Source organism: Ostrinia furnacalis, unplaced genomic scaffold (genome assembly GCF_004193835.3).
Source record: "Ostrinia furnacalis isolate ACB-3 unplaced genomic scaffold, ASM419383v2 OfSCF2709, whole genome shotgun sequence".
Classification (NCBI taxonomy): Eukaryota; Metazoa; Arthropoda; class Insecta; order Lepidoptera; family Crambidae; genus Ostrinia; species Ostrinia furnacalis.
The window spans coordinates 345,549-489,727 of record NW_021132948.1 but is presented as its reverse complement, the minus strand read 5'-3'; the positions used below and the strand labels follow the sequence as shown (position 1 = coordinate 489,727).

Sequence of the window (144,179 nt, the reverse complement as noted above, 5' to 3'; positions counted from 1 at the left end):
AATTTAGCAAATGTTTTACATTAATAACATTATTAAGTTAGCCTTGTTAAATGATAACATTATGATACCATTAATTAACTGGCTTATGATGCAGTTTGAACCTGTTAGTTTTATGAAACTAGACAATTATGTCTATAGTTATTTATCTCTGAGTGATGGAACAAAAATAAACTTACGCCCGTATTTACAAACGATGATTGCTTAAGTGAAGCAGCAAATTGAACTCTGTTATTGGTTCATGTGTCACCCTGTGCGTCCACGCGCACTGTGAGACCTCATAGTAATGTTTGTGAATACGGGCGTTAATTAGTCGAATACAGAGTAGAATAGGACGACCAACAGTCTTCCCGTAGATGACATAAAGGTCGACTAAGGCCCAGTTTTTTGATTCGTAGTTAAAATAACTAATTGTTACTAATGGTTAAATATCAACAAAATGTAAACTAATAGTTAAAAAATGTACTAAAAGTCAAGTTAACCATTGTTCGAAAAAACATTTTTTTCTGTTATTTAACCACTTGTCATTTGACATCTGTCAAATTTGACTATTGTTTATTTTAATTACGAATCAAAAAACGGGACCTAAGGGACAAAACATATTATTATGCGAACATCAGCTTTCCCCAACCAGTCTGGCCAGTTTGGGAAGTGTAGTCCAAATCCAATCAAACAAGTGATCCTCAAGTGGAAAACTACTAAATAATGATGAACACTTACGCCCGTATTCACAAACATTACTATGAGGTCTCACAGTGCGCGTGGACGCACAGGGTGACACACGAACCAATCACAGAGCTCTATTCAACGCTGTGCGTTCCATTTGCTGCTTCACTTAAGCAAGCATCGTTTGTGAATACGGGCGTTATTCTTAATGTCAATTTACTTCATTCAGAGTTGAAAAATATATCCAGTGGCGATTCAATACATCTACCTGCTAACACAACAAAAATGTTTCAGAAAAAGCCACGTCTGAACGTGCTAAATCAGCTTTAACCTGCCATAGCGGGTTTGCTGACCCGCCCCCACCCCGGGCGTGCTTAAGTGAGTCTGCGGATGGAAATTGTGTTTTTAATCTTCGCTGAAACCCCCATAACCCGCCATGGTGTAGAAGCTTACCTTTGAAAAAACCTTTTTGTATAAGTTTTTGAATATAAAATTGTTTGAATTTCAGAAGAACAACATTCATAAGTAATACTTTTGAAAGGCGTGGAAAAATATACTAATTCAACTCATCTATTGTATTATTGAATGGAAACTGGAATTTTACAAAAATGTATATAACTTTTATCCTACAGCCGATAATAAATGAAAAATCGACGGAAAAATAATTTGGAAAAACATTGATTGTAGCACAAAAGTTTAACATTAGTAGCGAATTAAAAAGGAAAAAGAGTAAATAACATACTTAAGTGCCACTTCTATCCAACACCTAAACGCTTCTAATAGAATACGAAATGAGAGATTCAACGTTTATAAAAAGGGGTTAAGCAAACAACTCAAGCGCTTAAAGTATGACCTAACTGAACAATTATTCAGCCGGTAAATAGTTTGCTTTGAACACCTCCGTCCATAATATTGAAGGATTATTCCGAGCTGGATAGCTGGAAGTTATGCTCACAAAGTTCGACGTCTATTTCCATAATACGTACGTACGCAAAATAACTAAAATTGTATACTCTGGCGGTGCTTGAGCTGAAACAATACAACTTCATTTAGTTTAATTTCAAGTGCAAAAATATGTATAAATTTTGAAGGAAGTTAATGGAGTAATTCTTTCATACTAATAAAAGTGCATTAAATCATTCGTTCACCCAAAATCAATCATTTCAGGAAAGTAATCTGCTGTAGGAGTAACCATCTAAAAGCAGAATTTTCATCTGATTTTTATCTTCAACAACTGCTTTTTCCTTATCTGTTTGAGCTTTCGTCTACCAAGTTTGAGTACAACCTACAAAACAATACCTTTATGTCTGAGGAGTCGTTTCTTCACTCTTCTTTACCAAAGATATGATCAGTAGGCCTAGGATACGCGCTATGATAAACTTTTATTAAATCCTTGAATCGATTTTACGCGATAAGCTCATACATTTGTCTAAAATCATCGATAAAATTTTATCACACATTGTCGTGGCTTTTCCTATCAAAAATGGTTTTAAATCGTACCTCTAGTAATATGCTACAATTACAAAAAAAATACTCTCCATTTTATCAACACGATGACACGTGTGTCCCGTACATATTATTCCAGAAATTTCCTTCACAATTTCCCCTTCGAGTGCCGTGAAATAATACACCAGGTTATTTTCTTTGGCAACAAATGTGCGTGGTATCATGAAACTGCGGTATCAAAGTGAAACGTCAAGTCATTACGGTCTTGCAATGTTTTTATAAGGTGGATTGTCGTTAAAAGTGGAGGGTACAATGAGGCCTAAGCTAACACTGCCCGGAGTTAGCCGGACCGTCCGGTTGAAGTAGATTACACACTATTCTGCCGATGTTACATGAAGGACACGTCTAATATTTCGTTAAATTCGGGGAAAACAGAAAATACACTCGTAGCAACAGAGGTATCTCGAGTACAAACAAAAAACATAACCCTCCTTCTGGCGCAGTCGGGTAAAAATAGGCGAAACTTTATTTCTTCAGTGTTATGAACTTCAGTGTATTTATTCATAACACTGAAGAAATAAAGTTTCGCCTATTTTTACGCTTTTTGTTACCTAATTTACTAATTAACTTATCTTTTGTAGCTTTTGTTACTTATTTTACCTACTGGATAAGACTAAATAAAAAACATCGGATAAAATGATAAATTAATGTCATTTTTAACCGACTTTTAGTTATTTCGTAATGTCTTGTTTTTTTTGGACACTTTGAATGGAAGAAAACTTAAAAAACGTGAAATTATCGTTCTGCAAATACATATATTGAATTTCATTCTATGTAACATTTTATTTTAGCATTATGTACCTACTGCTAGCTTTTGCCGGCGGCTTCACTCGCGTGAAATTTAGTTTGTCACAGATCGTCATAAATTATAGCCTAAACGTTATTGCGTTTCGTAGTTTTTGCGTGAAAGAGTAACAAATATGTTAACATCCAGACATTCACACAAACTTTCGTATTTATAATATTGGTAGTAGTAGGATTTCATCAGCTAAGGATTCATGAGGCGAAATAATCTAAACTACACAATTTGCTCCAAGTTCGTGTGACCCAGAACTTTCCCCGTACCCAAGGAATCGGACTTGTGGACTTTATACACTGTTTAACTCCATTTAAACCGTAATGGGTATTCGCCTACGACCTTGTTTAGGCCTAGAGTAAGACAATAGAGTGATACATAGTAGGCATTAAACTTTAGTTTATTTACGTCCATTCTGCAAAGTACTTAAGCTTTGAAAAACAACTTGGCATACAATGACGTAAATCTCCAATGAACTTGGAATGTATCGTTGTATAAAAAATATATAAATATTTATTTATTGGGAAGTTGATTCGGTGGCGATCTGGTAGCTGATGAATAAATTATGTTATTCTAATTTAAGAGATCATTGTGGTGTTTCAAGTAAATACAATAAATCTTAATTTTTTGAGCTTAGTAGGTTAAATTTTCAATGTTTTATGATATTCAAACATTAAAATAGAATGTGAGAGGCATGATTTGTGGGAATGAAATTATAGCCTTCTGTTCGTTTGTTCTTTTCAGCCGAATGAGGTCCACTGCTGGACAAAGGCCTCCCTAAGGAATTCCACAAAGACTTGTACGCCGTCCGCACCTAGCCACCTTCTGCGACCTTCACCAGATCGTCCGTCCACCTAATGGGAGGCTTGCCCACACTACGTCTTCCGGCTCGTGGTCGAAGAAAAGTTCTCGAGCCTTCTGTATTCCGTTTAATCTCTGGCTAGGGTTCTGAATGGTCTTGAGATATCGTCTTTGGCTTGTCCCTTTAATCTCATGTTAGTGTTATGGCGCACATTAATAATACGTCGTTGTTCAAATTGTTTTGAAACTTCGACTATACCCGTAGTGGTAGTTTGTATTATTTAACCTCTCGAAACATGGTTTTCGGTTTTGATGGAAAATTGTTTCAATTTCAAATTCACATGCTGGATTTTGAATTAAAATTGTCATATTGAAATTTTCTTATGAAAGTTCTTTTCAGGACATTTTGGATGTAACTTATATACACTCGACATCAAATAAATCGCACCTCCCGCGACAAGCATTTATAAACGTATGCTTCCCCACTTCCCACCAATATTGGCACCATTTGAAAGCCTAGTTCTAACCTTCATTTCATTAAAGGATAGGTTTTTACCCCAAAAATGTGTCTTTAGAAGGATCCAGACTCACTTCTTCAGAAAATAGGTAGTTACGCTAGAGCCAACTTTTATGGCTATAAAACTGTTAAGTTGGGATTAATCGCTATCCATCTGTTAAAGAGGACACGTGAGGTCATTATTTGGTTTTATAACCATAAAAATTGGTCTAATTGATCCCATAGGTGGGCCCAAAGTGAGGTATTTTTTGAAGTCACATTTATGGTATATGTTAATCATTTATTAAGAAATTAAATGTGTTTTTCTTCAAGGATATTTATTGGGCTTTCAAATAACACCAATATTGTTGGGGCACCATGATTGTGTCAGAAGAAAATCGTTAAAGTTCGCGTCGCGAAAGGTGCGGTTTATTTGATGTTGAGTATTTTTAAAACTTGACTTGATTATGATTGTACACAATGACGTCACAAAACTATTTCATCGCCAAAATATAAAATATAGTTACCTACCTACACTTTTGGTTCACGAAATAAGAAACTTTTCTACTAAAAGTCTCTCCCATTGTTTTATTATTTCTTTTCTGAAGCTTTCACAACTACGAAACTTCTACAAAATTCATACATTGACGCCAAGTTGAAAGACCCGCGAACAATGGCGTCTTTGTCGCCAGTACTAATGGCAACCACAATAGAATCAGCTGACAATATAAAACAGTCGACAGTCGACTCGGTTGAATATCACGGTGAAGGATCAATGCCTTTTATCTATCGTTAATCGTTAAAAGTTTACGCAAACTTGAGTTTTAACACAAAAACAAAACACAATTCATACTCAAGCTGAATGACAATATTTTAACTCTATTTTTGGGTTTTATTTAAATCCCAAAAATTGACATCATTAGCCTAGGCGCAGACCATCGACGTTTAGTCGGCCGATAGTTGAATCTGATTTTAATTTGTATAAAAGTCAAATCACACATGCCCATATTGCCCATACTGATTAACTGCCTGACTAAACCATCGGCCGACAAAAAGTTGGTGGTCTGCACCTAGGCTTACAATACTTAAAAAAGAAAAGTTTTATTAATATTTAGGTGGTTTCGCCCGCAAGAATTTTGCTCCTTATTTCCTGGATAGTTAGGTACTTATTATATTTATTGATATTTCATTTTGGTTGGATCATTATGAACCGGCTACGGCATCAATATCCGCCCACCCGGGTCAGGACACCCGGTGCAATGATGCTACTATCTTGTATTGTCTTCGTTTGATTAATAAACAACATTTCTATCCGGATATCCGGCTTAATTGTCTGCTACACGAAAAAGCACTAAACGAACTCTGACCCGGTAGCCGGATTCGGTGAAAATACATTTACAATTCAATAGAAAAATGGATTGTGTGGTTTAATATTAATCTAACGCTTTGGAACAATGCTCATAGCTCGACCTAAATTGGAAAAACGATTCATAAATGTGATGGGTTTATAAATCCCTTTCAATACTCAGTTCAATCAACCAATCTTAGGCTTGATTTTATTTTGTGAGTACAGTTTTCATAGTAATAATAATATAATTAAATGACACAATAATTATTATTTACTGATTATGCAAGATAGGATGACAGGTGAGTTTTTATTTCGGTTTTGTTACAATATTTACTGTTACCCCTCCAGTAAACCCATGGAACCCTAAGGTTGCATGAGACCACGGTACCTTGGATTCACTGGTACCTACTAAAAGGGTATACTTCTAGCTCAATATGCTTGTGTTTGAAGTGGTTTGAAGCTCACCACTGCATAATATATCGGAGAACTACTCACTATGAATTTCGCAATCCGACACAGATTAAAACAAAATCATAACATCATTCATTATTTAAATGATCATAGAAGATAATTTACCGTCCTAGACTGCATCTCACTTAACACCAGGTGCGATTGCGGTCAAATACCTGCCTTGTCTTGCATAAAGTTTTCAATCTTTTAACCCCTAATTCCTTGCTCATACAGACAGGTTTCAATTCTCACACTTAATACAAGACAACCGCAAACAATTTAGATTTACACCACGAATATTCTAGCACATATTTCGGCCTAGGCATTGAACTGGACGCCTTTCGAGGACCTGTAAATCATGTAACTTAAGACGTTGATGGTACACTACACGTGAGATCCGGGTATTGTTTGGCTATTGTATTTAATTTGAGCATAGTGAAAGGGTTAAGTGTTAATCAGCTTAAGGGCAATCAATTCAAGTTAGTGTCTATAACTAATATTATGGAGCTGAAGATTTGTTTGTTTCTTTGTTTGGTTGAACGCAATAATATCAGGAACTCGGACCAGTGTTTGATTTGATAAAATATTTTTTGTTGAATAGCCCATTTAACGAGGAATTTAAACGTCAGTGTAACATTTGTTTTTTTGTGTGTTGGATAGCCCATGCATCGAGGAAGGCTATTATAAGGCTATATTATTTCACGCTACGACCAATAGGAGCCGAGAAATGTTGCGAAAGCGGGAAAAAATATTCAAACGATTTTCACGCGTACGAAGCCGCGGGCACAGATAGGCAGGGTTGCACCATCTTACTTTAACTTTGACAAACGTCAAAAATCTGTCAAATTCCTTACAAAAAACGTCGGTTATCGTCATAGTTACGATCAAGATGGTGATACCCAGCCTAAGTCTTACATAAAAGCTTTTCTAGCCCATGTTTTTTATTGAAGTTTGTATTAATTTTGTAATGAATTAAGTTTTAAGTAGCTCGCAAAAGTCATCGCCGTTGAGGCAGAAAAGTTCTCGAGTCGCGACTACTGACCGGAAAAAATTGTGTAGGCTGGCCTCCCACTCGATGTACCAACGATCTTGTGAAGGTCGCTGGAAGCAGTTGGATACGGGCATCGTAGGACATGTTGTTGTGGAAGTCCTTGGGGGCGGCCATTGTCCAGCAGTGAACGTCATTTGGTTGAAACGAACGAACGAAAGTAGTTTTTTGATAAAGACATATTTTTGGTAGATAATATAGTTATCACACCAAAAGCTAAACCAAATGAAGCTTTAAAAATATTATGAAACTTCTCGATTTACAATGACAACAGAAAACTGTATGAAAAACAAAATTATGCCAAGTAGTTCACGATAACTCCCTAGAGTGAATATCTAGAGCGGAATAATTTGCACTAGTGGAAAAGTTCTAAAAACGAACAGAAGTTCTGAGATACTACAAACTTTAATTCAAAGAGATGTTGTAATAGCTATCCTGTTCCTCAAAGTTAAAGTGTATTTTACAAGTACTTCGTGTTGATCTCTGATTCCATTATGTTTTTCATGCGCTTCAGACAATAAGTTTTAATCTTTAAAAAACATGCTGTATATTTTTCGATATTATCGTAAGGTACAAAATAGAGTGGCAGCTATATTTCCCGTGCTCTATAAGATATAATGAATGAACGTGGGCAGAAACAATAGAAAATCAACCGATTTTTTGAGGCAAATAATCACATTTATTTAATGCATTCACAATAATTATTACTCTGTGATGAAAGCCAATGGTGGGAAAATTGTTGAATGGTATTGAAAATTGCTATGAAAATATTTTAATATCATGTGGAAACCATGTTAAAAGGTGTTATAATTTTGTTGAACAAATATTGACTTGTCAGGCTTTCAACGCTGTTTGCTAGGGCACTCGAAAATGGGGAACTTAAAAATTAGCAAGTAATTACCTGCTAAATAATATACGATTTACTTTTTTGTCCTGCTATTTACCTACAATATACATTACTTAAACAAAAGTTACTTTGTGGTTCATTCATCGTTGACTAAACAGACTAACTGTTGTTATTCACTTTTGAGAAACAAAAGCTTCTTATGGTTCGATAAAATCTCATCAATGTTTATTGTTTATCTTACATTTTATAATAACCTACCTTATCACACTGTTTCTATTCTAAAAAACACTTTCATATATTAAAAATTGCCAGAATCTCTCTATGAATAAGAGGGGTGGATTTTTCTACAAGTTCATTCGTTCATTTCAGCCAAATGACATTCTGCTGGTCAAAGATCCAAGGATTGCCACAAGGACCGATCCTGCGCTGGTCTTTGCAAATTATGAAATCGAATTTATCGACTCATATAAGAATTAACGAAAATCACTTGAGTTAAAATTAAAACTTTTAAGTACGGAATCAGAAATAGACGTTTGATATTCGCCGTAATGGAGTTCCAAACTTACTTAAGTTTTTCTGAAATGAAATGAAGTTGAAGGAACGATTTGATTTGAACTCAACTCTTTATAAGTTTTAATGACGGCGCCGTTTTAATAAATCGAAAATGAACCACTTTGTTCTTTGGCAAAACATTTTAGGAGACATTTAGAAATAAGTTTCATAAATCGTAATCATTTTCGAAATTTAACTGAAATATTCTACTAACGTTTGTTCGTTTCAGCCAAATGAGGTACACTGGAAGACAAAGTCCTCCCCAAGGATTTCCACTACTACCGGTTTCATTTAGGGGCTTTCTACGACCTTTACCAGATCGTCAGTCCACCTACTGGCCCACCCACACTACTTATGTCTTCTGGTCCTTGGTCACCACCCAAAAACTTTTCTGCCCCAACGGGCTGCTATGTGCTATGTCGGTTACTTTGGTGTCTCTACTATTTATCACAGAATTAAATCTATGCTTAAGAGTGAATCGAGTGTCTTGTCCTAAGAATCAATAAAGTACGGGCCTGAAAACCAATAAAAATACCTATAAAGGGATTCAAATAAAAGTTAAATCCTTTAAAAGTCTCATCGGTAAATTGTCTCTAAACCTTTTATAATGTATTTTAATAATCCAAAGACCCTTTTATCAATCCTGTAAGTTTCAAATAGGATCGCAACAGATCATCCCTTTGGATCTTGAATTTTTAGAGCAAAAAGAAAAGACATTGCAGCTTAAGTACTCCACACTAAAAAAACGTTTTGTGTTAATAATTCTGCAATGTGCGAAAGTAATATTACTCGTACCTACCTAACCGTTATAAGATCGATTCGATCGTTTTATTTGGACACCATGAATTTAATTTCAATTGTTTCAATCTACGTCATGGTGTCTCAGTCTTCTTTTGGCTATTTTTCTTTCTACATTTTCCTTTATAAATTAAGCTTTGTGAAAATTTCACTCGGTGCGCCCACATAATAATATCAACATGGAGCATTGCATCTTACTTTTCTATTTTGACTATGACAAAAGGGTTTGGAATCTCAAACAATACGGGTAGGGCAACAAATCGAAGTGTTTTCGTGCCCTGGGGACGCCTAAGGCAAGGGACGGTTCTAAGTTATTCCCAAATAAAAAAACTATTAGCGTATCTTCTAGATAAGTTCACATCAGTTTGATGGGTTTCAGATTTATAGTGCTTACTCTAGACAAAGCGATTCTTGATATCCCAAATGAATGGTACTGTGAATGATGATTTCGTGAAGAAGTACCTATTGAAAAATAATTACCTAAAGATCGTTTCTGAGAAACGTTTGTGTTTATCTTTTAATTTGTCTTTTTTGTGCGTACAAACTCCGAAATAATGTGGCAAAATTAAAGGTGATTTAAATTAAATCTGGCAAAGATATCTTCAAAAATGTTTTCTTTTTCCCTTGTCCGGAATTGTCAGCCGAGCCCAAAAATTTCTCATTAAAGTATATTAAAAACTGTACACTATATGGATCCACTTGAAAGCGTCCAGATACTTTATTTTTAAGGACAGATTTTATGAAAAGCCTCACAAACACTTGTCTTCATATTTCAAGGATAACTTTTATAAAAAGGTTCATACAAACACGTTTGTACTGTAAAGCTGATGATTTAATTCAAAGCATTTGCTTTCATACAGTTTTGTAAAGCCCGTAATGTGTACATGTGCCTACTTTATGACGTGCTCAATATGAATTGAGCTTTGCAATTTGTTTGAATAATTCTGGCGTAAACAGCGTTGCGTACAATAAAATGTTTAATGTGCGTTTATAAGTGGGCGTTTCTTAGTAACACCTTTTATTTTTTACATAATAATTTTGCCAGGATCGCTAAAATCAAGTGGCAGTGGGCGAGGCACATAGCTCGTAGAGCTGATGGCCACTGGGGCAGAAAAGTAGAAAAGTTCTCGAGTGGCGTCGACGAGCCGGAAGATGTAGTGTGGGCAGGCCTCCCCCCTCCCACTAGGTGAACCGACGATCTGGTTAAGGTCGCTATCGGCGCAGGGTCCTCCTCCAAGGTTTTCCACAATGGAGGACCGGTCTTTGTGGAAAACCTTGGGGGAGGCCTTTGTCCAGCTGTAGACGTCTTTCGGCTGAATCGAACGAACGAATATTTATTAATTTACTTATACTTTAATGCCAAAATTTTAACATTAAGCGAACTTAATGCCATAAGGCATTCTCATATTTTGCCAGGATTATATTTTTTCTTTTATCTTGTGGGTTGTAAAAACGAAGGTCACAACCCTAGTGTCAGATTAAATGTATCTAGAAGGGATGAGCTTTTAATGTCGTAGCCCTTTTTACGTTGGCGTGCCTGGAATAAATACTTTTTCAGTGTCTTTGTTATTTCTACTTCTTACATCATTTTAGTCTGTCCTTAATAAATGTAATCATTTTCTTGCCCAAATACCATTCAGTTACAATTCTCCAAGTCAAACTTGATTGAATCGTTGCAAACATTTTATACCCATGGCGAATTTCATGAATGACAGAACTCCCCTTCTACGAAAAGCATCCTGAAAAACAATGTCGAGCGTAATTCAAACACAACTCTCAAATTTTGGCGTACAATGGCAGGCAAATAAAAGTGATTAATAGAAGGGTGAAACGTGTAGGTGGGTAGGTCGCGGCTTTTTTAATTATAAACAAAATTACAGCGCGCGTAGTCGGTAGGCCGTAAAAGCGGCGGTTAATTTGAAACCTACTGTACCATCCAGGGATAGCTCAATGAAATGGGGAATTCCCTCCATGTTTTAACACAAATAGGGCTATTTGAGTCTATCTGTCACTGTCGATATTGCTTTGGGCTAGAGGGATGGAAACATTCGAAGGTTTGGATATCTTTGTTGGGAGTACCCACCCCCTCAGTGAACTCAGATCTAATAATATAAAAATCTTATTTGTCGTAAACGTTCGTCCTAAAAATCATAATAACTTCATGAAAATTGCAGAACTTCACGAAACGCGCACCTGATTAGTTTTTGATGTCAAAAAATAAATTACAGGATATTTCCCTGCCGGCAGTCGATTTTCTATCTAGATTCAATATTCGCTGCCCATTTTCAGTTGTCCCATTATACAGGGAACTCTAGACTTTCAGATTATGTTACTCTAGTTAGTTCAATACAGAGGAATATAATATTATTTACGAAATACCAATACCAAAAAACACATTGAAACTATTACGGCATACTGTTATCAGGAATCGAACTCGTCTTCAGTTAAATAAATGAATTAATAAATATTTTTCACTGCGCCGCTAGCTCAAATCTTAACAAGGCTTGTACTATGGGTACTAGACAAGGAATATGACTACAATTCAGGTGATCGTGACAAACTTGACCTTCATTGGTTGGGTTTTCATGGCGGTCAAGCTGTAGATCCTGGCTACACAGAAGTTGCAGTGGTGGAAACGAGAGGTGGGAATAGTCCCGTTAGACAAGGGATATAAACATACTTAAATAGTTAAACGTCATCATCATCATCATTTCAGCCACATGACGTCCTGCGCCTTCCTGCTACCTTTATCAGGTCGTCCGTCTACCTTGTGGGTGGACATAAACGAATGCTGACGATTAATTACACCTTATCCGACACAGTTTAGTTGGTTTCATATTTTATGTATCAGATAATAACAGAACATAAAATTATGTCTTAACAAAGTGTTCAATAAACATAAAGAAGTCTCTAAACGCTTTTATAAAATATGTATTTGTCGACGACCTAAAGTACCGTTTTTTCTCGCTTACCATTACCCCATTTCTGGTTAGATCGGACAGAAAGATGAACCAATAAGAATGTCGCGTTCATTTACAGGGTTCATTCCAGTCGCGGTTTTTTTGTAGTCATCCTCATCATCATCTCAGCCATAGGACGTCCACTGCTGAACATAAGCCTCCCCCAATGCTTTCCATGTTTCCCGGTTGGTAGCGGCCTGCGTCCAGCACTTTCCTGCTACTTTTATGATGTCGTCGGTCCACCTTGTGGTTGGACGTCCTACACTGCGCTTTCCGGTGCGCGACTTCCACTCCAGAACCTTACTGCCCTATCGGCCTTCAGTTTTGCGTACTATGTGCCCTGCCCATTGCCACTTCAGCTTGCTAATCCGTCGGGCTATGTCAGCGACTTTAGTTCGTTTACGGATCTCCTCATTTCTGATTCGATCTCGTAAAGAAACACCGAACATAGCCCTCTCCATAGCACGCTGTATGTTTTTTGCAGTCGCGTTGCAATCATACAATTAGGAACTGGTTGCTAAAATTCGTAATATGTGACTCCGCTAATTCGCATTCTATTACCAAACAGTGCAAGCGACGAAAAACAAAAACAAATCCAGAATAATCACTTTCCCGAATAACCTTTTATTGCTTGCGTTTTATTCGCTTTCCCCGGGAATCAAACCGCGATCGCATCGCGACCAACTGATTGGATAAACGCAATTAAGAGCGAGTGGACTGTGCGCCCTTTGTTATCGGGTTTTTTATTGGGTTCCGCAGGATTTAAAGGGGTTTTTGCTGATCTATCTTATTTTATGGTTTTGTTTTCGCCGTTTCGTGAGGAAAACAATTCTTGAGGAACTATAGCGCTGTCTTTACTGTTAGTTTACTACATTATTCTGTTATTTGAAGGGCACGTTAAGCCTTTGGTTCAATTACCTATATCACGCCTAGGACGTTTAATAAAGTCTGACACTGTGGCTTGTTGTTGGTGGCTAATTCATTGCGACTCAGACAATAACATAAATCTCTCGGAAAGCCCTTCTCACAATCAAAAACATCATAAGCAAGAAAAGAGTTTCATATAGCATGAAAAATAATCCTTCCTCATACAAATTAAAATAGGTCACGTTCTTTGTCTTCTCTAGGTACCAACATTCAGTAAACTCGTTCAGGCGCTAACTTACTCGTATATTTTTAAAAGCATATTAAGTACGACAGATGAAAACAAGTTAAAGCGAGCACTGTGGTCTCCTTATTCGTTGTAATAGATATTATAGTGCAGCAAAAATACTCGTATAGCCTGTTGTTCTGTCGACGACTTATTTATTATCTTCCTCATTGTCATTCTCAGAAGTAATGTGAGCCATATTACTATGATAGATATCACCTTAACTACTGCTGATATCAAAACAAGCGACGACTCGTAGCAGAAGTTAGCGACATAAGTTTCGAGATATTCCGTAGTTCGGCGCCACTTTCGCACGTGAGTGTTACGGTTGTCGAGTAGAGATGGGCAACGTTATACCATAATTTCACGATTGATACAGTATTTTCCACGAATATGAAAATTTTCTGAACCTTCAAAAGAATTCAGAATAAAGATTTAATAATATCATCTTAAAACATTTTTTTATCAAAATTTAATGACTACTTAATACTTACTTATTCCTGAAAAAATATTTATGTAATTTATTATGATGTCGGTAATAGTTAAAATCGATGTCAACTCTCCTTCCAGAATTTATTAAGTTATTTCTTAAAGTTACACACTGTCATCTCTTTCCAAGAGAACCCACACCGCATTTTACAACATATTTTACCATTTTTATGATACGAAAATAAAATTCTAATGTATTTCGCCGTTCAGCGATCGTGAATACACCGGCGACCGGAAACAACTGATTACCTATTATGTCTGTTCATACGCATACAGAGAGGTTAAACTGGGTGTAACCCAACTCGGGTAAATAAATTGTTACTCTATTCCGAAAGAATATTAACTTTAAGGATTATTAAAGTTAATATTCTATCGGTTAATAATATAGAGTACCTAACAACCATGAGCTGTCAAACGAAACTGATTTGTCATTTGTATGTCTGTGTCAGGATTATTTCACTGTTTTGTACAATAAATCAATCACCACGTTTCTGAAACACTATATCTCATAAACATTCACTCACGTAAAATCTGAAAATATTTCAGAGTTCAAATTTTGCCACTAAGTGCCTCTGAACTGTCAAATAGTTGCAAAAAATGGTTCTGTTTGACGGCGACGGCATCATGCACCTCTTCACACAGTGTGGCTGCTAGTGACATCTCGCTCGCCCCGTTATGTTGCTCTATTCCGCAAGGTGTATTAAATTTATGGTGTAATCCAACACGGGTATAATCAAAGAATGGGTTTTCACCTGTCCCATCTCTAGTCCCGATTGCTTCGAGGGCACGGACACGCGCGGAATATTAATTCGTAGCACTCGTAGCGTTTATAACGCGAAGTGTGCTACGAAAAATGAGGCACGGAAATACGATTGTTCTCGCAAAAATAAAGTAATCGATGGTCCACGTATGTTCGTGTTCCCACATTATACTCCTATTCGTATGGATGTAGAGATGCGATTGTGTGATTGTGTACTCGTATTATTATTGGACACAAACAAGCTTTTCTGGAAAGAGAGATAGTTACACAAGGTGTTTTTAAGTACCAGCAAGTCAATCCTTGATCGATGAAGAGTTTTTTTTAATTATTACACTTAATGTTACGTATATTCTCCACGTTGATATTAGAAGCACTATAAGATGCTGAAAAAAAGTTCTAAGTCATTTNGGCTGAAACGAACGAACGAACGAATGGGCAACCAATGAAGCCATTAAAGCAAAAAAATCTTTTGTAGGAATTATTTCCGATTTAATCAATTTTTGTGTTTAATTCTACTGGCCTAATAGGCCTAATTTTATTTTGGAAAAAAATAGGGTCCCGCAAAATATTTGGGATTTTCATAAGACGTGGAAAAGCGCCATCTATCGTCATTGGTTAAAATCTTCTTGCGCCTGACAAACATTTTTGAGGTACGTAAATATTCATGAAGGCAAAGCTGTCAAACGCCATCTATCGACATCATTGGTAAATTAGTAACTAAATATTACATGTACTATGAATAGCGCTGTTCGTAAATAATTTTGAAAATTTAATAAATAAAGATATTTTATGTAATTAAACTATTTGAATCATTCACTGTGTTTAAACGAGCAAATCAAAGTGTTAATTAGTGACTTTTACAAACTTCCTTGCAAATTCTTACTATGTGCCGCCATCTACCGAGATGAGTATTAGGGTACAGTTCAGCGGCGGACAAATGGGATGGGCGCGTGGGCGATTGTAGTTAAATAGGATAAGAATTACTTCGTTTTTATTTTCTGTATGTAATTTGTTAATTTTTTGGTAGGGTCTTTATTTTAATTACTTAGGTTGGTAGGTACTTACTTATTTGATTTTAATGATAATAACTATAGGTACGTATAATTTTAGTAGAAAGAAAGGTCATTGAATGACTAAGTGACTCACTGACTCATCACGAAGTCTCAGAAACTACAAGTCTCAAAAGAGTTCTCATAGGGGTTAATGGTCTATTCCACTTTGATCACCTGGCTTTGATCACCAAGATGATCAAAGTGGACTCCAGTTAAATTATTTTTTTAGTGTTCTTTGATCACCTATTAATAAATTATACCTCTGAATTGTCACATACATATTGTCCAATTTGTTTATTGCGGTTTTTAGAAAATATAAAAAATGTTACAAAACAAAATATGTAGTACAACAATTGGACATGTTGTCACGTTTAGTAGCTTTAGAGCCATGACATAATAGAATTTAGATTAGAAGTTAGAGAAATAAAAGATAGATTTAAGTTAACAAGTTATTTATTACAATTTAGAGAAGTGAGAACTCTTAGGGAGTGGGTTGTCGAGCAAACTATCGTATCGCACGAGATTCGTCACCGGTGGTAGTATATTCAAACCACTGTCCTCGCTAGCATTGATGGTGATGTGGGTTGGTTCTTCTTGATGGTAGGCCCGCAGAGTCGTCGACGCGCCAGACGGTTAGGGCCGTACGCACTGTGGTGTAGGGCCACTTAGAATGTGCGCACGGGCCGTCCGACACGGCAGGCAGCTCTGCCGGGTTGAAGACCCAGGTGGTAGTTTCGGCAGTGGTGACCATGCATGGTGTAGTAGGTAGGCGTAGAAGATGAAGGTGAAGATGAAATTGAATATATCTTTCGATTCAAATACCGAATATTTTTCAATCGATAATAATTATCGAGAATTGTTAATAATATTCAATTAAAAGTTGTTCAATCCCTAGTCATGCATAGACTAAGACGGTAACCATGGAGATAGTTAGTTTGGTAAGTCACGTGTTAAATGTCAAGAGTGGAAAGTAAACATAGGATTCATGTTATTTATTTACGTGCAAAATGTAAGTAAGTAAATCATAAAAGTGGAACGCCGAGCTATTTCCAAAACCCGTCCAATATTATAATACAATTTGTCTGCGACAACTACAATACAGAACATCTCCCAAATCGATGTGCATAAAATAATATAACACAATACTAGTAAGTAAGAGGTTATGATAACAATATTGCTATCAATAAGTTTATAGAATTGGTCCGCCAGGAATAATTGTTCTTACATAAAGATTTGTGTCATTTAGAACCTAGAAAGTATTATTTCGGCACTGTTGATCTAACGGCGAACAATGTATGGAGAACGAACATTGTCCTTTCCGTCTAAAGACCCCTGAAACCTACAAAACATTAGTAACTAGATCGATAATTTGGTCGGCTTTTGATTTGTATAGGGTATAGGAGGAATTCCAAATCGGTGTAATGAGTCTGCGGTCTACGGAGTCTTAGAAGATATCCAGATATAAAAACCTATTTATTTTTAAAACAACAGTAGGTAGACAAACAAATAAAAAGCAACATAACGTACAACAAAACATTTTATGTATTGTTTTTGAGGCAGAAAAGATGTAACAATATCGCGTCGTGTCACACACAGATCAAATTCCGCTCGACGACACTCCCTTAATTTTTCTTTGAAACTCCGCGTTAGAAGTCATCGTTAAAACGTCGTCAAATTGTTACAAGCCTGGATTACATTAGGCACGTTGAACCGTAAGCTTGTCAACAATAAACAACTGGGAGGAATCTCGTTGAGCCTCTTTAATTAGAATTTTAATGCAAAAAGCGATAATTTAATCCGTATTATCCATCTTGGTCCTTAGAATTTTGTTGGACGAGCTTTTTGTTTTGAACCTTATTATGATGAAGGCAATGGAGCTTTTAGAACGATGGAGAGCTTCAATAATTATGTTGTTGTTTTTATACACAACTTAGGTAGGGACCTACCTGAAATTAAATGTACAGGGTCAACGGAATCTGAGTCTAGGTATATTCATTTTAAAAACTTAAATAATGATAAGCATAACCCTCCTTCTGACGCAGTCAAGTAAGAAGCAAAATAGTTTTGTTATCTTGTTACAATGCAATTTTGATAATAAATTCAATTAATAACCGTTTTCTAAACATAAAAACTATAACGTTTATGTGTCTAATAAAATCTGATGAATACTGAAAAGTTTGAAAAAAAAATAGTTTACGAAACTAAAATACGTCCATAAACCACCACAGATTTGAAAAATCCCACAGTATACCTACTGTTGAATAAACCTTTCAATGAATAGTTACACTTTGGTGTAACCTTTTAAAATGAAACCATTTCATCGCACTATTTGCTTTAAAGATTACATCACTGCACCGTCCGAATGAATGCACTCGGAACTTTGACGCCGATTCTGTACAAAAACCTGGCAAAAGTGCAGTTAAAATTGCGAACGCTTGATTTTTCAAGCCTTCTGGCACTTCAGGTAGTCTGAAAAAATCCGTTATTGACTTTTCCTTCATTCATACTGTTACATTTAAAGCGTAGACACGAATTGTGTCGCTTGTTAAAAGTGGAAAACACGTTGGCGTAGTTACTATGTTACGCTTACTAAAATACAAATACGTTGGCGTAGTTGCTATATTATGTTAATTCGTCTATCATATAAATACGCCAACGCTTGTTTTCAGCAATACATTCTGTACATTTTCAGCATTACGTTAAACAGAGGTAATTTGAAATGATGATGATTGTTATGAAGTCCGTGGGTGTGTAAGACCGACTTAGATTATGATACTTATAGACTTATGTCACTTAAGGTACGAATACACTAGACTAGAGTAAAAGGTTCTTACAATTTAGCGAAAAACATGCAAAGTGAGCTTCACCTCTTGTATTTTTACCACCCTTAAGATTTCTCTTGTAAAAAAAGTCTCATAGTTATAATTTTATTATTAATGGTGGCATCAAAATACTACGTTTTACCCTACGGTGTATTTGCGACAAAAAACCAATCCGTCCCAAAAGTTACGACGCGTGGTTTCCAGGACAAATCTGGCGACAGCAGCCGTGACATGTGCCCGGAGAAACAAAGCCTGGTATTTTGTCTAAACTTTGACTACATGTCGGCCTAAAGGCTGCGCAAATGTTGTACGAATGAATGAATACACTTTTTGTTACACGACACTATCAAAGAAAACCGAGTTGTCGTGTCTGATAGTGACGACCGAGTACTATGATGACGATGTTGCGCACTGGATTGCTGTGTCCGGCAGCGGTTAAGCTTTGCACAGCGGAATACAATGTAAGGAAAATTGTTAAGGACTCCACATACAAAGTCCAGCGCCTTGGTGTAGGCAGCTTTATTTTAAAAGAATGATGTCGATGACAGTATACTTTTTATAACATCGTGAGTCCCGTCGACATGTTAATCATGACAAGTGGGAGCAACTGAACGTTAAGAGTATTCTACTGCGCGAGGAGTGGCTGATTACATGAAAATAAAATAATCAATATGGTTGCTTGTATACGACACAAGTCACATTAACGCAGACTGGGGTGCACCATCTTGCTTTAACTTTGACAAACGTCAAAAATCTGTCAGACTCCGTACAACAAACACCGGTTATCGTCATAGTTACTGTTAAAGTAGAATGGTGCAATCCAGCCTAAGACTGTAAATTAGTAACTTACAGGCAAATTCAGGAGCTAAATAGAAATCTGATTAGTGCTAGTACCGGCAATTTCACCACTCACTAGTGATTCGTACGTTGTTACAACATTATGTTAACACATTTGATTGTAATCTTAGCTTTATATGTATAAGGATTTCCAAGAATTGATATGAGCAGAGGTTTATTGTGTTAAGGGTAATCAACCGGTATGTGGATAAGTTATTATAGATATATTAGATGGAAAATGTTAGGAAATCTATTATAATAAATCATTTCATAGAAGAAAATTTGACTTTGAACGAAAATTTATTTAACATTATGCGTAGAAAGAAGTACTTACCGTTGCAAAATTATATCTGAAAATAACTCTGTAAGGTCGCAACCTACCGGACGATGTGGAAACAATTGGGGAAGGCCTATGTTCAGCAGTGGACGTCCTGTGGGTAAAATGATGATGATGATGATGATATTCGTTCAGAATTACAGGTATTTAAGGAAGCTCGTATTCATCACATAGATATTGCCTTCGGCGGGATATGATTGCCAACCTTTCTCTTACACAATTTCTGCCATGGTGCCGCAGTTGGTTGGTATTCTCATAAGTGTTGTCGCACTTTTATAAGTGAATAAATACATAAAAGCGACGTCCATCCGCCTTCATATCCTTTATAGGTCTTAACACAGCCAATTTAAGTCATAAAAAACCTCATCCAAAACTTTGTTATTTGAAGCGAGAAGTTATAACGCAATTCGGTCAGTTTATAGCTCAAGTATGAAACTTTGTTGGCGTGCAAAGTCCAGGATATTCCAGCAAGGAACGCAAATTAGGTTGTTATGTGATCATTGATATGAATTATGGAAATAGACTATTCTCCTTTTTTACACTATTCTTTTATGATATGTGGTTCAAAGTTTTATGCAAAAATAGCTATTGATACCTACACTAAGTGACTGCGCACCCTGCGGTGATAACACGCGGCCACTAGACGCGCGCGCGCGTCATGTCATAATTATGGTTCTATATTAGCTCACATAAAATTCTAAAGCCTATTCTTTTGTCTTACTACCGATTTGTGTTCATAATAATCTCTCTTCATAATTTTATTTTTCATACTTTTTTTATTCATACATTTTTATTACTACCATCGGAGCTCATAACAGTTAGTAATCATAATTTTTTATCAATACTGTTACTACCAAGAACCATTTAAAATACATAATTTTTATTTTCAGATCTTTTTTCTTCATAACATTCATTGATCATATTGTTTTAATTAATAATGTTGTTACTAAGAACATTCTTCAACTCATAATGTTGTTGTTCAGAATAATTTACTTTATAACCGACATACTGGTATCTTTAAAAAAATCATATATAATTTAATAGAGTAGATAAGCATGCAGAGCATGCAGCATGAAAGCAAGCATGCAGCATGCATTGGTATCTCCTCGTCTCCGGCGCTGCGGGATGTGCAGCCCTTCCGCCCTTGCGTAACGAGGCTCAGGCACCCACGCTTGCTTCCGCAGCTTCGGCTTTTTGGATCGCCATCGGCGCCTTCGGCGCCTCGGCGACCAGCCTCAGCCGCTCCAGCTCACCCGGGCGCCTGAGCCTCGTTACAGCGGGCGAGGGCTGCCCTCCCTCCGCGCCTCCGGCTTTTAAATTACACTCTAGGGGTAGGGCAGACAAGACTACGTGGAGTCGGTTTTGCAGCGATTCGTTTCTGTCACGTTAGTTTTGTGGCACAAAATATTGCCTGTTTTGGACCATTTCAAATTAATTTAATGTTAAAATACGATTTAATACGAATATAGACATCATGATTTTCAATAATATGGATAAATACACTTATGAGTTATAAATTTATGAAAACAAATATTAGGATAACTCACATTTATGAATATTACAGTTATTTATTCGAATGATTATGAGTTTCGATCATTAGTATAGAAAAATATATGAAAACAAATATTAGTAAAAACTAAGTTTATGATTAGTGATATTATGAATATCAATGATTATGTTTTTAAATATGTAGGTTTTAATTTTTTTATGAAGAATGATCATTATGGTATCAAATTGTATGAGAAATATTTTCGGACCTCCAATGATAGGAATTGAAAAGTTATGTAAGAAAATGCGCTACCCATAATTATATTAGGCCTTGTCCAGGAGGGCGAATTCGCAGCAAATGTCTTCGCGCGAACACGAGCATTATGTATGACGCGATTTACGTGCGAATTTTCAACTCGCGCGTGTCTTGTGGACGCAATGTATTGGCTGCTAGTATCTCGCCAACGCGCGTAGGATTCGCGGCGAATTCGCCCGCCTGGACAAGGTCTTAGCTTTTCGTCGCGACAGAATCGCGGATTCTCGACGACAGCGAATGTGTGAAATTGACAAGTCGCGGCGTCTAGTCGCAGCGTCTGTCGCCGCGATTGTCGCCCAATGTGCGCTGTCGCTAATACACTAGGGATCAAATGCAGCGACATGTTGCGGAAAAAGAGCGCTCAGCAAATATGTGAATATCCGAGTGACAACGGGCACTTTGTTCTCGCTGTGGAATGTTTTGTGCCACATAAGTATGTTCTAACGGAAAATGTAGTCTTGAATTGAGATCACGTCTCAGAAAATGTAGGTACCTAGTGTAGGTCGCCTACCTGCTTGATGGATTAACTCTCTCAAAAACGAAAGCTGGTAGTAGCTGAATGAAAGCTGAAAACGTATAGCAATAGAGTGTCATTTAATTTTTAGCAATTATCTCTACAACATTGAAGCATAACGAGAATGAAATTTTACTTTGACCCTTTATATCTTTATACATGGCTTAATTCATGTAGAATCATTAGGCTCTAAAGTTGAATGTATGAGCTGCCTACATCGCCTTAATAAAGAGCAACTTTTGAGTCGTAGCCAAATGAAAATTGCATAGCCCATGCACTCATCACTTAAATTAAAACCTGGAATACTCTGCAAATAATGTAAAATGTTAGTGCTGACCTACTTTCTATATGCAAATGTACAGATTTTAACGGTAATAAAATTATACAAGTTCTGTCGTTGGAACGATCAGATGATAACATTTTGGCAACGGATCCAATGCAATGGCTGGGTTCGGCCTAACTGCTCGTGATTATAATGCTAAATAGAATATAATTTGTTTTGTCGGTAATTGGACACCGAACTGACATTCCACAATCCACAATAACTGTTTGTTAGATTTCAGGATTGGATAGTTAGCAATATTACGAGTAAATGCGAGGTAATTACTACAGTAGCATGTGTTTTAGTGAATGTTAATTTGGATACAGAGACACAAATGGAACACGTTAGTGACCTGAAACTGTGCTTTTTGTGAATGAAGGAATTTTTAATTTTTGTGAATGCGCATTCAACACTTTGCGTTTTGATTGGAGAGCTTCTGTGTTAAAGCACAGAATAAGTAATAGTACAGGTACAGAAGGATTACTCCGCAAAACGATTTAAATAAATGCAAGTCTTGCTACGACGCGATACAGTGGAATTCAGCTCGCACAGCACTACGTACCTACAATTTTATTCACCTACAAGTTTTGTCTCTTTCTATCGCGTGCCTCTGAACTCTTCTTACGCTGTTAGGGTTGCTGTCTAGTGAAAAAATAATTAATCTAGTTATTTGTAATGAGGTACGTATGTAGGTAAGTACGCATTAATTATGGAAAACTTTGGGAGAGGCCTTTGTCCAGCAGTGGACGTCATTTGGCTGAAACGAACGAACTTATTCTGAGCAGTAGTCATGGTAGGTTAGGTTCCTATACTATCCTAAGAATTATTGATTACCTACATGGCCAACATACCTTTCAGCATCTTTGGGAAGCGAAAAAAAAGATAAATCCGGTAGATTTCTTTTCGAATTTAAACACCCGAACGCCGCACAATAATATTTCTTTCTCTTTATGTCCATTTTTAAATAATACTTCGATCATAGAATTAGGTACTACAACGCACGCCAGCGTCCTGACGGGCGCGCGCGTGACACTCGACTGATATAATACCCGCCGGCGGGGCGCTTCGCTGTAGGTAATTATCGGATGTACCGCGCGGAGTGAGCCAGGCCTGGTTAAAGTTACAATAAAGCTCGCTTCACATTTACAAAATTTTGCTTTAATGTAATTAATTGCTTTAAGAAACTTATGAATTTTATCCTTGGTTATGTTACTCACTATCCATCAATCTTGTGTATAAACATAAAAGTTAAAATTTTAATAAGGGATTTTGATATTTAAAAGTACCTAACAGTCTTAAGAGGTAGGTAATGCCAGCAGTCGTAACATACTTTGATACAAAAATAACAAAGGAACTTATCTGATCAAGCTGGGGGTAGAGTCAATTAGATATTTTAAAAATCTGTTTAGGTCACACAATTTCTCACAGATGGTAGGTACGCCGTATAACAGAAACGTCCAAAAAATTAACTTTGAGTGAAAAGTGAATTGAAAAATGGCAATATGGCAGCTAGTTGACCGGCGGAATTGATGGCCTAGAAAGGACTTTGGCCACTATTCAATATAGAGTCCATTGTGTGCAGTCAGTGTTTGAACCGACTACAATTATTGACAAAAGTTCAATAGATTTTGAACCTAAATCTAACCTGAATTGAGTCTAACCACACTAAATTAGAAAAGTCTAATTTTATGTAGCTCTTTTCTTTATTTTAAGCCATATCTTGGTTTATTGAAATGTAAGTACATCGGATAGTGCAAGAGTGAGATGAATGCTAGAAATATCGGTCTTAGAATGCGCATTGCTTTGAGATTCTGTTAATACACGATTCTTAAAAAATAAGGAGACCTTTTTTTAAGAATCGGTACTGAAGAAATGTAGAACATAATACACATTCTAAGTTTAGCAATAATACTTAAATAGTTGATTACCAAGATTTGAGGCAGCTATTTGTGGATTGAATAACGAGAATGTGAATGTAATTACTGTAGAAATGTAGAAGATAAAAATAAACAGTCTAAGTTTAGCATTAAATTTTATACAAATAATACATACAAGGTGGCCCGACGACCTCGTAAAGTTAGCGGTATGAGGAAGGCGCTGGATGTAGGCCGCTACCAACCGGTCATTATAGAAATCATCGGGGAAGGCCTATGTTCAGCAGTGGGTGTCCTATGGCTGAAATGATGATAATGATGATGATAAAATGAATTTTCAAGACTTGCTGCAGCTATATGTGGATTTAATAACACCAATGTAAAAGTAAATGTCATTGGGCTTATTTCTAGACTCAATTGGGTTATTACAGATTTACAGCACAGGTTCTAGACAGCAGTTCCAATCACATATAGCCAAATTAGGCTATTGCTAATCCGTTGGACGTCGGCCGAGTTCCAGCATCTCCAGGGATTACATCGCCACAGACCATTTGAGAACAGCCACTACATTTCAGTCAATATGATTTTTGAGAAAAGAAAATCGTTTTCTCTCTACGTCATTATTGTATAGTCTTAAACTAAGCAAATAATCTTGTACTCTGGGTACAGGACAAGCGCTTTGTCTATTTGTTCGCTTTACATTTATTTCGTTATCATATCCTGTAGGAGGTGAGAAATATAAATTCAAATATCTAAACTATCTAAACACATTAAAACTAGGTACCTACATTTTTGATTAATCTTGACAAAGACAATCCGGTGTCAATTAATGTTTGCCAAAGCCTTATAGGTTTACACACAAAGCTCGCGGACAGCTGGGCGAATTGGTGTCGGCAGCTTTATTTAAAAAGTAAAATATCGACGACTTGTACTTTCCATGATTTATTTTGACAACATATCAACAAAGTTCGACCACTCATGTCGACGATATCTCAAGTGTATACTTTTTTTATGCAGAACAAGGCAGGTAATTGACCGCAATCGCACCTGATGTTATGTGAGATTTAGTCTTAAATGGATGATACAATTATCTTAAGAAGCAGCATTACCTGGCGTTTCTATTTGAGCTACACAGACCAGGATGTTAGAAGTCTAATGTTAGATAACATCGGCTTAGACACGCCATCAGAGTAATGAATTTTGAGGCTAATAATATTACCTTGCAACTTAAACTGGTTGCCTGAGTCCTGGAGGAATATCAGAGATGACTGACGGCTCCCAGACTTTGGGAAGGGAAGAAACACTTATACGGGGTAGGTATGAGTTACGTTGGTAGAGACTTAAATAGTTTAGGGTTAGTTTCACTGGAGGAATTAAGTTACAGATAGTACGTAGTGGTAGTAGTAGGGTTAGATCTGATATTCTAATAAATTAAAGATGCTGGATGCTTCAATTGAAAATATCTATAATGGTCACCTGTGAAAGAGTAGTTTATCTGAAAACTAAGTTCCTAGTGTTTTTTTTAAACGAATTCTCTTGACGCGCTGTAACAAGTAAAATTTTTGGTTGAAGACCTTATTATCAAAACTGTGAATGTTTGATGGCTCAATCGGTTTAACAGTCATATCGAAGCACGAAAACATATTTTTTTCAGACTTAGATTTATATTAATTTAAAAATACGAGTAGGTAGTACTCACCTACTTGCCAAAATTGGTGTCTTTTGTCTAAGGTTTATCGTCACATTTCGTGTACAAATTATGATTATAACATAACAAATTAACAATATTTCCCACTAGAAAATCAAACCCAGAACCACTAACTTCATATTATAATTTTCCCCGCACTAAACTACAGCGTTGCTCCGTTTACCGTGTAAACACTAATTGCAAATACTAGATTAGGTCATATCCACATAACATATTAGATCTAAATACCCAGAAGCTGTTGTAGCCAGTGTTAGAATAACCGAATAGCAACCTAGATTGAACCCGTGCCAAGTGCATGGTTTAGTGATGTGCTTTAACAGTCAGGATTGCAGACAAACGCTAGGTACTAGCTTTTATCCAATTTGTTATCTATTTTAGTGACGGCATTTCGTTCGTTCATTCGTTCGTTTCAGCCGAAAGACATCCACTGCTGGACAAAGGCCTCCCCCAAGGATTTCCACAAAGACCTACTTTTTTATATTTTTAAACCGGCAGACAGTGGTGACTGAGTTTGTTGCGGCGCTTCTTCTCAGCACTTGCCAAATGTTTGTCTCGAAGCGCTGGTAGGGCAAAAAAAGAATGAGACATGTATAGGCTCCTTAGGAGCATTTGACGATTTGCAAGTACTAATTTAATTAGTCTACACAAATAAAGATAATTTTGATTTTGATTTTGACCGGTCCTACGCCGCCCGCATCCAGGCACCTCCCGCGACCTTCCCCAGATCGTCGGTCCACCTAGAGGGAGGCCTGCCTACTAGTGCCCACGCTACGTCTTCCAGCTCATGGTCGCCACTCAAGAACTTTCCTGCCCCCTTACCATCTGATATCAAGCGCATCCCTAGAAGCTCCATAATAGGTAATTCATGGCCACATTTCAACGTGGTCGGTGTCCCGACAATATTGGATTAATGCTATAATTAACTTATTTGATTCCAATCAAATTAATGGCTCGTGATGTTTGACGCCCGCCAGTATTGATGGCAGGGATATGATCCCTGATAACATCAAAATTGATGTGTTTATGATCGTTAAATTAATTGAAAACGTTTGGTTTTTTATTGATTTAAAGGCGAGAGTAAATGGGCACTTACAGGGCAGATAATTATGTTCCATCCTAGACTGCATCTCACTTAACACCAGGTGCGATTGCGGTCAAATACCTGACTTGACATGGATAAAAAATGTGTCTTACTTTGACGATAAAAATGTTTTATAATTACGTTCTAAAACTCAGGTTGACTCAGGCAGGATATAATCTACTTTTCTGTCTGAATAGATTTTTCTTTCAGGAGTCTTTTCAGGAGTCTAAAAGTTTATATTAATAAAAAAATGTTTAATAATGAAACAATGAACAGTACTATCCAAACACTTTATAGTGTTAAGGTGAATCTTTTATAATCTTTCATCAATCTTTCACAATGAAGCTTTTAGAAGTCAAATATTAATTTCAAACATAACCATACTTGGGCTTCAACATTAACTTAAGTATGTAACGTTATTTTATTTTCGAATCCTGAGAAATGTTATCTTTAATTCAATTATTCATACCATGCAATTTTATTTTGTATATTTTACTATATTTAACGNGTATTTGGTAATAATTTCCCGTGACGCTTAAGCTCGTTCGATGCTTCAGGACAGACGCATTCCAATTTAAGTGATTCTTTTTGTTTCAGAAATTTCATAACAGAATTTTTAACTTGACTGTTGTGATCGGTGGGTTTCAAAGAACTGAGGACAATTTACTCACGTCGATGGTTAAAAGATGTAGTTCGAAAAAGGTTCATATTCATCGTGCATGGTTTACTTACGATCGTGTTATTGGGCGATCTAACGCACAGAGTGAGGTCGCAAACTGCGACCGAACGAATGTGAGTTAGAACGCCCAATAACACACTACTCAGGGTATATAGGATTTCATTTTGGAATAACATTTAAACTACAGACTTTTTTTCGGCCGATAGTTGGGTTGGCTTAATTGTATGAGGAACTAGCGGCCGCGTGGATCCCGTTGTACCCTCTTAGGGATGGAGTTTCTTAAAATCCTTTCTTAGCGGATGCCTGCCTACGTCATAACATCTACCTGCACGCCAAATTTCAGCCCGATCCGACCAGTGGTTTGGGCTGTGCGTTGATAGATCACTATTTCAGTCAGTCAGTCACCTTTGAGTTATTTAAATTTAGATACATAGATAATCGTTTCGATAACTCTTTTATAATGCAAACAGCTAGGGACTGGAACTCGCTGCCTGCTGCTTTCTTCCTGAACACTATAATCCGGGCCTTTTCAAGGCTAGAGTCAATAGGTACTTACAGGGCAGATATTATATACCATCCTAGACTGCATCTCTACCACCACTTTGGGACAACAACATATCGGCTGGTGCTGAAAAGAAGTGGCGGAAGAAACTCAGTCAATATTTTATCATCATCATTATTTCAATCCACATATCATTCAATCCAGATATCCACTGCTAAACATAGGCCTCCCCCAATGATTTCCACATCGCTCGGTTGGTAGCGGCCTGCATCCAGCGCCTTCCTGCTACCTTTATGAGGTCATCTTTAATTTCTTACAGGAAATATAGTTAGGCAGATAACCTCCAATGTTAAACCCAATAAATCTTCCGTAACATGGAGGTAAGTAAATTAATATTCCGCCCAACGGGACGTATCATATTAAGAGTATTGGAAAACTAATTAACTCTGCTAGTTGACCTGTATTCGGTTATAAATTATGTTTGAACTTGCATGAAACTTTTTAACTAAGTTTTCTGCAAATTTCTGCTACCTGAAATGGATTAAAAATTAATAGTTTACAAACGAAAAACACGCTTACTCGAGTCTATGAGTTTCCGCCATTTCGTTTAGGAGTTCCTGTGGACACCTCCCGACTCCATCATCAGGACCCTGGACATCATCTAGTACTTAAAGTGCTCGAAAAGACGAATCCAACGAACCCAAACTCGATGAGATTCAGCCGTTTTGTTTCTAGGAGTTCCTATGGCCACCTTCCAGTCCCATCATCGGACCAGCTCGATGGTAACATAATATTGTACTGTTATCTAATCTACATATAATTGCCAAGTTTCATGATGATACAAGAATTAGAAGTGCGTGTAATTCAGATTCTAAGATTCCATTACATAGTTACATACACGACGACCAAATAAAAGTTTGTTAAAAAAGCCCTTTGTGGAAGCCTTGGTGGAAACCGGGTGTTACAGGATATAAATGAACTAGCGGCCGCCCGCGACTTCGTACGGTTTAGATTTTGTCATACAAATGTTTCTTTCCGCTAACTCCCGTTCCCGTGGGAATTTTGCAATATCCTGTTGTGACTAAGCTTTAAGTTGACTACGGTCGGTACCTGCATGCCATATTTCAAGTGTCTAACTTCAGCGGTTTAGATTTTTCATACAAAAGGATTTTCCCGCTAATTCCCGTTCCCGAGGGAATTTCAGGAATTCCATTCTTAGTGCACCTCTACGGTTCCTAAGCTACGTCCCTTCCAAATTTCAAGAGCCTAAGTTTAGCCGTTTAGGCTGCGTGCGTTGATATGTCAGTCAGTCAGTTTTTCCTTTTATATATTTAGAAGATTATATGTTCATAATTGACTTCAACAGTGTACACGCAACTAAACTTATTGTAGTTGCCACCGATGCCCCAATGTATTAGTATTACCAAGGCCTCCCATAGCGTGTCGTCACGCACAACTCCGGTTCTATCCAGTTTAATCCAGTTCAGTCCGGGTGGATCCGGTTACAGTTGATTAAAAGCTGCTTTTTACGGTTCCGTGCGGTGGTGACGTCAGATGTCAGATACCATTAATATTTATTAAATGGATTAAAGGACGTAGCACAGTTATCAACCCGGAAAGGGATCGTAACCGTATCAACTCGAGGCGGTCAGTATTCTTTGTATGAAACTCCGTACTGCAACGCACACTTATCCGCACCGTAACGTAAACGCCTCGCCTCGAGGTTGAAGCGCGCGAAAGGCGACACCTACAGTGTTGATCCCTTTCCGAGTTGATAAGTCTGTTATGACCTTTAAATAGACATAGATATTATTGTGAAAAGGTACTTTTTCGTTCTTTTTATTCACAGCTCTAGGCTTGCATCACCACACCTGATGAAAATTGATAGGTTAAAGTAAGGCTGAAGGTAGAAGCGAGCTTCACCCAAAAAACACATCATTTACTTTTTAGACGATACGAGTTCATGCGACACTTTTCAATTGATTTTGATAACCAATATTGAAAATAGTTATGGGACTTTGAAAGACATAGTGCCGTTTTGTAGTGAAATAGGTTTAAATTCATATCATCATTTCAGCCACAGGACGTCAACTGCTGAACATGATTTCTAGATTGGCCGGTTAATAGCGGCCTGCATCCAACACCTTCTTGCTACCTTTATAGGTCATCAGTCCATCTTTCATACTTAAGAAGGAAATGAGCACGCTCATGGTAAAAATCTCAATTCATTAATCGCAGGTCAGTTTTTTTTAGGTCATCATATCCTACTAATATTATAAATGCGAAAGTTTGGATGTCTGGATGTTTGTTACTCTTTCACGCAAAAACTACTGATGATTTTGATGAAACTTTACAGTATTATTGTTTATAACCCAGAATAACATATAGGCTATAATTTATGAAGATCTGTGACAAACTAAATTTCACGCGGGTGAAGCCGCGGGCAAAACCTAGTAAAATTATAAATGTATTCCTCACGTTTACTTCTACGATTAATCACCTTGTTAACAGCGAATCAGTTAAACCATAAAGTTAACTGCCCGTTAAAGTACTTTCATTACCGCCCTCCAAAAGTTTAGGCGGTTAACTGTGACATTAATTTTGTGGTTACCGCATAAAATTTGTTAATTAAATCTTTGGATTACGTTTTTATAGCAATTTATGAAGTTTGGTAAGTATGAATATTTTACAAAACTTTTTATACTTATTGAACTTTCAATATACGAGTAAATCCACTTCTTCAAAAATTATCGTCGGAATATGGTACAATATTAATATGTAAAACCTTCACGAATACGCTTAACTGAATATCTTTTATTAGATTCTTGATTTACGCCCGTATTCACAAACATTACTTACTATGAGGTCTCACAGTGCGCGTGGACGCACAGGGTGACACACGAACCAATCACAGAGCTCTATTCAACGCTGTGCGTTCAATTTGCTGCTTCACTTAAGAAAGCATCGTTTGTGAATACGGGCGTAAGTAGGTTAGAGACGGCCCTGTAGACCATTGGTTCCCAAAGTGGGGACGCGCGCCCGCCAGGGGAGGCACAAAGACCTTTAAAGGGGGGCGCGGGCCATCTGTGTACTTAAGTATAAAAAACCGACCGTTGAGAGAATGCATTCCAAACTGCTCGATACGACCAATAAATAATCTTGACTGGAGGAGAGGGGGCGTGGAAATTTTTGTATTGTCGAAAGGGGGCTCGTCTCAAATAAGTTTGGGAAACAATGCTGTAGAGATTGTTCTTCGTCCAGTTTGACAAGATAAGTCCAGTTCAGTGATGAATTCAGCTGTCAGCAAATACCATAGACTATCAACTTTCACCACAGATCTACTATCTCGGGAGCTTTCAAACTATATTTATAACGTTTTGTTGGAAAATGGACTCTACTACAACAATATAAGAGGCAAGAGATTTTAAGCACGGGAGCTTTCAGAACTTTCTAAGCTTAAAGCTCGTCACGACTTTTTTGCCAGATTCGGACAGTGATAGGGGATTGGATTAAGTTACAGTGTTAGTTGTAGTAATGTACAGTCAAGTAAAATAGTAAGACGCGGGTCTTAACGCGACGTTTATTAATGAGTACATTATGTACTCACGGCTGACGTTTCGGCTACTATGCTGCAGCCTTTTAGTTGAAATGGAACGCGAAAGTTTAAAATCTTTCGTACAGTCAGCGTCAAATATTCGACACCCAAAGTAGCCAAAAAGTTCGCAACACGTCAACTTTTTGACCACTTTGTTTGTCAGTCAAACTGTTTGACGCTACGGGATCCAGTAATGCAGGATCCCGCATAACTGGACTGTCATATGAACACAACTAGCTTTCCGACCGCGGCTTCGCACGCGTGACAGAAAAACTATATCGTGCGCGTTCCTGTTTCAAAAACCGGGATAAAAACTATCCTATATCCTTTCCCGGGACTCAAACTATCTCTATGCCATAGTTCATCAAAATCGGTTCAGTGGTTTGGGCGTGTAAGCGACACAGACAGACAGTTATTTTCGCACGTATAATAATACTAGCTTTCTGCCCGCGGCTTCGCCCGCGTGGAATTTTGTCTGTCACAGAAAAACTTTATCGCGCGCGTCCCTGTTTCAAAAACCGGGATAAAAACTATCCTATGTCCATTCCCGGGACTCAAACTATGTCCCTGCCAAATTTCATCGAAATCGGTTGCGAGGTTTAAGCGGGAAAGCGTAACAGACAGACAGACAGACAGAGTTACTTTCGCATTTATAATATTAGTTGGGATGGGATATTTAGTTAGATGACACAAGTGTGTGTTTAAAATTCGAATTCCAAATTCGTATCGGTTATTTGCGGGACACTGCAAACGGGATGTTCGTGTGAATGTTAATATTAAAAACGTATACTAAACGGGATTCTGCAAAAAACAGTTCCTGCAAAAAACGGTTCTTTGGGAAAGAGCCTTAGTTCAAAAACATCTTAACCCTTAAATGGTTTCTGTCCGTTATAAAGGACATGTCAAACAATTGCCTACAGAATCTAAATTAAAGCAATTTATCGACTTTCAAGGGATATTTTATAAAAAGCATGATATTTTATGTGAAACACGGGGCAGTAGTTCCATAAAAAACCGCGAATTTAAAAAATTAAGACAGTTGAATAACTGCAACAGCAAGGTCAAGTTTTCGCTGTTGATAAATATGGCAACACTGTTGGTATTACACTTGTTCTTGTGCTTTGTTGACTGATTTTAGAATATTAACGAATAAAACTGACGATTATTGCCAAAACTGTAAAAAAATATCGATTTTTTTTCATTCATTTCAAGGTTACAAATGTTATGTCACTTAAAACGGACAACGCCATGTATCAGTAATAAATACTCATGTTGATTTTTAGACATTTTTACCCCATTTCCCCCTTTTAGGGGTTGAATTCTGAAATAACCTGAAACACGTGTTTATTAATTTATCCATAGGAGTACTCCTGTGAAGTTTCGAATTAAATAGTGCAACTAATTTTGTTTCGCCCTACAAACTTTGGACCCCCATTTCACCCCCTTAGGGGGTAATTTTGGAAAAATCCTTTCTGATAACACCCTTAGACCCTAATAAGGAACCTACATGCCAAAATTTGTGTCTTTATACCCACCGGTTTGGGATTTATGTTGATATATCAGGCAGTCAGTTTCTCTTTTTATATGTCTGGGTATTTTTTGATAAATTTATGTAAAATCAACAGTAAATAGTCCGGATGGATTGCAAAAGGCGCTGGATTAGCCAGAGGCTGATTATCAGGGATTCCTGTATTGTTATTAATAAAAGTTGTTTTACGTTTGTTTTCCTAAACTGGCAATGTCCGCCCTAAGTGACATGGATGTGATGCTAAATAATTGGCAATGTCCGTTTTGAGTGACATGTCATAACTTCTATACTAATTGAAATTTTTTCAAAAAGAAAATATTTTTTTCTTAATCTATCAAAACAATACCAAAATCCCAAATTCGACCATTTTTGAAGCAAGGGTTCAATGAGTGCCAATTTAAGGGTTAATTTCTTTAGTAAAAGTGTCGTGTCATAATTTAACAATAATAAGTTTATGCAAAGCGTTATTACGCCAAAGTTTCCCGCCAAATCTGACAGGTGACAGCTGTCAGTGTGGCGTGCTATCGACGAGGCGTTTTACAATGAAACGGTGAAGCGGCGAAAAGTAGTTGGAAATTTCGACGGAAAAGATGTACCTATTAAATGTAAGACTAGCGGCCGCCCGCGACTTCGTACGCGAGAATCCCGTTTTACCCCCTTAGGGGTGGAGTTTCGTAAAATCCTTTCTAAGTGGATGCCTACGTCATAACATCTACCTGCATGCCAAATTTCAGCCCGATCCGTCCAGTGGTTTGGGCTGTGCGTTGATAGATCACTATGTCAGTCAGTCAGACTATATTATAAAACTTCCTCTTGAATCACTCTATCTATTAAAAAACCGCGTCAAAATCCGTTGCGTAGTTCTAAAGATCTCAAATCAAATCAAAATCAAAAAATATTTATTCAGTTTAGACCACAAGTGGCACTTATGAACGTCAATAGAAAATAATAAAAAAAGAAAAGGTAGCCCTTATGGGGCACTTTACATGTCTCCTTATCTTTTGGGCCCTACCAGCGCTTCGAGACAAACATATGGCAAGTGCTGAGAAGAAACGCCGGAACAAACTCAGTCACCACTTATTGCCAGGAATTATCTAACGGTAAGAATAGTCAAATTTAAGTACATCAAATATGTGCAGACTGAACTAACCACGCATCCTTGTCATCAATATAGTCTCGAACCTTGTAGTACCCTTTGGACATAAGGGTATTTTTTATATGTATCTTAAATTTGTTTATTGGCAATTCGACAAGGTTGTGTGGTATTTTGTTAAATATGGTAATCTAAGCATACATAGGGACAGACAGCGCAAAACGACTTTAGTTTTATTTATTACTAGCTTTCCGCCCGCGGCTTCGCGCCCGTGAACTACATTATCTACATATTTTACGGAACCCTATTTTTTTTTAAAATAAAATTTAGCCTATGTTACTCGTGGATAATGTAGCTTTCGAATGGTGAAAGAATTTTTAAAAACGGTTCAGTAGTTTTTGAGCCCATTCATTACAACCAAACAAACAAACAAAGTTTTCCTCTTTATAATATTAGTGTAGATGTACCTACATAGTGAGATTGTCCATGTTATATTCACTGTTCTTAAAATACTACAAAGTAATCGTTCAATTTACAAAAGCACGTCTTCATAAGCTAAAATCTTCGAACAATGGCACCCTGTTTTTGATTTTCGTCCAATCAACAAATTCGCAAGTCCCAGATATATATTTAAAGAACCTCATTGTAAACCTTATCATTAGTTAAAAACGTTTAAAATCGCTTCAATCAAGCCTTTCATAAGATTTGGGTTAATGTCAATGAAGTACTTGATGTAGTAATTACCTACTTACAAATTTAATAAATGGGAAAGTACCTATATTACTTTTTCATGTTAAAGACTGAGGGGATTTAGGTACATATGAAACTAGCGGCCGCCCGCGACTTCGTACGCGTGGATCCCGTTTTATTCCCTTAGGGGTGGAGTTTCGTAAAATCCTTAGCGGATACCTACGTCATAACATCTACCTGCATGCCAAATTTCAGCCCGATCCGTCCAGTGGTTTGGGCTGTGCGTTGATAGATCACTGTCAGTCAGTCACCTTTGAGTTTTGTTAAAGATTTTTTAAAGAGATCCCAAGGAAAAACAGGATAGTTTTTATCCCGGGTTTAGAAACAGACCGAAAAAAATACATATCCTTTATTTATCTTTGGTAAATTAATCAGGCCGCACATCTTTGCAACATTATAAAATGCATGAAAAAAAAGCGAACGGTAGGGGGGCCGCCAAATACTAGGGGGGTCGTGTCATGAAAAAGGTTGAAAAACACTGATCTATTGAGTGGGTGACCTTTTTTGGCAACTTTGTTTCATTTTTTTTGTGTGTTCATTTTACTTAAAAGAAATTTTCTGTATGTAGGTAGTACATTTATTATTCTTTGCTACTATATTCATTAATTTCGCCACACACCACAGAATAACGCAGCACATACTGCACATAAAGGCAGCGCGCTACAAAGCCGCGACACACCGAAAGCGTCCTATTACGGCGTAACGAGCTTTCCCAGGGCTGCCACAACGGAATATGCAATAGAAATTATTATTAAGTTACAAGAAAAAAGCAAGAGTGAATAGGCACTTACAGGGCAGATATGTACCATCCTAGACTGCATCCCTCTAACACCACGTGCAATTGTGGTCAAATAGCTGCCTTGTTATGCATAAAAAAAATCATAACGCGTTGTGGTCGCTATACAAGATCCAACCCTGTCCACGAGTTATAATTACAGACAGACATAGATAATTTTACATGTAACGTTAGTTTTAGCCAAATAACGTCCACAGCTGGACAAAAGCGGAGGCATTGACAAAGAATTTCCACAATAACATCATGTCCTGACGGCCGATGGGGCAGCAAGGTTCTGGAGTGGAGGCCGCGTACCGAAAAACACAGCGTGCGACGTCCACCCACAAAGTGGACCAACGACATCATAATGGTAGCAGGAAGGCGCTAGACGCAGGCCGCTACCAATCGGGCAACATGGAAAGCATTGGGGGAGGCTTATGTCAGTGGACGTCCTATGGCTAAGATGATAATGATGATGATGATGATGATGATGATCATGTCCTGAAGTAGTGCTAGGGCTAAAGTAATAGGCCGGGACGTGAAAAAGCGCTTTTTATGCTATTTGCAGAAATAAATGACTTTGTCTTGTGATTATTATGGGACCACCATAGACAGAATTTATGACTGGGACTGAAACAAGATACCTACGTAGGATGTGTAAAGCATCATGGAAAGGCCTAAGTAGGTACTGAATAAATTATTTGATTTTGATTTGTTTTGAGTATTTATTTGAGTATGTATCTACAGTAGTTTCGCTTAGTTTCGGGATAGATGTATGAAAATTCAAGGATATTTATTACTCTAGGCAGCCCTAGAGAAGCGTAATGACGTCACGCCCATTACGTCACGGCTTGCAGAATGCAGTCTGAGTGCAGTTTGTTAATCAACCGCGTTACTCTCTAATCTATGGCTCTATGACTATGCTAATGTCAAGATATTGCAGCTTTGAATATTTAATTTTATTACTTAACTTTTGCCCGCGACTTCACTTGCCTGACACGTAAATACTTTTTCGCACGCGTGAATTCGTTTTTATCTCAGTTTTTGGAAAGGGGTTAAAAAAACTGAGATAAAAAAGTATCCCAAATTTTCCTCTACGGGTATAACCACATAACTATCTCTACACAAACATCTGAAGGAGGAATCGATACTGCTTACTGCTCTTGCCCACGACTTTGCACGAGTATAAGGTCTAACATAGAAAAAACTTTTTGAAAACTGGGATAAAAACTATCCTGCATATCCCGTAAATCTAAAACCATGCAAGAATACCATTTAAAACGATTCTGTGGTTTCAGGGTTAAAGAGTGACTACATAAAATATTATTTAAAATTTATTTTTGCCCCATAAAGGACTCTACAAATTTTCAATGGTTAAAAACAGCGAGGGCATCAAAAAACAGCGTTCGTACTTTTTTACGACTCCATTTCCCTCTAAATTTTACATGTCCATTATTCATGAGCGTTTCCCGCCACGCGTGACAGCTGTCAACCGCGCAAGATGGCCGCCGTGGAGATTACGATAGGCTGTGTGCACACTAATCTTTCCAAAGTATTAGACTGGTTTACAACTAATAATTTGCTATTAAACGCAAAAAAAAACCAAATGTTTAAAATTCACTATGCCTAATGTCAAACAAGTTAATACTAATATTACAGTAAATAATGAACGCATTGAACTGATAAACTCTACTGTCTTTCTAGGTATTACCCTAGACTGTAAATTACAATGGGGCCCCCATATTGCTGCCTTGGCGGGAAGACTTAGTTCAGCTGCCTTTGCGGTGAGAAAGATCAGAAACTTGACTGATGTTGAAACAGCAAGGCTTGTATATTTTAGTTATTTTCATAGTATTATGTCTTATGGTCTTTTACTGTGGGGCTCAGCAGCAGACATAGAATCAATTTTCATTTTACAGAAAAGAGCTGTTCGGGCAATATACGGTCTTAAACCACGTGACTCGCTTAGAGAAGTTTTTAAAGAAATCAATATATTGACTGTGGCTTCGCAATACATATTTGATAACATTATGTATGTCCGTAAACATATACATTTATTTACTAAGAAAAGTGACGTCCACTCATTTAACACGAGACATAAGAATAAACTTGCTGTTCCATCATTTAGGTTGCATAAGATAGGTAATTCATTCTTGGGGAAATGTATTACCATATTTAACAAAATACCACACAACCTTGTCGAATTGCCAATAAACAAATTTAAGATACATATAAAAAATACCCTTATGTCCAAAGGGTACTACAAGGTTCGAGACTATATTGATGACAAGGATGCGTGGTCAGTTCAGTCTGCACATATTTGATGTACTTAAATTTGACTATTCTTACCGTTAGATAATTCCTGGCAATAAGTGGTGACTGAGTTTGTTCCGGCGTTTCTTCTCAGCACTTGCCATATGTTTGTCTCGAAGCGCTGGTAGGGCCCAAAAGATAAGGAGACATGTAAAGTGCCCCATAAGGGCTACCTTTTTCTTTTTTTTATTATTTTCTATTGACGTTCATAAGTGCCACTTGTGGTCTAAACTGAATAAATATTTTTGATTTTTTTTTGATTTTTTTTTGATTTTTAATCGAGTTGTGGTGTTCATTCAGTGAGTTCATTAATGATTAATACTCGTAATTAAAAACAAAAATATGTACCCTTATTAAAAATTATGCGTTCAACAGTATAGTTGAAAGGGACACTTTTTGTGGAATTGTCATTTTATGTAGTGTTCAACTTGTAACTTTTAATTAGTAAGGGGTACTGTTAAACAGACGTCGATAAAACGTCGGCGATTGTCGGTTCAAGGGCATATTCCCCGACAATCCGTTTTGCGGGATCCTGCATTACTGGATCACGCAAAACTGGACTGTCGTGTGAATATACATAATATTATGAGCTTGAAATTCGAATTAAAAATTCGTTGCGAGACACTGCAAAGTGCAAACGGGATGTTCGTGTGAACGTTAATATTAAAACACAACACGTTCCTGCACGATCACGTACACACGATCCTGCAAAAAACGGGATGACTCCGTGGGAACAAGCCCTTACTCGAAACAGCCCTGTAATTGCTATGAAGCGCTTTAATGTTGAACTTAGGGTCAGCGATTGCCGCACTAATTGATGTCCTTTGAGCAACTTTGGCTATTAAATATTGTAGACTAAGACTATGATAGGTCATTGGACTATTAGAGTAGGCGCACACCGTTGATTTTTAGTTGGCCGATAGTTGTGCCCGATTTTAATTTGTATGAAGAATCGGCCAAATCGAATCGGCGTTGTGTGCGCACTCCCATACATGCCCATACTGATCAGCTGCCTGACTAAACCATCGGCCGACGAAAAATCAACGGTGTGCGCCTATTCTTAGTTAGTATAGCTCGGGCCAATAGAAACCGGCAATTTTTACTAACAAATTCAAATTCTTTATTTGCTTAAAAATAGCTACAAACTAGCTATGCCCGCAGTTACCGATAACATCACATATTATATATAAGACTATAATATTTTTTTGTTGAAAGAGTTTGGTTTATTAGTCCGTCATTTAAGTTATTAAAAAATACTGACACGTATTTTTCACTTTTTCAAAGTAATGAAAATTTAAAGAGACAAAGGGCGCCAAAGTTCAAAAGAAGAGGCTCGTGACGTCAAGGAGTGCTTAAGACTGTAGCACTTTGTGACGTCACGCGGAAATTCAACGCACCATTAATTCGTAATCACTCACTCACTCATCACGAAATCTCAGAAACTAAAGTGCTAGGAGTCTCAAATTTTGCATGGGGTTCCTTTTAGAACGTAGGTGCTCACTAAAATAGGATTTTGCAAAATTCAACCCCTAAGGGGGTAAAACGGGGTCCACGCGTACGAAGTCGCGGGCGGCCGCTAGTAACATATTATTGATATTATAAGTGCGAGGACGGGGCAAGCTACTCGTAGTTCTTCATACATCCTACGTAATATAATAAATGCGAAAGTTTGGATGTTTGGATGTCTGGATGTTTGTTACTCTTTCACGCAAAAACTACTGAAAGGATTTTGATGAAACTTTACAGTATTATTGTTTATAACCCAGAATAACATAGGCATATAACATCTGTGACAAACTAAATTTCACGTATATGAAGCCGCGGGCAAAAGCTAGTGATTTATATTTTGTGTAGTTACCAGGTAAAACCTCAAAATCGGTAAAAACCTTCTCGGAAGTGATGTAACAAAGTAACAAACGTATTTCATATCGATTATACCGCCATTAAACATTCACGATGGCGAGTAAACCTAGCTTTTATCCTAATGGAAAATACAGGGTGTGCTTAAAAGATTTCGCTTTAACAACACTGAAAGGTACGTTTTAATCGGTCAATCGATTTAACAGATTTTTTTAAAACTTTATAATGAGTGTTTTTGTTAATATGTCATCATCATTAGGTCATTTATACTCCATTTCAGGAGCATGACCCTCTTTAATTTCGTTTCAGCTGAATGACGTCCACTGCTGGACAAAGGCCTCCCCCAAGGATTTCCACAAAGACCGGTCCTGCGCCGCTCGCATCCAGGCATCTCCCGCGACCTTCACCAGATCGTCGGTCCACCTAGTGGGAGGCCTGCCCACGCTACGTCTTCCGGCTCGTGGCCTCCACTCCAGAACCTTGCTGCCCCATCAGCCGTCAGTTCTGCGTACTATGTGCCCTGCCCATTGCCACTTCAGCTTGCTAATCCGTCGGGCTATGTCAGCGACTTTAGTTCGTTTACGGATCTCCTCATTTCTGATTCGATCTCGTAAAGAAACACCGAGCACAGCCCTCTCCATAGCACGCTGTACAACTTTGAGCTTCTGTATAAGGCCTATAGTGAGAGGCCACGTTTCCGAACCATAAGTCATCACTAGTAACACGTGGTCGTGGTCGCCACTCAAGAACTTTCCTGCCCCAACGGCCATCAGCTCTGCGAGCTATGTGCCCCGCCCACTGCCACTTGATTTTAACGATTCTGATTTAAATTCCTAAAACGTACGTTAAACTTAGTAGTTATATTATTTTAAACAGAACCGTGCACTAATGAATTGGAGCCGAGCTGAAGAACTCCGCTTCAGTAATGTGAAATGTATTTTCACTGGACCGCTAATTACTACGCTAAATTCCCAGAATAGGGTTCCGAGTGGTTGATGCTGGGACGGCTGGAAATCTTTTTTGTTGGACCATCTACTTAAAAGCGAAAGGTCACTCATAAAATTCCAAAAAACTCATGAAACTCGTTTATTTATGCAAGTAGGCTTTTAAAAAGCACTTTTACACGTCCCAGTATTAACCCTACCACTGCTTAGGGACAATAAATGGGCCAGTGCTGAGAAGGAGCAGCGCAAGAAACTTAGTCACTATTGTCAACCTCATTTTCAAGGGTTTACAGACTTTAAAATATACATAGGTACTATACTATACTGACTGACTCACTCACTCTTCACGAAATCTCAGAAACTACAAGTGCTAGGAGTCTCAAATTTTGCATGGGGGTTCCTTTTAGAACGTAGGTGCTAAAGACGGGATTTTGCAAAATTCTACCCATAACGTGGTAAAACGGGATCCACGCGTATGTCGCGGGCGGCCGCTGGTATTTTATTACGTTCTAAAAGGAACCCCATGCAAAATTTTAGACTCCTAGCACTTGTAGTTTCTGAAAATTCATGATGAGTCAATAAGTCCGTCAGTGACTTTTCGCTTTTATAGATATGGATCTATATTTATACTCAGTAAGTACGGAACCCAAAACTTGAATCCAAAGCTCGCAGTGTTTTTCCAACCGACCCTAGCGAGAGGGTTTCGGAATATTTTTATTTCGTGCTCTGGTTAGGGTTGCCAGGTCCAAAATCACAAAAGCCGGACTTTGTGTTTCATTTGGCCGGAAATTTTACCCTAAAAGCCGGACATGTGACGGGGGGGGGGGGGCAATTAGTGTCAGCTCATGAGTGAGTACTATCATCATCGGTTGCTAACCAACATCCTGATGCGTGCGCTTCATATGATTCTGTGGCTCGACTTTCGCCTGGCGCGGCAATCAAATAAAAAGCCTAACAAAAGCCGGACAGGCCGGACAAGACCCTAAAAAGCCAAACATGTCCGGCTAAAGCCGGCCGCCTGGCAACCCTAGCTCCGGTAAACAACTCGGTTTGCCCACGAACAGATTAAAATTTTCATGTTTTAAAATAGCTGGTATTCTGTAATTTAAATCTTACTATTTGGCTATCCTTTTCTCTCTATAATTCATCATCATCAGTTCATTCAGTCTCCACTACAGTAGCACGACCCTCTCTAATTTACCTTAGGCAAATGGAGGATTATGGTCAGTGAGCACGTAGAATTTTGTCCAATGACCCCAAGCTACCCATCCTTATCGCTCCCGCGTAATTATATTGCTGTCGCGACTGTGCGACGGGCGCCCGCAGTGAGTGTGCGAGCGCGACAGCAACATAATTACGCGCGAGCGATAAGGATGGGTAGCTTGGGGTCATTGGACAATATTCTACGTGCTCACAGACCAGGCTTTACAACCAATGTGTGTTACCAGTTCGGAAACGTGGCCTCTCACTATAGGCTCAAACAGAAGCTCAAACTTGCACAGCGTGCTATGGAGAGGGCTATGCTCGGTGATTCTTTACGAGATCGAATCAGAAATGAGGAGATCCGTAAACGAACTAAAGTCGCTGACATAGCCCGACGGATTAGCAAGCTGAAGTGGCAATGGGCAGGGCACAGTACGCAGAACTGACGGCCGATGGGGCAGTAAGGAAGGTTCCGGAGTGGAGGCTGCGTACCGGAAAACGTACCGTGGCGTGGGTCGTCCACCCACAAGGTGGACCGACAACATCATAAAGTTAGGTGGATTGAGGGAGGCCTATGATCAGCAGTGGACATCCTATGGCTGAGATGATGATGATGAAATATAGGATTTGGCCTACACTCCCCACGCTGGCCAGACGGTTTTGATCGGCAATTACGAAAATAAAAATGAGGAGAATGGAAGGCAAAGAACACTTATGAAGTGGAAAGATTTTATTGTTTGTTTATATTGAATAAACTCCAAAACTACTGGCCATGCCCAAACAACTGCACGCAGGAAGATTTAATGAAGGCTACTGACAATGCCACTCTCGTGGCGGAGTTTCGGGACGACGCTGTGTAGGTTTTTTGTCGACACGACAAGAAAAGAATTTGAAAAATCCTTTCTCCATTAGAATCCTACATACTTTATTACTGATGTAGGTACCTACGAAGTTCGCCGAATCAGATTATAATTTTAAACATTTCTGATTTTAAAGATCTAGGCAACGGGACTATTCCCACCTCTCGTCCCCACCGCTGCAACTCCTGTGTAGCCAGGATCTACAGCTTGACCGCCAATAACTCAACCAGTGAAGGCCAAGTTTGTCCCGGGGGAAAGTTAAACTGTCATTGCACCCGCAACGAAATTAATCAGAAGAACATAGGAGTTCGAAGTTAAGGTTCGAACTAGGCAAATAAACAATTCCTTCTTCTAATAGGTACAAAACAACTGTCACTGGAATCGTCACGGAATCGAACCCGCTAACAGTACCCGGACCGGCGGCCAAGCGTGACCGGAAGTGGCCGTTACTCCCCGTAGCCACCGTCACATCCGGTCGCGGCGGAAGTGCGTAATTATTGATGTGTTTTTAAACATTTGAGATGGAATGCTGTAATTGTAATATTTGGGTAAGCACGGAAGTGAAGGGCCAAGTTTTGGTCATTAATATGGTTAGATTGTGAGGTTTCATATTTTGTACTAATGATGGAACAACAAGGCAGACAGAAAAAAATGTGTAATTAATTTGTTATTACACTAAGCATTACAAAGGTGGTATAAAACCAAACTCAACTGTGTTTTTCAAGAACTTTTTAAAACTTATTTATCGCATGATACTAGTTTTTTTCGGTTCATTTTCAAATGGATGATTTGGCCAAGCTGTGTTCCATCCTACTAATATTATAAATGCGAAAGTTTGGATGTCTGGATGTCAGGATGTCTGGATGTTTGTTACTCTATCACGCTAAAACTACTGAACGTATTTTGATGAAACTTTACAGTATAATTGTTTATAACCCAGAATAACACATAGGCTATAATTTATGACGACGTGACAAACTAAATTGACTAAAATAGACACGGGTGTTAACGCGATCTTTATGAATGAGTTACATTAGTAGTCAGCGGCGGTCACCATTTTATCAGTAAGAAACGAGCCCTTGGGGTGGGTTGTACCATCTTACTTTAACTTTAACAAACGTCAAGGGTCTGTCAAACTCCATATAGAAGGCACCGGTTGTTGTGGTCGCGATTGGGGTGGGGTGGTGCAATTCAACCTAAGTGTATTACTTGGCGTGCCGTCGTCTGTACCTATACGTATAATGTTATTTAGAGGCTATGTAATAACAGTATTGTGAGAACTGCTGCCGACAAACTGTGTCACAGTTTGGCAGAAAATATTAATGTTTACTGTGTGTATTTATATGGAAAATAAATTAAAAAAAAATTATGTACCCACGGCTTGACGTTTCAGCTGCTATAGTACTTGTGACCACGGCTTCAGCATAGCAGCCGAAACGTCAAGCCGTGAGTACATAATGTAACTCATTCATAAAGACCTGTGTCTTTCTATTTTATTTGGGTCAATCAACATCATCATTATTATCATCTCAGCCATAAGACGTTCACTGCTGAACATAGGCCTCCCCCAATGCTTTCCATGCTGTCCGGTTGGTAACGGCCTGCGTCCAGCGCCTTCCTGCTACCTTTATGATGTCGTCGGTCCACCTTGTGGGTGGACGTCCCACGCTGCGTTTTCCGGTACGCGGCCTCCACTCCAGAACATTGCTGCCCCATCGGCCGTCAGTTCTGCGTACTATGTGCCCTGCCCATTGCCACTTCAGTTTGCTAATTTGGGTCAATATAAAATATGGTCAAAATAATATCAAATAAAACCTACGACTATCTGCCCACTGGCCTGTGACGTCATAGTAGGGTCCCACGCCCTGTTTTGTTCCCTAACGATGAGTGGTTATCTACATCCCCCCACTGCACGGGTGGATGCGCGCGAGTTCGACACCTTGCTGGAGCAAGGTGGTTTTTTATGGCTGTTATAAATTATTGTGGGGAATGTGATACACCTTGTGTAGGCTTGAGTTTAACAATGGATGACAAATTGTTTTTGTTTTGCTTGTTCTTTAAAAGTAGGTACATAAATTAGAATAATAAACTACTAGCAGGTAGCAGGAAGGTGCTAGATGCAGACCGCCACCAACCGGCCGATGTGGAAATCATGGGGGAGGCCTATGTTCAGCAGTGGACGTCCTATGGCTGAAATGATGATGATGATGATAAAACTAATAGCGTTCGGCTTCGTCCCTGTCTATTGCCGTAGAAGAATGGATAGTCATGCAAGCAAGCGTGTTCAAGTTCCAAAAATTGGGATAAAAACTATGTCCTTTCAGTTCCCAAGACTCAAACTATCTCTATACCTAATTTCATCTAAATCGATTCAGTTTAGCATGAAAGCGTAACAGACAGAGTTACTTTCGCATTTAAAATATTAAAGTAGGGATTAATCCTTACTAATATTATAAATGCGTAAGTAACTGTCTGTCTGTCTTTCTTTGTCGCTATCACGCCCAATCGCTGAACCGATTTTGATGAAATTTGAAATAGGGATAGTTTTTATACCGGTTTTTGAAACGTTTTTCAGTGACAGATAAAATTTACTCGCGGACGAAGCCGCAGGTAGAAAGCTAGTAAATAATACGTCTCGCTCAAACGCTATTCTTACAAATATCTCTCAAATGATAAAATATATTCGACAGATGCAAAAATAATGCCCAAAAAATATTCATAAGGCATAGAAAAGGCATTATATTTTTAATATCGCTCGATGTCTGAATACGCGCCTGCCACCTGTCGCGGCATATGGCCGATTGGAACGCAATCTGAATACTACTTTATTGTTATAAGTATACGGTCGAAATTTTATTGGAAGTATTTTTTTTTAAGTTATTTTTATGTGCATTAGAATTGGAACTTTATTTATTTGGGACTAAAGTTTAAATTTCATTGTGTTGGTGAACTTTTTGATTATAGAGAAACAGGTGAAATGATACTTTAATGCTGGTATATTTAAAGTTGAAATTGCCATGTTTTTATATACAAATTCGATTTTTATTGTTACACATGAGCAGTCGAGGTTGTGGGACAAACGTTTTATGTTAATTTTTGGGTAAAAAATAACTTTTGAAGGGTTGGTCTTGGTCACGGTCATTTTGAATTAAAACAGGTTAAAATATGTATGTGTGTAGATAAAGACTTTAAAAACCTTTTAATACTGCTGAGTAGGAACTAGTCTTCCAGCAAGTTGGCCCACTTTTAGCTTTGTCCGTGGGCCAAGTGGCTGGATTCAATTTTTGAAATATTATTTGTATAGGTTTTGTCCATGTTTTTTCGACAATAATTATAACCTACCGTACTTGCATAATGGACTAAAATGGTACCCGCAAAGATGTGAACCCAAAGACCTTCTCGCCGCTTATAAACGAAAGGGCCACTACGGCTAGCACGAAAAACTTTCGAGTTTGAATCGTTTCCGTATTCGAATCGCCATCAAAAGATTTAGTACGAAAACTACAACACTGCCCTTGTGAACGTGTCGTAAAGTGAACTTAGTATTAGAAATGGTTGCACGAAACTTATTTTGAGAATAAAAAATGTCACGTTATCGTTTAATTTGAAGGTTGAGTATCGAATTTTGTCGAATACGTAAACGATTCGAAGACGAAAGTTACACAAGACGTACACAAGTCAAAATGATCGGTGATTCGTTTTTGGCCAAAATAGGGCCATTATTAGGTACCCATATTTTTATATTTCCCGAAGACACTAGTCAAAATCGGCTTCCAAAAAGCAATTGGACAGGATCAAAGTTAAAGTCAAAAATTCCTTTATTTGCATGGACTATTGAAAATAGTGCTTACAAAGCACTTTTGTTAAGCACTTAACGATCCTACAAAAAACAGTTCCTGCCAAATACAGGATCTCTCCGTACTCTCCGTGGGAACAAGTTCTAAATGAAACTTCTTGCAAGAGTCGAACCCCAGACTCCACAAGGCATGAATATTCAACACTCACGCTAGCTTCCTCGCATAATTAGCACTCGTATGTTACCTGTAACAAAGTCAGAGAATTAAATTAGTAGGTTGTAAACTTGCAACATAATATTCATTTCAGTATAGGACGTCCACCCATAAGGTGGACCGACGACCTCATAAATGTAGCGGGAAGGCGCTGGATGCAGGCCGCTACAAACTGGTCATTGTGGAAGTCATTGGGGGAGGCCTATGTTCAGCAGTGGACGTCCTGTGGCTGAAATGATGATGATGATGAACATATTAATTTCATTTATAAATAAAACTAGCTGATCAGGCGAACTCCGTACCTCCTAGGTTCATCAGAAATAATGTAGGATTCTAACGGTGAGAGAGTGTTTCAAATCGGTCCAGTAGTTTCGGGGCCTATTCAATTCAAAGAAAAATTAAATTTTTCCTCTTATTTTTAGTCTACTCTTGCTAGGACCCATTTCCACGGCAATCCAGTTTTGACGTATCCAGTAATTTAGGATCCAGCAAAACTGGGACTGTCGTGTGAACACACTTGTGATTTTGAAATCCGAATTCCTGATTTGAATGGTTCGGTTTTTTGCGAGATGTTCGTGTGAATATCTCATCAAAAACATAAATGTGAAATGAGAGCCAAGTTCAATTCGACAAAAGAATTGAGAATGAGTGGGTCAAAACAAAAGTGACTCCAAATGGTTCTATTACTTGAACTTGGCTTGACACGCTACCGTGTGTGTGTCTAGATATTAAAACAGGTACCACGAAAATTCATAGAGCATTTTAAATTACAATACTTAATTACAAATCTCCCTAAAATCCATTAAAAAGCCGGCTCTCAAGTCAAACAGAAATCTTCTGGAAACTTCCAAATGCTTCAGAAATAACTCCAATTAATACTTAAAATGGAATCCCTTTGAAAATCCGTCTATTTGCTCAAAACTCAAGCGGAAATTGTTTACACAGTTTTTAATTCCAAGTGCTTGTTTTAGTGATGTGCAATTTCTTTGTCGATATTTTCACGATACTTTTTTTGGGTAATATTAAGCTTGAATGATAAAAATGTTCGTAGTGAAATTATTTTATGTCGGTTAAGATAATTTGATAAGAGGGAGATAGGTAGACTGCAAATATTATTATTTCTTCAGAAAGGAAGACGCCTATTCCCTTCGCCTAGTAGCTAAGGGTGACATAAGTACTTCAAACATAAAAAAAACTCAATTTTTTAATTAAATCAGTTATATCCCTTTTCCTTTTGTGCCACAAGTCTGTAATGTCTTCGTGAAGTCTTCATTAATTTCATTTAAATAAAATACAATTATGGCTTTCAACAATCTAACCTTGTTCGTATTATCGACTATCGATATTCAACCGAACAACACTACTATTTCCTATATTTGGAGCGCAGCCAGCACACAGTGGTTATTGGAAATACTATTTAAAAGCTTCCAGGAGTGTTTTTTTCAAGGGACTTAACTCTTAAGGAATGGAATTTGGAAACAAAGAGATTTTTACACGCTATTAGAATCGCAGAAAACTTATAATTTCACACTAAGAAAATTTTAAAGTCATGTTGAAGCAAAACGAAACCTGAATCCTGAAGTTTACCAAATCAAAAATTGAGGCAGCGTTTCATACACAATTTATTTTATGCTCTTTACATCGATTTTTATCCAACGGGATTCAAACCTGTAACTGCTAGTCGGAGTGGCTTGGTATGGTACTTACATACCACCATACCTTCTTTGCCTTTTAGTCGATTTTAGAAATAAGACCGACGACCTGATAAAGGTAGCAGGAAGGCGTTGGATGCAGGCCGCTACCAACCGTGCGATGTGGAAGTCATTGGGGGAGGCCTATGTTCAGCAGTGGACGTCCTGTGGCTGAAATGATGATGATGAAGAAAATAAGATTTTTAAATTTTCTTTTGTAGATACTACAAAGCAGTGCAATTTTAAATGTAAACCAAAATCTAGTTTTAATTCCATTATCTTTTCATTGCATTTATTTATTAATCTTGCAACAAGCTTAGCATGAAGCTACAAATTTCTGTAGCAATATCACTCGTATTACAACTATCTTACGGTGTTTACCTAGATATACCGTCAGTCCATTCAACGGTTTTTATACCCTCGGGTATGCTTTACTGAGAGAATTACTTGCTATACCTAGAGGGTAAGTGAATACATACGCGATGAAAGAACGGCGAGCAATATGGAAGTTAAAACCAGGACTATTCCCACCTTTCGTTCCCACCGCTGCAACTCCTGTGTAGCCAGGATCTACAGCTTGACCGCCAATAACCCAAACATTGAAGGTTGAGTAGTCCCGGGGCATAGCCAATTGGTTGAAAAGGGACTAATTTATTCCCACCTCTCGTTCCCACCGCTGCAACTCCTGTGTAGCCAGGATCTACAGCTTGACCGCCGACAATCCAACCAGAGAAGGTCAAGTTTGTCCCGGGGGAAAGTTAAACTGTCATTGGACCCGCAACGAAATTAATCAGAAAAATGTAGAGTTCGAAGTTATGGATCGATTTCCAAGGTACACGTAAGTATGAACGGGATTACGAGACTATTCCCACCTCTCATTCCCACTGCAACTCCTGTGTAGCCAGGATCTATAGCTTGACCGCCAATAACCCAACCAGTGAAGGCCATTGTTAAACTGTCATTGGACCCGCAATGCAACTAAACATAGATGAGAGATTAGAAGTTAGGGAAACACTTCCTCGTAGGACGTCCACCCACAAGGTGGACCAACCACCTCATAAAGGTAGCAGAAAGGCGCTGGATGCAGGCCGCTACCAACCGGGCAACATGGAAATCATTGGGGGAGGCCTATGTTCAGCAGTGGACGTCCTGTGGCTGAAAATAATGATGATGATTATAAGTACTCTTCCTTCCAGAGCAAAGGGGATGACAGGTGACTTGTTGATCTATTTTTTTAGTCAACCGTTTGGTGTAGTGGTTCGAAACGGACTACTATTCCGGAGGTTGCAGGTTCGATTCCCGCACAGTACAAACATTTGTGTGCATGAACATATTTGTTTGTATTGGACTGAGTGTTTTCTATGTATAATATGTTTATATCTGTTGTCTAGTACCCATAGTACAAGCTTTGTTTAGTTTGGGACTAGAAGCGCAGTGTAAAATGTTCAAGGATATTTATTTATTATTTATTTATACTCGTATAGCATGATTTAGGTCTGTCTTTAAAAAGATCAAATACCACACAATAACAATAATTTTAAGATTTTTTTGGTGCAGTGAATCCACAGTATTTCGCACGTTGTTATTATAGTATTTATTGATAAACCTTATCATTTGTTAGGTGTTATCTCTTATCAGGGCTATAGCAATGATAAGAGTGCAAGGTGAAACATTGACCTAAAATTCATTAATAGCGACTTATCGTGCTTGTGTTTTTTAAAAATCGGGATACAAACTATCCTATACTTTTTCCTGGCTCTTAATATCATCTAAATCGGTTCAGCAGTGGTTTAACAGTGAAAAGTTATCATAGTATTGACAGATCCAGTGGCGGGGCAACAACTATATTTGATGTGGGCAAGACAGATTTCGCGAGGCCCTGTTCTATGGCGACCTGAAGACGGATTTTATAAAATAATAAAAACAAACAAAACAATTAACACTGCCAAGTTTTATTCATAAAAATACAAATTAGATTACCGGGGATTCCCCGCACTCTGGTCGGCGGCAAATGTTGCCAGACTAAGAAAACATGTTTCACAACAAAATTGATTTATAGCATGACCAGGAACATAAAAACCCTGGCATAGAGGCGCGTCAATTGCATTTGATAGTGCAACACTGAGTACAGTCGTACCTGTGTTAAATTTATAGGCTAACTTTATGTATCAGGATTCAGGATTACGGGCTAATTTGATATTTTCATAAATTAACGAAAAAATATTATTATAGGTAACCTGGTTTAAATAAATTAAATGAAACCATCAATCGAGCTAGTAGGATTTATTTTATTATTCATCAATAATCAAATTCAGAACTTGAATACTCAACTGCAATGTTTGCTCATGAACGCTTCAAACTCGGTACTTCTTTCCCAATTCCATAAAATTCAACACTTAGAAAGTGACAAAAAATTTTAAAATAGGCAAGTACTTAGTTGAAACAAACCACAGCTAATTTTCATAGTGGACTGTACTATGCGATAAACATGTCAGTCAATTTGACAACCTTTGTCGGAAACATTATTCAATGAAAATATTGTCCGAACCCTTAGTATTTCTCTTCGACAAATACTTTAACACATTGTAAACCACTTTTCTTTCACGACTATAAAAAGATTTTAGCAATTTAATTCACAAAATCAATTGCGCACATTTAAAATAAAGTTTGTTTACACTTTGACAGCAATAGACTGACATGCAATGTGACATGACAATGAAGTTTTCAGTTACTGTTGCCATTAAAAGAAATTAGTACCATTAGTTTTCCGCAACATGGCGAAGGTTTTTATGTTCCTGGTCAGGCTATATTATTTTTAACTTTCCGATAAGGGGAAGTTATTGTTTTCACCCCAAAAGTCGGAAGTGAAAATTTTGTGATATCTTCGCGTTTTAGGGTCACTAAAATGATTATATGCTATTTTTAGAAAAATGTATGTATGTGTGTGTGTGTGTGTGTGTGTATGGATGGATGGATGTTCGGATTCAAATTTTGGCGAACGATTACTAATAGGGAAATGAAGCAATCGATTTAAAATTTTGACAGTAGGTTTGTCTCGTGGTGGAATCGTGGCCATTAGTTTGTGTAGACTATCGGCCATTCGCAAATTGTTTAAACAATTGAAAAAAGCATTGTTTTTGTTATAACTAAAAAACTATTGTCTGAAATGAAAAATGTATTGAAACTTTTTTGTGAAAAATTGGAATATCTACAAAATTGATTATTAACGTTTTTTTCGTATTTATGATAGTTTACGAGTTACTGACGAATTACGAGAAAATCAAACATTTTCAATGTACATGCATATACATATACAGGGTGTTAGGTAAATGGGTATATGAGCCGACACTAGCCCATGTTAACATGGTCATATAAATGGTATGGTGAAGTCAGAAAATTGATATCATCATTTTAATTATTTTATTTTTCATACAAATCGGATTTTATACAGCACAATTAATACAGCACAATTGGTTGCAAATGCAAATATCTCGAAAACTGTAAGAGATACGGCAAAAATAATGAAATTTTGGGGGTTTCCTGAAGGGGTGATGAACTTTAGCAGTACTAACAATGAGTCCTATGATATTTGCAATATTGCAAAAAATCAATTATTTATTCAATAGTTTCGTAAAATGTTTTTGAGTTATACATCTTGAGGTTCATAATAGTATATGTAAGTACGAAGGACTCCCTATAATATTAATCGTATCGATACGCGCAGGTCATTTGCAAACGCAGATATGTCGAAAACGGTAAGTGATACGGCAAAAATAATGGAATTTTTTTGGACATTCCAGATGAGAATGAATTCCGGCAGTACAAACGTTATGTATCAAAGAATTTGCGATATTCTGGAAAATCAACTGTAAACATCGTATAGTCCCGATTAATCGGGAAGTTTTTGCGATTTGCCATTAGGCAAGATGCCAACAAACCAGAATCACATCCATAACAAATAATATACTTTGCAGAGTCACACCCATCCAGAGTCGCACCCATTACGGCTTATTTTTGTTTTATTCTCGCTTTAAACATTTTTGAGTCGCGAGGCCCCTTGTACCGCGAGGCCGTAGGCGGTGGCCCACATCGCCCACGCTTAACGCCGCCTCTGGACAGATCATTACGAGTTATACGAGTAGCCATCCTTACAAACTTCCACGTTTAATTATAGTAGGATTTTACAAATTTTATTGTTTCGCTTTACACTGGAGGGAAGTCGAACCTTCTTAACTTCTAACTCCTCCAAACAGCCCTTTACAGTCCACTGCTGGACTATGAGCCTCCTCCACTATAGTGGAGGGATTTCCATAATCCCCACGCTTGGCAGGCGGGTTGGAGATCGCAGTTTAAAAGATTGATGTTTTTCAGCGCCGCTGCCCGTTCTCTGATTGATGTTTAGTCTCTAAGTCGCCTCTTACGACACCCGCGGGATGAGTAGGGGTTGGTGACAAATGCATTCTACTCTGCCGTCACCACACGGCTTAAAGTCTAATATAAAATATTTTTGCTGGCCAATCTCCACAGCCGTGTGTCTCATCCTGCAGAATCCAGACAGCTCTCCTGGGGGAATGACATTAAACCAGGTCAATGTACCTACATCTTGTAAGCTAATCCATACTAATAATATTGTTTGTCTGTCTGTTACGGTTTGCACTGGAGCTGGGCTAATTTTGATGAGTTTTGGGAGAAATATTGGGACTAGGGTTGTATGGTGTCTACTCGTTATGCCATCCAGACTATACAGGGTGGAAACGTATATTATTTCTAAACTATACACGATATCGAAAAACTGGTTACTAATCCTGAAAGTGCTTCACGAGCTCTATCAAACGGTATCAATAATAGGTTGCAGAATAAACGGGAACTATCCGAAAATTCAATGTTTCCAGCTTCCATAAATTTAGCTAAATGAAAGAAGCCACTGCATACATGTTTTGCCTTAAAAGTCCATTATTTTTAAATCAAACTAATATGATTAGAATGAAAGAAAAAACGTTTAATTAGTACCAAGTAACAAACGATAAAGAAAAGCACTAAGATAAAAAAACGCCCCAAAATTGTCTAGCGCCCGTATTCGCAAACATTACTATGAGCTCTCACAGTGCGCGTGGACGCACAGGGTGACACACGAACCAATCACAGAGCTCTATTCAACACTGTGCGTTCGATTTGCTGCTTCACTTAAAAGCAAGCATCGTTTGTGAATACGGGCGTAATTAAATTACTAGTTTTGCAGGGATCTTCATGCAAGCAAACCCACAGGGTTACCAAATATTTCAAAATAAGTGGACTCCACGGTGTGTAAAGCAGGACATTCCCCACATTCCGCACGTGAGTGCACTTTGACGTTACCGCGACAAAGCCTTGTCCGACCTTGTTAGGGTCACCATGGTTTTAGTGTTATGTAGGATTGTCTGGAAAAAGGATTAAAATGAAATCATTTTGTTTTAGACAGTATTTGCCTTTAAAGAGCTGTTTTCCACCCACCAAACTAAGAATTTTAGTAATCCTACTAATATTATAAATGCGAAATGCGAAATTTGCATGTCTGGATGTTTGTTACTCTTTCACGCAAAAATTACTGAACTGATTTTGATGAAACTTTACAGTATTATTGTTATAAACAATAACCATAATAACATATAGGCTATATTTTATGACGATCTGTGACAAACTAAATTTCATTTGTCAAGACCCCCCCTCTCCCCTACGTGAGATTTTTCTTGACCCCCTCCCCCCCCTAAACGTCTCACGTAATTAATGGACGCCCCCTTACGCAGGGAAACTCCGAGCATAGCCCGCTCCATCGCCATCGATGCTCAATATTAGTCTGTATTTTTAACTGCACCGGTCGCGGTGTAACTAACAAACGTTTTTTACCCAAGAGCTACGGCTACAAACCAGACGGAAATGCATGTAAATATCGTAAAGCGTGGGTTTGAGTCCCGCGTGGGCGGCTAGTTGGCCCAGGTTAGTTTTGTTTTGTTTATGTTTAAAATTAACCAGACTATATTTAGCGGCAGAGACATTTACGTCAGTATTCACAAACTTTACTATGAGGTCTCACAGTGCGATTCGACGCACAGGGTCACACACGAACCAATCACAGAGCTCCATTCAACGCTGTGCTTCACATAAGCAAGCATCGTTTGTGAATACGGGCGTTAATTTTGTGCATAAATATTGTGAATAAGCAAGCAGAAATAGTACGCGGACATCGTCGCAAAAGGAAGCCGTATTTGCCAAATTGAAAATGCCAAATTAAAGTGGTAGTGCGAAAAGTTCTTGAGTGGCGGCCATGGGCCTTCTTATCGTGTCGACAACAAACCTACACAGTGTCAGCCTATTCCCACCTCTCGTTCCTACCACTGCAACTCCAGTGCAGCCAGGATCTACAGCTTGACCGCCATAAAACGCAACCAATGAAGGTCAAGTTTGTCCCGGAGGAAAGTTAAACTGTCATTGGACCCGCAACGAAATTAATCAGAAGAACATAGGAGGAGTTCGAAATTAAGGTTCGACTTCCCTCCATTGCAAAGCGGATGACAGGTGACAAACAAAGGTTTAAAACCTTTAAGAACTGCTACAAAAGCGGCGCATTCATTAAATCCTCCTGCGTGCAGTTGTTCGGGCATTCAGGGCACGACATCATGTGCTTCTTTAACTGGGGAACAAAATCGCATCTGCACTCCATGTTTGAGCCATCCAAGAATCCCCACCTGGACAGATTGTCCTTACTACGGCCGACCTGCGTCCGAAGTCTATTTAAAGACTTCTAGATTGTTTTGTAAGCCAAATCCCAACTAATATTATAAATGCGAAAGTAACTCTGTCTGTCTGTCTGTCTGTCTGTTACGCTTTCCCGCTTAAACCTCGCAACCGATTTTGATGAAATTTGGCATAGAGATAGTTTGAGTCCCGGGAAAGAACATAGGATAGTTTTTATCCCGGTTTTTGAAACAGGGACGCGCGCGATAAAGTTTTTCTGTGACAGACAAAATTCCACGCGGGCGAAGCCGCGGGCGGAAAGCTAGTACTAAATAAATAAATTGATTTTATAGCGTGTACTTTAAAAGGCTACCACGAAATAAATGCCTGCAAGTGCTTCCAAGATACCGAGAAATTTCATTACTTTGTACAAAAAACTCAAAAAAACTACACGAGACAAAATAAACGGATTCCTTCGACAGCAAGACGAACAAAGAAAAACTATTTTCATTGCTAAGACTAAAGTTTTAGGGCCTGGGTTGCCAAGACTGTCAGCTTTCCCTGAAAACGGGGAAGTTTTGTAACTTTACCTTACAATATTACTATTGCTATTATATGTTAATTATATTTATTTATATTATATGTTTGTATGTATCTGTATATATGTATACTAGCTTTCCGCCCGCGGCTTCGCCCGCGTGGAATTTTGTCTGTCACAGAAAAACTTTATCGCGCGCGTCCCTGTTTCAAAAACCGGGATAAAAACTATCCTATGTTCTTTCCCGGGACTCAAACTATCTCTATGCCAAATTTCATCAAAATCGGTTGCGAGGTTTAAGCGGGAAAGCGTAACAGACAGACAGACAGACAGACAGACAGACAGAGTTACTTTCGCATTTATAATATTAGTTGGGATGTATGTATGTAGGTATATGTATCTTAAATATTATATCAATTAAAATTTAACTTCAATTTTAACTTCTACCCTTCTACCTCTACCTTCGCACTCACAGCTTTCTGCATAACCCAGGGGTCGACTGGCTGAGAATGCTTAAATAGCATTAAGTCCACCTTTTGTACTATTTTATTGTGCAATAAAGTTTTATAATAATAATAATATTACTTGTAAGTTACTAACTTGGCCTTACAATACCACTGTGCTACAAAGCCTGTTTGTTGAATTTCATGTTGGACTACAATTTGTAAATCTTTACTTCACTACTTATTACAAAACGAAGTCGTTTTGCGTGGAGAGTGTAGGCCAAACGCTCTCTCATCATTTCAGCCACAGGACGTCCACTGCTGAACATAGGCCTCCCCCAATGATTTCCACAATGGCCGATTGGTAGCGGCTTGCATCCACTTCCTGATACCTTTGTTGTCGATCCATCTCGTGGGTGGACGTCCTACGCTGCGCTTTCCGGTACGTGGCCTCCAGAACCTTGGCCGTCATTTTTGCGTACTATGTGCCTTGCCCATTGCCACTTCAGCTTGCTAATCCTTCATTTGCCTCTGGTAAGGGTCGTGCAGTGGAGACTAAATGATATCAAATAAGATAATGTAAAAGCAATTGAAAACACTAAGCGAAACGTTTTAACTGCGTGGAATTTCAACAGACAATTTAAAATTTATTTTAGGGACTTCAATCTTTAGCATGGCATCCCCGCCCACACAGTGCGATGCACCGAGCATTCACCTTGCAACCCAGACGAGACGTCATTGTATGTGTTGGTATAGTCTAGTGCTTATTTCAGTTACTGCCTGATCGGAACGGCACGGTAGGGGTGATCGTTCGTCGTTTCAGCCAAATGACGTCCACTGCTGGACAAAGGCCTCCTCCAAGGTTTTCCACAATGCACGGTCCTGCGCTGCCCGCATCCAGGCTCTTCCCGCGACCTTTACCAGATCGTCGGTCCACCTAGTAGGAGGCCTGCCCACGCTACGTCTTCCAGCCCGTGGTCGCCACTCGAGAACTTTTCTGCCCCAACGGCCATCGTCTCTACGAGCTATGTGCCCCGCCCACTGCCACTTGGTTTTAGCAATTCTGCCAGCTATGTCGCTATGTAGGGGTGATATTGACATATTATGACAAATGACAAAGTATACAAATCTGAAGCATATTTTATCTGGTCTCGCTGACGTTTGACGTGTCAAAAACTCTAGGCCGCTCCCATACCTCAAGCACTGGCTGACTTAGCGCTAGACCTTAGTATATGATTGTATATGTATACAGACCCACTTCAGATTATTGCTCCGAGTTCAGTGGAAATCAATTTTGTGGATTGAATGAGCTAAAAGACGTTATTTTGAAATGCTCATTGAAGATCTGGTACTTAAATAAATACAATACTTACGAGTATAAGATTATACTAAAAATGCTTTTGAATCAATAATGTACTTACGCCCGCATTCACAAACGATGCTTGCTTAAGTGATGCAGTAAATGGAACGCACAGCGTTGAATAGAGCTCTGATTGGTTCGTGTGTCACCCTGTGCGTCCACGCGCACTGTGAGACCTCATAGTAATGTTTGTGAAGACGGGCGTTCATTATCATCATTTCAGCCATAGGCCTCCCCCAATGCTTTCCACGTTGATCGATTGGTAGCAGCCTGCGTCCAGCGCTTCCCTGCTACCTTTACGATGTCGTCGGTCCACCTTGTAGGTGGACGTCGCACGCTGCGTTTTCCGGTACGCGGCCTCCATTCCAGAACCTTGCTGCCCCATCGGCCGTCAGTTCTGCGTACTATGTACTAATACGGGCGTCAGTTTATTACAATTTATTTGTTTTAAGCAGAAACACTTAAAACAAATAAATTGACAGTAACTGACCTTCACTGGTTGGGTTATTGGCGGTCAAGCTGTAGATCCTGGCTACACAGGAGTTGCAGCGGTGGGAACGAGAGGTGGGAATAGGCCCGAGACAGCGAATTCTTCTCAGCATTTGCCAAAATGTCTGTGTCAAAAGTTTTTATGGTTTTGACGCTTCTACGTCACTTTCGCAAAATGTCATTTACGCAGAATGACATTTAGATAATTTTGATAATATTATAAAAGTGTATTGGGCTCCAAAAATATCAATCAATAAATAATGCAATTATTTTACAAATTACAGTCTTATAAGAGGGCGATTTTAACTTTGTTAAAAACGTATGGAGCCCTTAGTTTAGCTATCTTTATTTAGTATATCTATTGTTCTATTTTATACTTTGTACATTCGAGAGATTCTATGACAGTTTATTTGATTCGTTCTCTCCAAAATATATTTTTAGAAGACTAAATTTAATTTCACGTTATTGAGAATGAGGATTAATTAATTGGAGAAATGGAGTTAATTGAACATCAAAGATTGTTAATCGAATATAAAATACAATTAATTGGCAATAGAAGGTTAATTTGACTGATTTACGATTGACAAGACAATATAAGGGCTTGTTCCCTCGGAGACATCCTGTTTTTTCAGGATCGGATTGTCTCGTTTGTGGACATCGAACGGCTTAATCTGAACCCCAATGACCTTTAAGTTTAACCTTACAATGCACAATGTCCGACCCAGGAACCGAACGCGCGACGAATCCGACGCATCTAGCATTCGTCACAGCTCCGAACAATGAGCTTTGTTTTGGTCCAGAGATAGTCAGTTAATGTCAATGTCATCATGAGTTGCTTTTTGACAGTTTTTAACAGACTTGAAGAAATGGAGGTAATGTCACAGAATAATAATAAGTACTACGTACAGAAGTTTTACTTCGCGAAGGTATTTAAAAATGTATGCTCAATGTCATTAACAATATGGTGTAATTTAGCCTGTCTCAAGAGTCAAGCACCATTTTGTTGACAAACGTCAGTGATCGGCACTGCGCCGAAGCTATAGGGCTGACTTCGGTAAAATGATGTGACGTGAGGTGCCAAACTGCGGAAAATGGCGGAGGAAATACATGATTTAGGATGAATTATCATGAATAATATTAACTACTTATTTACCTCTCAGTGTCTTAAGCGGAGATGAACGGGCCTGGTAATGTTATCATGATTTGTTTTTTGGAAGCAGCTCTACCTACCGTAGGATAATGGGACTCAAGCTTCTGAAGTTTTGGCTATCTGTCCATGTAAGTCTCATCAAAATCGGTCTAGACAGACAAACTATTGTTCGTAGAGTAATCTTTTATTTTTTCATTTCACGTTTTAAGGACTGCACCTATTTAGATGAAAGATATAGGTGGATAGATACATACTAGATTTATTTATTTATTTATTTTAGGAATTACAAACAAATGTGTTACAAAAATTAACTTATCTACTAGACTTATGTATTATTTATGTGGTAACACATCCCACTACGTAATCCACATATTGATAATGATATACTTTAAGGACGTAGTACACTTATCCCGGAAAGGGATCGTAACCGTATCAATTCGAGGCGGTCTTTGCATGAAACTCCATGCTGCAACGCACACTTATCCGCACCGTAACGTAAACGCCTCGACTCGCGATTGACAGCGCGTGAAAAGCGATGTTGATCCCTTTCCGAGTTTATAACTCTGCTATGACCTTTATTTTACACCACACAAAAAAAATGAAAGAAAGAAATACACAAAAAAAAAAACATACGGGTCGAATTGAGAACCTCCTCCTTTTTTTGAAGTCGGTTGAAAAGACACGGTACGTACAATACCTACACCTAGTATTAACAGGCAAAGCAAATGTACACCTACTTACTAAATTATCTAACGTAATAGCAACGTAACCATTACACCATCGCATCCAAAGCAGGGTTAAAGCAGTTTGGAAATAGATACAAAATGAATTGAAATAGACCTAAATTGATTATTCCGTCTCGCTACACTTTGTAGAATTTCCAAATCAGTTTGCTGCGGACATAATTCTGGGCTAGTGGTGGGGCGGTGTCGATAAAATGGCTGTCGATAAGTTGATGATGCCACGCACGATATTGTTTAAATTAGGTAGATATATTGCTTGGAACATAATTATACCTACCCCCTTATTACAAAACTCGCGTTGATTACTAGTTTTTTTTATGCATGACAAGGCAGGTATTTGACTGCCATCGCACCCGGTGTTAAGTGAGATGCAGTCTAGGATGGCACATATCTGCCCTGTAAGTGCCTATTTATTTACTCTCGCCTTGAAAAGGCCCGGATTATAATGTTCAGGAAAGACAGCAGCAGGCAGCGAATTCCAGTCCCTAGCTGCTTGCATTATAAAAGAGTCATTGAAACGCCTAGTGCGAGCTGGTGGTGTAAATTGACGTTTTGTACCTACCTATGAAAATGACACTGAACCAGTGTTTATCACGGGTTTGCCTTTTTTGTAATAAGGCACTTAAAGAAAGTAAATCTTAGCATAAGATCCTATCTTACAAGTTTGTGAGGGTGGATGTTTGTTACTATTTCACGCAAAAACTACTGAACGGACTTTGATGAAACTTTACAGTATTATTGTTTATACGTCAGAATAACATATCGGCTATAAATTATAACAATATTGAGTTAACTGGTCAAATTACAACGATATGTATAAAGCAAGTTGGTATTTTTATGAATAACTGAAATTCAGTCAAGCGGAGTCGCGGGTTTAGCTAGTATATAAAAGTTTATTCCTATTATTCGTTTCATTTTTCAGAGCCTCGTAGGTGCTTGCAAAAACAAGCAGAGGGGAAAATACTTCCCATTTTGTATGATTTATGGAGGGAAACGAGTAATCAAAAATGACGGATGGGAGCGGTGAATTACTTTTATATTGAGAAGGATTTATACATTACTAGCTTTCCGTCCGCGGCTTCGTCCGCGTGGAATTTTGTCTGTCACAGAAAAACTTAATCGCGCGCGTCCCTGTTTCAAAAACCGGCATAAAAAATATCCTATGTCCTTTCCCGGGACTCAAACAATCTCTATGCCAAATTTCATCAAAATCGGTTCAGTGGTTTAGGCGTGAAAGCAAGACAGACACACAGAGTTACTTTCGCATTTATAATATTGTTGTGTGTCGCGTGTTTAGTTTGTCACAGATCGTCATAAATTATGCCTATGCTATTCTGGATTATAAACAATAATACTGTAGTTTAATCAAAATCTGTACAGTAGATTTTGCGTGAAAGAGTACCAACATCCAGACATCCATACAAACTTTTTGTAGGAAGTAGGATTTTGTTTACAACTACACTTCTAATAATATTATAGTGGCCTTTTTCGCTGCTTCTTCTCAGCACGGGCCCATTTATTGTCCCGAAGCAGTGGTAGGGTTAATACTGGGATGTGTAAAAGTGCTTTTTAAAAAGCCTACTTGCATAATTAAATTAGTTTTTTAATTTTTAGCGTTAAGAGTTGCATCTCAAACTAATTTTGAAAATTATAAATAACTTGAAAAAATCGAATTGCCTAAGGCGGGAATTGAACCGAACGAATTGGAAGAGCAGTCGCCCGGCAAGCGGAAGGTCGTAGGTTCATTTCCCGCCTTAGGCAGTTCGATTTTTTCAAGTTATTGATAATTTTCAAATGAAATGAGTTTCTTAGAGTTTTTATATCTTAGTAGCTTTATTCCGCGGCAAAATTTCCTTGTATTTTATACTTGACAACAAAAGACACACGAGTACATGTAAAAAACCGTTGTTCAGTTTCCGAAGAAGATAAAAGACGCTACAATCAATGTAAACCGAACAGTTCACGTGCAACTTACGCCCGTATTCACAAACATTGTAGTCTCACAGTGCGCGTGGACGCACAGGGTAATACACACTAATCACAGAGGGCTTAGTTTGAATTTACATCAAACGTCCTCACTAGCGCGTCAAAAAAAATATGAAAATTTTAGTTATTGAAAGTTTCCGCTAGGGGCGCTGTACAATCCGTCATACATTTAATGTCATTTTTTACGCGCTCACTAGTGACGACAATTGATGTAACTAAACTCACACTAAGCCCTCATAGCTCTATTAAACGCTGTGCGTTCGATTTGCTGCTTCACTTAAGCAAGCATCGTTTGTGAATACGGGTGTTAGACATTGATAAGACTAACTGGTCATTAGTGACTATTTTGCGAAAGTGAGCTTTTGCCAAAATGACATTCTGCGAAATTGTGTTTTACGAATGTAACCTTTTGCCAAAATGACATTCTGCGAAATTGTATTTTTACGAATGTAACCTTTTGCGAAATTGACATTTTGCTAAATTGTCTATAAGCGAATATGACCTTTTGCGAAAATGACATTCTGCGAAATTGTGGTAAGTCACTAAAGGCTGATTTTTAACCGTCGGAAAACTTTTAACTGACGAATAAGTTTGGCACACTGACAGTTTCAGTATGGGAAACATTTCTAGACGATTTCTTTCTCTAGTCTGGGGGCACGGCAGTGCCCCCACCAAGTCGAGCAAAAAAGCGGCACGGACGTACCATCCTTTTCTCGAAGCAATTCAGGCCATTTTCGACTGCCTGTAACTTCGTTGTGGATAAAACTAGAAGGCTAAATTTTCATTAGCTATGCAGGCATTGTAAAGACACGGTATATTTAAAATTTCATTCAATTTGAACCAGTAGTTTAAGAATTATAACGGGTCAAAGTTACTTAATTTTGTCACTCACTGACTCACTCACTGACTCACCGATCATCAAAACTCTAAGGCACTTCTAGCAGACCTAGAAGCTTCAAATTTGGAATATAAGTAGTGTTTGGTGTATGAATCAAGGAAAAACTAAAATATTTGGGGGCACGGTAGTGCAACCGCCAAGTCGAGTAAAATTTTTCAATTTCGGTCCAGTTTTCTAGATACATAACTGCTGTCTACAAAATACAAAAAGAAATGTAATCCCATCAAAAACAATACTTGTCAAAAAAACCAAGTCTCGCAACTCAGTTGTTCTACGGTAAAAAGTTGTGAGATCCATGTAATACCAAGTCCAGGCCAGGAAATCTTTAACGTTTTACATAAATAATTGACTTGGCCATCGCATGAAAACACGTGTAAATTAAATTATTTAATGCGATGGCCAAGTCAATATATTTATGTAAAACGTTAAAGATTTCCTGGCCTGGACTTGGTATTACATGGATCTCACAACTTTTTACCGTAGAACAACTGAGTTGCGAGACTTGGTTTTTTTGACAAGTATTGTTTTTGATGGGATTAAAGTATATCTGGAATCAAAAAGGAGCCGTAAGTCGCTTTTGTTAAATAAATAAATTATTGAGCTGTTTCATCTCTTTGGTCTACGTCTTCAGATTGACTGTTCTAATTAATCAAAATGGGATTGTTCGTCCCAATTAATTGAAAAGCCCATTTTTCCTCCTTGTACAGTCAACCGCTATACATTTTATAGCAAAATAGCTTTTATTACATTCAAATAAGATACAGCTATTGATGTTGACGTATGTACACTGGAAGTCGGAAGATTTATTTATTTATAAGGCGAAGACTTCAATTTGTTGGAATTTCGAATGGAATTGACTAGATTCGCTCGGGCTTCGGTTGAGTTGAAGCCTCTGGAATTAATTACATTTACAATTAGAAAGGGAAATGTACTTCCCACTCGGTGGACAGACGACCTAACGAAGGTCGCGTAAAATTAGACTGGAAAATATAGTGTGAGCTTCCCACTCGGTGGACATATGACCCAGTGAAGGAAGGAAGTAGGATGCGGGCAGCGCAGGACCAGTTTTTGTGGAAATCCTTGGGGGAGGCCTTTGTCCAGCAGTGGAAGTCTTTCGGTTGAAACGAACGAAAAAAAGAGATACTTTGAGTAACATTCAAGATTTGATTGTTTGTTTTTCTTGAATAGACTCCGAAGTCCGAAACTAATGAACCGATTTGAAAAATTATTTCACCATTAGAAGAACCCGACATATCATCCCTGATGAGTCTATATTTTTTTTATTTTTGGGTACGAAGTTCGCGGGGTTATCTAGTTAAAATAAAGTACGTACTATAAAGAACTTTCTACCTATTCCATAACGTTTTTATAGGTAACGTTTTCCCTAAACGAGGGAAACCGCCATCAAAACTGTATTTCTAAAACTTTGATGTGGCTTTGACATGACACACAACAATTAACCCTTTAATAGCTGAGCAGATAAGACATTTTTGCTTATTTTCAACCTTAATACACGTAAGTAAGGTTTATAATACAGTCATATGAATTGGGTTGGACAGTTAATATATTATGATACATTACAGTAGGAAAAAGCATAAACTAGGTACATTACATTAATACTATTATTTATTTGGGATAGTAAGATATTATTTTTATACTTTTTACAGTCTTTATATTATTTTTTTAATTTTTACTTAACAGATTTTGATAAGCCTACCACAGAGACCCATGATTCTATGTATAAAATTCTAATATTTGCCTCTTAGCCCCATACGGGACTCGAATCCGCAACTTTTATCAAGCATAAGTACATACCTACACAAACCACTACTCCACAAGGCATATAATTTGACAAGACATACCTTACATTTTATCCATATTCATCTAAAACGACCTCATTAGAAAACGTACCTGTAACAAAAACAAAGATCGTTATTAATCCATTTAACATAGAAAACAATAATAAACCAAGAGGAAAGTGAAGCGTTATGTTTAGCAGTTTAATATGTCCAGTTTTGTTGGATCCAGTAACGCCCGATCCCGCATGGACAATCGTGTGAACACACAAGTGTGTTTTAAAAGAATTCCAAAATTCGAAAAGATTCAGTTTTTTGCGGGACACTGCAAAAGAGATGTTTGTGTGAATGTTAATATTTAAACAGTTCATGCAAAAAACGGGATGCTTCCGTGGGAACAAGCCCATATAATATTCGGGAAAGACAGCAGCAGGCACGGGACTATTCCCACCGCTGCAACTCCTGTGTAGCCAGGATCTACAGCTTGACCGCCAATAACCCAACCAGTGATGGGCAAGTTTGTCCCGGGGGAAATTTAAACAGCAGCAAGCAATAAACATCCCTAACTATCATGTCACTGAGTTTGTTCGGCGTTTCTTCTCAGCACTTGCCATATGTTTGTCTCGAAGCGCTGGTAGGGCCCAAAAGATAAGGAGACTTGTAAAGTGCCCCATAAGGGCTACCTTTTCTTTTTTATTTTTTACTACATTTTGACGTTCATAAGTGCCACTTGTGATCTAAACTGAATAAATATTTTTGATTTTTTTATTTTGATCATATAAAAAACTTATTAATGTCAACTTCTTCTGCCCTACAAAGGTAAACTATTCAAAACGCATCAAACCCCAAACGCGTACGCAAATGACATTTTAACTGTCATTTCTATGCGTCAAATGCGTTAACAGTTAAGCCGGTAATATGGTCGCCACACGAAACAATGATGGACAAGCATAACTGTATTATGCCGCAGTATAGATGAAAGTAGTAGCTTCAATCAAATTAAAAAATAAGTTTATGAGAAACTTGCGTGAAGTCGTTTCGACCAACAGACTTGGATATACTGCTGGATAAAGGTCTAAAGATTTATAGAACGACAGGTCGTATGCACCCAGCTTTCCGTGACCAAGGTGGACCGACGACCTTATAAAAGTAGCAGGAAGGCACGATGCAGACTGCTACAAACCGAGCGATATGGATATCATTGGGGTAGGCCTATGTTCAGCAGTGGACGTCCTGTGACTGAAATGATGATTATGATGAATGGAAGAATAGACTCCACAAGCTAATGCAAGACAGGATCCCATGTTTGTCCCTTAGTCGCTTTATACAACATCCACGGGAAGATTGTCCTGTTATTTTATAATACGACAGGACCATAAAATGCTGTAGTGCATTGATGTTCAACCTTTTTCATGACACGACCCCCTAGTATGAAAAAATATTTTTCGACTTCCCGGCGCCGTTCGCTTTTTTTCATGCATTTTATAATGTTAGAAAAAATGTTTGTAGGGACCGAATACTTCAATCCATACAACATTTTAAAGCATTTGCTTAATTAGATTTCGGATTAATCTGTCTTTATAACTATTGTTTTTTTACTGAGGTAGTTTTTACGACCTCTCGCGACCTACAGGTTGAAAAACACTGCTGTAGTGTTTAACTTAATATACTGTACATTCATTATTCCGTTTCTACCTAAGAGCTAGTTAATAATCTTCGTTGTAACAGAACATTTGCCAAAGCACGTTAATTTCAGCCGAGCTGGCTCGCGACTTAATTATTTAATTAATTGCAGAGTGCACCGTTATCTAAGTGTGTCTAGCGTGTGAGGCTCAGCTTTGTCTGACGTAATAACTAATATTATAAAGTGGTATTGTGTGTTTGTGTAAGTTATGTAAGTTGATTAGAATATACGTTGTTTATTTGGCACACAAAATACTCCAAATGGTACCAGACAAATTGTGCCACTAAAGTCTTCAACTCAGCATTGGTTGTGGCGGTAATAAAATTACGAGTATTTTAATAAAACAAAAATATTCTTAAAATGCTAAAATTTCCACGTGGTGTCAGGTCCCCACTCTTCCCGTGGATGTCGTAATCGACTGAGGGACAAATATGCGAACATCAGGCCTCCCCAACCCATCTGGCCAGCGTGGGGAGTGTAGGACAAATCCTCCATTTGCTGGCAATTTAAAGGGGCCGCACTCTTACAGTGGAGACTAATGCCCGTTTTCACCATCAATCTCTAATTTTTAAGTGACCCCTTTGAAAACCAAATTCCTGGTATGTGTTACCATAGGGGTCACTTAGGGATTGATGGAGAAAACGGGCATAAGTCCTAATGATGTAAATTAGAGAGGGTCATGCTCCTACAGTCCAGAGTTAGAGAGTAAATGACCTGATGACCTTATTTTTTTTTATCCACAACGAGGAAGCTCTTGGCCTGTATCTCACCTGATGGTAAGTGACGATCAGGCCGAAGGTGGAAGCGAGCTTCACCCGGAATCCTCAACCACGGAGGAACTGGCTATCTTACCTCTAACTGCCAGAACACAACAATGCTGTTAACATTGTTTTTATGGCGACAGACTTAGGTAAGATGGTGGTAGCTTAGGCGGACTTAGAACAAGCCCTACCACCAACCAAACCGAACAGAAAAATCTGCCCCCACTGGGAATCGAACCCGGGACCTCTGCGTCTGAAGCAGGTGGTCTTACCACTAGACCACAGAGGCGGTCGACGGCTTACTGTCGCAACTTGACTGTGTCATGTCGTAAACTAAGTGATTCGTCATCGCCATAAAACTTATGGAAAGCACCGCGGCACCGCTCCGTTCTACGCAATGTTATTGTTATTCTTCCAAATCTCCAGTATCCAGGTTAATGGAGTAATGGTACATTGTAATGCGTGTAACGACAACGATTGTGAAGTGATTCGATGCCGTTATGGGGTTTTGTACAATATTAATAATATGCTGATTATGAGCGATATTGAGTAATAATGTAGCCAAATATTTTTACTGAAAATACTTATTTTTAAGTTAATTTTATAAAGAAATGTGGTATCATTGTTTCTGGTCTTTGTTTAGGGCCATGGAGACGTAGACCATGTAACTATTCTCACTAATTCAGATTTAGTTTATTGTGTTTTTTTTTAGTTTTTGGTCAGTAACTAAAAGGTAAATACAAATTTTCATCATTACAACAGTCTTTTACTGGATATACGCGAAATGCGAATCAAATTTTAAAAATGTATAAGTCTTAGTATCCTTCAGAATTTCAGACTTTTTCTTACATCTACTTCACCTCCTAAATGGACAAAAGAAATATTGCATCAAAACCAAAATCTAACCATCGATATATCGACCAACAACATCCCCTCACTACAACACATCTCATTACCAGAATCCAAATGACCGAAATATCGATAAACGTCGCAGCCCTAACCACAATGGCGCTCTGAACCGTTCCGGTAAAATGTACTCCAATTGAGGCAATCGGCGTGACAGACAGACATACCATTAACGATTGTAGTGCTGCCAGTTTTAGGGCAAGGATTTTAGTTAGGACAATCCAGTTTTACGGGATGAAGAAGGGGAAGCCCCGTAAAACAGTTTCTGTGAAAGATCCTTTAAAAAACCCTGTATAAAACTATTTCCCTAGGTCTCAATCTTAAACTACCTTCATAGGTAGCTTTCCGACTGTGGCTTCGCCCGCGTGAAATTTTCTTTTAAAAACCGGGACAAAAACTATCCTATGTCCTTTCCAGGGACTCAACTACCTCTATGCCTTTCATCAAAATCGGTTCAGTGGTTTAGGCGTGAAAGCGACACAGACAGACAGAGTTACTTTCGCATTTATAATAATTAGCCCCTGCTAATCATTATAAAAGTAGACAAAGCATGAAAGAGTAACAAACGATCGACAAAAAAATCACATCAGCTAATAATAAGGCATAGGATAACCCATAGATTCAGCAATCATCATCATCATCATCATCATCATTTCAGCCATTGGACGTCCACTGCTGAACATACGCCTCCCCCAATGACTTCCACATCGCACGGTTGGTAGTGGCCTGCAACCAGCGCCTTCCTGCTACCTTTATCAGGTCGTCGGTCCACCTTGTGGGTGGACGTCTCACGCTGCGTTTTTCGGTACGTGGCCTCTACTCCATAACCTTGCTGCCCCATCGGCCGTCAGTTCTGCGTACTATGTGCCCTGCCCATTGCCACTTCAGCTTGCTAACCCGTCGGGCTATGTAGTGACTTTAGTTCGTTTACGGATCTCATTTCTGATTTGATCTCGTGAAGAAACACCGAGCATAGTCCTCTCCATAGCACGCTGTTTCAGCAACATGTCTTTCAAAATACCTATCTTCGAAATGTAAGTGCTAAATCCCATTTCAGATACTCTGCAGCCAAAATTGACACTTTTCCAGATAACGAAATTCAAGAAATCTTTACCACTTGGATAGTAGACAGTTCTGATGCAATTCAACCGACATGCTGAGCTGGAAATCTTTGAAAACCATTAAAGAGAACTTCTGAGCGGATAATACTGGTTTTCTATATTCAATTCTAATCAAAATCCGTCCGTCAACTGTTAAATTTCAATATGTTTTGATCAAAATATCTAAGGTTTTCGATGTTTTTACATTTACATATTGTTAAGCCAGCAGGCGTAGACCACCGATTTTTAGTTGGCCGATTGTTGGGTCGGGCTGTTGATCAGTATGGAGATGTATGAAAGTGCGCACATTACACCGATTTGTTATCGGCCGATTCTTCATACAAATTAGAATCAAGTAAATATCCGGGCCTTTTCAAGGCGAGAGTGAATAGGCACTTACAGGGCAGATATGTTATGTACCATCCTAGACTGCATTTCACTTGACACCAGGTGCGATTGCGGTCAAATACCTGCCTTGTTATGCATTAAAAAAAAGACATCATGATAGGACGATAATGGTTTGAGTTAGAGGGAAGCTCCACCATCATGGCGTGTGTTACAGACAGACATTTCACCCTTCGATATATCGATTCTCAATCAGTGTTGTACTAACATACAAACATGTCGGTTTGTTTGTTATAGCTTGATTGATTATGCAAAAGGTCAAGTGTGATTAGTACTGATGGGATATCAAGCTAACTACGTATCTTATGCAGTTGTATTAAGAGCTATTTTGGTAAAAATGCTGTCTAGATTTAAATTAATAAATAAATATCCAACAGTGGACGTCATTTGGCTGAAACGAAAACGAACGAAAAGAAATATCCTTGGACATTTTACACTACGCTTCTAGTCCCAAACTAAGCAAAGCTTGTACTATGGGTACTAGACAACGAATACAAACATACTTAAATACTTTATTTTTTTTACTATAGTAACACCCAGACCCGTCACAGAAATTAAAATTCATCATTTCAATTTCTGCCCGGCCGGGAATCGAACCCGGCCCTCTCGGCATAGTAGTCCGTTTCGAACCATTACACCAATCTTAGGGCTGGTTCCCGTTTGACACATCCCGTTTTTTGCAGTAGTATACGTGTACTAATATTAACGTGTCCCGGAAAAAACCGACCCGTTCGAATTTTTAATTCGAATTTCAAACAATATGTTTTCACACGACAGTCCAGTATCCAGTAATGCAGGATCCCGCAAAACTGGATTGCTGTGGAACTTGGCTCACTGTTTACCGTGCGCCTATTTAAGAGTTCATTGGGTTAGAGCCAAATCCTGGTCCCTTTACAATTTGTCTTTGATATTAGGTAACGAATTCGTTTCCACTGTGCCAGGGAAATTGATCCCGTGGAGCGATAGAGAGTTAAATTCAAATAGTTTATTCAGCATAGGCCCTTTCCTGGGCACTTATATACGTCCCAAATATAGCTTGCCCTACCACAACATATGGGCTGGTGCTGAGAAGAAGTGGCAGAAGACAGTCACCTTTGTCAGCCTCTTTTTCAATAAAATACAGTAATTTATAGCTTACATGACACGCAATAAGTGCGAGCTAGGCCGGTAAAATCCACGCACTCTTGTCATTTAAATAATAATTCTTACTTTTAATTTATGAATAGGTAGTATTCCCCAAGAATGACCTACCAACTTTATGTAGTCTGAGAGTCAGAGCCGCATGTATCATCATCATTAGATGATTCAGTCTCAATTCCAGGAACACTATTCTCATTAGAGCATTTGGCCTTTCCCCACGCTAGCCTAAAGTTCGACATCCACTAGAAGAATAGACCTATTTTTCGTTCGTTTCAACCAAATGATATCGACTGCTGGTCAAAGGCCTCCTCCAAGGATTTCCACAATGATCGGTTCTGCGCTGCCCGAATCCAAGTACTTCCCACGACCTTCACCACATCCTCTGTCCACTGAGTGGGTGGCCTTGCCTACATATACCACGTCTTCCGGTCTGTGGTCACCACTTGACAACTTTTCTGCCCCTGCCAATTTACCCCACCCAATGTGACTCAAGTTTGACAATATGTCAGTTAATTTGGTTCTCTCGAATCTCCTCATTTCTGGTTCAATCTGGTAAGAAAGCTCCATCGTCGACCTATTTTACTCTGTAATATACACAAGTGGGCGGGGCACATAGCTTGTAGAGACGATGGCCGTTGGGGCAGAAAAGTTCTCGAGTAGCGACCACGGGCCGGAAGACGTAGCGTGGGCAGGCCTCTCACTTGGTGGACCGACGATCTGGTGAAGGTCGCGGGAAGAGGGCATTTTTAGGGCATTTTTCCAGCAGTGGACGTCATTTGGCTGAAACGAACGAATAACACAAACAATAAAGTTAATATAAACCGTTAGCCACTCCATTACCGTATACCAATGGAAACACTCCCCCACGCACAGCTATTCAGTTCATTACTACCTTCACACCCGACTTGACTCGGGTGCCGAAGTAAATTTATCTGTTTTGTTCCCTATTCACAGTAATTTTCCCTTTTGGAGGTAAAAAACTTCGGCCATTTTGGAAAAAGGTTGGAAGCTGAAGTGATTCTGTCTTTTTGTAGAGGGAGTGTTGATTTTAGGGTTTCTTAGACCTAAATAATAATCTATACCAATATTACACGAATAAAGCTTTTTTTGCTTGAAAATCTCAGGAACTGGTCCGATTTGAATAATTATTTTTGTGTTGGATAGCCCATTTATCAAGGAAGGCTTTAGGCTATATAACATCACTTGACAGACAATAGGGGCGGAGCAGTAAAGAAAATGTTGCAAAATAGGGAAATTTTATTCAAACTATTTTCGCGTGAGACGTCCACCCGCAAGGTAGACTCTTATAAAGGTAGTAGGAAGGTGCTGGATGCAGGCCACTACCAACCGGGCTATATGGAAATCATTGGGGGAGGCCTATGTTCAGCAGTGGACGTCCTGTGGCTGAAATGATGATGGTGATAATGAACTTGCGGGCACAGCTAGCAACATAATATTACATAAGATGTCTGTATTTACCGTGATGAGTTGTCGTCGGTACAAAACAAAACAGCTCTAATTCTAAACAAATTACAGTGGGTTAATAAAATTACTAATTAACAAAAGGGATAGAGGAAAAAACGTAATTGGATTCTTCCTCCGCGAGGCAGAGTTACGTATTTTTAGACAAAAAGGTACTCAGCGTGGTCACTATTGAAACGTAGAAGCATCTTCAGGACCTCGACTCAATTCGAAGCAAAAATATTAGTAATCAAGTTACAATCAGTGTTTATTATTTATTTATATGGTTATCCACATAATGAGAAACAGCAACACATGAATAGCCTTTATTTAAATGTCTTTTTTTCCCTATAAGCGCTTTGAGACAAACATTTGAAGTGCTTAGAAGAAGCACCGCATTATTTATTTTTTATGCCTAACAAGGCAGATACCTATTTGACCACAATCGCACCTGTGTGCCTACCATGAGTTTACGTTAGGTGAGCTCGCTAGCGAATACGTCAAAAAATTATATGAAGATTTTATTTCTTGAAAGTAGCCGCTAGGGGCGCTGCACAATATGTCATACATTTAAATGTCATTTTTTTACGCAGTCGCTAGCGAGCACACCTAACGTAAACTCATGGTAGGCACACTGATGGTAAGTGGGATGCAGTCTAGGATGGTTCATAATATCTGCCCTGTATCTAAGTGCCTATTCACTCTCGCATCGAAAACTATCGCTAGCTCATCTATAAGGCAAGTAAGTACTAAGTATGTATTAAAAAAAAAGAACAATAAAAATACCTATTCAATCCTATTGCCTAGTGTTTAGAACCTAAAATGGTGAAAAGTCCCAAATGCCTGGATAGTCACCACAATAGTCCAAACAACTGCATGCAGGAAGATTGGATAAATGCTACTGACAACTTGCGGAGTTTTGGGCTGACACTGTTAGGTTTGTTGTCGACATGACAAGAAGAAGTCACAATAGACCATTCTACGGTTTTATCGTTCTCCACGCATGGTTAATAGGGTAAATAATACCCAAATATTTGGTTAGGGTAAAATCTTGCAAAATTTTATTTTACAAAATATATTTTTTGTTCTTTAGGTTTCACCCGATTGCGGGAATGGAGTAAGCAACAGACCCTTATTTTTACCGACTTAGAAAAGGCGGAGGCTCAAGAAGACATGTTTGTATTGGTGTGGGTGTTTAAGAAACTTGTCTTAATTTAAAACTAATTCAAAACTTTAACTAACTACAACGCTATCGTTAATCTGGCTTCATTATGAAGGTCTGTCTGAAAATCAAAAGTAAAATGGAAAAGTGGCAGTAAAAGTAAAGTGAAGTGAAAGCCTATAGAAAATAAGTGATTTATGACTGTTATGCCCATTTTCACCATCAATCCCTAATTTTTAAGTAACCCCTATGAAAACATAATTCTGAAAATCAATTTTCTGAAAATTGCGAAATACTGTTATGTATTACTATAAGGGTCACTTAAAAACTAGGATTTTTTTTTAATTGATGGTGAAAAGGGCATTAATCATTGGGGGAGCATTTACCCAGCAATGGACGTCCTATAGCTAAAATGATGATGATGACGATTATGAAGGACTGCCTTATCCTGATATATCTGAATGATAGATTCATGGATGAGCAGAGCTTATCACCCTACCACTGTAAAGACAAGGTCTACCACTAGGTATTAGTAATTTGGTATAATAAAGACTGCTGTCCTATTCCGGCACCGAACCTGGGCCCTCGTCAACGGACTCCAAAGGACATTAACCGTGTTGCAACCAACCATAGACAAAATACGCTGTCGTTAATTGGTCATCATATTCGTTCGTTTCAGCCGAATGACGTCCACAGCTGGACAAAGGCCTCCCCCAAGGATTTCCACAAAGACCGGTCTTTCGCCGCTCGCATTCAGACACCTCCCGCAACCTTCGCCAGATCGTCGGTCCACCTAGTGTGAGCTGTGTGCCTACCATGAGTTTACGTTAGGTGTCCTCGCTAGCGACTGCGTAAAAAAATGACATTTAAATGTATGACATATTGTGCAGCGCCCCTAGCGGCTACTTTCAAGAAATAAAATCTTCATAGAATTTTTTGACGTATTCGCTAGCGAGCTCACTTAACGTAAACTCATGGTAGGCACACAGGTCATCATCATAATACTACCGACTTATTAAAGACTGTCCTCCTGTCCTGAGGCTTCCGGCGACTGGGACCACAATTAACTAGGACCGCGGTCCCAGTCGCCGGATCCATAAAAAAAAACATTTTTCTTCCGGCGACTGGGACCACTCATAGATAACTTAAAAGAAAATATTATTCAATCTAAAATTGGTACAGTACTAAAATCCATGAGTGGTCCCAGTCGCCGGAAGAAAATTATTTAATTTTTACGCATCCGGCGACTGGGACCGCGGTCCCAGTTAATTGCGGTCCCAGTTGACGGAATCCTCACTGTCCTATCCCCGCACCGAACCTGGGACCTCATCAACGGACTCCAAAGGGCATTAGCCGTGTTGCAACCGCGGAAGGATGCGCCATAGACAATGCTTCACGCTCGATGCGCGGGCGACGACCCACTTACAAAGCGTACTGTTGTTTGTATAAAAGGTACTGTTTAATTATCCTAGATAGAGTTCAAATTGTATGTTAGTAATAGTGGGACATCCACCCATAAGGTGGACCGACGACATCATAAAGGTAGCAGGGAAGCGCTGGACGCAGGCCGCTACCAATCGATCAACATGGAAAGCATTGGGGGAGGCCTATGTTCAGCAGTGGACGTCCTATGGCTGAAATGATGATGATGATGATGATGATGAGAAACGCATCAACAAACTCATACGGGCACCGACTTTTTCCTTTCGGATATACAAGGATATCCGGTGCATCACTATTTATTGACGTAATAACGTATTATGAGTCAAATGCAATAGTTGCATTATGATTTGGTGTTGATTCATAGTTCTTGATTACCGTAATTACTTATAAATAACTTGAAAAAATCGAACTGCCTAAGGCGCCCTAGGCAGTTCGATTTTTTCAAGTTATTTATAATTTTCAAATTAGTTTGAGATGCGACTCTTAACGCTAAAAATTAAATAACTACCGTAATTACGTTTGAGAGGTGACTAAAGTCCGTATTAAGACATAAAATAGGCATTGAGTTCTTTCGTACCCTATTTCTTGAGTCACCCGTATTCACAAACGATACTTGCTTAAGTGAAGCAGCAAATTGAACGCACATCGTTGAATAGAGCTCTGTGATTGGTTCTGCACTAAGCTAAATATGCTGAAATCGCGAGTGAGCTCACCACAGTAGTCGAGCGGCGGCGGGGACCGAACCCGCGTTCCCCGGATCACGAGTCTGCAAGTCCGACCCCTTCACCGGCTATCGTGGCTTTGTTTTTTCTTCCTCATAATTTGTTGATTCAATGACACACTACAAGTGTGTCAGCAACTAAATAAAGCAATTAGAGTCCATACAATCCCTATTATGCAAGCCTTGATTCACAACTGAATCATTGAGATGCAAATATGACTCATGCATTGATTCATCCGTGGTCCAGCCGATACTGCACGTTGAATGCGTGCAGTCAATGTGACCTAGAGTACATTGTTAGTCACTTTTCATGATCAGATGAATTGGAAACCGATTGAAGGTGGAATAAACGCGGATGGAAACCAAGTCTCGGATGGACTGACGACAGTAAAAAAGACGAACTCTGTTTGAATGACCAGTAAATAGTCATCACCATCATCATTTCAGCCACAGGACGTCCACTGCTGAACATAGGCCTCCCCCAATGACTTCCACATCGTACGGTTGGTGGCGGCCTGCATCCAGCGCCTTCCTGCTACCTTTATCAAGTAGATTAGTAGATGCAAATAATCAGAAAGGCACTGGCTGGGTGAAAATACCCGGAATTATGCTTTATAGTCATTTGAGGGAAAACGGCCAGCAGAGACACTGCATTTAATAGGCTCAGAAAACTGGAATTATTTCAATAATTCTTTCGCCATTAGTATCCTACATTATTTCTGTTGAACATAGAGGTAACTTTTTTGTAAACAAGTTATGGATCCGACTCTAATAATGTAACCCAATTTAAATAATTTAGGATTATACTCCGCCGTTTTCCGCAATTGACACCTCAATAACTCATTATTTGACTGGGCGGTACGAAGTTCGCCGGGCCAGCTAATCGAAATTGACTGACTGACTGACATAGTGATCTATCAACGCACAGCCCAAACCACTGGACGGATCGGGCTGAAATTTGGCATGCAGGTAGATGTTATGACGTAGGCATCCGCTAAGAAAGGATTTTACGAAACTCCACCCCTAAGGGAGTAAAACGGGATCCACGCGTACGAAGTCGCGGGCGGCCGCTAGTAAAACATAAATACGGTCAACAGTCAAAATACCTACTTTTCCACAGTCAGGTGGTAAACAAAAACAACAGTCACACGTTATAATTATTATACTACGTGCACAAATAGCAAGTTTCCTTGTGCTGAATCATAACACGCTTACGACATTGCTTATTGCACCTGCAGTTGATCTTGCTGACTCAGAATAGCAGTTGTGTCAGCGGTTATGTGACATGTCACAAAGGCGTGACACAGAAATATAACGCTTAGAAACAGAGTGTAAGAAAAGTGAGGCGAACTAGATTTAGCGCTTAATTGAGTCAATGTTAAACGTTGAACCAGGCCTGTTCATCTCCGCGAGTTTACATCGAAAACAAAACACGCACGATGGCCCACCTACAGGATACTATTCGACAAGGCCTCACATACGAGCGAACATTGACTCACGCACGCGTATTCTTGTGTATGCTGGAAGACAATAAATAAAATGGTGTACTAAATGCTGTGCAGTATTTAACTGCCTAAATAATAATAAAAACACAGAATGTACTTTTTTAAGTTGCCTCAAGACTAATATTATTCATGATAATTAATGCTAAATCATGTATTTTCTCCGCCATTTTCCGCAGTTTGGCACCTCACGTCACATCATTTTACCGAAGTCAGCCCTATAGCTTCGGCGCAGTGCCGATCACTGACGTTTGTCAACAAAATGGTGCTTGACTCTTGAGACAGGCTAAATTACACCATATTGTTAATGACATTGAGCATACATTTTTTTAAATACCTTCGCGAAGTAAAACTTCTGTACGTAGTACTTATTATTATTCTGTGGTTGAACTAAGTCAGAAATATTGGTCAGTTGTGTCAGCGGTTATGTGACATCGTGACATGTCAATTGTCATAGTCACAAAGGCCGCGATATGCCTAGAAACCGAGTCGCAAGAAAAGTAAGGCACTCCAAACTAGACCACTGGCTTAGGGCCCTTTTCAACGGCAATCAAGTTTTCCAGCAATGTAGGATCCCGCAGAACTGGACTGCCGTAAACCACACAATTGTGTGTTTCAAGTTGAAATAACAAATCCGAACGGAGGACCTAGTGTGAGTTTACATCAAACGTGCTCACTAGTGAGCGCGTAAAAAAATGACATTAAATGTATGACGGATTGTACAGCGCCCCTAGCGGAAACGTTCAAGAACTAAAATTTTCATATTTTTTTTATGTAAACTCACACTCAGCCCACTGATCGGATCTGTTTTTTGCGGGACACTGCATAGTATAAACAGGATCCTGCAAAAAACGGGATATCTTCATAGGATCAAGCACTAAGTTATGCTTCTACTGAGTACACTACGCCACCAATGGAAATCGAACCCGCGACAAGACAACAATCCAAGACGGGTAACGCAGACGCTTCTGTTTTGTTTTCCTTAACTGCGCGTACGCACGACCTAATAAAGGTTAAAAGAAAAATATTTTTGAAATTTGAACCATATGTCATCGCACTAAAGTTCAAAATATAGTGTTAAAGGTTAAAGATTTTCACTGTCACGGCCGATGAGGTAGGCCGGTTTTTTGTGCCGGTTAAAAATAACCGCCGTTACGCGCCATTGGGTGAGGCAGTTAAAATAACGTTAAACAGTTACACGGGGGCATTGGAATAGGTGAATCAGTTACTGGCATATGTTGTATTTCTAACATCGACCTGTTATAGGAAGACTTGCCTTTTAAAAACCGGGATAAAAATTATCCAGTTTTTCTCTGGGTATAAACAAACTAGCCCTATGCCTACTGCTATACCTTAAAGGTTCATATTATCTGGCATATTATGTTCTTTAACTAACGTCGACATGTCACAGGAAGACTTCAAGCGCGTATTCCGCTTTCAAAATCCGGGATAAAAAGTATCCTATTTTTCCCTGGGTCACAAAATGTCCCTGTTTCATATTTCGGCTCAGTGGTTTAAGCGTGAAAAGTTCACAGACAAACGGAGTTACTTTCGTATACTATAAAATATAAATAATAGTACGGAAGTAATGATAAAAGTAACTAGTGATTTTAAAATAATAATGATTATCCTTGGACATTTTACACTGCGCCATCTAGTCCCAAACTAACCATAGCATAGCTTCTACTATTTGTACCAGATAACGCAGACGCCATTATTGAATTTGATTTGACATATCCAAGACAAGTGACACTCGCAAGATTGAAACTAATTGAAATATAACAATCTTCAAAATCGGTCGAGCGTTTGGTCTCAAGAGTGCCAGAAACTAACATAAATACTCATACATACAGGCTGATAAACACATAACCCTCTTTGGAGCAGTCGGATAAACTATGAAACCTGGCCGTGAACGGAACCGTGACCTTCCCCACCGTGGGCCACGGCATATGCTAAGTGGAGTCCCATTGCGATGGGCATCGCTGTTGCGACATGATAGCACTGCTCATTTAAATTTTTATTTCCTTGTAATATTTATGTGCTATTTCTTTTTTTTTTTCGTATACCTTCTCTGTCCTTAACTAAGTGATGTTCATCGTAATAAATGGTTCTTTCTTTCTTTAAAAACAAAACTCTACAGCTACTTCAACAGTATCGATGCAGCTAAGCCAGCTAGCCAGATTTGTCTATCCAATATCCAAACATCTCTATAATTTCCCAAAGCAAACACGCTGTTGTATAAATATTTATATCTACTTATCGGTAGTATAAGCAGACGTAGGAAAAACAAATTGTTGGAGGCAAGCGTAAGTGGATAATCTGAGAGGATTCTGGGGAAAGTGAATTATAATTCGATGTTATTGCTAGCTTAGCTTATTTTGATTTGATTTTGAAGTTGTTTTGGGTCTCAAAGTCTCTCTATATCTCTAGCACACTTATCAACCTGGAAAGGGATCGTAACCGTATTAACTCGAGGCGGTCAGTATAGTTTCTTGCGCTGCTTCTTCTCAGCACGGGCCCATTTATTGTCCCGAAGCAGTGGTAGGGTTAATTCTGGGACGTGTAAAAGTGCTTTTTCAAAGCCTAATTGCAAAAATAAATGAGTTTTATAAGTTTTTATTCTTTGTCTGAAACTCCATACTGCAACGCACACTTATCCGCACCGTAACGTAAAAGCCTCGCCTCGCGGTTGACAGCTCGCGAAAGGCAATGACAGCTCGCAAAAGGCGATACGGTGTTGATCCCTTTCCGAGTTGATAAGTCTGCTATGACCTTATTTTGATATTATTGCTAGCTTAGTTGATATTTTGATTTGATTTTGATGTTGTTTTGGGTCTTACGCCAGTATTCACAAACATTACTAAGAGTCTCACAGTGCGCGTAGAATCACAGGGTGACACACGAACCAATCACAGAGCTTTATTCAACGCTGTGCGTTCGATTTGCTGCTTCACTTAAGCAAGCATCGTTTGTGAATACGGGTAAGTGAGTTACCGGTTTTCATCTCTCCCCTCCGAACCCTAAACTCTCCGAACGGAAGCCAGTTCAAAACATACCTTCAAGTTAAACAAACAAACTGTTATGTCTGTATTAATTCACACTTACCCTGATTGCGACACGGAGAAGGTTAAGGGCAAGATTACACACGAACTAAAATAAGCTCACAAAAACAGGGAAAATATTAGATATTTTATATTTTATATCTATTTTATTAGTTTTTATCCCAGTTTTTCCCGGCGCTAGAGTGAATAACGTAGGTTAAGGGCAAGTTAATACACGAACTAAAATAATAATATGTAGTAACAAAAATAAAAGTGCTTAACCCTCCTAGCGCAATCGGGTAAAAACAGGGAAAACTTAATATAGTTTTTATCCCAATTTTTCCCGGCGTTCGAGTGGATATCGAAGGTCAGGTTTAACACGAACTAAAATAGCATCTAGACAAATTACAATCTTAGAAAAACAGGGAAAATATAGGATAGTTTTTAACCCAAATTTCCCGGGGCTCGAGTGGATAATGATTAAGGCCAAGTACACACACGAACTAAAATAGTAACACAAATAAGTCTTACAAAAACAGGGAAAATAGTATAGGATAGTTTTTATCCCGGTTTTTCCCGGCGCTCAAGTGCATAACGTAGGTTAAGGTCAGGTTTGCACACGAACTAAAATAGTATCTAGACAGATTACAATCTTCGAAAAACATGGTAAGTATGGGTTAGTTTTTAACCCAATTTTTCCCGGCGTTCGAGTGGATAACGTAGGTTAAGGTCAGGTTTACACACGAACTAAACTAGTACTACACAAATAAAAAGCTCAGAAAATCGTAGGATTATTTTTATCCCAGTTTTTCCCGGCGCTCAAACTCGCATACTTGGATTATAACTTAATCTGTGGCGGTTTCAGAAAAGTTGTAGATAGGTAAAATTGTTAGAATAAAATGGTATCAAATACCCAATAGACGTAAAAAAGTGTACAAGGTTATTTCTTAGAAATATAAGACCATCAAAAAGCTTTTAAATAAGCACTTTTATCCATTACCGCTAAACGTAAAAACTTTTATTTACCTTGACAGTTCTTTAGAAGCCTACCGTTTTCATCTTCAAAAGACTTAAAAATAAACCACGATATTTAGTTTTACACTAGTTTTTGGTCGCGGCTTCACTCACGTTAAACTTTTTTTGTTTATAAAAAAAGAATATTGAATTTGAAAATTATAAATAACTTGAAAAAATCGAACTGCCTAAGGCGGGAATTGAACCCACGACCTTCCGCTTGCCGGGCGACTGCTCTTCCAACTGAGCTACTTAGAGCGTTAGCGTGGGTTCAATTCCCGCCTTAGGCAGTTCGATTTTTTCAAGTTATTTATAATTTTCAAATTAGTTTGAGATGCGACTCTTAACGCTAAAAATTAAATAACTAAGAATATTGAAATTAATAATCCCGTTAGCCCCTCATACTAAGCTAAATATGCCTGTGATACGAGTGTTTTCACCACAAATGGTCGAGGGACTTTGTTGTAATGTCTGATGAGTCAAAGACGAGTCCCGGGAAAGGACATAGGATAGTTTTTATCCCGGTTTTTGAAACAGGGACGCGCGCGGTAAAGTTTTTCTGTGACAGACAAAATTCCACGCAGGCGGAAAGCTAGTTACTAACATAAAAAAAAACATAAATAACTCCGTTACCATAGCTAAACGTTCGCACATAAAACATCCTTTTTGAATCTGTACGAATGAATATTACTTCAATTATGTACAAAAGCTTCATGATTGTAGACTATAATTCTTTCTAAGGCGCTTTCCCTTTGAAGCCTATACAAAGATTCAACTTCTTGCCAAATAAAAATATATTCCCTTTTCACAAACAGGAACATTCTGGAACATGTCTTAACTAGTGATGCAACGAATAATACTTTTCGAATACGAATATCTGTACATTGTCATGAAATACTCATAAAAACTCTTTTTATTATGGTTAATGTTTCAGTAATTAAAATTTACAAATGGCATATTTTTCTGTTATTGTATCACTTTACTTTGTAACTTCACAAAACAAATAATACTTGTACAATCGACCTGCTATTGACTGTCAAATTCCAGAAGAGAACTTACTACTTTTTGTTACATACTGACCGGGGTTTTCCCATTCGTAGTTATCATTTCACCGAATACGAATATTCGGTAAATGTCTACTATTCGGCGAATACGAATATTCGTTGCATCACTAGTCTTAACATTAAGTTGCTACATTTCTTTGGTGTTGATACGAGTTTAAATGTTGTCAAAGGCAAATAAGTTCTTTGAATTAGGTATATTTAGCAAGTTTGGAAAGATTTTATCAAATAAACTCAAGTTATCTTTACGGATTTCGTTAGAAAGATCGTATCTTGTTTTGAGAATTTTGTTGTTTTGGAAATACATCTACGTAAAAGCGAAAGGTCACTGACTGACTCATCATCATAATTTCAGCCATAGGACGTCCACTGCTGAACATAGGCCTCCCCCAATGATTTCCACAATGGCCGGTTGGTGGCGGCCTGCATCCAGGCACAAAATATAACAGAAGGTAAACTCATGTATGTACCTCGCTTTGCATACCTGTCTCGCTCGCACGCTCGGCCGTCGCGCTAGGGACGCTAGGGTTGTCTTGTTATGTGTTGCGTTTATTTCGTTATGATAGAAAAATGTTACTCTTAATACTATGCAAGAAAGACAATAACAGATATCCACGTATACTTATTTATATTATATTTAGTACGTTATTATAGTAATAGTTTGCAAACAAATACACGAGAAGGAAGTAATATTTAGTTGAGTGGTTGACACTATTATCCAACTAATATTATAAATGCGAAAGTTTGGATGTCTGGATGTTTGATGCTCTTTCACGCAAAAACTACTGAACGGATTTTGATGTAACTTTACAGTATTATTGTTTATAACCCAGAATAACATATAGGCTATAATTTATGACGATCTGTGACAAACTGAATTTCACGCGGGTGAAGCCGCGGGCAAAAGCTAGTTATCCAATAATTCATAAAACCTCTCTAAAATAATTCGATATTCCTAATAATTGAGTTGGCTTTCAATTTCAATTGAAATTCAAATAAATAACTTACTTACCTCCCCGAATCAACTGGTAACTTAAAAAATGAAAATTCGGTATTTAATGATGAGTTTAAGCAACCAAATACCGAACAATTATAATACGACTTATTCTGTTTACTCATTTTCGTCAATTTCGCAAAACAAAATAATATCACAGGCGGTTGACCGGCGCGTCAACGCGTCGCGCTCGCATTCGTCCAAGACAGTCTTGCTAGGAGCGGTGTCTATGTGTGCGTGGCTCGAGCGCGTTTAGTATGGAGTTTGTCTTCTGTTATATTTTGTGATCCAGCGCCTTTCCGCTACCTTTATGAGGTCGCCGGTCCACCTTGTGGGTTGACGTCACACGCTGCGCTTTCCGGTACGTGGCCTCCACTCCAGAACCTTGCTGCCCCATCGGCCGTCAGTTCTGCGTACTATATGCCCTGCCCATTGCCACTTCAGCTTACTAATCTCGCCAACCCGTCTGGCGAGTACTAGCAATTCCGCCACAATGGAATACACAAAAAGACTGACTCAATCATCACGAAATCTCAGAAACTACAAGTGCTAGGAGTCTCAAATTTTGCGTGGGGATCCTTTAGACCGTAGACCGTAGGTGCTCACTAAGACGGGATTTTGTAAAATTCAACCCCTAAGGGGGTAAAACGGGGCCCCCGCTGAAAATCAGTTTCGAGACAAGCCCTGGCGCGGTCTTGATGTATGCTGAGCGGGTGCCTTTTTGTCAGAGGGGCTCAAGCAGCTATCTGTACATTAATTTGTGTATCTCCTTCATTGTGTATGTATGTTTTTCCTGCTTGTATGTCTTTCTTTCAAATAAAAAATTATTCTATTCTATTCTATTCTATTCTACGAAGTCGCGGGCGGCTGCTAAGAAGTATTTTATACATCAGAAAAAACTAAGAAAAGTCAAATAGTATTATGAGAAATAAAATGGGGACAGATTAATGTGAGTTCAACGAGATTTTCATTGAGAACACTACCTTTATGAAAAAAGTTTCTTTTCATTATGATTTCCTCGCTCAATAGTCTAAAAAAAGAAAGCAATTAAAAAAAATCAAAAACAGAACTCACCTGTCACTACAGCGGCCATGAGCAATCCAAAAAAGGCGGGAAACGCGGCCATCTTTGTAACCACTTTCGAACACAGATTCAACACTCACTGCACTCAACTACTCTGGCATACTAGGCGATGCCTCTAGGATGGGTCACTTTTTTTCCAAAAAACCTATACTGGTTTTGAACTGGACACTGTCGCCGTCCCGCTCGCACGCGCGTCGTTTATCTCCGCTCTCGCTCTGCAACAAAAAAACGCAACTATGTAGGTTTGATTTTTATTCTTTTATAGGGAAGTTTTATTCGAGGGATTATATAATGACGTTACCAGTTTATGTAGACCTCTAGTTTGTATGAAATTAAACGTAGTTATGTGTCGATGTGCGCTGGTGATGGGCAGAATAATCTTTTTAGACTAAGAGCTAGTGAACGCCAGACCTACGTCATTTTATAAAAGCTGAAAGTTTGTCAGCGTACGCTCCAATATAGGTTAGAATGTTGGTGAATCATGAAGTTTGGATCATCGTGGCTTTGGCAGCTATCCTAAAAAAACTGTCTGGCAAGGAGTTGGAACTGTCAAAACTGTCTGGCTGATGAGAAAACTACTTCTAGTTATTGCCCAAATATTATATAAAAATCAGCTTTTATAGTATAACGTAAGCCTAACTTTGACGGTGGCTTCTTCTGTATATTCAGTAGACTGTATTTTTTCTTATGTAATACCAAAAAATCTGATTTTTATTTTATGCATAATATTTGAGCAATGATTAGAAGTTGTTTCCACATCAGCCAGATAGTTCCAACTCCTTGCCAGTTTTTTTAGGATAGCTGCCAAAGCCACGATGACCCAAACTTCATGTTTCACCAGCATTCTAACCTATATTGGAGCATACGCTGACAAACTTACAGCTTTTATAAAATGACGTAGGTCTGGCGTTCACTAGCTCTTAGTCTATTTAGGGAAAATGCCTGAGGTGTAACAAAATTGCTGGTTAAATTAAAATGATATATCCCTTAAGATGGTCGTTACAACTTGCTCGTGGATTAGGTTATGTAACAAGATGATTAAGTTTTGACTCGTGTAAATAAGTGGGTATTTTTAACCGACTACGCCAGAAGGAGGGTTATGATTTATGATAAAAAGTTCTGTAAGTATAATCCCATTGTGAATCTTTTTTAACTCAACTTTCTCTGTTTAGTAAATTCTTTACTGGCATAGAAGTAATTCTATAAAATCTACCGTTTTTTATGCATAACAAGGCAGATATTTGACCACAATCACACCTGATGTTAAGTGGGATGCAGACTAGGATGATACATATCTGCCCTGTAAGTAAATGCCTATTCACTATCGCCTTGAAAAGGCCCGGATTATAGTCTTCGGGAAAGACAGCAGCAGGCAACGAATTCCAGTCCCTAGCTGTTCGCATTATAAAAGAGTCATCGAAACGCTTAGTGCGAGCTGGTGGAATGTCAACAATATAGGGATGGTACGCTAACCTGCGTCTGGTTCCTCGATGATGGAAGGTTTTAGGTACTTTTGTAGGCACCTAGATATACAGGGTGACTTGTACCGAGTGTTCTTTGTAAGAGATTATAGTACAGGCTATTTGCAATCAATTTAGTTATTTAAATGCCTAGGTAAAAGTCAACCATTTACCAGATATTTAGATTTTAATTTAGTACGAAGAAATCATATGTGTTAGAGTCGGTTTTTTGTAACAAAATGACGCCCGTATTCACAAACATTACTATGAGGTCTCACAGTGCGCGTGGCCGCACTAGGTAACACACGAACTAATCACAGATGTGCGTTCGATTCGCTGCTTCACTTAAGCAAGCATCGTTTGTGAATACGGGTGATAATGGCTGGACAATAGTGACTGGGTTTCTTGCGCTGCTTCTTTTCAGCACTGGCCCATTTATTGTCCCGAAGCAGTGGTAGGGTTAATACTGGGACGTGTAAAAGTGCTATTATTAGTTATTTATGAGATTTAAAGTCACGCGGGCGAAGCCGCGGGCAAAAGCCAGTATTTCTTTCCACGACAAATCCATTTTCGTTTTTGCATAAAATCGTTATAAATGCCAACTTTGGGGACAGAATGGCGAATCAATTAGCGAAAGAACAATGTAATATTCCGAGGACAATCGACAAAGTTTACAAATTATCTTTAACGAATCTATTTCATTGTGAAAGAAATTCGTTCAGGTTGTTATTGTAACTTCGGAGTGACGTATTTAAGAAGATAGATAGATAATAAGATTGTACGTCACAAAAAACAAAGAAAAGAAAGAAATATACAAAAAAGACGATACAATTTATATTTGACTTTCTTATATTTTTAGAATCTTCCGCGCGGTTGTTTGTCACAGATCGTGCCTATATGTTATTTTGATGTACAATCAATAGTGTTTCATCAAAATTAGATCAGTAGTTTTTGGGTGAAAGAGTAACAAACATCCATTCTTACAAACTGGTTTATATGCTACACATCTATGTATAATGTATTACAAAAAAAGTATTTAAGTATGTTTATATCAGTTGTCTAGTACCCATAGTACAAGCTTTGCTTAGTTTGGGGCTAGCGGCGCAGTGTTAAATGTCCAAGGATGTTTATATTTCTTATATTTATTTTACATATAATTTTAGACCCAGGGAAAAACACGATAGATTTTTTATCCCGATTTTTGAAAGAGGCGACGCGTGCGTTAAAAAAATGTCTTTGTGTAACAGACCAAAACCCGCGAGATCACAGTCAAAAACCTGTAAGTATAAAAACATAACCTTTTTTCTGCTGTCGGGTAAAAAAGCTACTGTCTGCAGGTTTGAATGCATACTTTCTGACGCATCCCCAAAATACCTGCCCAATCGCCCCCCACATTTGGGAGACTGTTTATTTGTATTCTCTCGGTTCACACGCACATGGATAAGTAGCGACAGCAGCGCAAGAAGGATATAAGTTATTTTTAATTAAACTTGAACAAAAACTAAGCTGTTGAAAGAAAGAAAAAATATTTATTTGGTATCAAAGATATTACAATACAGATCAACATAAAGAGCAAAAAAAAAGAATTATCTGTACCAAATTGGTCTCCGCTCAGTATGACCTAATCTAGGAACTGTTACTTCAATTATTGATATAATGTAAATCTAAGGCTGGGTTGCACCATCTTACTTTAAGTTTGACAAACGTCAAAAATCTGTAAAACTCCATACAAAAAGCACCAGTTATCGTTATCGTAGTCGGCTAAATGACTATTGTTTTGTTTAATTAATTGTTAAGGATATGAAAATAAATATCTATGTTGACCACGATAATGTTATCAAACTAATTAGTACTTAACTAAGTTTTGTGAAAAAAATAGTTTCTGTTTTTTTATACAGTGTGAGTCACGTTAAAGTGTACATATGAAAATAGATGAAACTAGACCTATTTTTATCGACAAAAAAGAGGTCAAAAATTTTTTGAGATTTTTTTTAAATTTTTTATAGAATTTTTTTTGTTCCAACTACTTATTGTAAAGAAAACGTAATAACTTTTAAACTAAGCGGTATATCCTGATAAAATAAAAACAGTAATAATGCTATATAACAGGCGATACTAAAAAAATACATAAAATACACAAAAAAGGCCAACAAATAATAAAAAATGATACTTTTTGAAAAAAATCTGCTTTTAAATTCGTGTTTTTTTGGTAATTTGATAAATTTCTCCAAAAAATGCCCCTATAACCGGTGGTTTTTATTACTTTGTATTATTCTCTATCGTATTACCTTCGTAAAACCAAAAATCGCATGTCTCTATCCCTATCACAACGTTTGCAATGATCGTTTGAACTAAGCCTCTCCGGGCGCGCCATTCAACGCTTCGTTAACAACGAAACTGAAAATGGCTCTAGATTTGTAATTTTGATAAAGACAAATTAGATTTCAAATAAAAACAAAAGATTTCGAAGTAAAATATCATTTTAATTAAAATTAAAATTATCTCTACCTGTAGCGGAGAATAATGTTGTGGCAGGCCTTTGTTCAAACGATCATAGCAAATGTTGTGATAGGGATAGAGACATGCGATTTTTGGTTTTACAAAGATAATACGATAGAGAATAATACAAAGTAATAAAAACCACCCGTTATAGGGGCATTTTTTGGAGAAATTTATCAAATAACCAAAAAAACACGAATTTAAAAGCAGATTTTTTTCAAAAAGTATCATTTTTAATTATTTGTTGGCCTTTTTTGTGTATTTTTTGTATTTTTTTAGTATCGCCTGTTATTTAGCATTATTACTGTTTTTATTTTATCAGGATATACCGCTTAGTTCAAAAGTTATTACGTTTTCTTTACAATAAGTAATTGGAAGAGAAAAAATTCTATAAAAAATTTAAAAAAAATCTCAAAAAAATTTTGACCTCTTTTTTGTCGATAAAAATAGGTCTAGTTTCATCTATTTTCATATGTACACTTTAACGTGACTCACACTGTATTTTCTTTTCTTTTCTTAAAAACTTGTAAACGAAAGATTAGATTTCATTTTTAAATTTATTATAAAAATTTTAATTTTATTTAGTTTCATCATCATCATTTCAGCCACAGGTCGTCCACTGCTGAACATAGGCCTCCCCCAATGACTTCCACATCGCACGGTTGGTAGCGGCCTGCATCCAGCGCCTTCCTGCTACCTTTATCAGGTCGTCGCGAACGCTCCACGTATTGTGTAGTTTATTTTTAGTTAATCACAAAATTCCCTAACTTATTTCCGCCAATTTAGTTTCCCCTTTAGACTAACGTACTTCAAATCCTTTTGTTTGTATACTTCAAGGAAAACCGCAAGGGTTTATTTTTAGTTAATCACAAAATTCCCTAATTTATTTCCGCCATTTTAGTTTCCCCTTCAGACTAACGTACTTCAAAATCCTTCTGTTTGTATACTTCAAGGAAAACCGCAAGGTTTAACACAACTGTTTATGTAAGACAACTAATTTCGATTACATAAGCTTATTTACATAAGTTATATTTATATAAACGAGCCCCGCCTCGCTAGAGTGAGCTCACGTCGTCAGTTCAATAAAACTTCATGCTCCAGTTGCATGAATTTACGTGTTCAAGTAAAAACTACTTTTTTTTTAAATAGTTTAAATATTAGTCATAGGTATCTGACTGACTGACTCACTCATCACGAAATATCAGAAACTACAAGTGCTAGGAGTCTCAAATTTTGCATGGGGGTTCCTTTTAGAACGTAGGTGCTCACTTAGACGGGACACGCGTACGAAGTCGCGGGCGGCCGCTAGTGTGATTATATTTTTTTAGTTCCATTCTTAGTAGTGTATCAGGAAGGCGCTGGATGCAGGCCGCTACCAACCGGGCGATGTGAAAATCATTGGGGGAGGCCTATGTTCAGCAGTGGACGTCCTGTGGCTGAAATGATGATGATGAATATGATGATGCACCAAAACTATGCGTTGGTCTTAGGAAAACCTCAAATAAATACGTCTATGTAGGTACATTTATTTGAAAAACCGAGCTGCTTATTTTTTCTATATACATAATAATATATTTAACAACAAAATCCTATTTATTTAAATAGTTACGTACCTTATTCAAATAACTTGCATTATTATCTCATTTCCGTTACAAAAACCAATTATATTGACGTAGCGTTAAATAATACAATTAATCACATTGTTTATATTTGTTTTATTAAGGAACTAAACTTAATTACTTGTTATATCGGTTTAAAAATATTGTTTTTGTTGCGTAAAAAAATAAACTTGATAATAACCCGATTATAGCTAATTACTTGTTAGAATATAACTAATTAGGGTAAACCGTATAGCTATTGCCCACTTAAAGATTTCAAACACATTGAGATGAAAAATTTAAGAAAGTATTTTAATTATCGACCATTTATGACTTTTTTCTTATAACTCAATAAACTGTTAAAGATAATATTAACAGTTTTTAGTTAAAACTTACGTAACTTAGAAAATATTGAAATAAATTTAAAATCCTCCAAAAAGTACAGTCATTGCCCATTACTTACACTAATTGCCCACATCAAAGCACAGTAATTGCCCAGTATCTTAAAACAAAATAATCAATTTTAAAATGACAAAATAGGCTTTAAATAAATAAAACAAAACATTACACTTAAATTCTAGTAGTACAGTCTTCAAAATTTCAAAATAAATTGCGTTTGGCCTTATTAACATAAATATTATCAAATATTTCTTGCGCTGATGTTGATGAGTCAGAATCGGTAGAGACAGAATCATCTACTTCAAAACATAGATGACGCAAAAAATTGAATTTTATATGTATTTATTTTTTTATCTTCTTTGATATCAGTTCAAGTGGTTGCTCAGAATGTTCAATTAGCTGTTGGTTATTCTTCCCTAAATTTGTATCTATTTCCTTACAATTAACATTTTCACTAGTATATTTAACGTAGGTTTTTCATTTTTTGTATTTGCGTTTGAATTTTTATCAATTTTTTCAAGCCAAACCATATTTTTCAGCAATTTAACTTGTAGATAAATTGTTGGATACATCTTGTACAGCTTCGATCGCTTTTTGCAAATTTTCTATGCTATATTGAACTTTTGGAGTCTTTGGCATACTGAAAATGAAACATTAAAAGCCATTTCAATATTTATGCCTGTAAATTGCAAAACAAGTCTAGCAATGAGCAACTTAAACACTGTTACTGCATGGTGGCAACACTCTAATAATAATTGCCCTGGGCAATAACTATACATTAACATATGGCAATAACTGAAATGATGGTGGGCAATAACTAAAAATATACAGATTTACGTGCAGTGATTACCCACCGTTAAAATGACGGTTAGAAATCAAATTTTATCAGTTATTTTCATTGATAATGAAGAAAACACTTATAATTTAATCATGACTATACACCATTAGTTGAATATTAAATAACTTGGAAAAAAAATTTAACCTCTAAGCAAGTAATTCCTTAGTAAAAATGTTAAAGTCTTTACTTGTTTGAGTAACATTTTCACCCGTCTTGACAAAATCCGCCATAACTGTTTTTTTTTAGTGTTTCCTATTGTAAATTTTAAATCTACTGTACATTGATCACGGAGCCATCTACTTAGTCAATTCAAATCTAACTAGAGTGATTTAAAGTCAGCACCTGACAATATTATTCTTAAAGCGGGCAATCACTACCAGTGGGCAATCACTCTCTGGTTTACCCTACATTTATTTAGTTAAATAAACGTTTGTTCAAACTACTGTTATGCAAACAGTAAGTATTTAATCTATTCTATCTATCTGTTTCTTGCGCTGCTTCTTCTCAGCACTGGCCCATTTATTGTCCTGAAGCAGTGGTAGGGTTAATACTGGGACGTGTAAAAGTGCTTTTTTTAAGACTATTTACAGAAATAAATGAGTTTTAATGAGTTTTTTTTAATGAGTTTTATTTAAATAGGTACTTGAACAAAAAAAATAATAGTTTAAAAACTAAAAACACGCTTTTAATTAATGCACGAAAAGGCCAAAAAGAAGTTCCTATGGCCACCTCCTGACTTCATCATCAGGACACTGGACATCATCTAGCAATGAGGCCGTTTTCCTATTTACAAATATGGAACAAATCTATAATATAAAAATGAACTGCAAAATGTTTTGCTCATAACTCAACAACGCCTGGACCAATTTTACCATTTTTTTATGTTCGTTGAAGTCCAAGAATGGTTTTTACAGCGAGAAAAATTCCAATAATTTCAGAGGAAAATTTAACCCTTTAAGGGGTAAAACACGTCCGAAGTCGCGGGCGGCCACTAGCAATAAAAAAAATAAGGAAAAAAGTGTTTATCGTATTTTTTGTGTGTTTTTCTGCTGACGCTCCATGCGCCGGCGCATCCGTTACAAAAATAGCACAGACTGTATCAATGCACACATTAATACGCAGACAACGGTGAATCAAGATAAATACATCTTATTCCCTTGTAATACGTTCTATATTGCAACAAATTTATACATACAGTTAGTGATGGACTGTTCGCTTTGGGAACGCAATGCGTGTTCAAAACAAGTGGTTGAATCAATAATAGACCTATAAGTGCGTTGAGAAAGAAGTATAGATAATTATAAAGAAAGAAAGATACATTTATTTATAACAATGGACATCACACAAGGCAATTACATACGAGTAGACATGACAGTGGCACATAATAATGGAAGAAGAAAAAATAAAAACAAGAGTAAACTGAGCAGTGCCAGCCATTCACCAACAAGATGCCCACTGCAACGGGACCCCACTCAGAGTATGCCGTGGTCCACGGTGACGAAGGCCACGGCGCTGGTTTTCAGTGTGCCCCATGCTTATATCTTTTTACACTACTGTGCCCATCTAACTGAGTTGTACCATCTTACTTTTTCTTTGACAAACGTCAAAAATCTGTCAAACTTCATAAAAAAGCACCGATTATTGTTAAAATTACGATCATAGTTACGTGGTGTAACTCAGCCTTAATCTAAGCAAAGCTTCTACTAGTACTAGACATGTCAAAATCCATACAAAAAGCACCGGTTATTGTTACGGTTAAAATAAGGTGGTGCAACTCATCCTGAAAGTTCCCCAGTTTATAAAATATTTTTTGTGAGTGACGCAGTGAATTTTGAGGGTAGCTCGCCAAAAGCAGTTTCCGAACGAACAGTAATTTGTGTGTGGTCGAGCGTGAAGCTCGGAAATCGATCTGTCATCGAGGGGACACACGGGCGGTAATTTTGAGCAGGATCGCGTAAAAGCTGCATATTTACCCGACTGCGCCAGAAGAAGGGTGTTATGTTTTTTATAAAGCTTATTGATCAAGGTATTCGCACGCATGAATTTCGGTCACAAAAATACCTAAATAAGCGCGTATCGTCCTTTCAAAAACGGGATAAAAACTATCCTGTTTATCCCTGAGTCAAATTATCTCTAACAAAAATAAAAAGAGTTATTCATATTATTTGCTCACTAATGCGTAAAAGTAAAAAAACCTGTAACGCCCCTGGGTCTGCGGGTGTCTATGGGCGACGGTAATCACTTACCATCAGGTGATCCGTCTGCTCGTTTGCCTCCTATCACATAAAAAAAAAAAAAAAACATACATTAAATGGCTCTGAACTTTGAACGTGAGACGTCCACCCACAAATTAAACCGAGGACTTCATACAGGTAGCAAGGCACTGGATGCAGGTCGATTATAGCAACCGGGCGATGTGGCAATTATTGGGGGAGGTCTATGTTCAGCAGTGGACGTCCTGTGGCTGAAATGATGATGATGATGATGAATTGGGTCTTTTTTCATTGAAATACACGCGAACGAAGCTGCATTCAGAGGGCTTAGTGTGAGTTTACATGAAGATTTTAGTTCTTGAAAGTTTCCGCTAGGGGCGCTGTACTATCCGTCATACATTTAGGCGATTGTCACACTGCACCGCGCTCCGTCGCGGTCCGAGTGGCGACATATAACGAATCCCGCGCGCAAGCCGCAAACGCGTTGTCAGTGTGTTGTGCCGCGCGTGTTTTCTATACAAACTGAGGTACTTGCATATAATGATTTAATCTGTAGTCCCGCGCACCGCGGCGGAGCGCGGTGCAGTGTGATAATCGCCTAACTCGATGACATTGGAATAAAGAAATATTAAATTAAAAAAAAATGTGTTCAGCGTTCCCGCCCCAAACTCCCTCCCGTGTGTTTCCAAACACCGGCACGTATTATCGTCTTGTTTTGTCGCGAATCTCCTAACTTGCAAATAACCGGTTAATTGCCTTTACCGTTAATTTGGGTTAAGCTTCATATTTGAGGCTAACTGTACTCATAGTCTTAGAAACAAAACGATTATATTGATGACTTTTAAAACCTTTGTTGGAAACTAGCGACACTAATATAGTTTTTAGGGTTCTGTTTTAAATACAGTTGGTTCCGTTCGTTAAAATGAAATAAGTAAAGGATATCTTGTTGTCCGAACAAAAGCACGACTCTGTACGTTTCAAATAAATAAAATCCGAGACAAAAACGCATATTTAAATACATATACTTTAGTCACCTTTTACGACTGGCAAGTAACTAACAGTTTAACATTGTCATCCGTCAGTGGAAGGACTTCGTTGCGGGTCCAATGACAGTTTAACTTTCCCCCGGGATTTGAACCTTCATTGGTAGAGTTTTGCGGTCAAGCTGTAGAGGTAGACCCTGGCTAGACTGTAAACTGTTTGTATACCTATTACAAATAAATAAATAAATAAATCGTAGTGGGAACGAGAGGTGAGGAAAAGCACTGTATGTGTAATTCTACATGAAATACTGAGTATTGTCTTGAATACGATTTCAATTAGACATTTTCTCTCCAGTTAATTTAAGCAAAAACGTTAAAAAGACAAACCTTTGTTGGAAGACAAAGAGTTCGTTTATTATCTACAGTTCATCCATAAGCTTCATATTTTTAGATTTTTTTACCTAAAAGGGGAAAACATAACCAACCATTATGTTTAGATAATTTAAACGTCTTCCAAAAGTCAAGATCATTGCTTTATTGACTGAGTTTCTTGCCCTGCTTCTAGCACTGCCCCATATACTGTCCCGAAGCAGTGGTAGGGTTAATACTGGGACGTGTAAAAGTGCTTTTTAAAAGCCTACTTGCATAAATAAATGAGTTTTTATTCGTGGCTTCGCCCGTAGGAATTTCGAGGTTCTGGTACACTTGCGCGAAGACACTAGCGCGAAGACATGAGCGCAAAAGACATTTATTATTTCAAATCGGTCCAGTAGTTTCGAACGTCCGTTGGCTAGTCTTCGCGCAAATGTCTTTCGCGCAAGGGTCCCGATACGAAGTTATGCCATATGGCGTACTATGCTAATTTCATCATCATCATTTCACCATTTCAGGAACATAGGCCTCTCCGAATGACTTCCATATTGACTGCTTTACCTTCTATTATTAAAATTTCTACCTTTCGATCGATGCATTTCCCTACTTCCTAATGTTGTCGGTCTGTTGCTAAGCAGCAAGTCCGGGGTTGTTTACCCCGGTCGAGCAATTACCTAATCGATCAAGTTCGACTTGTACCGGGTTGCGGTTGTAACCGGATTGAACTGGACGCAACCGGTTTGGAGCGGTCCAGTCAATTTGCGTGGGAGTTATGTAAACAGAGATTTGGTGGATAGAATATATCGTTTGAATTACATCATGGCGGAAAATGTTCTCAATATTTAGTACAATTTTTAACGAATAATAAGCCAAAGCTAACTAACGGCTACGCTAAGAAGCTAAGCGTGGGACGTCCACCCACAAGGTGGACCGACGACATCTTAAAGGTAGCAGGAAGGCGCTGGACGCAGGCCGCTACCAACCGGGCAGCATGGAAAGCATTGGGGGAGGCTTATGTTCAGCAGTGGACGTCCTATGGCTGAGATGATGATGATGATGAACTAACGGCTGATTTTCTTGCGCTGCTTCTTCTCAGCACTGGCCCATTTATTGTCCTGAAGCAGTGTTAGGGTTAATACTGGGATATGAAGTGTTTTATAAAAGCCTACTTGCATGAATAAATGAGCTTTATGAGTTTTTCACTTTTACCTGCTGTTCTACCCATCTGAATTTCGCTCCCGTATGTTGAATTGTCTTACCAATCTGTATTTTGGCTTCGCGAGTGTCCCCGTTTAAAATCCGGGATAAAACTATCCTATATTTTTCCTGGATATCAAACAGTGGCTCGTGGTTTATGCAGCTGTAGAAGCTAACAGACACTTTTACATTAACCGACTTCAAAAAAGGCATTTTTCAATTCAAGTGTTTTTTTTTTTGGATCGGGTAAATTGTCACTTTCGGAGGTTTTTTTCATTTTAGGAGTGCTTCCTCGAAATATTGAGCTTTAAATTATTCCTTGAAACTTAAAAAGTGACATAAGAATCCAAAAACCAATCTCCATAACAGAAAAACAAACAATTTCCAAACAAACGTAGTTATTATCAGCGAAAACTCCCAGAAATGTTTTTTGAAGTTTTAACAAGACCAGTTAAGAGTCCCAGTTGAAGTTGTTTCTTCGAATTGAGTTGTTTATCAAAAATCAAAACGCCATTCAAAAGTTGTGCCAAAATTTTGAAGTTCATCAAAAGGTTTTGTGATAGCGGAGCGGGGGTAGGGTGGCCAAATCTTACGTTTTTAATGGACTAAAATAAATTTTATTCACTAAGATGGATTGTCGATTTTCGAAAAAAAAAACATTTATGTGAATTCGTCTATCGTTCGTTTCAGCCAAATGACGTCCACGGCTGGACAAAGGCCTCCCCCAAGTATTTCCATAATGACCGGTCCTGCGCTGCTCTTCATCCAGGCTCTTCACGCGACCTTTACCAGATCGTCGGTCCACTGAGTGGGTGGCCATGAGCTTCCTCGTTGTCAATAAAAAAATGACTAACAGTCATCGCTGTCGTAGCCCGACGTATTAGCAAGCTGAAGTGGCAATGGGCAGGGCACATAGTACGCAGAACTGACGGCCAATGGGGCAGTAAGGTTCTGGAATGGAGGCCGCGTACCGGAAAACGCAGCGTGGGACGTCCACCCACAAGGTGGACCGACCACATCGTAAAGGTAGCAGGGAAGCGCTGGACGCAGGCCGCTACCAATCAACGTGGAAAGCATTGGGGGAGGCCTATGTTCAGCAGTGGACGTCCTATGGCTGAAATGATGATGATGATGATGATGATGAACAGTCATCACATGAGACAATCACTGCATGTAAATACATAACATTAGGGTGGAAACGAAAAATGGAAAATCAAAAAACTGGTTGCTGATCCTGAAAGGTCGTCACGAGCTCTATGAAACGGAATCAATAATTAATAGGTTACCAAATAAATTGGATCCATAGCTGTAATACTGTGTCAAGCAATTCCTATGAATACTGAAATCATGGCCGCCCCGTCCCTGTGAAAATCGACAACGCAGAACGGATTTTAATTATAAATTCAATTTGTTGTATCTGATTTTAATTCGCATTATTTATTGCAAATGGCCGCGTTGGATTGAAACGGAATATACATACATTTCATTCGGGAAACTAGATCAACATATTATTAAAGTTTTATGTCCGTTTTTCGCTTTTGGAATTTTTCAATATGAAACGTACCTAGTGATGAAAAAGCTTGAATGAGCCGTGTGTTTCTGGCAGAAAATAAACAGGTCTTATTTTCAAGGCGAGAGTGAATAGGCACTTACATGGCAGATATGTACCATCCTAGACTGCATCCCACTCAACATAAGGTGCTATTGTGGTCAAATACCTGCCTTGTTATGCATAAAAAAAAGAAAAAGCTACGGGACTATTCCCACCTCTCGTTCCCACGCTTCAACTCCTGTGTAGCCAGGATATACATAAATGTTTTTCCTTTAGATGTCGTAAGAAGATGTGACTCTCATAATCATTATTATAATTATTGTAATTAAAATAAATAAATAAATTATTGTTTCAGCCACAGGACGTCCAATGCTGAACATAGGCAACCTCCAATGATTTTCAGACTGGCCGTTTGGTAGTGGCCTGCATCCAGGACCTTCTTGCAACCTTTATAAGAGACATAGAAGCGAAAAAGGGACAAATATGCGAACACCGTAAACGAAATAAAGTCGCTGACATAGCCCGACGGATTAGCAAGCTTAAGTGGCAATGGGCAGGGCACATAGTACGCAGAACTGACGGCCGATGGGGTAGCAAGGTTCTGGAGTGGAGGCCGCGTGCCGGAAAACGCAGCGTGAGACGTCCACCCACAAGGTGCACCGACGACCTGATAAAGGTAGCAGGAAGGCGCTGGATGCAGGCCGCTACCAACCGTGCGATGTGGAAGTCATTGGGGGAGGCCTATGTTCAGCAGTGGACGTCCTATGGCTGAAATGATGATGCGAACATCAGGCCTCCCCAACCCGTCTGGCCAGCGTGGGGAGTGTAGGCCAAATCCTCCATTTGCCTCTGTCTGCCTTAAGTGAAGCAGCAAATCGAACTCATAGCGTTGAATAGAGCTCTGTGATTGGTTCGTGTGTCACCCTGTGCGTCCACGCGCACTGTGGGGCCTCATAGTAATGTTTGTGAATACGGACGTGAGAACCCTCGAAGGTTCTGGGTTCGAATGCCGATACTACAACTTTTCTTACCAAGAAAATAAATAATAACCATAGCATTTTCAATGCATGTAGAAAATGTTGATAAGGAGTGCGTTAACCCTTTCGCAGAAGGAAATGGAAATGTAGGCCAGCATAAACATGCCAATACACTTGTGTGTACGAGTGTAACAGCGGGCAGTAATTTCATTCGAGAGCCACAAGTTCTATTGTCATGTCAAATTCATTTGTTTTTGAATCAACATCGTAGAATTTCAATGTGCGACTTGCTTAGCCCGTTAATGATTTTGTATAAGTTTCATTGGTTTTAATGATTCGTGCGGTTTTATAATTATTTTTGTAAAATAAAGATCCTACCTAATTGAAGTTACATAACGTTTTATAATATTGACTATCTGGCAGTTGAGTCCCTTCAAATAACCGGAACAAAGGAACAGATAGACAAAAATATCTGCATTTAGAAAAAGTTTCAGTTTACTTTCTTAAATTTTATTAATATTTATTTGTTTTGTACATATTTGTATGCTATTAGCCGTTGCTTATTTCCTGCTTAATTCAGAGCGGGTCTGTAGAAGTTTAGAAAAACATAAAAAAAAACTCGGACCTTCCAATCGGCGAAACTGGAAATTATTGGGGGAGGCCTATGTTCAGTAGTGGACATTGACATCCTGTGGGCTAAAATAATCAGAAATACTCGAACAAACATTCGCGAATACATCGCAAGTGTGTCTACACCTCAAAGTAGGCTTTATCTCCAACCGTGTTGTTATCGATAGACCTAATTTCCAGCGCAACAAGATTTATTGTTATACGGTCAATTTTCCCCTTTCATTTTATAAGGATTTACTGATTGGAGTAGGTAACTAGGCAAAGAAGTAAAGCTAATACAAAATCCATATTAATATGTAGGGCCTTTCCAGCGCACTTATTATAAGTAAATATAGTATAACTCAATGGTGTCTGACTGACTGACTGACATAGTGATCTATCAACGCACAGCCCAAACCACTGGACGGATCGGGCGGAAATTTGGCATGCAGGTAGATGTTATGACGTAGGCATTCGCTAAGAAAGGATTTTACGAAACTCCACCCCTAAGGGGGTAAAACGGGATCCACGCGTACGAAGTCGCGGACGGCCGCTAGTTTATAATATTATTATTAGCCAGTATGTCTACAATCTCAAATATGTTAATACTCAAATACTAGCCAATCGTTTACGTTGCGTACTTGACGCAAGATGGCGGACAAGATGCGCCTGCGCCTTTCACCCGCGAAGGGCGTTCTTTGTCTCTGTCCTTGGTCTCTATGGCATTGGTTTAAGGTCCTTTTTCGAATAGATCGAACATAAAGACTGTACGATCACAGTGGACTGTATTTTTTGTTGGAAACTCGTCTTTATTGCAACGGATTAAGGATAGTGTTAAGTTTGAAGTGTTGTGGTATGTATAGTTTTCTGTGGTCAGTAGTGGTAGTATATTGTAGTAAGAAGTAGAGCAAGCTCTCACTTGGGTGAACTTAAGGAAGGTAATGCTTGTGAAAGAAGCTTGAAGGTCTAAGGTACAAATAGACATGCTCATTACTAGCACGAAGCATGCCACTATTGAGCAATTGCTACTTAGTAGCATGTTTGTTTACGAGATCGAATCAGAAATGAGGAGATCCGTAAACGAACTAAAGTCGCTGCCATAGCCCGACGGATTAGCAAGCTGAGTGGCAATGGCCAGGGCACATAGTACGCAGAACTGACGGCCGATGGGGCAGCAAGGTTCTGGAGTGGAGGCCACGTACCGGAAAGCGCAGTTGACTGAGCTAAGAAGAAATGGTTGTTCAGTCCACCAGTCGAAATATTCTTGGATGGCTGAAACTTGGAGTGCAAGTGTGGTTTTGTTCCCCAGTCGATGAAGCACATGATGTGCCCTGCGTGCCCAAACAACTGCACGCGGGAAGATTTAATTAAGGCTACTGACAACGCCACTCTTGTGGCGGAGTTTTGGGTTGATGCTGTGTAGGTCGACACAGCAAGAAGAAGTAGGGAAGGGATTCCTAAATAAATAAATTTTACTTAAATTGCTTAACTTTGACAGTCAAACGTGTATCGAATTAGCTCTGACAGCTAAAATCATCCATGGCAGACGTTTCCATAACCCATGAAAGGTGAAGGTCATGGAAAGTGAAACGAAGGTGGTATTTCATGGTGAAACACCATGGCTGTATGAAAGTTGTTAGGAAAGTGTTGTAATTGCAATGCAGGCCGAAGTATCGTGTACTTTTACGTCTTCACAAACATTACTATGAGGTCTCACAGTGCACGTGGACACACAGGGTGACAACGAACAAATCACAGAATCATATTCAAGGTAGGAAGTCCCTTACAAAATAATTATGATTCCCCATACACTCTTCTTTCTTATGTTTTCTTTGAAAAATGTTGCGAAAATGGTAATAAATATTCAAACTGTTTTCACGCGTACAAAACCACGTGCAGAAGCTAGTTAAAAACATTACTATGTACTTTAAGATCATCATTCAAAGGAGCTTATGAACGGCTAGACGGCTTGTGTTTAAAGCTATATACCTAGATATTATATACTTTTAGTGCAGACAGGTTTCAAGCTAGACTATACATAGTTATACATATTGTACTTTGGGTGCAGACAGGGTCATCGCCCGAGCTTTTTGCAAGCCCGCATGACCAAAGTTTGCGAACTGTTTAACGAGCTTTCAAATAGAATAGCTTTGTAAGTTTCATTTTAAAGGACTTTTGTTATTTTATTACATGTTATTTAAGTCTTTGATGCCATCCAGCTAAAATTATTAAAACTAAGTTAATGTAGAGGACCGACAAGGTTTACCGACGACCTGATAAAGGTAGCAGGAAGGCGCTGGATGCAGGCCGCTACCAACCGTGCGATGTGGAAGTCATTGAGGGAAGGCCTATGTTCAGCAGTGGACGTCCTGTGGCTGAAATGATGACGATAATTGGAAGAAATCAATGAGGGCTATCGTTTTTATACTTAACAGTTGGCACCCCTGGCGATTGATAGGACCTTACTCTACAGTGGCGCCATCTTGATGAGTGCAAATACGATAGTCCTCCTACCACTTTAGCGCTCACAAGTTGGCGCCACTGTCTTCGCTACTAGCAAGTGACAGGACCTTACTCTACAGTGGCGCTAACTGGTGAGCGCTAAAACGATAGCCCTCATTGTTACCGCGGTCTCCAGCGACCACTTAGGGTTTCACCTGGTTTCACGAACTAAAGGTCAAATAAGCGAACAACAGGCCTCTCCAATCAAAGGTGTAGGTAAAAATCTTCGATTTACTAGTAAATTAGAGAGAAAGCTTGATTATGATGACAAGCGTATCTCAACAACATATCTCTTTTTATTTGCCAAATAAGGCAGGTTTTTGACCGCAATCGCACCTGATGTTATTGTGAGATGCAGTCTAGGATGGTACTCTCGCCTTGAAAAGGCCCGGATTATAGTGTTCGGGAAAGAAAGCATTATAGTGCAAGCATTAACCGCTTCTGTGGTCTAGTGGTAAGACCACCTGCTTCAGATGCAGAGGTCCCGGGATTCCCAGTGAGGGCAGATTTTTCTGTTCGGTTTGGTTAGTGGTAGGGCTTGTTCTAAGTCCGCCTGGCTAGCTACAACCATCTTACCTAAATCTGTCGCCACAACAACAATGTTAACAGCATTGCGTTTCGGCAGTTAGAGGTATGATAGCCAGTTCCTCCGTGGTTGAGGATTCCGGGTGTAGCTCGCTTCCACCTTCGGCCTGATCATCACTTACCATCAGGTGAGATACAGGCCAAGAGCTTCCTCGTTGTGGATAAAAAAAGCAGGTCGCACTCTACTCATATTCTATCCCCTATTTAATTGAACTTTATAACAATGACGTAATTTCACAGCCCATGTCCTTAATTCTCGAATGAGAGTCCTCAACAAAAAGGCTTTCCACGAATTGTATTCGAGGCAATTCCACGACAATCATCTGATCTGGGACGCGATAAGGCGAAGGAAACAACTATAGGTAGGGTGACCAACTGATGGGATAACCTGGCGGCATTTCCCTACAATGTCCCACTTCTATACTATCATCTATACGCCCGTATTCACAAACGTTACTATGAGGTCTCACAGTGCGCGTGGACGCACAGGGTGACACACGAACTAATTACAGAGGTCTATTCAACGCTGTGCGTTCCATTCTGGGCGATTGGAGATCCGAGGAACGCTGATTGAATCTCCACCGAACGCATACTATTTGTTGAGTCCACTCCTGATATTTAGTTCACCTTTCGTACTTTGATATTGTCCAGGAAATTACAATCAAGTGAAAAAATATATTCCTGGTTCGTGACAATATTGTGAGTTAGTACTGAGAAGAAGCAGCGCAAGAAATTCTTTTATTATTGAAAAATGAAGATATTACAAAGTTTTTTATTTTAAGGGGATTCCAGAAAACCACTGAAGAAATGGTAACCCAACCGAATTCGTACAAATTGTCGATAGTAAAGTTGAAGCTATTATCATTAGGAAAGGTTCCACAAGAAATGTCATTAATCACTCGAATCAAGGGCGATCAGAAGAAAACATTGCGATGGGCATTTGTGTTCTGTTTTTGTCATCATCATCAGATCATTTAGCCTCCACTGCAGGACCACGACCCTCTCTAAACCAGAGAAAATGGAGGATTCGGCCTGGCCTTTCTGTAGTGTAATAAAAGTAATAATACTGTACAGATCAGGGTTTCCCAAACTATGGGTCGCGAGCGAACATTGAGTGGGCCCTGCCTGCAGAACGACCCACCACCCTACCGATGTAACCGCTGGGCAGCGGTCGAAATTTCCTATAGATGGGTCCCGAGTGTGGGAACTTGTATTAGATGAGTCGTAGCCCAGACAACTTTGGGAACCTCTGGTACAGATCATGGCATAATATACAACTCAAAGGTGACTGACTGACCGACATAGTGATCTATCAACGCACAGCCCAAATCACTGGACGGATCTGGCTCAAATTTGGCATGCAGGTAGATGTTATGACGTAGGCATCCGTTAAGAAAGGATTTTACGAAACTCCACCCCTAAGAGGGTAAAACGGGATCCACGCGTACGAAGTCGCGGGCGGCCGCTAGTCTATTCTAATTGTAATAGAACGCAAAATTGTAATATTCTTAGTACTTTATCAATTTTGAATAACTAAACATTATCTCAAACCATTTAGCTATATCCACACACTTATCCTGCGGGTAGACAAACAAATATACTTACAAATCCAACACCATTAAACCCTAGAGTTTAAAAACGATCGTAGGAGCCATTAACGCCAAGCACATCAAGTTACCCATTTTAGTTGGAAAATCAACCTTATTGGAATTGTACAAGGTGCTACAATGTTTACCTTGACGGGCAACCGTACTATTAGTGCCGGGACACCATTAAAAGTGGAATAAAACACCCTCAGGTAAGCTAGGGGTGTACTGGCAGATATAATATGCTAGCGTTTCAAATCAATTCTAATTAATTATTTTAACTGGTCCGTTCAAATGACGTCCACTGCTGGACACAGGCCTCCCCCAAGGATTTCCATAACGAATCCAGGAGCTTCCCGCAACCTACACCAGATCGTCAGTCCACCTTATCAATTTAGACCTCGGTAGGTTCAACCCTAAACAGTCCAAAAAACTGGGAAAATGTGAATCGTAGCGCATAAGAACTTTTACATACGAGTAAATACATAAGTGGAAAACCTGAAAAAAAAACAAGATGCCTGCCCACGCTACGTTTTTTAGCCCGTTACTACTGTTACAGCATCATAAGTACTTGTAATAGAAGTGTTACAACGTAAATGTGGTCTGTGTTACAACGCAAATGTGGTCTGTGTTACAACGCAAATGTGGTCTGTGTTACAACGTAAATGTGGTCTGTGTTACAGCTTGTAGTGTGTCAAAACTTTACAAGTAAGTGTTAACGCATTGGCTTATTGATTTCTGAGGCGGTTTCGGTTTCCCTCGAACGCTAAAACGTTTTGGGGCGAGTCCTCAGTGTCAGCGAGTAGCAGAAATATCAATTTATGTTTTGACATGGTCAAAACATGATAAACTTACTTATTTTTTCTGCCTGACCAATGATTGACTGTGGTAGAGAATGCCTGACTTATTATTGTCTTATAAGAAATTAATTATTTTTTTAAAACAAGCTTTTATTCTGAAATGCAGTTGTACTAAAACGAAAAAATAATTGTATGCAAGGTTCAAAACAAATAATTTCGAAAGCTTGTATCTCGCATGGAATTTATTCCTCTTTTTCTGTTTGCTGGAAGAGCTATGTTAAAAAAAAATATTTGCAGAAAATAAATGACTTATCTATTGATAAAGCCTTGATCACACGTACCGAGCAAACGGGCGAGACAGTGCTCTCGGCCGAGTACTCGGTGTGTATGAACATTTACACAGAGTGCTTGGCCGAGCACTCGAGTATGTGACTCGCTCACCCAACTGTCTCGACCGAGTAAACATTTTACTGTCTCGCCCGTTTACTCGGTACGTGTGATCAAGGCTTAAAAGTCAATATTAGACCATGTAGGTTGAAATGTTAATTGTTTTTGAACAAGTTTGCAAAAATTAAATCCGCTAATCGCTTCTCTCAAACCCACACCCCAACAACAATGCGGTACGTTTTAGGTTAAGAACGGTGTCATAAAGGTTTATGTAAATAACAACGTGAGGGTGACACATGACATACATACAGATAAGCAGATTTTATATAGAGCCCCCAATTTTTCTTAAGCGCGGGGAGTGTAGGGCAAACCCTCCATCCCAACTTAATATTATAAATGCGAAAGTAACTCTGTCTGTCTGCCTGTCTGTCTGTTACGCTTTCCCGCTTAAACCTCGCAACCGATTTTGATGAAATTTGGCATAGAGATAGTTTGAGTCCCGGGAAAGAACATAGGATAGTTTTTATCCCTGTTTTTGAAACAGGGACGCGCGCGATAAAGTTTTTCTGTGACAGACAAAATTCCACGCGGGCGAAGCCGCGGGCGGAAAGCTAGTTTGCTGGTAAATTAAAGGGTCGTGCTACTGCAGTGGAGACTGAATGACCTGATTATCTTGATGAAGATACTAGTATAGTCACTTCTCATAATATAAACGTGATAAAAATATAACACAGTGACTACAATACTGCAAGCCCGAAAATTAAAAACTTTCGAGTTCGAATCGTTTGCGTATTCGAATCGCCATCAAAAGATTTAGTACGAAAACTACAACTGCGCCCTTGTGATAAAGTGAACTTAGTATAAGAAATGGTTGCACGAAACTTATTTTGAGAATCAAAATGTCACGTTATCGTCAATTCGAAGATTGAGTATCAAATTTTGTCGAATACGCATACGATTTGAACTCGAAAGTTTTTCGTGCTAGCCGACCTAGCCGTACAGATCTGTGATCGTTTTCTAAATAATAATTGACCTCATCAGGAATCGATCCTCCGTCAATTACCGCCACACGGTATCATACCTGTGGATTTCATCATCATCAAGTCATTTAGTCTCCACTACAGGAGTACGACCCTCTCTAATTTACCAGAGCTATATTAGTATTATGGAAGCAATAAACGTATTGAGTATTGAGAGCAGAGGCAAAAGGAGTATTTGGCTTCCAATCCTCACGCTGGCCAGATAGACGGTCTAAAACCGGGTGTAATGTGTAATGTAATCCACCGTGTAATGTAATGGAAATAGTATAGTCCACACGTAGATCAGGCTAGTTTCCTAAAAAAACATTATCAAAAAAATTTAACATTTTTTTTTGTCAATCAAACAAGTAATTACGAAGTTATGATGCGTTGAAGTTCCGCGTGACGTCACAATGTGCTACACTTTTAAGCACGCCTTGACGTCACGGGCCTCTTCTTTGAACTTTGGTGAGTTTTATCTCTCTTTAATTAGTTTGAAAAAGTGAAAATTACGTGTCGAGTATTTTTTGACAAGTTAACCGACGGAATAATTCAAATTCTTGCTTTTTACCCAAGAAACATCACTATTGGCAGAGTAAATACAAATTTGTATTTACTCTGCTATTGGTGTAACATTACATGGACTTACATTACACATTACACCCGTTTGAACCCCGCCTTATGTGCAGTCATAAAAATGTAACCTTCTTTTAAATTCTGTTTTCAAGACAATATCTCCAATCTCAATATTCAGTCCAAGTCCACCTCTTTACATAAACTTTCTAACTAAGTAAAAAAATGTTGTAACTGTGGAGGCACACCGATTACAGGCAAGGCCGCGTTGCGACACTAGTATTTGAGTTAATTGGTTTATTTGTATGGTTTTTCAATGGCCCGTTGGGAAAATTCTTGCGTTTGTTTGTTAATGGAAAAATTGCGAAGCCGTTTTTGTGGGTGTATTGGAATCTTTTTGCTGATGCGCCTTCTTTTTTTGATGTGTTTAACTGAGTCATTTTCAAAGACTGCTAAGTTAGCATAATAATAAAATTAGACAAGCAAGCGTAAAAATTGTGTCACATTGTTCCTAAAATAACTTCAAATTTTGGTTCAAGGTGGACCGACGACCTGATAAAGGTAGCAGGAAGGCGCCGGTCGCAGGCCGCTACCAACCGTGCAATGTGGAAGTCATTGGGGGAGGCCTATGTTCAGCAGTGGATGTCCTATGGCTGAATTGATTATGTAAACAAATTACGTAAACAAATAGAAAGAAAGAAATGCACAGTCTTATAATAAACTGGACGCAGGCCGCTACCAACCGGGCAGCATGGAAAGCATTGGGGGAGGCCTATGTTCAGCAGTGGACGTCCTATGGCTGAGATGATGATGATGATATAATAAACTAGCGGTTGCCAGCGACTTCGTTCGCGTGGTTCCCGTTTTACCCTCTTTGGCCCAGTTTTTTGATTCGTAGTTAAAATAACCAATAGTCAAATTTGACAGATGTCAAATGACAAGTGATTAAATATCAGAAAAAATGTTTTTCGAACAATGCAAATGGTTAGCTTGACTTTTAGTACATTTTTTTATCTATTAGTTTACATTTTGTTAATATTTAACCATTAGTAGCAAAATTTAACAATTAGTTATTTTAACTATGAATAAAAAAACTGGGCCTTAAGGTGGAGTTTCGTAGAATCCGTTCTTAGTGAGCACCTACGTTCTAAAAAGAACCCCCATGCAAAATTTAAGACTCCTAGCACTTGTAGTTTCTGAGATGTCGTGATTAGTGGGTCAGTCAATCAGTGAGCTTTCGCTCTTCGTGGGCCATGTTTTAAATAGTGTTGAGCAATGAGGATAACTATGTTTTATACGATTCAAATATGTCAGTTAACTGGCTCAAATTAGTTGTATGCCAGACGTACCATAAACAAAAACAGTTAGCATATGCCGATCGCGTGACCAGACACAATTTGATGGTAACGGTCCGCGTAGCCATCGAATGCGTCAATGTAGAAGGTACAATGGGAGGTGCTTTTGTTTTATGCCAATGTAATGGGTCAGAGAGGTTTAAAGTTGGTCATATTAAATGCCAGTACTCTGTGTTAATCACAGACTCCGGGTGATACGTTTCCACCATCCGTTTGGCCTGATAATCACTTACCATCAGGTGACAAAAAACCGGGACAAACTTGGCCTTCACTGGTTGGGTTATTGGCGGTCAAGCTGTAGATCCTGGCTACACAGGAGTTGCAGCGGTGGGAAAGTGTGGTGGGATGTCCCGTTGAGTTGTTGTACTTATTATACAGGGTGGAATTTTGTAATGCCACCTGGAGGGAAAGTACTCTTAATACTGTAGATAGAAAATTTACTCAAAGAAAACATTCCTTAATATAGGAAAAGAAATAGAACTGCATTCAAAGATTTTCTAAAATTCCATCCTGTATCTCCTCAAGGTCTAATAGACTATTTCCTCTTTAGACCAGTACCTGGACAGATCTAAGTTCGATTCTCATTTAAAATTTCCAATTTGTTTAGTACATTATCGTTTAGTTAGCGTTTCAAACACTATTGTTGGTCGTCAGAATAGATATGCAGATTAGTGGTCCTCTACTTACGTCAGCACTATTGTACACTTCGCAAAACGTCTATGGTTTATTTAAATGGCATACATTCCAAGAAGAAATACTCCAAACAGTTCAATTTACCGAATAATGTCACTTTAGACAAAGATTTCAAACTAAGACACTAAAAATATTCTCTATGCTCATAAAAATAAGAGTCAACAGATTTGCAAAACATTTTAAAATGAACAATAAATTGAGCTTTATGACCATATAAATAAGCGCACACTAATCGCACAGAGCAAAAACAAAGATGGCTGCTAGGTCTTTAACCCTGCCACAGAGAACAGCCGTTATTTCCCGCGCGTTTACGCAAAAAGTTCGCGCGCAAACTGTCATTGTGAATGACAGCCATCCAATTTGATATCATAAATTATTACAATAGAATAGATACCTATCTGTAATCGAAAATAGCGAGGAAAAAGATAAATTGGACAGTATTTCGAAGGAAAAATGAGCTAATAAATTCTTTATTGAGACAATTTTTTATACGAAATGGCAAAGGAATCATTGGAACATGCAGCCTAATTTTTTCTTCAGTCGAGAAAATTATCGCAAGCTATTTTGATCCGTATTTAATTAAAGAAAATCGGTATTAATTAATTGCACTTCAATTTAAAACATCACAATAAAATTGAGAATATACAAAAAAAAATAGATTAAGAATGGAATCCAAAAATACCGGGTTTCTATAATCCAACCAAATCCGTTCTTCAACTGTCAAATTTCAATCTGTCCATATTGTGGTCCATGTGGTGGTATTTTTAGTATGAAGAATACAAGCTATAAACCACAGACAACCAAGTTAGATTTCGTCTGTCCACTTTTAATTTTCCGACCCGTTGGTCTGTAATAACTTGGACATTGAAAAATTGGCCCAACTCAATTTTATTTCGTCATTTTCAATTCCCATTATAGATGTAGACCGCTCCAGTTGAGTTCAGAAGTTTTGTAAATACAAGATGAAAATACAGGGTGGAAACGATAAATGATCTCACTCTACTATTTCTTAACTATACAAGATATCAAAAAACTGATTATTATTGATCCTGAAGTGCACCACGAGCTCTTTCTAACGGTCATTAATCTGGCATACATTTAGTGTGTGAGCTGGAAACATTGAATTTTCCAATCGTAAACTTATTATTGATACGGTTTGATAGAGCTCGTGAAGCACTTTCAGGGTCAGTAACCAGTTTTTCAGTAACCAGTGTTTTAGGATCAGTAATCAGTATTTTTTTGTTAGAATTATCGAGTGAGATCACTTATCGTTTCCACCCTGTATGATCAACCGTTTCTATTAGTTTCTAACTAATATTAGACAGAATACATAAATGCTTTTTATAGCACTTAGCACACGACACATAGAGTCTCGCTTTCACGCCTAAACCACTGAACCGATTTTGATGAAATTTAGCATAGAGATAGTTTGAGTCCCGGGAAAGGACATAGGATAGTTTTTATCCCGGTTTTTGAATCAGGGACGCGCGCGATAATGTTTTTCTGTCACAGACAAAATTCCACGTGGGCGAAGCCGCGGGCGGAAAGCTTGTGATCAATATTTAAATAAGTAATTACTCAGTCATGATAATTATTAAAATAACTACCAACAATAATCCCTTGAACAAAACCACGCATTTTCTTAAATTTTTTTTCTATTATTGCATAACGCAAGAAAATAATAAAAACAATAATTTATTATACTTATTCTATAATGAACGCCAATCAACATCAGCTTTAACGTACCTGCGAACAATAAAAACATAATTATTAGAAAACTAATTTTATGTAGTGTTGTGGATACAAAATATCGAAATATCAGTCTGTTTCTAAAAAAAATAAAATATTATGTATAGTCTGGTCTGTGAGTACGTAGAATTTTGTCCAATGACCCCAAGCTACCCATCCTTATCGCTCGCGTGTAATTATGTTGCTGTCGCGCTCGCACACTCACTGCGGGTGCCCGTCGCACAGTCGCGACAGCAATATAATTACGCGCGAGCGATAAGGATGGGTAGCTTGGGGTCATTGGACAAAATTCTACGTGCTCAGGGACCAGACTTAAGTAAAACTATTGTTAACCAAACTTAAGACAGGACTAACGCCCGTATTCACAAACGATGCTTGCTTAAGTGAACGCACAGCGTTGAATAGAGCTCTGTGATTGGTTCGTGTGTCACCCTGTGCGTCCACGCGCACTGTGAGACCTCATAGTAATGTTTGTGAATACGGGCGTAAGTATTCAGTAGATGTAAGTAGCCAGTAAAACCCTAACAATGATGCTCAAGTTTGTCCCGGGCACAGATAATATAATACTAGTACAGATGCATCATCCCATACTCGAAATGTGGCCGACCTAAGTCTTGAAACTGCTCGGGCCCGCGTGGTTTCCTAGTGGTGATAACAGATCGCGCTAGTGTGCCGCAGCGGACTTGACCGTCCCGCGGTTTGCGACCCGCTAATGCTTTCTATTCTAGCAACTTGAGCGGAGTATTTATTTGGCGTGCTATATCAAAAGATNACAGCGCCGCAAAAACGATTGCTTAAGACTTCAGTTTTTACTAAAGATAAAATTTTATTATATGAAGAAATATTGTTTATTTGAATCATTCACTGTGTTTAAATGAACAAATTAATGTGTAAAACATTTTTTCATTATAGTTTACTGAGCATTAGTGACTTTTTACAAACGTCTTCAGAAATTCGATACTTATGTCGCCATCTAGTGAGATTGATTTGGAATGATTCAAGATTTATAGGCATCGGGTTCCCGTGTCCCGGGGGAAAGTTAAACTGTCATTGGACCCGCAACGAAATTAATCAGAAGAACGGAGGATACGACCGAAGTAAATTATTATTCTGTGATACGACACTCGAGTGCACAGCACAGGCGAAAGACTAGTTTAATAGTTAATAAGGATTTTGAAAATTTCAGAACTTGAAAAGAATCTATTATCACAACTATTGATGTGCCGTTCCCGAGAACGCTCTCCTCACTGAGAATATTCTCGGGAGCGCTCCCGGGAGCGTTCTCCTAAGTGAGAAAGGTTGAGAATCATGTTTATCAAATGGAAATAAACAAACTGTCTTAAGTAAAATAGTTTTAAATTAAGTCGACAGATAAGTGTATATTAAACAATACACTCTATTTGCAGAGAAAGGCTATATTCTCAGTGTTCCCGAGAATATTCTCGGGAACTTTCTCGGCAATATTCTCGGCAACTGTTCCTTTATTATATTTAATTTTTTTCGTCGTGAAATGTCGTTTTAATGATATGTAAGATGACAGAAATTTCTTTTTACATGCAATTAAATAATATAACTGTCAATTTTTTCGTTTTTAACACGCTTTTATTAGATCGTCGTGTATGTAACTAACTATGTAATGGAATCTTAGAATCTGAATTACATGCATTTCTAAGTTTTGTATCATCATGAAACTTTATGCAGATTAGATGACAATACAATATTGTGGTACCAGCTGGTCTGATGATGGGACTGGAAGGTGGCCAAAGGAACTCCTAAACGAAACGGTCGAATCACATCGAGTTTGGGTTCATTGGATTTGTCTTTTCGATAACTTTAAGTGCTAGATAATGTCCAGGGTCCTAATGATGGAGTCAGGAGGTGGCCATAGGAACTCCTAAACGAAACGGCGGAAACTCATCGAGTTTGGGTTCGTTGGATTTGTCTTTTCGAGCACTTTAATGCTAGATGATGTCCACGGTCCTGATGATTTTTGGCTTTTTAGTGCTGTTAGTAATTAAAAGCGTGTTTTTAATTTTTTAAACTATTCTTATTTGACATTAAGGGCATATTTCACAATCGCTTAATAAGAGCCTGTTTCGCCACTTCTGGATAAGTTGTGGATAGCCTGTCTGACGGATCATTTGACACATTTTTGTAGAAAATACGTGCTAGCTAGATTGAACCGACACTTAATGAATATATCCCGGACATTAGTCTGTACGAGATTAGAATGGTTTTCAAACAGCTGAAAAACAACAAGGCACCGTAATCACGCCGCCTGAGCTACTGAAAGCAGGCGGAACGCCGGTACTAAAGGCTTTTCAAAAACTATTTGATTCCGTCATCCTCGAGGGAATAACGCATACGGCATATGGAAAAGAAGAATGGTGATACTCCTCTTCAAAAAAGGTGACAAAATCTTGTTGAAGAATTATAGACCCATTTCGCTCCTGAGCCATGTCTACAAGCTGTTTTCGATAATTATTACGAATTGTCACGCTAGCAGGCTCGATGACTTTCAGCCCCCCGAACAAGCTGGTTTCCGAAAAGGCTTTAGTACCATATACCATAATAATATACGCTACGGCAGATTATACGGAAGATAAAGGAGTATAATCAGCCACTTTGCGTTTGTGAACTATGAGCAAGCCTTCGATTCAATTGAGACATGGGCACTTGGGCAGTGCTTCAGTCTCTTCAACTGTGCCAAATTGACTATTGATACATTAAAGTGTTGAAAGGCTTGTACAAACACGCCACAGTGACAGTCCGTTTTAAGATCAGGACCCGAAACCTATCCAGTTGCAGCGAAGGGTGAGACAGGGAGACGTCATCACCACCGCCCTGGAAGATGTTTTCAAGCTTCTGGGCTGGAGCGGATTCAGCATAAATATCAACGGCGAGTACATCACCCAGACAGCAGACGATATCGTAGTCATGGCTGAGATCGTGGAAGATCTAGGCACAATGCTCGATGGCCTCAATAGTCTCTCAACAAGTGGGTCTCAAAATGAACATGGACAAGATTTAAAAATCATGTCTAAAGACCGTGTTGCACCCAGTCCTCTAAAAGTTGGAGACTCTACACTCGAAGTTGTTGACAATAATGTATATCTGGGACAAACAGTCCAGTTAAGTAGGTCCTTTTTTTCGAAAAAAAAGGTCAATCATCGAATCCAGCTCGGCTGGGCAGCCTTCGGGAAGCTTCACGATATTTTGACGCGGCTTCTCCGTCGCGTCGCCGCTCCGCTTTAAATCCACTTTGAATCCGCTTGCAATCCGCCAGGGTGGCAAGGGCCTTAAAACTCAGAGGCACACTGATGTTCAAATACCGTAGCCGAGTCCTAAAGCCGCGGTACGCGTTCGCCACGAAAAGAGTGAGCAAGACAGCAATATCTCACTCACACGTTTCATACCTTGTTTATAACGACTAGTCTTAACGCCCAGTTAATAAAACATCGAAACATCACAAACAATATCAGATATAGACAACAAAATTAAAATTAAACCTAAATGTGTTCTGTCGAGAACACTGAGAATATTCCCGGGAGCGTTCTCGGTTCTCGAGAATATTCTCACTGGGAATATTGCCGGGAGCGAGAACTTTCTCAGCGGCACATCTCTAATCACAACACAACTCACAAGTGAGCTCAAGGTATACCTGTATATTTCGACTCCTTCTTCTTGTCGTGTCGACAACAAACCTACACAGTGTCAGTCCAAAACTCTGCTACAAGAGTGGCGTTGTCAGTAGCCTTCATTAAATCTTCCTGCGTGCAGTTGTTTGGACACGCAGGGCACGACATCTTGTGCTTCGTCGAATTGGGTACAAAACCACGCGTGCACTCTAAGTTTTTTTTGAGCTATCCAAGAATATTTCGACTGGTGTACTAACAATTTCTTCATAACTCAAAGCTTAAAGTACAGAGCATTTTCAAGACTTTCAAATCCAACAAAAAGTAGTCGATATTTTTGTCCGTTTCAGCCGAATGACGTCCAGTGCTGGACAAAGGCCTCCCCCAAGGATTTGCACAAAGACCGGTCCTGCGCCGCCCACATCCAGGCACCTCCCACGACCTTCACCAGATATTCGATATTTTGAATCGTAGTAATTACTTTAATGGTATCGATACATCAGTAAAATACATCTGTTCAGCACTATCGATAGATTTTCTGCAACACTTTTCACAGTTAAAAAGGCAGTACAAATCGATTTAGTTTTACGAGTTGTAGATATTATTCGCACGACGTTAATCTGTCTGGAAATATTATTATAGTAATAACTAGCTTTGCCTGCGACTTCGTACGCGTGAAAATAGAACTAGCGGCTGCCCGCCCGCGGCATCCCGTTTTACCTCCTTAGGGGTTGAATTTTGCAAAACCCCGTCTCAGTGAGCACCTACGTTCTAAAAGGAACCCCCATGCAAAATTTGAGATTTCTAATACTTGCAGTTTCTGAGATATCGTGATGAGTGAGTCAGTCAATCAGTGACCTTTCGCTATTATAGATATAAATAATATTTCCTGTTTTTGCAACATTTTTCTTTACTGCTCCGTCCCTATTGGCTGTAGAGTGATGTTATAGCCTAAAAAAGCCTTCCTCGATTGCATTCGTGTCTTTATTTAAAGTCTCATAGCGCTATTACTATGTTTTCAGTCCCATCATCATCATTTCAGCCACAGGACGTCCACTGCTGAACATAGGCCTCTCCAATGACTTCCACATCGCCCGGTTGGTAGCGGCCTGCATCCAGCGCCTCCCTGCTTCCTTTATGAGGTCAAGTTTTAGTCAAATTCCTTTTGACTCACCATGATTGCACAACTTTACTATAACGGTTACTTCAAATGAAAAGTTGAAGGTGAAAACATCAACTGCCCTGTTCTTCTCTCAATTAGTGAGTAGTTAGTCCAATTAGTAACACAGGATAGTGTTTCTTTGTCGTAATAAACTACGAGCACTGTTTCTCCACTCACTAAACAGAGAAATGCATTTTAGTGGTGCCTTTTGCTACCTTTTACCACCTTTTGCCGTTTTGTTTTCTTGTTAATGTCGATGACTGCAAATCTAGCTAAAAACATTTACGCCCGTATTCACAAACGACGCTTGCTTAAGTGAAGCAGCAAATCGAACACACAGCGTTGAATGGAGCTCTGTAATGAGGGTTTTCGCGAATGAAAGATCCGCTAGATGGCGGGACGTGGATGTGGGGTCTGACTGCTGCGTGATTGGTGGATTTTGACATATCTGTCAATGTCATGTCAAAAATAACCAGTCATGCAGCATTTGGACCTCGTGTCTACGTATTGCCATCTGGCGGATTTTTCATTCGCGAAAACCCTCATTGGTTCGTGTGTCACCCTGTCTACGCGCACTGTGAGACCCCATAGTAATTTTTGTAAATACGGCCGTGAGTTTCTTGCGCTGCTTCTTCTCAGCACTGGCCCATTTATTGTCCCGAAGCAGTGGTAGGGTTAATACTGGGACGTGTAAAAGTGCTTTTTAAAAACAGACATGAGTTTTATGACTTTTACACACCTCTACGTTCTATCACTTTTTTGATTACCATCATTCAGTCATATCCACGTCCATTCCAGCCTTCCATCTCCCGAATATCTCCCCAGAGACAAAAATCCAAAAACTGGCAACACTGACAAAACAAATATCCTCCGAAACTGGCAACACTGCCGGGAAACTCCACAAAATGGGAATTAATTAACTACATTCGTTCCGCATGACGATACAATTTCCCCTCGGGACCGATGCATTGCAAACGAAGTATTTGGGGTATTCGGACGCGCTATGTTCATTACTATGGGCCTATGGGGCATTTACACTGGGCGGACAGATTTCTGCCGTTCTTCCCATATATTGAACTAGTCTCACAAGTTGAAGTTTCAGATAGTAAGGGATCGTTCACACGACAATCCTGGAATCCTGGATACTGGATAATGCAAAATTTGACTGTCGTGTGAAAAAAAATTCAAACGAATCGATTTTTTTGGCGGACACTGCAAACGGGATGTTCGTGTGAACGTTAATATTAAAACACGTATACTACTAAAGGATCCTGCAAAAAACGGGATTTCTCCGTGGGGACAAACGCTAATGTGACACTGTCTAACAAATAAAGGTTTCGCTTGTTACTTCTTTTCCCTTATACACTGAAACACCAAGTCATCAGTATTCCATAATAATATTCCATATTTATTACTTACTAGCGGCCGCCCGCGACTTCGTGCGCTTGGATCCGGTTTTACCCCTTTAGGGGTTGAATTTTGCAAAATCCCGTCTTATGAGCACCTACGTTCTAAAAGGAACCCCCATGAAAATTTGAGACTCCTAGCACTTGTAGTTTCTAAGATTTCGTGATGAGTGAGTCAGTCAGTCAATAGTGACCTTTCGCTTTTATAGGGATAGATTTATTTTATCTCCGTTTTTGAAATAACACGTGAGAATTGGCAATAATTAATAGTCGAATACGTTTTTGTGTCTGAAGCAATGATTAAATAAAATCTGACAGATAAGATCCTAATAAGTTATCAGTAAGTAGTAAACACAAACCCGTAAAGTAATTAACGCGATAACGTTTTCTTAAACAGCTGAACCAATTTGAATTAATTTTAGTTTATTATTTTTATAGACATCAAAGAATATTCCTACAATAATATAATTAAAATCCCATAAGCCGATGAGAACGCCTCTTAACATGAAATAATGGAATAAGCCTATAATGATTTTATACTGCGTTTCAATGGAATACAAATTCAAGTAATTTACTATCAATACAGAATTATTATTCACCTTCGGGTCAGAGAACAGCCGATTATGGATTTTTTATGAAAATGCCAAAACAGATGTAATAAGTGTAATTACTTATCAAAAGTGAAATAGTATATAATCTTTTATTCAACAACTAGCGACCCGCCCGGCTTCGCACAGGTTCCACTAAGTGCTATAAACCTTCATCACTCTATCTATTAAAAAACCGCATCAAAATCCGTTGCGTAGTTCTAAAAATCTAAGCATACATAGGGACAGACAGCGAAAAGCGACTTTGTTTTTACCCGACTACGGCAAAGCAAAAAGGAGGGTTATGATTTTGACAGGCTATGTATGTATGTATGTTCATGTGTTCCCTCGTAACTTCTAAACTACTTATCAGAATTCGACAAGTGACATATCATTAGAAGCGTCTTAATTGTCCGCTGGTTATAGGCTATATGGGGTTTCACAAAATCGAATGTGGAGCCCTCTAGCGGACAAAACATACAGAGTAAAAAAATAAAAAGATAAATATGCCGTGTTTGGTATCATTTGAAAGCGCTTTACTTGTACATTTTGCATATATATTACTAGCATTTGCTTGTGACTTTACCTGTATTCATGGGCTGATTGCATATAATTCACATCTTTTCGTTCGTAGCTTCTTTACTACTTATTAGTTCATCAATTTAACTTTTGTTAATATTATGCGCCACAAATACACTTTATCACCAAAATAGTACAAATAATAAAAAGTAAAAAAACTAAAACCCAACTACGACAAAAAACGACGCTGAAAAAGTATAAATCAAGATTTTCAGAATACTGAACTGAACAAAGTTGCTAATGTAGTTGCATAGTAATTTTCATGTTTGGAAAGGCGTAGTCACACGTTACATATACCTACCTACCGTAGCACTTTGACAACGTGTGACTGCGGTTTTATACTATGTAGTGATAACATAACCCTACAGCCAATAGGGGCGGTGCTGTAAAGAAAAATGTTGCAAAAACGGGAAAATATGCGTACGAAGTCGCGGGCTTAGCTAGTAACTAATATTATTTGAACTTGGCTTGACACGCTACCGCGTGTCTAGATTATAGTGCGAAGGTCCTTTAGCTTTAGGTAGCTATACTATATAGAATTTGCGGTCTAGTGGTCTGATAATTGGGCCCCAGAGACCACATGCAGCGGCCACTTCGTGTTGGTCGCTAACTTGATTAGTATTCTGGCTTGAAGCTATATGATTTTACGATCGGGTGACTATTATACAATATAGTGTTATACATGTCACCGTAACAATGTGAATTCCGTCAGATTATAATCTGACGTAGTTAAATTATACAGTCTAACCTAGCCTAACCCACTGTTAGTTTACAATCTAACGCGTTATATTATAAACTGACGGAGTTCACAATTTCGCGTTGACATACATAAACAGACATTACATATACACCAATCTATACTTAAATAAATAAATAAATCTTTGGACAATTTCACACAGCAGCGACAGCTAGCCCCAAAGTATGCAACTTATATGCTTGTGTTATAATTCATTTCGAACTCCTCCTACTCGTATGTTCTTCTGATTAATTTCGTTGCGGGTCCAATGACAGTTTAACTTTTCAAGACAAACGTGACCTTCACTTTTTGGGTTATTGGCGGTCAAGCTGTAGATCCTGGCTACACAGGAGTTGCAGCGGTGGGGACAAGAGGTGGGAATAGTTCCGTACCAAATGGTCTATCTATACAGGGTGTTAGGTAAATGGGTATGAGCCGACACTAGCCCATGTTAACATGTGCATATAAATGGTATGGTGAAGTCAGAAATTTGATATCATCATTTAATTTTTTTTAATTTTCATACAAAATAAATTTTATAAAATCCGATTTCTATGAAAACCAAAATAATTAAAATGAAGATATCAATTTTCTGAATTCACCATATCATTTATATGCCCATGTTAACATGGGCTAGTGTCGGCTCATATACCCATTTACCTAACACCCTGTATAGATAAAAGATAAAACCGAAGGGGGAGGCCTTTGTCCAGCAGTGGACGTCATTTGGCCTGTTACTCCTCAGGATGTAAGATGAAAGAGACTGAAAAATGTTCCAAAAAGAAATGTTCATTTTGAGGAATCCTCGTTAGTTCATATCGTTGGCTCTAAAAACTTAATTGGTGGCCAGAAGTAAATAGCGATTTCAGAATTAATTCTGCGGATGTTTGCAAGATAAAAACCGGTTAAGTTAGAGTCGGACTCGCGCAGAGGGTTCCGTACAAACTTGCAGGTATGTAAATAGTTTATTTACTAGTAGTCGCCGTACGCATGGATCCCGTTTTACCTCCTTAGGGATTAAATTTTGCAAAATCCCATCTTAGTTAGCACCTACGTTCTAAAAGGAACCCCCATGCAAAATTTGAGTGCTTGTAGTTTCTGAGATTTCGTGATGAGTAGATTGTTTTTTTTTTTCAAAAAATTGTTTGGCAGGGAAGTTTTTTCCTGAAATTATTTTTTTTTGTATTTGTCGTTATAGCGGCAACCGAAATACATCATCTGTGTACATAATATCGACTGTCTAGCTATCACGGTTTATTAGATACAGCCTGGTGAGTGGTGACAGACAGACAGACAGCGAAGTCTGACCACCTAACTTTAACAGTAACTATACCAATAACCGGTGGTTTTGGCAGATTTTTGACGTTTGTCAAAGTTAGTAAGCTGGTTCAACTCAGCCTTAGAAATAGAGTTTTTTTTACCCTTTAGGAACGGAACCCTAAAAACTGAGCCTCCAATTAGGAAGCGTTTTGGTCGTGGTTAAAATAAAACTTTCACATATTTTTTAATTGGAAATCTGATATTGAAATGTATAAAACACGAGTATATCCAACTGTTATTCACATATCAATTACCTACTTTTCTATACACCAAAAAATATTCATGTATTTTTTGGACATAAAACCAGCCAGCTGCGTCTTTTAACCGACTGCACTAAAATGTAACTGTCTGTCTGTGTCGCTTTCACGCCTAAACCACTGAACCGATTTTGATAAAATTTGACATAGATATAGTCTATGTCATTTTATGTAATTATGTCATCATCATCGTCATTTCAGCCACAGGACAGGCGGCCTGCAACCAGCGCCTTCCTGCTACCTTTATGAGGTCGTCGGAATTGTATGTATGTATGTGTTTTTATCCCGGTTTTTAACAGAAAAAAATTACTTCCACATTTATAATAGTAGTATAGAATAGATTATAGCACTGTGTGGTAATGATAACAAGAAACATAAAATTTGATATTTAACGCATAATATACCTACTTGATAATTAATACACTTGATAAACAGACCTAAAGATAGTGCAATAAAATCCATTTTACCACGAGTGTTTAAAATAACGAATTTGCTACCAGGCAGTAATCCATAAATTAACATAATGTTTTAAATTTTAATTATAGCATTCTCTTTAAACCAATAAAAGTTTCTCTGCATTATTCATGACTTGCAGAACGTATGTCACCATAACGAGTACTTATCTTTGAACGTAATTAAACGGAGTGATGAATGAAATACATAAAATATTTTAAAATAATTATTCTGCGTAGAAAGCAGCAAGGTATGTTAGAGATAAAATAATATTGGCTAATTAAAGAATTACAAAAGGTCCGCCTTATGTACACTGTTCTATGTGCATGTAAGTTTGAAATAAATAAAATAAAAGGTAACGTTGACTTAACCCTTAATACGGCAGTGGGAATATGTTTCCTACCATATTTCGAACTTTATTACCTGGACTCGTTATGTCCGGTAAAGGCTTAAGGGAATACTTGCGTCCACGGAATCCATGAAAATACAATAGTTACTAAAATGCCCACTCATAATCATCATTTCAGCCATAGGACGTCCACTGCTGAACATAGGCCTTCCCAATGATTTCCACATCGCCCGGTTGGTAGCGGCCTGCATCCAGCAACTTCCTGCTACCTTTATGAGGTCGTCTGTCCTAGTAAGGTACTAGTGGACGTCTTACACTGCGCGTGCGTAATTTTTTTAAACCACAACGAGGAAGCTTTTGGCCTGCATCTTATTTGATGGAAAGTGACAATCAGGCCGAAAAGGTGAAAGCGAGATTCACCCAGAATCCTCCACTACAGAGGAACTGGAACACAAAAATGCTGCTAACAATGTTGTTATGAATTTAATTCAATTAGGAACTAATAAAAATTATTATAGCAATTTGCATCATGTTCTGCAAAACAATGAGCTCTAACTACATAAATAATATGCAAGAAAACAATGAGCTATGGTATCATAACCCATGACCAAGAAAGAAACAATTTGAATTCTTTTTCGCTTTTAATCCAGCTGGAAGCCGCCATTTTGGGAGCATCTGTCACTAGCACGCGGGAAAGCGCTCTTTTTACTCGTTACCCGACAGGCGAAGGCGACGGTATCCGTCGAGCCTGTTTTTTCTTTTTTAATTCCCACCAGCGCGGAAGCGATGACGTCATGTGTGACTGGCGTTTTTCTTTTTCTTATTGCAGTTGTAATCTGTGGTGTTAATACTCTTTGATTTATGGGCAGTTGTTTACTTTTATTATGAGCGTAAAAGTTTGTAACCAAGAATAAGACCGTACTTTTTAACAGAAATCAAAAAAGAAACTTCTCAATTCGGTTGTATGTTATAGAGAATAATTTCAGGATAGTTATGGCTTATGGCAGTCAACTTTGGATGTAAGCCCCAAAGCAAGTATCTACATTTGCCAGGTTGGTCCACATTTCTACCATATTTTTGGGGGACAAGTGGACTACAAAAAAAATCTGCGACATCCGACAATGAGGTACTACGCTTTTAGAAAACCTTCTCTTTGGCGGATACTGTGAAGAACTTTGTTGCTTGCTTTAACCTTCAGTGGTGGATACAGAATTAGTCGACCTCTTTAGCTTGTAGTTAAACAGATATAGTTCGTTCGTTTCAGTCAGAAAGACGTCCACTGCTGGACAAAGGCCTCCCCCAAGGACTTCCACAAAGACCGGTCCATCGCCGCTCGCATCCAGACCCCTCCCGCGACCTTCACCAGATCGTCAGTTCACCTAATGGGAGGCCTGCCCACGCTACGTCTTCCAGCTCGTGGTCGCTACTCAAGAACTTTCCTACCCCAGCGGCCGTCAGCTCTACGACAACAAGATCTAAACAGATATACCTCATTGTAACATTTAATGATATTCAAAATGTTCAGAATTTCCCAAACTCATTTCCTCAGTTAGTGTAAGGTACGACTTATCATCTACATTCTGCATTCGCGTGGGAGTTAACACCATCACTCTTTATTACGTTCTTCGTTAGCGTTGCCATGGCGACGGTTAGGGTAAGGGCACACTGGTTTGTTACCAGTTACCACTAAATGTTAGTTCAATTTAGACCAAGAATGATACTTGACTCAAGAAATACTTATTTACACAAGTTTACTCTTTGTTTATTCACTGCAGCAGAATTTTTGTACCTTACCAGAAATTTTACCATGAGCGTGCTCATTTTCTCTACTTAAGAACGAACTTTCTAAATTAAGTTAGAAACCGAGGGTGTGTATTTAGCCTTACCCCGTTGCCATGGCAACCGCGACAACTCAGAGCACGCATAAGTTAAAGTTATTACGTCATCGTAAAGGGAGTGATTTAGATGTCATTTACTAACATTATAAATTAATGTTAGCACTAACATTGTGCTTTTAATGGAAAAGGGAGTTTAAATTATGTGCGTGACACGAGAACCTAACAATAATTAAAGTTAATCTATACGCCCGTATTCACAAACGATGCTTGCTTAAGTGAAGCAGCAAATCGAACGCACAGCGTTGGATAGAGCTCTGTGATTGGTTCGTGTGTCACCCTGTGCATCCACGCGCACTGTGAGACCTCATAGTAATGTTTGTGAATACGGGCGTTACCTATTATAAACGAGAAGTTTGTATTTGTAGCTTTAAACCTATAACGGGCAAATTTTTCATTGTTTTTTGGACCTTAAGACAAGGGAATAAAGTTTAAAATATGGTGGGAACTATGTTCCCACTGCCGTATAAGGGTTAACAAAAACTAGTGGAGGAATTTTGAGACTACAATATTAAAGCGACAAATGGATGCAAGCAACTCAGAACCGGTCGTTGAAGAAATCCGTGGGGGAGGCCTTTGTCCAGCAGTGGACGACATTACCTGGATTGCAACTATAACAGACGTCAAAATCTGTCAAACTCCATACAAAACCACCGGTTTAGTTTTTACTGTTAAAATAAATTGGTGCAACTCAGCCTAAGGCCCAGTTTTTTGATTCGTAGTTAAAATAACCAATAGTCAAATTTGACAGATGTCAAGTGACAAGTGGTTAAATTTCAGAAAAAAATGTTTTTCGAACAATGGTTAGCTTGACTTTTAGTAAATTTTTTAACTATTAGTTAACATTTTGTTAATATTTAACCATTAGTAGCAAAATTTAACAATTTGTTATTTTAACTATGAATCAAAAAACTGGGCCTTAGTTGAAATTTTTGCTTAGTACTTAGCCATCATAGTTGAAATGAACAGCGAAATAGCACACATCTATAATCTATACTAATATTATAAAAAGGTAATGTGTGTTTGTATATTTGTTTAATTGTAAGGTAATCTCGGGATCTACTGAACCGATTTTAAAAATTCTTTCACCAATAGAAAGCCACATTATTGCTGAGTGTCATAGATGATTAAAAAATAAACCGAAAAATTCCACGCGGGCGAAGCCGCGGGCGGAAAGCTAGTAAGTAATAAGTTAAATTTCATCTATTAGGACATCCGTACAACACGTTTCTATTCAAACCCAATTCTATTGAAACTCAGTTATGTTCCATCCTATAATTGCTTTCAATATTGGATACCAAATCAACCAATCAAAAGCCTATCTATGAAATTGGGATATTTCCAATAGTTTATCAATTTACCAATAGTTTGGTACATTGCGTCAAATTCTCAAAGCACCGTGTTTCTAAAGGATCATCCACGAAAGCACAATTTTTCTAAAAAGAACATAGACACATAATTATCAATCATCATTTCAGCCACAGGACGTCCACTGCTGAACATAGGCCTCCCCCAATGACTTCCACAATGGCCAATCAATGGCCGGTTGGTGGCGGCCTTCATCCAGCGCCTTCCTGCTACCTTTATGAGGTAGTCAGTCTGGTCTTAAAATTTAAATGACTGTTTTTTTATCTTCTGAAAATAGTGTCGTCATCGCTTTGTATACCCCTAAAAAGGACTTTCAACACTTGATGGAGTTAAAAACATTATTGAATAGAGTTTAGTTGCAATGGCCTATTTATTGTCTCGGAGCAGTGGTAGGGTTAATAAAGTAATAATAAAAAAAGAAACATACTGGGACGTGTAAAAGACGTGTTTTTGGACCAAACAATGGAATTAGTTAAAAATGTGGTGGGAACTATTTTCCCACTGCCACATAAAGGGTTAAAAGCTTACTTGCAAAATAAATGATTTTGAATTTGAGTTTTGAGCTTCATTTAGTAGCTAGTAAAACATAACTACGAGTAGGTACTTCCAATCTTATATTAACCTTAACCCTCCCATACAAGAGCAGTCCCATTAATTTTTCTCTAACCACTGAATCGAAATACCACTTCAACCCTTTTGCACCCGATCCTCAACCCGGGGTTGAATTATTCACTGACACGGATCGCTAATTTGCTCGTCTTCAGTGTTTGATTAGGGTTGGCCGTCTTATCTTGGAGATAAAAGGGTAGATAGTGGTGCTAAAGGACTTCTTAATAATAAATTAACTGTAATTCGTTCGTTCGTTTCGGCCAAATGACGTCCACTGGACAAAGGTCTCCCCCAAGGATTTCTTTAAGGTCCAGCGCTTAACGGAACTATTCCCACCGCTGCAACTCCTGTGTAGCCAGGATCTACAGCTTGACCGCCATAACCCAACCAGTGAAGGCCAAGTTTGTCCCGGGGGAAAGTTAATCTGTCATTGGACCCGCAACGAAATTAATCAGAAGAACATAGGAGTTCGAAATCAAGGTCCTGCGCTTCCCGCATCCAGGTTCTTCCAGGTATTGTTAGCATTTTAGTATGGCACCAACATCTTAAACTTTTTATCCACAACGAGGAAGCTCTTGCCCTACATTTCAACAGATGGAATGTGACGATCAGGCTGAAGGTGGAAGCGAGCTTCAACTGGAATCCTCAACCACAGAAAAACTGGCTATCTTACCTCTTAGGAACATAGTTATGACGACAGACTTAGGTAAGATGGCGGTAGCTAGCCAGACGGACATCTATGGCATTAATGTTACTTATTCTAAATATTTAAGTATGTTTATATCCGTTGTCTAGTACCCATAGTACAAGCTTTGCTTAGTTTGAGGCTAGCGGCGCAGTGTAAAATGTCCAAGGATATTTATTATTTATTTATTGACTGTAGGAACATAGGACGACAGACTTAGGTAAGATGGGGCGGTAGCTAGCCAGACGGACATCTATGGTATTATAAATGTATCACTACTGCTGTTGGTTATTTTGTAAGCTTTACACGTCTAAATAGTTGAACCAATTTTGATATTTTTTGTAGACAGATTGGAGATGAAGGTAAATGATTATTATCGCCAAAATAAAATTTTAAAATAGAGGATGACTACAAGAGAAATTATATGAAATGAAACGTTTGCAATGTTTAACTGCCTAGCTCGCATCAATACTTAGGCTGGGTTGCACCATCTTACTTTAACTTTGACAAACGTCAAAAATCTTTCAAACTCCATACAAAAAGCACCGGTTATCGTTAAAGTTACAGTTAAATTTAGGTGGTGCAACTCACCCTTAGACTGTAAACCCTTGAAAAGGAGGCTGACAATAGTGACTGAGTTTCTTGCGCTGCTTCTTCTCAGCACTGGCCCATTTATTGTCCTGAAGCAGTGGTAGGGTTAATACTGGGACGTGTAAGTGCTTTTTAAAAGCCTATTTGCAAAAATAAATGAGTTTTGAGTTTTAATGATCCAAATGTTACATTTCTCAGTATTTACGTAAATCCTACATCAATCGTAAAGTTACAAAAAAGAAAATGCTCAACAACAAAACAATTTAACCTTAAATTTTGAACTGGCAGCACCGAACCTCTGTTTTAATTAACGCTTTAGCAAGAGACCCGATCGTCTCAGAAAACTCCCATTTTATTTCCTCGGGCTTCCCAGCCATTTATCATAGAACGGGGTGTGTGGCAGGGCTGTGCAAAGTCTGCTCATTTAGTTAACTAGCAGACCCAGCAAAATTCGTACCGCCTATGTTCGTCGGAAATAATTTAGGATTCTAATGGTGAAAGATTTTTTCCAATCGGTCCAAATTTACAAACAATCAATCAAGGAAAGACCTCTTTATAATATTTAAACCCTATTTATGGGTATTTAGCGTACCTTTTTTTACTACAACATTAATGACTTTTTTAATTACCATTTTGCATGCTAAAAATGTTAGCAGAATAGTAAGCACTGTATAAATTATATTATAAGACCTCATATGTAAAATACCTATTCTATGCAATAAATGTTTGAATTTGAATTTTCCTCACGGCCGCGGCTTCACTCGTGAGAATTTCGGTTTGCTTTAGCCTATGTTATTTAGGGATAACGTAATATTGAAAGAATTATTGAAATCGGTCAGAAGATTTAGAGTTCATACGTTACAAACATATAAATCTTTCCCCATAATAAAGTAAGTTTCATATGTTATTACGATGTATAAACAACTAGCTGACCCGGCAAATTCGTACCTCACAAACCTTACTATGAGATCTCACAGTGCGCGTGGACTACTCACAGGGTGACACACGAACCAATAACAGAGCTCTATTCAACGCTGTGCGTTCGATTTGCTTCTTCCCTCAAGCAAGCACAGTTTGTAAATACGGGCATAAGTGAAATAATTTTTCATGGGCGAGAGAGTACTTACTCTGCCTAAACCACACGGCTATCGCCTATCCTAGTTTAAGTAATTCATCACGATAGCCTAACAAACGATTAATTAATTATTACTAAGCCGCGGCAGCCCTGGCGCGGATGGATGGCAGGGCTGTCACTAATTACTGCAGCTCCCTCATCAGTCTTCCGCAGGGCTGTCGACGATCCATTTGTTTGGTTCTTTAGCTTTGGCAGTTGGTATTTGAAACGCCGACTTTCTTAAAAGCGCTTTAGCAGTTGGTATTTGAAAACTGTACGGTTTCGCAGTGATGAGTCTAACTAAAGATTTTGCTGTATGGAGCATTTACCGAAGCTTTAAAATTTGCTTTAAAACCTGGCTCATTGTAATACGAGATTGGTCACGTTATGCGCAAGTAAGTTTATTTAGGTACTTTCTTTATTTCATTACTGCTTCGTACGGTATTAACGTGGAGACAGAGACAAGTAAATAAAAAACAATATGTAATAATTAAAATTATCAAATTAATAAGTTTCAGTAGAGACGACAAAAGTCTTTGTGACCAGTGTGAGTTGCCAGAGATATGTGTATGAATCTGAGACGTGGTCGCTTACTATGGGCCTCATAAGAAGGCTCAAGCTCACCCAAAGGCGATGAAGCGGGCTATGCTCGGAGTTTCCCTGCGTGATCGAATCAGAAATGAGGAGATCCGCAGGAGAACCAAAGTGACCGACATAGCTCGCAGAATTGCTAATTTTGTTGGACCATACATTAGTGGATCCTGCAAAACTGAGTGTGACTGAGTTTGTTGCGGCGCTTCTTCTCAGCACTTGCCAAATATTGGTCTCGAAGCGCTGGTAGGGTAAAAAGATTATGAGACATGTAGAGGCTCCTTAAGAGCAAAATATTTGACTATTTGTAAGCACTATATAATAGTCTATGCAAATAAAGAAATTATGACTTTGACTTTGAATTAGATTGCAGTGGAAAAAGTCTTTTTAATTTTCTATAGAAGGCAGCCCTGGTCTAAATGAGTGCTTGTTTCGCCCTTCCGTGGGGAATTGTATTAAAATGCTATTCGATTGAGCGATCCGTAATTGATACGCCGAAAGCGTTATTTATAACGAAACGATGTTTTTGGTTAGGGATTTGGACGTGTGGAATTTTAACAAAAAAGCTTTGCAACATTGTATAATAAATCTTTTTTTTAATTTGCATACATTGGGGCAGCGAGGTTCGAGAGAGAAGGCCATGTAGCGGAAAGCGCAGCGTGGGAGGTCCACAAGGTGGACCGACGACCTCATAAAGAAGGCGCTAGATGCAGGCCGCTACCAACCGGGCAATGTGGAAATCATTGGGGGAGGCCTATGTCCAGCATTGGACGTAGCTAAAATGATGATGATGACAAGTAATATGCAATGTTCTTCTGATTAATTTCGTTGCTGGTCCAATGACTTTCTTACGACAAACTTGACCTTCACTGGTTGGGTTATTGGCGGTCAAGCTGTAGATCCTGGCTACACAGGAGTTGCAGCGGTGGGAATAGTCCCGTTTGACTCACTCATCACTAAATTTCAGAAACTACAAGTGCAAGGGTCTCAAATTTTGCATAGGGGTTCCCTTTAGAACGTGCGTAGGTGGTTACTAAGACGGAATTTTACGAAACTCCACCCCTAAGGGGGTAAAACGTGATCCACGCGTACGAAGTCGCGGGCGGCCGCTAGTTTACTATACATGTCTAATCAATGACACATCAATGATATCCAATAACCAAACATTACCTACCTAGGCACTGCTTCATTGTCTATCCATGCATTATACGCGACCCCAATATACAGGGTATCCCGTAAAGAACGTGTCAAACTTAAGGAGATGACTCGATGATGATGAGAGAGACCAGAGGTTCTTAACCGGTGGTCCGCGGACCACTGGTTGTCCCTGGAGGCATTCCAAGTGGTCCATGATGTGCACTTGCACACCTTGGTCAAAACCACTTTTAACAGATTTTTGCATTCAAACTGGTTTTGACCGATTATGAGGTGGTCCCTGACAAAACAGAAATTTGGTAAAATGGTCCCTCATGACTTAAAGGTTAAGAACCACTGTGATAGCCTAATAGATGAGCTAAAAAATATTTTTTGGAAAAGTTTGGAAAAATCTTTTTCATGTTTTTTTAATCCTCAATTTTGAGCCTTTCTCTTGATGCTGTGTGTACAAATAAAGAGATATTTCTCATTCTTCTTCTTATTCATCTTAAACATTATTTCCCCATTTATACACAGAGCAACAAGAGATAAGCTCAAAATTGGGATTTTAAAAATATGAAAAAAATCTTATCTCTGAAATGGTGATACTTTTACTAAAGCATTTTTTTTGTCATCTCCTTAAGTTTGGTACGCTCTTTACGGGACACCCTGTATATACCTGCTAGGGCATTAACACACCGCTTCCCACAGCGAAGCTTGTGTTAAGCAGTTATTTAATGAAGAGCACAATCGACAATATGCAGACAAAACAATGCGTTCCCACTACTATGGGATGGAGCGAGTGGGTTATTTGTAGATGGTTCTGTATATTTTTAACCACAAACTGTCAAACTCACAGTAAGAACTAAGAATGTACCTAGTCTTGTAAAATCAAAATTATCTTTATTTGTTTAGACTAATTAAATTAGTACTTGCAAATCGTCAAATGCTCTTAAGGAGCATACATGTCTCATTCTTTTTTTGCCCTACTCGTACCAGCGCTTCGAGACAAACATTTGGCAAGTGCTGAGAAGAAGCGCCGCAACAAATTCTGTCTGCCGGTAAAAATATGGAAGGCCGCCGGATTCAGGCCGCTACCAACCGGGCGATTGTGGAAATCACTGGGAGAGGTCTTTGTTCAGTAGTGGACGTCCTGTGGCTGAAATGATGATGATGATGAATACGTTACGTTGCGTCTGACTGGTAGAAAGCGTTACCTGTAACAAAAATAAAACACTTTTAATAAAACAAAACCTTATTTAGAAGTCGTCTCTTCTCCCGCGGCATAGTGGAGTGGTCAGTGGAGTAGGCACCAGCCCATGTTGTCCCGAAGTGGTAGTAGGGTAAGCTATATTTGGGAAGTGTATAAGCGCCCTGGAAAGGCCCTATATGTACTGAATAAACTTTTTTTTATTATATTTATTTTACAGAACCTTCAGCCTACGGAACCCTAAAAACCAACGAAAGTGAGCACTCAGCCGCTATTGTACAGTTTACGTAACCTTTTCGCAACCGATGGCGTATCTTTATGCCTTTATGCTTTTTGGAGCGATGCTTCACTCTTCAATGTTATGTTACTTGATTAAATGCCACTTTTTAACCGACTTCAAAAAGGAGGAGGTTCTCAATTCGACTGTATTTTTTATGAGATTGAAGAACTCCTTTTATTCGACTCAGACCGTCAACTTTTAGTTGGCCGATAGTCGGTCCCTAATTTGTATGAAGAATCGGTCGAGGTGTATTGTGCGCACTTTCATACATGTCCATACTGATTAATTCACTGACAAAACTATCGGCCGACAAAAAAGTCGGTGGTCTGCGACTAGGATTAGGCATATTCCTCTAATGTGAGGAATCAGCCGATTTCAAATTCAAATAGTTTATTCAGTACATAGGCCCTTTGTAGGGCACTTATTCCCGTCCCAAATATAGCTTGCCCTACCACCACTTCGGGACAACATTTATGGGCTGGTGCTGAGAAGAAGTGGTGGAAGAAACCCACGCCCGTATTCACAAAAGCAGCAAATCGAACGCACAGCGTTGAATAGAGCTCTGTGATAAGTTCGTGTGTCACCCTGTGCGTCCACGCGCACTGTGAGACCTCACAGTAATGAGTAATGTTTGTGAATCCGGACGTATGTAGGTATATCTACAGGGTGGAAACGTTAAGTGATCTCACTCGATTATTTCTAAACTATACAAGATATCGAAAAACTGATTACTGATTCTGAAAGTGCTTCACAAGCTCTTTCAACATTAATTTTCTGATAGATCAGTTAATTCTGTAACTTATTATTGGTACCGTTGGATAGAGCTCGTGAAGCACTTTCAGGATCAGTCCAGTTTTTCGATATCTTGTATAGTTTAGAAATAATCGAATGAGATCACTTATCGTTTCCACCCTGTACCTATAGGATTCTCTGTCTCTGAATCAGGAATTTAAAGAGAGATTTGTTGCCACAGAGCACGGATGTAATTTTTTGTCTGTTGTATGTCACGCAACAGGTTACATTGTTAAATGGTAGGGATGTGCACGTATGTCGATGGATTTATCGACTACTTCAATATTGATTTATAGGCAAGTTATTTTTTCACGATTATTTATCGCAAAGATATAGAAAATGCGTGTGTAATAATACACATAGAAAACACCTAGTTACACTACTATAAGTAAGATACCAGTTTTGATACTTTAGTTTGATGTTGTATGTCGGTCAACAAACAATATACGATTTTTTATTTTACAACTGCCTCTATTACGTCTCATAAAAAAACTCGTTTAACTCATTTATTTTTGCAAGTAGGCTTTTAAAAAGCATTTTTACACGTCCCAGTATTTACCCTACCACTGCTTCTGGACAATAAATGGGCCAGTGCTGAGAAGAAGCAGCGCAAGAGACCAGTCACTATTGTCAGCCACTTTTTTTAAGGGTTTACAGTATTTAGAATATACATAGTTATAAATATTGATGCTCTACATCTACTTAAGAACATACAGTGTTTATCTACACGTGCTGTTGCCTGTAAAATAAATACTGTCTCTATCTTAACCTATTATCGTGAGTGCCAGTCTGTATAAACACTTAAAACATGACCAATTTTTTAGGTTAAATATAAGTAGACCGTAACAAAAACACAAGTGAATTGAAAAGGTAATTTGTCCCTTTCGGGATTCAAACCCGCAATTAAGGCAACTGTAAGATTTTGAGTCTTCTTTTTGGTACAGTGGTTTGCGGACCGAACTATGACAGAGGTCGCAGGTTCGATCCATTTGTAAGAAAGAAGCAAAGAAAGAAAGAAAAAATATTTATTTGGTATAAAGGCAGTTCTAACGTAATGCGCGGTCCACAAATAAAATTAGACAATTTATTGTAAGAAAAGAAAAAGTTGAAATATTCTGAAATTGAAATAATGACATAGTCGCATAAAAATTCACACGCGAGTATAATGTCAGTGGAACATGTAGATAAGATTAAACTATCTTTTGGACTGTTGATAAGAATGTAAACAGTTATTGAATTGATTTGAAAAACGGATTGCTATATAAATAAAACGTTTCAAATTGTTAACATAAAGATATAAAAATAAAGAGTCTTCCAGTGACTTGGCACACTTTTCGCTTGGTCCACGGGCCAACGGGTCGTTGTATTGAATTTTGTTTTCCGGCAACTGGGTCCATTCTAAGATTTTAGAGTAAATTTTGTAGATTTGGTGTTTAAGTTATTAATAAAAACGTGGGTCCAGTTACTGGAAGAAACAAATATTTATAAAAATAATGCATTGACTTGGCACGTGGGCCAAGCTAAAAGTGGGCCAAGTCACTGGAAGTTTCGCATTAAGAGCCTCCACTTTTTTTGAAGTCAAGTAATTTATAAAAACAAACTTTTTAAACTGCTTTCCCGCCAAAATCAAGAATAGTTTTCAGTTTTCCACCAATATTATTATTCCTCTCCTTTGCGACGCCATCTTCCATCCGTGCAAGAATGTTTGTATTCAATTTAAGCTAGAATCTCCATAGTAACGAAGTCGAAGTCTTTTCAAGTCGAAGCTGTGTTATCTTTTCTAAAATTATTTTAAATAAAAGCGACATTTGTGTAAATCTGTTAAATAGAATTTAACTGTGAAAAACTTATTAAATAAAAATATTTGTCCATTTTTTGGTACCAATAGACAAGGTTATTTTTGTCCCGGGAGAAAGTTAAACTGTAATTTTGAATGCAACGAAATTCGGTAAGTATTTAGAAGAAATTATTTACTTAATTAAGAATCGACCATTGCTCTCTTTAGAAACCTATTTCAGGCACCAGTCCCTCATACTTTGGGCTAAAAAATCCTTGACCTAATTTATTTTACTTTTAAAGACCTAAATTGTGAAGTTTAATAATAAATATTAATCAAATTGGACAATCAATGAATAACAAAGATATTATAAAATCTACAGCGAAAAAAACATTTTTTTAACTGTAGTAATAATTAAACCGATGTTCCTAATTGACAGAACAAAAATTCCAAAACTCTACAGTTCATTCGCTTTTAATCCACGAATCCTAGTTCCTTGCTTCAAAACGAGAAAAAAAGTTAAGCGGTTAGACAAGGATGGATGTACACGTAAGAGCGAGAGCACAGGATGCTCTAGGACCGAATAAGAACAAAATTTAAACCGGTCTGAGCGACTTTCGTTCAGCTTCGAATGGGTTGGTAGGGATGGGAAAAGTTAATGTTTTGTCGATAGAATGAAATTTATTAATTTTATTTATTTTAGGCTGGCTGACCCGGCGAACTTAGTACCGCCAATAAAAAATATAATTATAGCCTTGTTCATCGGGGATAATTAAGGACTCTAATGGAGAAATAACTAATTAGTCTAATAGTTTCTGAGTCTATTCAATACAAACAAATAAACAAAAAACATAGTCGAAAATAAAGACACACAAACAGGTATATATATACGTAAGAAACTGAACTGCAAACAGCTAAAAACTTCACCTTCAATTATGTAATGTACAATGTAGGTAACATTGCACAAATAAATAATCCAATTGTTTAAAAAAATCATTTTATCATTATTGGCATTGGTCGTATTACTTACAGGTTTAAATATGTACAAAACTTCTACTATTTATTTATTTATTTAAGGATAGTACACAGCACAATATCAATTTGTATCTAATAACAATGTTTTTTAGTAGATTTTGTAGGCCAATTTCCACTTACTAGCTTCTGTTTGGCGTTCTGGAATCAAACCCACGACCTTTCGCTTGCCTTAGTCAGTTCAATTTATCAAGTTATTCATAATTTAGTTTGAGATGCGACTAATCGCTAAGAAATTTTAATAGCTTTTAGCTAGCAGAAGTTAAGAAAACAAGCTAAAATTTTCCCGCCAAAACCGGACTTCATTGTGGCAACCCTAACACACCACTAGACGTATAATTTCCTCCCATTATACCATGGACGCCTCAAAAAGTAATAGATTACATGTAAACTGATATTAAAATGGCATATTTTACCATCTGTTAAATTAGATATTACTATTACAAGCCAGACAGGTTTTTGACCTAATCAAATGATATAATTTTGGATATTTTAGTGCTTTGATTCAAGTTGTTACAAAAAAGATACATATTTTAGACGGATATAATAAGTTAGAAACAAAATTGTACCCAAAATAGATTTGATATTGCATGGCTCAAACCAGTTTAAGCATAATTCCTAGTAATATTATAAATGCGAAAGTAACTCTGTCTGTCTTGCTTTCACGCCTAAACCACTGAACCGATTTTGATGAAATTTGGCATAGAGATTGTTTGAGTCCCAGGAAAGGTCATAGGATAGTTTATATCCCGGTTTTTGAAACAGGGACGCGCGCGATAAAGTTTTTCTGTGACAGACCAAATTTCACGCGGGTGAAGCCGCTGGCAAAAGCTTGTTTATAATATTTTGCTTGAACGCGCTAATCTCAGGAACTACTGGTCAGATTTGAAAAAATATTTTTGTGTTGGATAGCCCATTTATTAAGGAAGATATAACATCACCCTACAGCAGGGGTGGCCAACCGATCCATCCATCCATCCGAGTCGATCGCGACTATTATTAGTCCAGTCGATCGTGGCAAGGCAAAAAATACGACATGATTGTGTACCAAACTATACTGTTTCATTTAAGATTTCAAGAAGTTTGTAAGTGGTAGATCGCCCAGGGTTTCGTTAGTAAACAGTAGTAGAGTTTTAACCGCCTCTGTGGTTAGACCACCTGCTTCAGACGCAGAGGTCCCGGGTTCGATTCCCAGTGGGGGCAGATTTTTCTGTTCGGTTTGGTTGGTGGTAGGGCTTGTTCTAAGTCCGCCTGGCTAGCTACCACCATCTTACCTAAGTCAGTCGCCATAACAACAATGTTAACAGCATTGTTGTGTTCCGGCAGTTAGAGGTAAGATAGCCAGTTCCTCCGTGGTTGAGGATTCCGGGTGAAGCTCGCTTCCACCTTCGGCCTGATCGTCACTTACCATCAGGTGAGATACAGGCCAAGAGCTTCCTCGTTGTGGATAAAAAAAAAAGAAGCTCGCTTCCACCTTCGGCCTGATCGTCACTTACCATCAGGTGAGATACAGGCCAAGAGCTTCCTCGTTGTGGATAAAAAAAAATAAAAGTAGATCTTATGTCTAATCAAGTTGGCCACCCTTGCCTTACAGCAAATAGGGAAATAACATTCAAACTACATACACGCGTACGAAGTCGCGGGCGTCTTGTAAAATTGAAAGATATATGCTGACAATACTGATTGAGCTTCTTGCGCTGCTTCTTCTCAGTACTGGATCACATTATTGTCCCAAAATAAATCAGTGGTAGGGTTTATGTCAAAACTAGCTTTCCGCCCGCGGCTTCGCCCGCGTTGAATTTTTTGTCACAAAAAAACTTTATCGCACGCGTCCCTGTTTCAAAAACCGGGGTAAAAACTATCCTATGTCCTTTCTCGGGACTCAAACTATCTCTATACCAAATTTCATCAAAATCGGTTCAGTGGTTTAAGCGTGAAAGTGAAACAGACAGACAGAGTTACTTTCGCATTTATAATATTAGTATAGATTATGTTTGGAATTGGGACGTGTTCATGTGCCTCATATTTATGACTAGCGGCCGCCCGCGACTTCGTACGCGTGGATCCCGTTTTACCCCCATAGGGGTGGAGTTTCGTAAAATCCTTTCTTAGCCGATGCCTACGTCATAACATCTACCTGCATGCCAAATTTCAGCCCGATCCGTCCAGTGGTTGGTTGGGCTGTGCGTTGATAGATCACTGTCAGTCAGTCACCTTTGCGTTTCTACTAGTCGCTTACGACATCCAAGGAAAGAGAAGTTTAGTCATTTTCTACTTTACCGGAACCACATAATCATCAAATAAAATCAAAGTACAGTCAACCGAGTAACAGTTAAAAGTAACCACATAAAATAACTGTAGTTTGCGCCACATCAAAAGTTCAACTGCAGCGGGCAATAAAAATTCGTGAAGTGTTTTCAGCCAGTTTATTGGCATTAAAGATTGGAATGATTTACGTTTTTATGTGTTAACAGCCTGTTAAACTATTATTGCATTTTTCTGGAACGTTTTAGCAATACTATAGCAACTATAGTGACTACCTACCATAGATATAGAGAGATGCCAACTAATGCGCTGAGTTCGAAACTCAGTGTCGCATTAAAAATTGACACACACAAAGTAATCAAAATATGTGCTCATTATCCACTGCGGTATCAGTGTGCTTACCATGAGTTTACGTTCGGAGTGCTCGCTAGCGAGTACGTCAAAAAAATCTATGAAGATTTTGTTTCTTGAAAGTAGCCGCTAGGGGGCGCTGCACAATATGTCATACATTTAATGTCAATTTTTTACGTAGTCGCTAGCGAGCACACCTAACGCAAACTCATGGTAAGCACACAGTACTCAACGTTCGAATAATCTTTAGTACTACGCAAGCAATGCAAACTGTTTACATTATGACTGCAGCAATGTGTTCCGTTTTGGGGCATATTGCTGCGACACCGGCCACGCCCCCTTGTCACATCTCCGTTTAGTTTCTGTGATCGGTGCTACCTACCTACTCTACGATCATTATAAGACATGTGACTATTCAGAGGAGGTGTGATTTGTTTCTAGGTGATCAAAGGACACTAAATTGTCTTGATCACCTGGGTGATCAAAGCCAGGTGATCAAAGTGGAATAGACCAGCAAATCAAGCTAAATATTGCAAAATTTGCAGCAATAGTCTATGCATTTCAATAATTTTAATTTCCTCTAAAACTTTGAATTTTTTTACATAATTTTACACGTGTCAAAGCTGCGAGCGCTTTTCCAAGCAAATCCAAATTTAATTGTTATCCTTTATCATGTTTGTTTGTCTCTAATTATTAAACAACGGGATCCTAACGCCTACATACCAACGCAATTAGAAGTCAAAACAAAAGTATACCAAGAATTAAAACTCACTTCCGCCTACGCTTCGCGCGAATGGAATTCGTACGTTAGGTGTCATATTCGTTCTTCGGGTCTTGTTTCTTAACTAATTGTGATCTAGTGGTAAGACCACCTGCTTCAGTCCTATGTTCGATTCCCAGTGTGGGCAGTTTTCTGTTCGGTTTGGTTGGGGGCATGTTCGAAATCCGGCTAGCTACTTATCTAACGCTCGTATTCACAAACATTGCTATGAGGTCTCACAGTGCGCAGAATTTTATTCCTATAGCTCATATTAAGTCAGTATATTATACCTAACAGGAAATAATAAACTCTAGGCAAGTTTAAGTGAGTAGCAAGCCACAACTGAGTCATTAATAAATGTTTAAATTACCACATTTATTTGCTAACTGTTGTTAAAACAGCTTGACGCTCTATAAATTCTTAATTAGTGTTCTTAATTAATTGAAACTTATCTATTTGTCGTTTCATTGAATTGCGTTAGTTGATAAATAAGTAGGATGTTAAGCGAAAAAAATATTTTAAAATTAAAGGAGCTTTGTTAATACCTGTAAGTAGGTAGAGAGATACATAATATTATTATTTGCATTCTAATTCAAATGGATTCAAATGTCTATTAAAACAATTTGTATTCAAGTAGGTAGGTAGATATGACTAAAATATCTAAACTGTGTTTCTCATTTTATTATTTTTTAGAAATAAAATGAGCAGTATTCTTTTCGTTACTTGGGTAAATAGCATCGTTCCAGTTATTTAGTAGGGAGGTAGGTACCTACGTTTATTAATCTATGGTACAGTCAGCAACGAAAGTCCATGAACACATCCAAATTTTCAAAACACCTGCACACTATAAGTTAATTTTGCCGCTGGCGATATGACATCACTCGAAATGAAGCGTCTATAACTTTAACAAACTATGTATGTTTAAAATATTTTTTATTTATTATTATTGATACTGTTTTCTTAGTGTACCCACGAATGGCCAATATATTAATACTCGAGTGACTGCTATTGTACGCGTCTGCTTCGTGCAAAAAATATTAAAATGTAAACAATTAAAATTGTATAAACTTTAAATAATCTATAGTTTTAAGGTTAATTTTGTATTTCTCTTGTAAGTGAATGTAATTCTTTTAGAGAAATAAATGTCTTAAACCATAAACCATATTTTGCGTAAAATAAGACACAGTAATTGCGTTTAATCACTATGTATTTGCGTTTAATCGCGGTTGGGAGAGGGGACGCGCATTCCACGGACCGGCAACTTAGCGCGAACGGGTACCTAGTAGGTATGTGGTACATTTAATTTTTATTTGTAGCTAAGCTATGTTCAGTAACTTATGTACATTTCATGTGTCTAGTATCTTTCGTAAAGTTATTTTGTTCGGCAAGTTTCGTTGCTGACTGTACCTACCTACCTAGGAGCATTGGGATTGGGAGCGAAGCGATCGCGAAATCGAATCTTAAGTTTCGCTTGCTCCTTTTTTGTTAAAAAACGCGGTATTTTTTAAGTTAGCTAGCCTCTGCTTAAACCACCCACGCGTAGTAACTCTTTTTTGTAGAACCCAGTCTAGACAAGTAGACTAGACTAGTTGTATAAAACCACGTAGGTCCTACCTACGTAACCACCCTTTTACCTTTGTAAAAATGCTTCGAATGCCCTTGACATTTATATTACTCAATATTAAATAGGTATTGTGATATCATAACGTTAGTCATACATTTGAGATCGAATGTAAATTAACTATAAATAGTTGTTAAATATTAGCTGAGACAAACGTAAATTCCTAACAACTTGTAGGTAAAACTTGTGTTTTGTTTAACTGACGCGCGAAGATCCGTAGCTATTGAATGTAACAAAAGAAATGTTTTCAATACATTATTTTAAACTTGCTTACAAAGGAAACTTATAAAAAAATATAGGTAAGTACCTAAGTACTAAAAAGTATAGTTACCTAGCTAGGCAGTTACCGTTACCAACTCAAAAGGTCAGAATTTAAAACCGGACCTCCTTATGTTTTCAACCAAAGGCTCATTTAGTAGGTTCGAATTAGAATCATAACTAACGCCCGTATTCACAAACATAACTATGAGGTCTCACAGTGCGCGTGGACGCACAGGTTGACACACGAACCAATCACAGAGCTCTATTCAACGCTGTGCGTTCGATTTGCTGCTTCACATAAGCAAGCATCGTTAGTGAATACGGACGTAAGCCTACCTACTGCTACTTTAAAAGAACGAGGTAGGTAGGTATTTCTCCGTTTTATTGTAAACTTTACAGTTTACTTTATCTTTTCTATCAAGCAAGAAATGTACTGACAAGATACATCAACTAATTTGGTCCCTACCTGCTTACATTAGTTCAGGAGGTAGGTAACTTGTTACTAAGTTACTTGTACGAGTAAATAAGATACAGTAAATTTAGATAACAACAAGCTTCTTCTATCCAATTAGTTATTCCTTGTTCACTGCCTACGCAAAAGTAAAAACCAAAATCCTATTGTGAACAAAGCGTCCCAACCTGCGGCAACGAATTGTTTCTTCAAACTAAAAAAAAGCAGGTAAGTGTTAACGGCCAGCCACCTGCCAAAAAAGGTTAGATTTTAAGATAAAAGAGTTTCGATACGACACGTATCATACCTCGATTCCAACTCCAAGATAGCGGGACCGCTGATCAAAGTGACTCACTCACTCACTTTACTTCCAAAGTTAAATTGTAACACCAAAAGTATATTTTGTACTGTAAAGAGACCGTTTTACGGTTGAACGCGGCACTATAATCGCCCACGCCACACCTCGGGCACTTTCCAACCGGTTTTCAAAGGATCAACGTAAAAGTAGGCTCGGAGCCGACGGGAACGCAGCGTACCCTCCCTTCAAACGATACCGGAGAACTGGCTCGCGGAAAAAAGTTAAGTACGGTGTTGCCAGAGTTGGGAGTACGAATTTGTACACTGTAACTTTGAATAAATGTACATTTGAGTCATTTTGAGTGATAATGTCAAAATAAGTGTAAAAAAAATTGAATAAATTCACAGTATGTAATGTATTAAAGTAGTGCATTTTAATAAAAAAAAGAAAACATTACGGTGCACAACATAATTGTTAATAATGAGGTTATTGATGTTTACTCGGATCAATTAATGTAAATAAACAAAAAAACAATGGTGGCGTGGTGATAATAGAAGCTCTTTTGTTTTTTTTTTATGTATAAGGGAATTAATAAATTTAATAATGTTGGAAATAAAATAAAAACATTTCAGATGAAAAAAAAATATCAAAAGTGAACTGAAGATTTTTACTATTTTAAAGTAAAAAAAAAACCAGAAGAATTTATGTGGAAAAATAAAAAAAATTGCATTTTTTAAAAGTACACATGCGGGGAATTCCCGGGAAGCGCAGTACGTATGGGTAACGCGGAAATGGGAAACGTTTACCTATACGCATACATACGAGCAAAATTCAGCACTCGCTCGGTTGCCCTCTCTTTTTCAAAGTATAATTTTAACTTTGTGCATTTTTGTGATCTTATGTAAGAACTGTCGAGACTCCCTCTCCTCTCACCCTCTTGTAAGGAAAAATAAGACATGGTAGACCCCCCCCCCCCCCTAAATTGTCTCACGTAAAAAATGAATGGTCTCTATTTAACTTGATTAATATTTTTTTAAAGTTAGGTAAATTTTATTGTTAACATTTTAAAGTTATCGTTCTTTTGTTTGGTGCTATATAATCAAACCTCACTTTATTTGTATGTATCGTAATCGTTTATAGTTTAATGCCTTGTTTTAATCTCAAAAAGAAATAATGTGAACGAAAAAAACACGACGCTACCAAAAAATGTGCACAAAAGGTACATAATTTCCCACTTGGCAACACCGGAATAACAACTTTCATCGTGCGTTCGGAAACGCTCGGCCGTCGCCGGCAAGCGTCGGAGCCCGCGCTATGGTTCACAGATTCATAAAAACGGTCCGTTAAAAGAAAACAAAAGTAGCTTTTGATGCAAGCAACGCAAACCAACGTTTGTTCTTGTATTTTATATAACTATTAATTGCATTGATAGTTTAATTCACGAGTTTGCTTAACTCGGTACACAATGTGGCGCAACCAAGCAACTGACGTCAAAGCGTCTGACTACCTTCACAAAGAAACTTTTTATTTTATTTTGCTTTAGCATGACTATTTGCGTTGCAAAAGAATAAAAGTAGTCCCAAGTTATAATAAAAAAAAGAAATGCACACGTTCCAAAATGTTGACAAGGTTCTAAAATTTTGACAAGGTTTTTCACATCTAAGGTAGGAAAATAGGTAGGTAAGTAGGTTTTTTAAATTTTTATCCAGCTATGTCCTGTTATGTCCATATTTAATAGAAGCGTAATTATTAGTGTTTTTTTTATTTTATTTGTGTGTGGAGCAAAAATTCTCACCTACAAAAGCCTCCGACAGGCTTGCACATTGAATTCTTTTATTTTGCACAACTATTGCAAGAGTTCAATGACCGTCTGAATCACGTGGACTCACTGATCATTATCATTTAGCGGATCTAGGCGTTGACGAAACTGCGAAATTATGGTCCAAAATAGGTTTTTGAGAAGGAAATTATTAATAGCCTATCATTAAGATATTATTATAAAAATAAGTTGTTAGCAATATCATTACGCAAGATCAATAGGTTTCGAAACTATAGGTGCATAGTGAACATTCAGTGCCGATTGACTTAATAAAAAACTTGTGGCACATGTAGGGAATTTATTTAAATCTTGTTCAGTACTTAAGAAATAAAAGATGTAGTACTATCCACCAAATAGGCATTAACCTATCACAGTGATAAGATTACCACGTTAAAAAAAGTTTATCAAGAACCGTCTAGTAGTTTTTGCGTAATGGAATAACGAATACCATCTATCCGTCTTTCTATCCACTTGCTTTTTAATTATTATTTAGATTAATGTAATTAATGTAGAGCTAATTGGTTGTTAAGTACATCAAGTTTTCTATTTATATCAGAAAAATTGCATTATTGAGTCTTGTTGTATAAGCTTTTTACGCACATGCAACGGGAGTCTTGGCATCTTACCTGATGGAAAATAATAGTGAAATGGAACTACCTGTAATCTTCAGAGGAACTGGATGATTCTGAATTAGCCCAAAGGCCTTTTCCTACAGCAATCCAGTTCTGCAGGATCCTGCAAAACTAGAATGCTGTGTGAAGTGTGCGTTTGTAATTCCAATTCCAAATTCGAATGCATCAGTTTTTTGCGGGACACTGCAAACGGGATGTGCGTGTGAATGTTAGTAATAAAACACGTCCTACTAAACGGGATCCTGCAACGAACGGATGTCTCCTTGGGAAACGGCCCTAAAGTAATACTTACCATTGATTTGCCTTCAAACAACAGCGTCCTGTTTCATTTAAAAACTAGAGTACAATACATGGTTATGATTTTCTAAAACCAATAATACGGTCAGTTCGCAGTCTGAATACCCGGTGCGTTAATATCGAAAGCGCTTTCTTGCTAATTGCAAGACAATGGGTTCGAATCCCATGCCGATCACTTTCACTAGTGACTAATTGTGTACGCACCAGTCTGGGTTAGGTACCTTGAAATCTTATATCTATAAAAGCGAAAGGTCACAGATTAACTGACTCACTCATCACGAAATCTCAGAAACTACAAGTGCTAAGAGTCTCAAATTTTGCATGGGGGTTCCTTTTAGAACGTAGATGCTCACTAGGACGGGATTTCATTTCCTAAAGGGGGTAATACAGAATTCACGCGTACGAAGTTGCGGGCAGCCGCTAGTAGATCTATAAGAAGTACCTACATGATTTAAGTAATTGTGTAGTGGTAAAATTTCAGTGTTTCTTTACGAGATAGAAATGAGGAGGTCCGTAAACGAGCTAAAATCGCAGACATAGCCCGACGGAATAGCAAGTTGAAGTGGCAATAGGCAGGGCGCATACGCGCATAGTACGCAGAACTGACGGCCGATGGACAGTTTTTGAAACAGTGATGCACGCGATATTTTTTTTCTGTGACAGACAAAATTTCACGCAGTTTCCCATAAATCAGAAAATATGACACGCATATTCCTAGTTAATTTCCACAAAATCAACACCTACGTCATCTAACTTGCCACCTTCATGTCAACAATATACTTTCACAGGCTGTGCGCAAAAGTTTTTCGATTTGAAAAGTTTGTATTGTTGAGGCGGTAGGCCGGCATACAAATGACTGTGGAGTTATGTATTGTTTACATGGAAACATGAGGTTATAAGCCTTAAAGAATATAATAAGGCCCCTTTTAATATGTGCTCATTTGTTTTTGTATTTGAGTTAAGGGTTTTCCAACCACAAACAATAATAAAATTTGTGACAATAGACTTACCTCTTGCGTAATGAATATTATTAAGTAAAATTATTATATTTACCTGTTTCATTTACTTTTAGTGTTTTTCTTCGAGTAAACTGTCTTTAAAACCTCAAACAAAAATAATAATTACCTGCGAATGCTGGACAATGATTTCAACAAAAATAAAAAAAAGAATTTTATGGGTTTTACCATTTTACGTTTCCGCCCTCGAATTAGTTCGGAGAAATGGCATTATGATGTAACCGTCCCTATACCCGTTAAATAGGGTTTATTTTCGTGGTTTAAACTTCAAATCATAATTTAGTTTTTTTTTACTTTTTGACAACTTTCTTTTGGGGTGGCTGTTATAATAAAAGTTACCAATTGTGTACAAATTAAATGTCCAATATTAAAATTACAGAAAAAGAATTAAATGTAAGTACTTAGGCCCAAGAATATTATAGTGGATAAATTAAAATTTATTATTAGTTACTGTTTAAAGAAATTAATATGTCGTTGTTATCATATTTGT

The 144,179-nt window shown here is 38.3% G+C and overlaps 1 long non-coding RNA gene across 1 annotated transcript; it reads right to left on the bottom strand.

Moving 5' to 3' along the window:
- Window positions 1-84,546: 84,546 nt before the first annotated feature.
- On the bottom strand, window positions 84,547-140,199 carry LOC114356290 (uncharacterized). The gene is made up of 2 exons (XR_003656202.1): window positions 139,935-140,199; window positions 84,547-84,625 (listed from the first exon to the last, which is right to left on the bottom strand). It is a non-coding gene; the product is annotated as an uncharacterized LOC114356290 (long non-coding RNA).
- Window positions 140,200-144,179: the final 3,980 nt, after the last annotated feature.